Source organism: Narcine bancroftii (genome assembly GCF_036971445.1).
Source record: "Narcine bancroftii isolate sNarBan1 chromosome 5 unlocalized genomic scaffold, sNarBan1.hap1 SUPER_5_unloc_2, whole genome shotgun sequence".
In the NCBI taxonomy this organism is placed as follows: domain Eukaryota; kingdom Metazoa; phylum Chordata; class Chondrichthyes; order Torpediniformes; family Narcinidae; genus Narcine; species Narcine bancroftii.
In genome coordinates this window covers 1-144,179 of record NW_027211802.1, presented here as the reverse complement: position 1 = coordinate 144,179, position 144,179 = coordinate 1, and the positions used below count along the sequence as shown (strand labels likewise).

Genomic DNA, 144,179 nt, shown 5'->3' with positions numbered 1-144,179 from the left:
CATACGACCCACAGGTTCTATCTTATGTACGACGTACAGGTTCTCCCCCACGTACGATGTATAGGTTCTTCCCTATATACGACGTACATGTTCTCCCCTATCTATGATATGCATGTTCTCCCCGATCTACGACGTACAGATTCTCCACTATGCATGACATGCAGGTTCTCCACTATGTAAGACGTGCATGTTCTCCACTATCTATGACATGCAGTTTCTCCCCTACATAAGACGTACAGGTTCTCCCCTACGTACGACGTACAGGCTTTCCCCTGCGTACGACATACAGGTTCTCTCCCACTTAAGACGTGCATTTTCTCCATTACGTACAACGTACAGGTTGTCCGCTATGTACGACGTAGAGGTTCTCCCCTATCTTTGACGTGCAGGTTCTCCCCTACGTAAGTCGTACAGGTTCTCCCCTAATAATGATGTACAGGTTCTCCCCTACGTACGACATACAGGTTCACCCCTATCTATGACATGCAGGTTCTCCCCTATCTACGATGTGTAGGTTCTCCCCTATCTATGACATGCAGGTTCTCCCCTATTTAAGACGTACATGTTCTCCTCTATCTATAACATGCAGGTTTTCCCCTATGTACGACGTAGAGGTTCTCCCCTATCTATGATATGCAGGTTCTCCCCTATCTACGACGTGCAGGTTTTCCCCTATATATGACATGCAGGTTCTCCCCAATGTAAGATGTACAGGTTCTACTCTATCTATGGCATGCAGGTTTTCCCCTATGTACGACGTATAGGTTCTCCCAATGTACGATGTACAGGTTCTCCCCTACGTACAACGTACAGGTTCTCCCCTACATACGACCTACAGGTTCTATCTTATGTACGACGTACAGGTTCTCCCCCACGTACGATGTATAGGTTCTTCCCTATATACGACGTACATGTTCTCCCCTATCTATGATATGCATGTTCTACCCGATCTACGACGTACAGATTCTCCCCTATGCATGACATGCAGGTTCTCCACTATGTAAGACGTGCAGGTTCTCCACTATCTATGACATGCAGTTTATCCCCTACATAAGACGTACAGGTTCTCCCCTACGTACGACGTACAGGCTTTCCCCTGCGTACGACATACAGGTTCTCTCCCACTTAAGATGTGCATTTTCTCTATTACGTACAACGTACAGGTTGTCCGCTGTGTACGACGTACAGGTTCTCACCTATCTTTGACGTGCAGGTTCTCCCCTACGTAAGTCGTACAAGTTCTCCCCTAATAATGACGTACAGGTTCTCCCCTACGTACGACGTACAGGTTCTTCCCTATCTATGACATCCTGGTTCTCACCTACGGAAGACGTTCAGGTTCTCCCCTATGTATGACATCCAGGTTCTCCCCTATCACTGACATGCAGGTTCTCCCCTATCTCTGACATGCAGGTTCTCCCCTACATAAGACGTAAAAGTTCTCCCCTACGTAAGATGTACAAGTTCTCCCCTATGTATGACGTACAGGTTCTCCCCTATCTCTGACATGCAGGTTCTCCCCTATCTATGACATGAAGTTCATCTCCTACGTACGACGTACATGTTCTTCCCTACTTATGACGTACAGGTCCTTCCCTACACAAGACGTACAGGTTCTTCCTTATCTAAGACATGCAGGTTCTCCCATATCTATGACTTGCAGGTTCTCCCCACGTACGACTTACAGGTTCTCCTCTACGTACGACGTTCAGGTTCTCCCCTGCGTAGGACATACAAGTTCTCTCCTACTTAAGACGTACATGATCTCCACTACGAATGATGTACAGGATCTCCCCTATTTGCGACGTAGAAGTTCTCCTGAACGTACGATGTACAGATTTACTCCAATGTACAACGTACAAGTTATCCCTAAGTACGACGTACAGGTTCTCCCCTACGTACGATGTACATGTACTCCCCGACGTCCCATGTAGAGGTTTTCCCCTACATACGACATACAGGTTCTCCCCTACGGATGACGTACAGGTACTATCCTATATACGACGTACAGGTTCTCTCTTATGTACGACGTACAGGTTCTCCCCTATCTATGATATGCAGGTTCTCCCCTATCTACGACGTGCAGGTTCTCCCCTATATATGACATGCAGGTTCTCCCCAATGTAAGATGTACAGGTTCTACTCTATCTATGGCATGCAGGTTCTCCCCTACGTACGACATACAGGTTCACCCCTATCTATGACATGCAGGTTCTCCCCTATCTACGATGTGTAGGTTCTCCCCTATCTATGACATGCAGGTTCTCCCCTATTTAAGACGTACATGTTCTCCTCTATCTATAACATGCAGGTTTTCCCCTATGTACGACGTAGAGGTTCTCCCCTATCTATGATATGCAGGTTCTCCCCTATCTACGACGTGCAGGTTTTCCCCTATATATGACATGCAGGTTCTCCCCAATGTAAGATGTACAGGTTCTACTCTATCTATGGCATGCAGGTTTTCCCCTATGTACGACGTATAGGTTCTCCCAATGTACGATGTACAGGTTCTCCCCTACGTACAACGTACAGGTTCTCCCCTACATACGACCTACAGGTTCTATCTTATGTACGACGTACAGGTTCTCCCCCACGTACGATGTTTCGGTTCTTCCCTATATACGACGTACATGTTCTCCCCTATCTATGATATGCATGTTCTACCCGATCTACGACGTACAGATTCTCCCCTATGCATGACATGCAGGTTCTCCACTATGTAAGACGTGCAGGTTCTCCACTATCTATGACATGCAGTTTATCCCCTACATAAGACGTACAGGTTCTCCCCTACGTACGACGTACAGGCTTTCCCCTGCGTACGACATACAGGTTCTCTCCCACTTAAGATGTGCATTTTCTCCATTACGTACAACGTACAGGTTGTCCGCTGTGTACGACGTACAGGTTCTCACCTATCTTTGACGTGCAGGTTCTCCCCTACGTAAGTCGTACAAGTTCTCCCCTAATAATGACGTACAGGTTCTCCCCTACGTACGACGAACAGGTTCTTCCCTATCTATGACATCCTGGTTCTCACCTACGGAAGACGTTCAGGTTCTCCCCTATGTATGACATCCAGGTTCTCCCCTATCACTGACATGCAGGTTCTCCCCTATCTCTGACATGCAGGTTCTCCCCTACATAAGACGTAAAAGTTCTCCCCTACGTAAGATGTACAAGTTCTCCCCTATGTATGACGTACAGGTTCTCCCCTATCTCTGACATGCAGGTTCTCCCCTATCTATGACATGAAGTTCATCTCCTACGTACGACGTACATGTTCTTCCCTACTTATGACGTACAGGTCCTTCCCTACACAAGACGTACAGGTTCTTCCTTATCTAAGACATGCAGGTTCTCCCATATCTATGACTTGCAGGTTCTCCCCACGTACGACTTACAGGTTCTCCTCTACGTACGACGTTCAGGTTCTCCCCTGCGTAGGACATACAAGTTCTCTCCTACTTAAGACGTACATGATCTCCAATACGTATGATGTACAGGATCTCCCCTATTTGCGACGTAGAAGTTCTCCTGAACGTACGATGTACAGATTTACTCCAATGTACAACGTACAAGTTATCCCTAAGTACGACGTACAGGTTCTCCCCTACGTACGATGTACATGTACTCCCCGACGTCCCATGTAGAGGTTTTCCCCTACATACGACATACAGGTTCTCCCCTACGGATGACGTACAGGTACTATCCTATATACGACGTACAGGTTCTCTCTTATGTACGACGTACAGGTTCTCCCCTATCTATGATATGCAGGTTCTCCCCTATCTACGACGTGCAGGTTCTCCCCTATATATGACATGCAGGTTCTCCCCAATGTAAGATGTACAGGTTCTACTCTATCTATGGCATGCAGGTTTTCCCCTATGTACGACGTATAGGTTCTCCCAACGTACAATGTACAGGTTCTCCCCTACGTACAACGTACAGGTTCTCCCCTACATACGACCTACAGGTTCTATCTTATATACGACGTACAGGTTCTCCCCCACGTACGATGTATAGGTTCTTCCCTATATACGACGTACATGTTCTCCCCTATCTATGATATGCATGTTCTCCCCGATCTACGACGTACAGATTCTCCACTATGCATGACATGCAGGATCTCCACTATGTAAGACGTGCATGTTCTCCACTATCTATGACATGCAGTTTCTCCCCTACATAAGACGTACAGGTTCTCCCCTACGTACGACGTACAGGCTTTCCCCTGCGTACGACATACAGGTTCTCTCCCACTTAAGACGTGCATTTTCTCCATTACGTACAACGTACAGGTTGTCCGCTATGTACGACGTAGAGGTTCTCCCCTATCTTTGACGTGCAGGTTCTCCCCTACGTAAGTCGTACAAGTTCTCCCCGAATAATGATGTACAGGTTCTCCCCTACGTACGACATACAGGTTCACCCCTATCTATGACATGCAGGTTCTCCCCTATCTACGATGTGTAGGTTCTCCCCTATCTATGACATGCAGGTTCTCCCCTATTTAAGACGTAAATGTTCTCCTCTATCTATAACATGCAGGTTTTCCCCTATGTACGACGTAGAGGTTTTCCCCTATCTATGATATGCAGGTTCTCCCCTATCTGCGACGTGCAGGTTTTCCCCTATATATGACATGCAGGTTCTCCCCAATGTAAGATGTACAGGTTCTACTCTATCTATGGCATGCAGGTTTTCCCCTATGTACGACGTATAGGTTCTCCCAATGTACGATGTACAGGTTCTCCCCTACGTACAACGTACAGGTTCTCCCCTACATACGACCTACAGGTTCTATCTTATGTACGACGTACAGGTTCTCCCCCACGTACGATGTATAGGTTCTTCCCTATATACGACGTACATGTTCTCCCCTATCTATGATATGCATGTTCTACCCGATCTACGACGTACAGATTCTCCCCTATGCATGACATGCAGGTTCTCCACTATGTAAGACGTGCAGGTTCTCCACTATCTATGACATGCAGTTTATCCCCTACATAAGACGTACAGGTTCTCCCCTACGTACGACGTACAGGCTTTCCCCTGCGTACGACGTACAGGTTCTCTCCCACTTAAGATGTGCATTTTCTCCATTACGTACAACGTACAGGTTGTCCGCTGTGTACGACGTACAGGTTCTCACCTATCTTTGACGTGCAGGTTCTCCCCTACGTAAGTCGTACAAGTTCTCCCCTAATAATGACGTACAGGTTCTCCCCTACGTACGACGTACAGGTTCTTCCCTATCTATGACATCCTGGTTCTCACCTACGGAAGACGTTCAGGTTCTCCCCTATGTATGACATCCAGGTTCTCCCCTATCACTGACATGCAGGTTCTCCCCTATCTCTGACATGCAGGTTCTCCCCTACATAAGACGTAAAAGTTCTCCCCTACGTAAGATGTACAAGTTCTCCCCTATGTATGACGTACAGGTTCTCCCCTATCTCTGACATGCAGGTTCTCCCCTATCTATGACATGAAGTTCATCTCCTACGTACGACGTACATGTTCTTCCCTACTTATGACGTACAGGTCCTTCCCTACACAAGACGTACAGGTTCTTCCTTATCTAAGACATGCAGGTTCTCCCATATCTATGACTTGCAGGTTCTCCCCACGTACGACTTACAGGTTCTCCTCTACGTACGACGTTCAGGTTCTCCCCTGCGTAGGACATACATGTTCTCTCCTACTTAAGACGTACATGTTCTCCACTACGTATGATGTACAGGATCTCCCCTATTTGCGACGTAGAAGTTCTCCTGAACGTACGATGTACAGATTTACTCCAATGTACAACGTACAAGTTATCCCTAAGTACGACGTACAGGTTCTCCCCTACGTACGATGTACATGTACTCCCCGACGTCCCATGTAGAGGTTTTCCCCTACATACGACATACAGGTTCTCCCCTACGGATGATGTACAGGTACTATCCTATATACGATGTGCAGGTTCTGCCCCACGTACGATGTAAATGTTCTCCCCTACGTACGACGTACAGGTTCTCCGCTACATACGACGTATAGTTTCTTCCCTACGTAAGATTTACAGGTTCTCTCCTATCTATGATATACAGGTTCTCCCCCATCTACGACGTACAGGTTCTCCCATATGCATGACATGCAGGTTCTCCCCTATGTAAGACGTGCAGGTTCTCCTCTATCTAAGACATGCATGTTCTACCCTATGTAAGACGTACACGTTCTCCTCTATCTATGACATGCAGGTTTTCCCCTATGTACAACGTATACTTTCTCCCCACGTACGATGTAAAGGTTCTCCCCTACGTACGACGTACAGGTTCTCCCTACGTCTGATGTACAGTTTCTCCACTTCGTACGACGTACAGGTTCTCCCCTATCTATGACATGCAGGTTCTCCCCTACATAAGACGTACAGGTTCTCCCCTACCTACAATGTACACATTCTCCCCTGCGTACGACATACTGCTTCTCTCCTACTTAAGACATACATGTTCTCCCCTACATACGACCTACAGGTTCTCCCCTATGTCCGACGTACAGGTTCTCCCCTACATATGATGTACAGGTTCTCCCCTATCTTTGACGTGCAGATTCTCACCAACGTAAGTCGTACAAGTTCTCCCCTAAGAATGACGTACAGGTTCTTCCCTACATACGACGTACAGGTTGTTCCCTATCTATGACATGCAGGTTCTCACCGACGGAAGACGTTCAGGTTCTTCACTATGTTTGACATCCAGGTTTTCCCCAATTTCTGGCATGCAGGTTCTCCCATATCTATGACATGAAGGTTCTCTCCTACATACGACGTCCAAGTTCTTCCCTACATACGACGTACAGGTTCTCTCCTACATACGGCGTACAGGTTCTCCACTACTTAAGATGTACAAGTTGTCCCCTACATGCGACATACAGGTTCACCCCTATCTACAACGTGTAGGTTCTCCCCTATCTATGACATGCAGGTTCTCCCCTATGTAAGACGTACAGGTTCTCATCTATCTATGACATGCAGGTTTTCCCCTATGTACGACGTGCAGGTACTCCCCTATCTATGATATGCAGGTTCTCCCCGATCTACGACGTGCAGGTTCTCCCCTATCTATGACATGCAGGTTCTCCCCTATCTACGATGTGTAGGTTCTCCCCTATCTATGACATGCAGGTTCTCCCCTATGTAAGACGTACATGTTCTCCTCTATCTATAACATGCAGGTTTTCCCCTATGTACGACGTAGAGGTTCTCCCCTATCTATGATATGCAGGTTCTCCCCTATCTACGACGTGCAGGTTTTCTCCTATATATGACATGCAGGTTCTCCCCAATGTAAGATGTACAGGTTCTACTCTATCTCTGACATGCAGGTTTTCCCCTATGTATGACGTATAGGTTCTCACAACGTACGATGTACAGGTTCTCCCCTATGTGCAACATACAGGTTCTCCCCTACATACGACGTACAGGTTCTCTCTTATGTACGACGTACAGGTTCTCCCCTATCTATGATATGCAGGTTCTCCCCTATCTACGACGTGCAGGTTCTCCCCTATATATGACATGCAGGTTCTCCCCAATGTAAGATGTACAGGTTCTACTCTATCTATGGCATGCAGGTTTTCCCCTATGTACGACGTATAGGTTCTCCCAACGTACGATGTACAGGTTCTCCCCTACGTACAACGTACAGGTTCTCCCCTACATACGACCTACAGGTTCTATCTTATGTACGACGTACAGGTTCTCCCCCACGTACGATGTATAGGTTCTTCCCTATATACGACGTACGTGTTCTCCCCTATCTATGATATGCATGTTCTCCCCGATCTACGACGTACAGATTCTCCACTATGCATGACATGCAGGTTCTCCACTATGTAGGACGTGCAGGTTCTCCACTATCTATGACATGCAGTTTATCCCCTACATAAGACGTACAGGTTCTCCCCTACGTACGATGTACAGGCTTTCCCCTGCGTACGACATACAGGTTCTCTCCCACTTAAGATGTGCATTTTCTCCATTACTTACAACGTACAGGTTGTCCGCTGTGTACGACGTACAGGTTCTCACCTATCTTTGACGTGCAGGTTCTCCCCTACGTAAGTCGTACAAGTTCTCCCCTAATAATGACGTACAGGTTCTCCCCTACGTACGACGTACAGGTTCTTCCCTATCTATGACATCATGGTTCTCACCTACGGAAGACGTTCAGGTTCTCCCCTATGTATGACATCCAGGTTCTCCCCTATCACTGACATGCAGGTTCTCCCCTATCTCTGACATGCAGGTTCTCCCCTACATAAGACGTAAAAGTTCTCCCCTACGTAAGATGTACAAGTTCTCCCCTATGTATGACGTACAGGTTCTCCCCTATCTCTGACATGCAGGTTCTCCCCTATCTATGACATGAAGTTCATCTCCTACGTACGACGTACATGTTCTTCCCTACTTATGACGTACAGGTCCTTCCCTACACAAGACGTACAGGTTCTTCCTTATCTAAGACATGCAGGTTCTCCCCTAAGTACGAAGTACAAGTTCTTCCCTACACAACACGTACAGGTTCTCCCCTATCTATCTATGACATACAGGTTCTCCCCTATCTATGACATGCAGGTTCTCCCATATCTATGACTTGCAGGTTCTCCCCACGTACGACTTACAGGTTCTCCTCTACGTACGACGTTCAGGTTCTCCCCTGCGTAGGACATACAAGTTCTCTCCTACTTAAGACGTACATGTTCTCCACTACGTACGATGTACAGGATCTCCCCTATTTGCGACGTAGAAGTTCTCCTGAACGTACGATGTACAGATTTACTCCAATGTACAACGTACAAGTTATCCCTAAGTACGACGTACAGGTTCTCCCCTACGTACGATGTACATGTACTCCCCGACGTCCCATGTAGAGGTTTTCCCCTACATACGACATACACGTTCTCCCCTACGGATGACGTACAGGTACTATCCTATATACGATGTGCAGGTTCTGCCCCACGTACGATGTAAATGTTCTCCCCTACGTACGACGTACAGGTTCTCCGCTACATACGACGTATAGTTTCTTCCCTACGTAAGATGTACAGGTTCTCTCCTATCTATGATATACAGGTTCTCCCCCATCTACGACGTACAGGTTCTCCCATATGCATGACATGCAGGTTCTCCCCTATGTAAGACGTGCAGGTTCTCCTCTATCTAAGACATGCATGTTCTACCCTATGTAAGACGTACACGTTCTCCTCTATCTATGACATGCAGGTTTTCCCCTATGTACAACGTATACTTTCTCCCCACGTACGATGTAAAGGTTCTCCCCTACGTACGACATACAGGTTCTCCCTATGTCTGATGTACAGTTTCTCCCCTTCGTACGACGTACAGGTTCTCCCCTATCTATGACATGCAGGTTCTCCCCTACATAAGACGTACAGGTTCTCCCCTACCTACAACGTACACGTTCTCCCCTGCGTACGACATACTGCTTCTCTCCTACTTAAGACATACATGTTCTCCCCTACATACGACCTACAGGTTCTCCCCTATGTCCGACGTACAGGTTCTCCCCTACATATGATGTACAGGTTCTCCCCTATCTTTGACGTGCAGGTTCTCACCAACGTAAGTCGTACAAGTTCTCCCCTAAGAATGACGTACAGGTTCTTCCCTACATACGACGTACAGGTTGTTCCCTATCTATGACATGCAGGTTCTCACCGACGGAAGACGTTCAGGTTCTTCACTATGTTTGACATCCAGGTTTTCCCCAATTTCTGGCATGCAGGTTCTCCCATATCTATGACATGAAGGTTCTCTCCTACATACGACGTCCAAGTTCTTCCCTACATACGACGTACAGGTTCTCTCCTACATACGGCGTACAGGTTCTCCACTACTTAAGACGTACAAGTTGTCCCCTACATGCGACATACAGGTTCACCCCTATCTACAACGCGTAGGTTCTCCCCTATCTATGACATGCAGGTTCTCCCCTATGTAAGACGTACAGGTTCTCTTCTATCTATGACATGCAGGTTTTCCCCTATGTACGACGTGCAGGTACTCCCCTATCTATGATATGCAGGTTCTCCCCGATCTACGACGTGCAGGTTCTCCCCTATCTATGACATGCAGGTTTTCCCCTATGTACGACGTATAGGTTCTCCCCACGTACGATGTAAAGGTTCTCCCCTACGTACGACGTACAGGTTCTCCCTACGTCTGATGTACAGTTTCTCCCCTTCGTACGACGTACAGGTTCTCCCCTATCTATGACATCATGGTTCTCACCTACGGAAGACGTTCAGGTTCTCCCCTATGTATGACATCCAGGTTCTCCCCTATCACTGACATGCAGGTTCTCCCCTATCTCTGACATGCAGGTTCTCCCCTACATAAGACGTAAAAGTTCTCCCCTACGTAAGATGTACAAGTTCTCCCCTATGTATGACGTACAGGTTCTCCCCTATCTCTGACATGCAGGTTCTCCCCTATCTATGACATGAAGTTCATCTCCTACGTACGACGTACATGTTCTTCCCTACTTATGACGTACAGGTCCTTCCCTACACAAGACGTACAGGTTCTTCCTTATCTAAGACATGCAGGTTCTCCCCTAAGTACGAAGTACAAGTTCTTCCCTACACAACACGTACAGGTTCTCCCCTATCTATCTATGACATACAGGTTCTCCCCTATCTATGACATGCAGGTTCTCCCATATCTATGACTTGCAGGTTCTCCCCACGTACGACTTACAGGTTCTCCTCTACGTACGACGTTCAGGTTCTCCCCTGCGTAGGACATACATGTTCTCTCCTACTTAAGACGTACATGTTCTCCACTACGTATGATGTACAGGATCTCCCCTATTTGCGACGTAGAAGTTCTCCTGAACGTACGATGTACAGATTTACTCCAATGTACAACGTACAAGTTATCCCTAAGTACGACGTACACGTTCTCCCCTACGTACGATGTACATGTACTCCCCGACGTCCCATGTAGAGGTTTTCCCCTACATACGACATACAGGTTCTCCCCTACGGATGATGTACAGGTACTATCCTATATACGATGTGCAGGTTCTGCCCCACGTACGATGTAAATGTTCTCCCCTACGTACGACGTACAGGTTCTCCGCTACATACGACGTATAGTTTCTTCCCTACGTAAGATTTACAGGTTCTCTCCTATCTATGATATACAGGTTCTCCCCCATCTACGACGTACAGGTTCTCCCATATGCATGACATGCAGGTTCTCCCCTATGTAAGACGTGCAGGTTCTCCTCTATCTAAGACATGCATGTTCTACCCTATGTAAGACGTACACGTTCTCCTCTATCTATGACATGCAGGTTTTCCCCTATGTACAACGTATACTTTCTCCCCACGTACGATGTAAAGGTTCTCCCCTACGTACGACGTACAGGTTCTCCCTACGTCTGATGTACAGTTTCTCCCCTTCGTACGACGTACAGGTTCTCCCCTATCTATGACATGCAGGTTCTCCCCTACATAAGACGTACAGGTTCTCCCCTACCTACAATGTACACATTCTCCCCTGCGTACGACATACTGCTTCTCTCCTACTTAAGACATACATGTTCTCCCCTACATACGACCTACAGGTTCTCCCCTATGTCCGACGTACAGGTTCTCCCCTACATATGATGTACAGGTTCTCCCCTATCTTTGACGTGCAGATTCTCACCAACGTAAGTCGTACAAGTTCTCCCCTAAGAATGACGTACAGGTTCTTCCCTACATACGACGTACAGGTTGTTCCCTATCTATGACATGCAGGTTCTCACCGACGGAAGACGTTCAGGTTCTTCACTATGTTTGACATCCAGGTTTTCCCCAATTTCTGGCATGCAGGTTCTCCCATATCTATGACATGAAGGTTCTCTCCTACATACGACGTCCAAGTTCTTCCCTACATACGACGTACAGGTTCTCTCCTACATACGGCGTACAGGTTCTCCACTACTTAAGACGTACAAGTTGTCCCCTACATGCGACATACAGGTTCACCCCTATCTACAACGTGTAGGTTCTCCCCTATCTATGACATGCAGGTTCTCCCCTATGGAAGACGTACAGGTTCTCATCTATCTATGACATGCAGGTTTTCCCCTATGTACGACGTGCAGGTACTCCCCTATCTATGATATGCAGGTTCTCCCCGATCTACGACGTGCAGGTTCTCCCCTATCTATGACATGCAGGTTCTCCCCTATCTACGATGTGTAGGTTCTCCCCTATCTATGACATGCAGGTTCTCCCCTATGTAAGACGTACATGTTCTCCTCTATCTATAACATGCAGGTTTTCCCCTATGTACGACGTAGAGGTTCTCCCCTATCTATGATATGCAGGTTCTCCCCTATCTACGACGTGCAGGTTTTCCCCTATATATGACATGCAGGTTCTCCCCAATGTAAGATGTACAGGTTCTACTCTATCTCTGACATGCAGGTTTTCCCCTATGTACGACGTATAGGTTCTCAAAACGTACGATGTACAGGTTCTCCCCTATGTACAACATACAGGTTCTCCCCTACATACGATGTACAGGTTCTCTCTTATGTACGACGTACAGGTTCTCCCCTATCTATGATATGCAGGTTCTCCCCTATCTACGACGTGCAGGTTCTCCCCTATATATGACATGCAGGTTCTCCCCTATGTAAGACGTACATGTTCTCCTCTATCTATGGCATGCAGGTTTTCCCCTATGTACGACGTATAGGTTCTCCCAACGTACGATGTACAGGTTCTCCCCTACGTACAACGTACAGGTTCTCCCCTACATACGACCTACAGGTTCTATCTTATGTACGACGTACAGGTTCTCCCCCACGTACGATGTATAGGTTCTTCCCTATATACGACGTACATGTTCTCCCCTATCTATGATATGCATGTTCTACCCGATCTACGACGTACAGATTCTCCCCTATGCATGACATGCAGGTTCTCCACTATGTAAGACGTGCAGGTTCTCCACTATCTATGACATGCAGTTTATCCCCTACATAAGACGTACAGGTTCTCCCCTACGTACGACGTACAGGCTTTCCCCTGCGTACGACATACAGGTTCTCTCCCACTTAAGATGTGCATTTTCTCCATTACGTACAACATACAGGTTGTCTGCTGTGTACGACGTACAGGTTCTCACCTATCTTTGACGTGCAGGTTCTCCCCTACGTAAGTCGTACAAGTTCTCCCCTAATAATGACGTACAGGTTCTCCCCTACGTACGACGTACAGGTTCTTCCCTATCTATGACATCATGGTTCTCACCTACGGAAGACGTTCAGGTTCTCCCCTATGTATGACATCCAGGTTCTCCCCTATCACTGACATGCAGGTTCTCCCCTATCTCTGACATGCAGGTTCTCCCCTACATAAGACGTAAAAGTTCTCCCCTACGTAAGATGTACAAGTTCTCCCCTATGTATGACGTACAGGTTCTCCCCTATCTCTGACATGCAGGTTCTCCCCTATCTATGACATGAAGTTCATCTCCTACGTACGACGTACATGTTCTTCCCTACTTATGACGTACAGGTCCTTCCCTACACAAGACGTACAGGTTCTTCCTTATCTAAGACATGCAGGTTCTCCCCTAAGTACGAAGTACAAGTTCTTCCCTACACAACACGTACAGGTTCTCCCCTATCTATCTATGACATACAGGTTCTCCCCTATCTATGACATGCAGGTTCTCCCATATCTATGACTTGCAGGTTCTCCCCACGTACGACTTACAGGTTCTCCTCTACGTACGACGTTCAGGTTCTCCCCTGCGTAGGACATACAAGTTCTCTCCTACTTAAGACGTACATGTTCTCCACTACGTACGATGTACAGGATCTCCCCTATTTGCGACGTAGAAGTTCTCCTGAACGTACGATGTACAGATTTACTCCAATGTACAACGTACAAGTTATCCCTAAGTACGACGTACAGGTTCTCCCCTACGTACGATGTACATGTACTCCCCGACGTCCCATGTAGAGGTTTTCCCCTACATATGACATACACGTTCTCCCCTACGGATGACGTACAGGTACTATCCTATATACGATGTGCAGGTTCTGCCCCACGTACGATGTAAATGTTCTCCCCTACGTACGACGTACAGGTTCTCCGCTACATACGACGTATAGTTTCTTCCCTACGTAAGATGTACAGGTTCTCTCCTATCTATGATATACAGGTTCTCCCCCATCTACGACGTACAGGTTCTCCCATATGCATGACATGCAGGTTCTCCCCTATGTAAGACGTGCAGGTTCTCCTCTATCTAAGACATGCATGTTCTACCCTATGTAAGACGTACACGTTCTCCTCTATCTATGACATGTAGGTTTTCCCCTATGTACAACGTATACTTTCTCCCCATGTACGATGTAAAGGTTCTCCCCTACGTACGACGTACAGGTTCTCCCTACGTCTGATGTACAGTTTCTCCCCTTCGTACGACGTACAGGTTCTCCCATATCTATGACATGCAGGTTCTCCCCTACATAAGACGTACAGGTTCTCCCCTACCTACAACGTACACGTTCTCCCCTGCGTACGACATACTGCTTCTCTCCTACTTAAGACATACATGTTCTCCCCTACATACGACCTACAGGTTCTCCCCTATGTCCGACGTACAGGTTCTCCCCTACATATGATGTACAGGTTCTCCCCTATCTTTGACGTGCAGGTTCTCACCTACGTAAGTCGTACAAGTTCTCCCCTAAGAATGACGTACAGGTTCTTCCCTACATACGACGTACAGGTTGTTCCCTATCTATGACATGCAGGTTCTCACCGACGGAAGACGTTCAGGTTCTTCACTATGTTTGACATCCAGGTTTTCCCCAATTTCTGGCATGCAGGTTCTCCCATATCTATGACATGAAGGTTCTCTCCTACATACGACGTCCAAGTTCTTCCCTACATACGACGTACAGGTTCTCTCCTACATACGGCGTACAGGTTCTCCACTACTTAAGACGTACAAGTTGTCCCCTACATGCGACATACAGGTTCACCCCTATCTACAACGTGTAGGTTCTCCCCTATCTATGACATGCAGGTTCTCCCCTATGTAAGACGTACAGGTTCTCTTCTATTTATGACATGCAGGTTTTCCCCTATGTACGACGTGCAGGTACTCCCCTATCTATGATATGCAGGTTCTCCCCGATCTACGACGTGCAGGTTCTCCCCTATCTATGACATGCAGGTTTTCCCCTATATACGACGTATAGGTTCTCCCAACGTACGATGTACAGGTTCTCCTCTACGTACAACGTACAGGTTCTCCCCTACATACGACCTACAGGTTCTCTCTTATGTACGACGTTCAGGTTCTCCCCCACGTACGATGTATAGGTTCTTCCCTATATACGACGTACATGTTCTCCCCTATCTATGATATGCATGTTCTCCCCGATCTACGACGTACAGATTCTCCACTATGCATGACATGCAGGTTCTCCACTATGTAAGACGTGCATGTTCTCCACTATCTATGACATGCAGTTTCTCCCCTACATAAGACGTACAGGTTCTCCCCTACGTACGACGTACAAGCTTTCCCCTGCGTACGACATACAGGTTCTCTCCCACTTAAGACGTGCATTTTCTCCATTACGTACAACGTACAGATTGTCCGCTATGTACGACGTAGAGGTTCTCCCCTATCTTTGACGTGCAGGTTCTCCCCTACGTAAGTCGTACAAGTTCTCCCCTAATAATGATGTACAGGTTCTCCCCTACGTACGACATACAGGTTCACCCCTATCTATGACATGCAGGTTCTCCCCTATCTACGATGTGTAGGTTCTCCCCTATCTATGACATGCAGGTTCTCCCCTATGTAAGACGTACATGTTCTCCTCTATCTATAACATGCAGGTTTTCCCCTATGTACGACGTAGAGGTTCTCCTCTATCTATGATATGCAGGTTCTCCCCTATCTACGACGTGCAGGTTCACCCCTATCTATGACATGCAGGTTCTCCCCTATCTACGATGTGTAGGTTCTCCCCTATCTATAACATGCAGGTTCTCCCCTATGTAAGACGTACATGTTCTCCTCTATCTATAACATGCAGGTTTTCCCCTATGTACGACGTATAGGTTCTCCCAACGTACGATGTACAGGTTCTCCCCTATGTACAACGTACAGGTTCTCCCCTACATACGACCTACAGGTTCTATCTTATGTACGACGTACAGGTTCTCCCCCACGTACGATGTATAGGTTCTTCCCTATATACGACGTACATGTTCTCCCCTATCTATGATATGCATGTTCTACCCGATCTACGATGTACAGATTCTCCCCTATGCATGACATGCAGGTTCTCCACTATGTAAGACGTGCAGGTTCTCCACTATCTATGACATGCAGTTTATCCCCTACATAAGACGTACAGGTTCTCCCCTACGTACGACGTACAGGCTTTCCCCTGCGTACGACATACACGTTCTCTCCCACTTAAGATGTGCATTTTCTCCATTACGTACAGCGTACAGGTTGTCTGCTGTGTACGACGTACAGGTTCTCACCTATCTTTGACGTGCAGGTTCTCCCCTACGTAAGTCGTACAAGTTCTCCCCTAATAATGACGTACAGGTTCTCCCCTACGTACGACGTACAGGTTCTTCCCTATCTATGACATCCTGGTTCTCACCTACGGAAGACGTTCAGGTTCTCCCCTATGTATGACATCCAGGTTCTCCCCTATCACTGACATGCAGGTTCTCCCCTATCTCTGACATGCAGGTTCTCCCCTACATAAGACGTAAAAGTTCTCCCCTACGTAAGATGTACAAGTTCTCCCCTATGTATGACGTACAGGTTCTCCCCTATCTCTGACATGCAGGTTCTCCCCTATCTATGACATGAAGTTCATCTCCTACGTACGACGTACATGTTCTTCCCTACTTATGACGTACAGGTCCTTCCCTACACAAGACGTACAGATTCTTCCTTATCTAAGACATGCAGGTTCTCCCATATCTATGACTTGCAGGTTCTCCCCACGTACGACTTACAGGTTCTCCTCTACGTACGACGTTCAGGTTCTCCCCTGCGTAGGACATACAAGTTCTCTCCTACTTAAGACGTACATGTTCTCCACTACGTACGATGTACAGGATCTCCCCTATTTGCGATGTAGAAGTTCTCCTGAACGTACGATGTACAGATTTACTCCAATGTACAACGTACAAGTTATCCCTAAGTACGACGTACAGGTTCTCCCCTACGTACGATGTACATGTACTCCCCGACGTCCCATGTAGAGGTTTTCCCCTACATACGACATACAGGTTCTCCCCTACGGATGACGTACAGGTACTATCCTATATACGATGTGCAGGTTCTGCCCCACGTACGATGTAAATGTTCTCCCCTACGTACGACGTACAGGTTCTCCGCTACATACGACGTATAGTTTCTTCCCTACGTAAGATGTACAGGTTCTCTCCTATCTATGATATACAGGTTCTCCCCCATCTACGACGTACAGGTTCTCCCATATGCATGACATGCAGGTTCTCCCCTATGTAAGACGTGCAGGTTCTCCTCTATCTAAGACATGCATGTTCTACCCTATGTAAGACGTACACGTTCTCCTCTATCTATGACATGCAGGTTTTCCCCTATGTACAACGTATACTTTCTCCCCACGTACGATGTAAAAGTTCCCCCTACGTACGACGTACAGGTTCTCCCTACGTCTGATGTACAGTTTCTCCCCTTCGTACGACGTACAGGTTCTCCCCTATCTATGACATGCAGGTTCTCCCCTACATAAGACGTACAGGTTCTCCCCTACCTACGATGTACACATTCTCCCCTGCGTACGACATACTGCTTCTCTCCTACTTAAGACATACATGTTCTCCCCTACATACGACCTACAGGTTCTCCCCTATGTCCGACGTACAGGTTCTCCCCTACATATGATGTACAGGTTCTCCCCTATCTTTGACGTGCAGGTTCTCACCAACGTAAGTCGTACATGTTCTCCCCTAAGAATGACGTACAGGTTCTTCCCTACATACGACGTACAGGTTGTTCCCTATCTATGACATGCAGGTTCTCACCGACGGAAGACGTTCAGGTTCTTCACTATGTTTGACATCCAGGTTTTCCCCAATTTCTGGCATGCAGGTTCTCCCATATCTATGACATGAAGGTTCTCTCCTACATACGACGTCCAAGTTCTTCCCTACATACGACGTACAGGTTCTCTCCTGCATACGGCGTACTGGTTCTCCACTACTTAAGACGTACAAGTTGTCCCCTACATGCGACATACAGGTTCACCCCTATCTACAACGTGTAGGTTCTCCCCTATCTATGACATGCAGGTTCTCCCCTATGTAAGACGTACAGGTTCTCCTCTATCTATGACATGCAGGTTTTCCCCTATGTACGACGTGCAGGTACTCCCCTATCTATGATATGCAGGTTCTCCCCGATCTACGACGTGCAGGTTCTCCCCTATCTATGACATGCAGGTTTTCCCCTATGTACGACGTGCAGTTTCTCCCCGATTTACGACGTGCAAGTACTCCCCTATCTATGACATGCAGGTTCTCGCCTATGCACAACGTACAGGTTCTCCCCACGTACGATGTACAGGTTCTCCCCTACGTACGACGTACAGGTTCTCCCCTACATACGATGTACAAGTTCTCTCCTATGTACGACGTACAGGTTCTCCCCCACGTACGATGTATAGGTTCTCCCCTATGTAAGACATGCAGGTTCTCCCCTATCTATCACATGCAGATTCTCCCCTATGTAAGACGTACAGGTTCTCCCCTATCTCTGACGTGCAGGTTCTCCGCTATCTCTGACTTGCAGGTTCTCCCCTATCTATGACATGCAGGTTCTCCCCTATGTAAGACGTACATGTTCTCCTCTATCTATAACATGCAGGTTTTCCTCTATGTACGACGTACAAGTTCTCCCCTATCTATGATATGCAGGTTCTCCCCTATCTACGACATGCAGGTTCTCCCCTCTATATGACATGCAGGTTTTCCCCTATGTACGACGTATAGGTTCTCCCAACGTACGATGTACAGGTTCTCCCCTACGTACAACGTACAGGTTCTCCCATACATACGACGTACAGGTTCTCTCTTATGTACGACGTACAGGTTCTCCCCTATCTATGATATGCAGGTTCTCCCCTATCTACGACGTGCCGGTTCTCCCCTATATATGACATGCAGGTTCTCCCCAATGTAAGATGTACAGGTTCTACACTATCTATGACATGCAGGTTTTCCCCTATATATGACGTATAGGTTCTCCCAACGTACGATGTACAGGTTCTCCTCTACGTACAACGTACAGGTTCTCCCCTACATACGACCTACAGGTTCTCTCTTATGTACGACGTTCAGGTTCTCCCCCACGTACGATGTATAGGTTCTTCCCTATATACAACGTACATGTTCTCCCCTATCTATGATATGCATGTTCTCCCCGATCTACGACGTACAGATTCTCCACTATGCATGACATGCAGGTTCTCCACTATGTAAGACGTGCATGTTCTCCACTATCTATGACATGCAGTTTCTCCCCTACATAAGACGTACAGGTTCTCCCCTACGTACGACGTACAGGCTTTCCCCTGCGTACGACATACAGGTTCTCTCCCACTTAAGACGTGCATTTTCTCCATTACGTACAACGTACAGGTTGTCCGCTATGTACGACGTAGAGGTTCTCCCCTATCTTTGACGTGCAGGTTCTCCCCTACGTAAGTCGTACAAGTTCTCCCCTAATAATGATGTACAGGTTCTCCCCTACGTACGACATACAGGTTCACCCCTATCTATGACATGCAGGTTCTCCCCTATCTACGATGTGTAGGTTCTCCCCTATCTATGACATGCAGGTTCTCCCCTATGTAAGACGTACATGTTCTCCTCTATCTATAACATGCAGGATTTCCCCTATGTACGATGTAGAGGTTCTCCCCTATCTATGATATGCAGGTTCTCCACTATCTACGACGTGCAGGTTTTCCCCTATATATGACATGCAGGTTCTCCCCAATGTAAGATGTACAGGTTCTACTCTATCTATGACATGCAGGTTTTCCCCTATGTGCGACGTATAGGTTCTCCCAACGTACGATGTACAGGTTCTCCCCTATGTACAACATACAGGTTCTCCCCTACATACGACGTACAGGTTCTCTCTTATGTACGACGTACAGGTTCTCCCCTATCTATGATATGCAGGTTCTCCCCTATCTACGACGTGCAGGTTCTCCCCTATATATGACATGCAGGTTCTCCCCAATGTAAGATGTACAGGTTCTACTCTATCTATGGCATGCAGGTTTTCCCCTATGTACGACGTATAGGTTCTCCCAACGTACGATGTACAGGTTCTCCCCTACGTACAACGTACAGGTTCTCCCCTACATACGACCTACAGGTTCTATCTTATGTACGACGTACAGGTTCTCCCCCACGTACGATGTATAGGTTCTTCCCTATATACGACGTACGTGTTCTCCCCTATCTATGATATGCATGTTCTCCCCGATCTACGACGTACAGATTCTCCCCTATGCATGACATGCAGGTTCTCCACTATGTAGGACGTGCAGGTTCTCCACTATCTATGACATGCAGTTTATCCCCTACATAAGACGTACAGGTTCTCCCCTACGTACGATGTACAGGCTTTCCCCTGCGTACGACATACAGGTTCTCTCCCACTTAAGATGTGCATTTTCTCCATTACTTACAACGTACAGGTTGTCCGCTGTGTACGACGTACAGGTTCTCACCTATCTTTGACGTGCAGGTTCTCCCCTACGTAAGTCGTACAAGTTCTCCCCTAATAATGACGTACAGGTTCTCCCCTACGTACGACGTACAGGTTCTTCCCTATCTATGACATCATGGTTCTCACCTACGGAAGACGTTCAGGTTCTCCCCTATGTATGACATCCAGGTTCTCCCCTATCACTGACATGCAGGTTCTCCCCTATCTCTGACATGCAGGTTCTCCCCTACATAAGACGTAAAAGTTCTCCCCTACGTAAGATGTACAAGTTCTCCCCTATGTATGACGTACAGGTTCTCCCCTATCTCTGACATGCAGGTTCTCCCCTATCTATGACATGAAGTTCATCTCCTACGTACGACGTACATGTTCTTCCCTACTTATGACGTACAGGTCCTTCCCTACACAAGACGTACAGGTTCTTCCTTATCTAAGACATGCAGGTTCTCCCCTAAGTACGAAGTACAAGTTCTTCCCTACACAACACGTACAGGTTCTCCCCTATCTATCTATGACATACAGGTTCTCCCCTATCTATGACATGCAGGTTCTCCCATATCTATGACTTGCAGGTTCTCCCCACGTACGACTTACAGGTTCTCCTCTACGTACGACGTTCAGGTTCTCCCCTGCGTAGGACATACAAGTTCTCTCCTACTTAAGACGTACATGTTCTCCACTACGTACGATGTACAGGATCTCCCCTATTTGCGACGTAGAAGTTCTCCTGAACGTACGATGTACAGATTTACTCCAATGTACAACGTACAAGTTATCCCTAAGTACGACGTACAGGTTCTCCCCTACGTACGATGTACATGTACTCCCCAACGTCCCATGTAGAGGTTTTCCCCTACATACGACATACACGTTCTCCCCTACGGATGACGTACAGGTACTATCCTATATACGATGTGCAGGTTCTGCCCCACGTACGATGTAAATGTTCTCCCCTACGTACGACGTACAGGTTCTCCGCTACATACGACGTATAGTTTCTTCCCTACGTAAGATGTACAGGTTCTCTCCTATCTATGATATACAGGTTCTCCCCCATCTACGACGTACAGGTTCTCCCATATGCATGACATGCAGGTTCTCCCCTATGTAAGACGTGCAGGTTCTCCTCTATCTAAGACATGCATGTTCTACCCTATGTAAGACGTACACGTTCTCCTCTATCTATGACATGCAGGTTTTCCCCTATGTACAACGTATACTTTCTCCCCACGTACGATGTAAAGGTTCTCCCCTACGTACGACGTACAGGTTCTCCCCTATCTATGACATGCAGGTTCTCCCCTACATAAGACGTACAGGTTCTCCCCTACCTACAACGTACACGTTCTCCCCTGCGTACGACATACTGCTTCTCTCCTACTTAAGACATACATGTTCTCCCCTACATACGACCTACAGGTTCTCCCCTATGTCCGACGTACAGGTTCTCCCCTACATATGATGTACAGGTTCTCCCCTATCTTTGACGTGCAGGTTCTCACCTACGTAAGTCGTACAAGTTCTCCCCTAAGAATGACGTACAGGTTCTTCCCTACATACGACGTACAGGTTGTTCCCTATCTATGACATGCAGGTTCTCACCGACGGAAGACGTTCAGGTTCTTCACTATGTTTGACATCTAGGTTTTCCCCAATTTCTGGCATGCAGGTTCTCCCATATCTATGACATGAAGGTTCTCTCCTACATACGACGTCCAAGTTCTTCCCTACATACGACGTACAGGTTCTCTCCTACATACGGCGTACAGGTTCTCCACTACTTAAGACGTACAAGTTGTCCCCTACATGCGACATACAGGTTCACCCCTATCTACAACGTGTAGGTTCTCCCCTATCTATGACATGCAGGTTCTCCCCTATGTAAGACGTACAGGTTCTCTTCTATTTATGACATGCAGGTTTTCCCCTATGTACGACGTGCAGGTACTCCCCTATCTATGATATGCAGGTTCTCCCCGATCTACGACGTGCAGGTTCTCCCCTATCTATGACATGCAGGTTTTCCCCTATGTACGACGTATAGGTTCTCCCAACGTACGATGTACAGGTTCTCCTCTACGTACAACGTACAGGTTCTCCCCTACATACGACCTACAGGTTCTCTCTTATGTACGACGTTCAGGTTCTCCCCCACGTACGATGTATAGGTTCTTCCCTATATACGACGTACATGTTCTCCCCTATCTATGATATGCATGTTCTCCCCGATCTACGACGTACAGATTCTCCACTATGCATGACATGCAGGTTCTCCACTATGTAAGACGTGCATGTTCTCCACTATCTATGACATGCAGTTTCTCCCCTACATAAGACGTACAGGTTCTCCCCTACGTACGACATACAGGCTTTCCCCTGCGTACGACATACAGGTTCTCTCCCACTTAAGACGTGCATTTTCTCCATTACGTACAACGTACAGGTTGTCCGCTATGTACGACGTAGAGGTTCTCCCCTATCTTTGACGTGCAGGTTCTCCCCTACGTAAGTCGTACAAGTTCTCCCCTAATAATGATGTACAGGTTCTCCCCTACGTACGACATACAGGTTCACCCCTATCTATGACATGCAGGTTCTCCCCTATCTACGATGTGTAGGTTCTCCCCTATCTATGACATGCAGGTTCTCCCCTATGTAAGACGTACATGTTCTCCTCTATCTATAACATGCAGGTTTTCCCCTATGTACGACGTAGAGGTTCTCCTCTATCTATGATATGCAGGTTCTCCCCTATCTACGACGTGCAGGTTCACCCCTATCTATGATATGCAGGTTCTCCCCTATCTACGACGTGCAGGTTCTCCCCTATATATGACATGCAGGTTCTCCCCAATGTAAGATGTACAGGTTCTACTCTATCTATGGCATGCAGGTTTTCCCCTATGTACGACGTATAGGTTCTCCCAACGTACGATGTACAGGTTCTCCCCTACGTACAACGTACAGGTTCTCCCCTACATACGACCTACAGGTTCTATCTTATGTACGACGTACAGGTTCTCCCCCACGTACGATGTATAGGTTCTTCCCTATATACGACGTACGTGTTCTCCCCTATCTATGATATGCATGTTCTCCCCGATCTACGACGTACAGATTCTCCCCTATGCATGACATGCAGTTTCTCCACTATGTAGGACGTGCAGGTTCTCCACTATCTATGACATGCAGTTTATCCCCTACATAAGACGTACAGGATCTCCCCTACGTACGATGTACAGGCTTTCCCCTGCGTACGACATACAGGTTCTCTCCCACTTAAGATGTACATTTTCTCCATTACTTACAACGTACAGGTTGTCCGCTGTGTACGACGTACAGGTTCTCACCTATCTTAGACGTGCAGGTTCTCCCCTACGTAAGTCGTACAAGTTCTCCCCTAATAATGACGTACAGGTTCTCCCCTACGTACGACGTACAGGTTCTTCCCTATCTATGACATCATGGTTCTCACCTACGGAAGACGTTCAGGTTCTCCCCTATGTATGACATCCAGGTTCTCCCCTATCACTGACATGCAGGTTCTCCCCTATCTCTGACATGCAGGTTCTCCCCTACATAAGACGTAAAAGTTCTCCCCTACGTAAGATGTACAAGTTCTCCCCTATGTATGACGTACAGGTTCTCCCCTATCTCTGACATGCAGGTTCTCCCCTATCTATGACATGAAGTTCATCTCCTACGTACGACGTACATGTTCTTCCCTACTTATGACGTACAGGTCCTTCCCTACACAAGACGTACAGGTTCTTCCTTATCTAAGACATGCAGGTTCTCCCCTAAGTACGAAGTACAAGTTCTTCCCTACACAACACGTACAGGTTCTCCCCTATCTATCTATGACATACAGGTTCTCCCCTATCTATGACATGCAGGTTCTCCCATATCTATGACTTGCAGGTTCTCCCCACGTACGACTTACAGGTTCTCCTCTACGTACGACGTTCAGGTTCTCCCCTGCGTAGGACATACAAGTTCTCTCCTACTTAAGACGTACATGTTCTCCACTACGTACGATGTACAGGATCTCCCCTATTTGCGACGTAGAAGTTCTCCTGAACGTACGATGTACAGATTTACTCCAATGTACAACGTACAAGTTATCCCTAAGTACGACGTACAGGTTCTCCCCTACGTACGATGTACATGTACTCCCCGACGTCCCATGTAGAGGTTTTCCCCTACATACGACATACACGTTCTCCCCTACGGATGACGTACAGGTACTATCCTATATACGATGTGCAGGTTCTGCCCCACGTACGATGTAAATGTTCTCCCCTACGTACGACGTACAGGTTCTCCGCTACATACGACGTATAGTTTCTTCCCTACGTAAGATGTACAGGTTCTCTCCTATCTATGATATACAGGTTCTCCCCCATCTACGACGTACAGGTTCTCCCATATGCATGACATGCAGGTTCTCCCCTATGTAAGACGTGCAGGTTCTCCTCTATCTAAGACATGCATGTTCTACCCTATGTAAGACGTACACGTTCTCCTCTATCTATGACATGCAGGTTTTCCCCTATGTACAACGTATACTTTCTCCCCACGTACGATGTAAAGGTTCTCCCCTACGTACGACATACAGGTTCTCCCTACGTCTGATGTACAGTTTCTCCCCTTCGTACGACGTACAGGTTCTCCCCTATCTATGACATGCAGGTTCTCCCCTACATAAGACGTACAGGTTCTCCCCTACCTACAACGTACACGTTCTCCCCTGCGTACGACATACTGCTTCTCTCCTACTTAAGACATACATGTTCTCCCCTACATACGACCTACAGGTTCTCCCCTATGTCCGACGTACAGGTTCTCCCCTACATATGATGTACAGGTTCTCCCCTATCTTTGACGTGCAGGTTCTCACCAACGTAAGTCGTACAAGTTCTCCCCTAAGAATGACGTACAGGTTCTTCCCTACATACGACGTACAGGTTGTTCCCTATCTATGACATGCAGGTTCTCACCGACGGAAGACGTTCAGGTTCTTCACTATGTTTGACATCCAGGTTTTCCCCAATTTCTGGCATGCAGGTTCTCCCATATCTATGACATGAAGGTTCTCTCCTACATACGACGTCCAAGTTCTTCCCTACATACGACGTACAGGTTCTCTCCTACATACGGCGTACAGGTTCTCCACTACTTAAAACGTACAAGTTGTCCCCTACATGCGACATACAGGTTCACCCCTATCTACAACGCGTAGGTTCTCCCCTATCTATGACATGCAGGTTCTCCCCTATGTAAGACGTACAGGTTCTCTTCTATCTATGACATGCAGGTTTTCCCCTATGTACGACGTGCAGGTACTCCCCTATCTATGATATGCAGGTTCTCCCCGATCTACGACGTGCAGGTTCTCCCCTATCTATGACATGCAGGTTTTCCCCTATGTACGACGTATAGTTTCTCCCCACGTACGATGTAAAGGATCTCCCCTACGTACGACGTACAGGTTCTCCCTACGTCTGATGTACAGTTTCTCCCCTTCGTACGACGTACAGGTTCTCCCCTATCTATGACATGCAGGTTCTCCCCTACATAAGACGTACAGGTTCTCCCCTACCTACAATGTACACATTCTCCCCTGCGTACGACATACTGCTTCTCTCCTACTTAAGACATACATGTTCTCCCCTACATACGACCTACAGGTTCTCCCCTATGTCCGACGTACAGGTTTTCCCCTACATATGATGTACAGGTTCTCCCCTATCTTTGACGTGCAGATTCTCACCAACGTAAGTCGTACAAGTTCTCCCCTAAGAATGACGTACAGGTTCTTCCCTACATACGACGTACAGGTTGTTCCCTATCTATGACATGCAGGTTCTCACCGACGGAAGACGTTCAGGTTCTTCACTATGTTTGACATCCAGGTTTTCCCCAATTTCTGGCATGCAGGTTCTCCCATATCTATGACATGAAGGTTCTCTCCTACATACGACGTCCAAGTACTTCCCTACATACGACGTACAGGTTCTCTCCTACATACGGCGTACAGGTTCTCCACTACTTAAGACGAACAAGTTGTCCCCTACATGCGACATACAGGTTCACCCCTATCTACAACGTGTAGGTTCTCCCCTATCTATGACATGCAGGTTCTCCCCTATGTAAGACGTACAGGTTCTCATCTATCTATGACATGCAGGTTTTCCCCTATGTACGACGTGCAGGTACTCCCCTATCTATGATATGCAGGTTCTCCCCGATCTACGACGTGCAGGTTCTCCCCTATCTATGACATGCAGGTTCTCCCCTATCTACGATGTGTAGGTTCTCCCCTATCTATGACATGCAGGTTCTCCCCTATGTAAGACGTACATGTTCTCCTCTATCTATAACATGCAGGTTTTCCCCTATGTACGACGTAGAGGTTCTCCCCTATCTATGATATGCAGGTTCTCCCCTATCTACGACGTGCAGGTTTTCCCCTATATATGACATGCAGGTTCTCCCCAATGTAAGATGTACAGGTTCTACTCTATCTCTGACATGCAGGTTTTCCCCTATGTACGACGTATAGGTTCTCACAACGTACGATGTACAGGTTCTCCCCTATGTACAACATACAGGTTCTCCCCTACATACGACGTACAGGTTCTCTCTTATGTACGACGTACAGGTTCTCCCCTATCTATGATATGCAGGTTCTCCCCTATCTACGACGTGCAGGTTCTCCCCTATATATGACATGCAGGTTCTCCCCAATGTAAGATGTACAGGTTCTACTCTATCTATGGCATGCAGGTTTTCCCCTATGTACGACGTATAGGTTCTCCCAACGTACGATGTACAGGTTCTCCCCTACGTACAACGTACAGGTTCTCCCCTACATACGACCTACAGGTTCTATCTTATGTACGACGTACAGGTTCTCCCCCACGTACGATGTATAGGTTCTTCCCTATATACGACGTACGTGTTCTCCCCTATCTATGATATGCATGTTCTCCCCGATCTACGACGTACAGATTCTCCCCTATGCATGACATGCAGGTTCTCCACTATGTAGGACGTGCAGGTTCTCCACTATCTATGACATGCAGTTTATCCCCTACATAAGACGTACAGGTTCTCCCCTACGTACGATGTACAGGCTTTCCCCTGCGTACGACATACAGGTTCTCTCCCACTTAAGATGTGCATTTTCTCCATTACTTACAACGTACAGGTTGTCCGCTGTGTACGACGTACAGGTTCTCACCTATCTTTGACGTGCAGGTTCTCCCCTACGTAAGTCGTTTAAGTTCTCCCCTAATAATGACGTACAGGTTCTCCCCTACGTACGACGTACAGGTTCTTCCCTATCTATGACATCATGGTTCTCACCTACGGAAGACGTTCAGGTTCTCCCCTATGTATGACATCCAGGTTCTCCCCTATCACTGACATGCAGGTTCTCCCCTATCTCTGACATGCAGGTTCTCCCCTACATAAGACGTAAAAGTTCTCCCCTACGTAAGATGTACAAGTTCTCCCCTATGTATGACGTACAGGTTCTCCCCTATCTCTGACATGCAGGTTCTCCCCTATCTATGACATGAAGTTCATCTCCTACGTACGACGTACATGTTCTTCCCTACTTATGACGTACAGGTCCTTCCCTACACAAGACGTACAGGTTCTTCCTTATCTAAGACATGCAGGTTCTCCCCTAAGTACGAAGTACAAGTTCTTCCCTACACAACACGTACAGGTTCTCCCCTATCTATCTATGACATACAGGTTCTCCCCTATCTATGACATGCAGGTTCTCCCATATCTATGACTTGCAGGTTCTCCCCACGTACGACTTACAGGTTCTCCTCTACGTACGACGTTCAGGTTCTCCCCTGCGTAGGACATACAAGTTCTCTCCTACTTAAGACGTACATGTTCTCCACTACGTACGATGTACAGGATCTCCCCTATTTGCGACGTAGAAGTTCTCCTGAACGTACGATGTACAGATTTACTCCAATGTACAACGTACAAGTTATCCCTAAGTACGACGTACAGGTTCTCCCCTACGTACGATGTACATGTACTCCCCGACGTCCCATGTAGAGGTTTTCCCCTACATACGACATACACGTTCTCCCCTACGGATGACGTACAGGTACTATCCTATATACGATGTGCAGGTTCTGCCCCACGTACGATGTAAATGTTCTCCCCTACGTACGACGTACAGGTTCTCCGCTACATACGACGTATAGTTTCTTCCCTACGTAAGATGTACAGGTTCTCTCCTATCTATGATATACAGGTTCTCCCCCATCTACGACGTACAGGTTCTCCCATATGCATGACATGCAGGTTCTCCCCTATGTAAGACGTGCAGGTTCTCCTCTATCTAAGACATGCATGTTCTACCCTATGTAAGACGTACACGTTCTCCTCTATCTATGACATGCAGGTTTTCCCCTATGTACAACGTATACTTTCTCCCCACGTACGATGTAAAGGTTCTCCCCTACGTACGACGTACAGGTTCTCCCCTATCTATGACATGCAGGTTCTCCCCTACATAAGACGTACAGGTTCTCCCCTACCTACAACGTACACGTTCTCCCCTGCGTACGACATACTGCTTCTCTCCTACTTAAGACATACATGTTCTCCCCTACATACGACCTACAGGTTCTCCCCTATGTCCGACGTACAGGTTCTCCCCTACATATGATGTACAGGTTCTGCCCTATCTTTGACGTGCAGGTTCTCACCTACGTAAGTCGTACAAGTTCTCCCCTAAGAATGACGTACAGGTTCTTCCCTACATACGACGTACAGGTTGTTCCCTATCTATGACATGCAGGTTCTCACCGACGGAAGACGTTCAGGTTCTTCACTATGTTTGACATCCAGGTTTTCCCCAATTTCTGGCATGCAGGTTCTCCCATATCTATGACATGAAGGTTCTCTCCTACATACGACGTCCAAGTTCTTCCCTACATACGACGTACAGGTTCTCTCCTACATACGGCGTACAGGTTCTCCACTACTTAAGACGTACAAGTTGTCCCCTACATGCGACATACAGGTTCACCCCTATCTACAACGTGTAGGTTCTCCCCTATCTATGACATGCAGGTTCTCCCCTATGTAAGACGTACAGGTTCTCTTCTATTTATGACATGCAGGTTTTCCCCTATGTACGACGTGCAGGTACTCCCCTATCTATGATATGCAGGTTCTCCCCGATCTACGACGTGCAGGTTCTCCCCTATCTATGACATGCAGGTTTTCCCCTATGTACGACGTATAGGTTCTCCCAACGTACGATGTACAGGTTCTCCTCTACGTACAACGTACAGGTTCTCCCCTACATACGACCTACAGGTTCTCTCTTATGTACGACATTCAGGTTCTCCCCCACGTACGATGTATAGGTTCTTCCCTATATACGACGTACATGTTCTCCCCTATCTATGATATGCATGATCTCCCCGATCTACGACGTACAGATTCTCCACTATGCATGACATGCAGGTTCTCCACTATGTAAGACATGCATGTTCTCCACTATCTATGACATGCAGTTTCTCCCCTACATAAGACGTACAGGTTCTCCCCTACGTACGACATACAGGCTTTCCCCTGCGTACGACATACAGGTTCTCTCCCACTTAAGACGTGCATTTTCTCCATTACGTACAACGTACAGGTTGTCCGCTATGTACGACGTAGAGGTTCTCCCCTATCTTTGACGTGCAGGTTCTCCCCTACGTAAGTCGTACAAGTTCTCCCCTAATAATGATGTACAGGTTCTCCCCTACGTACGACATACAGGTTCACCCCTACCTATGACATGCAGGTTCTCCCCTATCTACGATGTGTAGGTTCTCCCCTATCTATGACATGCAGGTTCTCCCCTATGTAAGACGTACATGTTCTCCTCTATCTATAACATGCAGGTTTTCCCCTATGTACGACGTAGAGGTTCTCCTCTATCTATGATATGCAGGTTCTCCCCTATCTACGACGTGCAGGTTCACCCCTATCTATGACATGCAGGTTCTCCCCTATCTACGATGTGTAGGTTCTCCCCTATCTATAACATGCAGGTTCTCCCCTATGTAAGACGTACATGTTCTCCTCTATCTATAACATGCAGGTTTTCCCCTATGTACGACGTATAGGTTCTCCCAACGTACGATGTACAGGTTCTCCCCTATGTACAACGTACAGGTTCTCCCCTACATACGACCTACAGGTTCTATCTTATGTACGACGTACAGGTTCTCCCCCACGTACGATGTATAGGTTCTTCCCTATATACGACGTACATGTTCTCCCCTATCTATGATATGCATGTTCTACCCGATCTACGATGTACAGATTCTCCCCTATGCATGACATGCAGGTTCTCCACTATGTAAGACGTGCAGGTTCTCCACTATCTATGACATGCAGTTTATCCCCTACATAAGACGTACAGGTTCTCCCCTACGTACGACGTACAGGCTTTCCCCTGCGTACGACATACAGGTTCTCTCCCACTTAAGATGTGCATTTTCTCCATTACGTACAACGTACAGGTTGTCTGCTGTGTACGACGTACAGTTTCTCACCTATCTTTGACGTGCAGGTTCTCCCCTACGTAAGTCGTACAAGTTCTCCCCTAATAATGACGTACAGGTTCTCCCCTACGTACGACGTACAGGTTCTTCCCTATCTATGACATCCTGGTTCTCACCTACGGAAGACGTTCAGGTTCTCCCCTATGTATGACATCCAGGTTCTCCCCTATCACTGACATGCAGGTTCTCCCCTATCTCTGACATGCAGGTTCTCCCCTACATAAGAAGTAAAAGTTCTCCCCTACGTAAGATGTACAAGTTCTCCCCTATGTATGACGTACAGGTTCTCCCCTATCTCTGACATGCAGGTTCTCCCCTATCTATGACATGAAGTTCATCTCCTACGTACGACGTACATGTTCTTCCCTACTTATGACGTACAGGTCCTTCCCTACACAAGACGTACAGATTCTTCCTTATCTAAGACATGCAGGTTCTCCCATATCTATGACTTGCAGGTTCTCCCCACGTACGACTTACAGGTTCTCCTCTACGTACGACGTTCAGGTTCTCCCCTGCGTAGGACATACAAGTTCTCTCCTACTTAAGACGTACATGTTCTCCACTACGTACGATGTACAGGATCTCCCCTATTTGCGATGTAGAAGTTCTCCTGAACGTACGAGTTACAGATTTACTCCAATGTACAACGTACAAGTTATCCCTAAGTACGACGTACAGGTTCTCCCCTACGTACGATGTACATGTACTCCCCGACGTCCCATGTAGAGGTTTTCCCCTACATACGACATACAGGTTCTCCCCTACGGATGACGTACAGGTACTATCCTATATACGATGTGCAGGTTCTGCCCCACGTACGATGTAAATGTTCTCCCCTACGTACGACGTACAGGTTCTCCGCTACATACGACGTATAGTTTCTTCCCTACGTACGATTTACAGGTTCTCTCCTATCTATGATATACAGGTTCTCCCCCATCTACGACGTACAGGTTCTCCCATATGCATGACATGCAGGTTCTCCCCTATGTAAGACGTGCAGGTTCTCCTCTATCTAAGACATGCATGTTCTACCCTATGTAAGACGTACACGTTCTCCACTATCTATGACATGCAGGTTTTCCCCTATGTACAACGTATACTTTCTCCCCACGTACGATGTAAAAGTTCCCCCTACGTACGACGTACAGGTTCTCCCTACGTCTGATGTACAGTTTCTCCCCTTCGTACGACGTACAGGTTCTCCCCTATCTATGACATGCAGGTTCTCCCCTACATAAGACGTACAGGTTCTCCCCTACCTACGATGTACACATTCTCCCCTGCGTACGACATACTGCTTCTCTCCTACTTAAGACATACATGTTCTCCCCTACATACGACCTACAGGTTCTCCCCTATGTCCGACGTACAGGTTCTCCCCTACATATGATGTACAGGTTCTCCCCTATCTTTGACGTGCAGGTTCTCACCAACGTAAGTCGTACAAGTTCTCCCCTAAGAATGACGTACAGGTTCTTCCCTACATACGACGTACAGGTTGTTCCCTATCTATGACATGCAGGTTCTCACCGACGGAAGACGTTCAGGTTCTTCACTATGTTTGACATCCAGGTTTTCCCCAATTTCTGGCATGCAGGTTCTCCCATATCTATGACATGAAGGTTCTCTCCTACATACGACGTCCAAGTTCTTCCCTACATACGACGTACAGGTTCTCTCCTACATACGGCGTACAGGTTCTCCACTACTTAAGACGTACAAGTTGTCCCCTACATGCGACATACAGGTTCACCCCTATCTACAACGTGTAGGTTCTCCCCTATCTATGACATGCAGGTTCTCCCCTATGTAAGACGTACAGGTTCTCCTCTATCTATGACATGCAGGTTTTCCCCTATGTACGACGTGCAGGTACTCCCCTATCTATGATATGCAGGTTCTCCCCGATCTACGACGTGCAGGTTCTCCCCTATCTATGACATGCAGGTTTTCCCCTATGTACGACGTGCAGTTTCTCCCCGATTTACGACGTGCAAGTACTCCCCTATCTATGACATGCAGGTTCTCGCCTATGCACAACGTACAGGTTCTCCCCACGTACGATGTACAGGTTCTCCCCTACGTACGACGTACAGGTTCTCCCCTACATACGATGTACAAGTTCTCTCCTATGTACGACGTACAGGTTCTCCCCCACGTACGATGTATAGGTTCTCCCCTATGTAAGACATGCAGGTTCTCCCCTATCTATCACATGCAGATTCTCCCCTATGTAAGACGTACAGGTTCTCCCCTATCTCTGACGTGCAGGTTCTCCGCTATCTCTGACTTGCAGGTTCTCCCCTATCTATGACATGCAGGTTCTCCCCTATGTAAGACGTACATGTTCTCCTCTATCTATAACATGCAGGTTTTCCTCTATGTACGACGTACAAGTTCTCCCCTATCTATGATATGCAGGTTCTCCCCTATCTACGACATGCAGGTTCTCCCCTCTATATGACATGCAGGTTTTCCCCTATGTACGACGTATAGGTTCTCCCAACGTACGATGTACAGGTTCTCCCCTATGTACAACATACAGGTTCTCCCCTACATACGACGTACAGGTTCTCTCTTATGTACGACGTACAGGTTCTCCCCTATCTATGATATGCAGGTTCTCCCCTATCTACGACGTGCAGGTTCTCCCCTATATATGACATGCAGGTTCTCCCCAATGTAAGATGTACAGGTTCTACTCTATCTATGGCATGCAGGTTTTCCCCTATGTACGACGTATAGGTTCTCCCAACGTACAATGTACAGGTTCTCCCCTACGTACAACGTACAGGTTCTCCCCTACATACGACCTACAGGTTCTATCTTATGTACGACGTACAGGTTCTCCCCCACGTACGATGTATAGGTTCTTCCCTATATACGACGTACATGTTCTCCCCTATCTATGATATGCATGTTCTCCCCGATCTACGACGTACAGATTCTCCACTATGCATGACATGCAGGTTCTCCACTATGTAAGACGTGCATGTTCTCCACTATCTATGACATGCAGTTTCTCCCCTACATAAGACGTACAGGTTCTCCCCTACGTACGACGTACAGGCTTTCCCCTGCGTACGACATACAGGTTCTCTCCCACTTAAGACGTGCATTTTCTCCATTACGTACAACGTACAGGTTGTCCGCTATGTACGACGTAGAGGTTCTCCCCTATCTTTGACGTGCAGGTTCTCCCCTACGTAAGTCGTACAGGTTCTCCCCTAATAATGATGTACAGGTTCTCCCCTACGTACGACATACAGGTTCACCCCTATCTATGACATGCAGGTTCTCCCCTATCTACGATGTGTAGGTTCTCCCCTATCTATGACATGCAGGTTCTCCCCTATTTAAGACGTACATGTTCTCCTCTATCTATAACATGCAGGTTTTCCCCTATGTACGACGTAGAGGTTCTCCCCTATCTATGATATGCAGGTTCTCCCCTATCTACGACGTGCAGGTTTTCCCCTATATATGACATGCAGGTTCTCCCCAATGTAAGATGTACAGGTTCTACTCTATCTATGGCATGCAGGTTTTCCCCTATGTACGACGTATAGGTTCTCCCAATGTACGATGTACAGGTTCTCCCCTACGTACAACGTACAGGTTCTCCCCTACATACGACCTACAGGTTCTATCTTATGTACGACGTACAGGTTCTCCCCCACGTACGATGTTTCGGTTCTTCCCTATATACGACGTACATGTTCTCCCCTATCTATGATATGCATGTTCTACCCGATCTACGACGTACAGATTCTCCCCTATGCATGACATGCAGGTTCTCCACTATGTAAGACGTGCAGGTTCTCCACTATCTATGACATGCAGTTTATCCCCTACATAAGACGTACAGGTTCTCCCCTACGTACGACGTACAGGCTTTCCCCTGCGTACGACATACAGGTTCTCTCCCACTTAAGATGTGCATTTTCTCCATTACGTACAACGTACAGGTTGTCCGCTGTGTACGACGTACAGGTTCTCACCTATCTTTGACGTGCAGGTTCTCCCCTACGTAAGTCGTACAAGTTCTCCCCTAATAATGACGTACAGGTTCTCCCCTATGTACGACGTACAGGTTCTTCCCTATCTATGACATCCTGGTTCTCACCTACGGAAGACGTTCAGGTTCTCCCCTATGTATGACATCCAGGTTCTCCCCTATCACTGACATGCAGGTTCTCCCCTATCTCTGACATGCAGGTTCTCCCCTACATAAGACGTAAAAGTTCTCCCCTACGTAAGATGTACAAGTTCTCCCCTATGTATGACGTACAGGTTCTCCCCTATCTCTGACATGCAGGTTCTCCCCTATCTATGACATGAAGTTCATCTCCTACGTACGACGTACATGTTCTTCCCTACTTATGACGTACAGGTCCTTCCCTACACAAGACGTACAGGTTCTTCCTTATCTAAGACATGCAGGTTCTCCCATATCTATGACTTGCAGGTTCTCCCCACGTACGACTTACAGGTTCTCCTCTACGTACGACGTTCAGGTTCTCCCCTGCGTAGGACATACAAGTTCTCTCCTACTTAAGACGTACATGATCTCCACTACGTATGATGTACAGGATCTCCCCTATTTGCGACGTAGAAGTTCTCCTGAACGTACGATGTACAGATTTACTCCAATGTACAACGTACAAGTTATCCCTAAGTACGACGTACAGGTTCTCCCCTACGTACGATGTACATGTACTCCCCGACGTCCCATGTAGAGGTTTTCCCCTACATACGACATACAGGTTCTCCCCTACGGATGACGTACAGGTACTATCCTATATACGACGTACAGGTTCTCTCTTATGTACGACGTACAGGTTCTCCCCTATCTATGATATGCAGGTTCTCCCCTATCTACGACGTGCAGGTTCTCCCCTATATATGACATGCAGGTTCTCCCCAATGTAAGATGTACAGGTTCTACTCTATCTATGGCATGCAGGTTTTCCCCTATGTACGACGTATAGGTTCTCCCAACGTACAATGTACAGGTTCTCCCCTACGTACAACGTACAGGTTCTCCCCTATATACGACCTACAGGTTCTATCTTATATACGACGTACAGGTTCTCCCCCACGTACGATGTATAGGTTCTTCCCTATATACGACGTACATGTTCTCCCCTATCTATGATATGCATGTTCTCCCCGATCTACGACGTACAGATTCTCCACTATGCATGACATGCAGGTTCTCCACTATGTAAGACGTGCATGTTCTCCACTATCTATGACATGCAGTTTCTCCCCTACATAAGACGTACAGGTTCTCCCCTACGTACGACGTACAGGCTTTCCCCTGCGTACGACATACAGGTTCTCTCCCACTTAAGACGTGCATTTTCTCCATTACGTACAACGTACAGGTTGTCCGCTATGTACGACGTAGAGGTTCTCCCCTATCTTTGACGTGCAGGTTCTCCCCTACGTAAGTCGTACAAGTTCTCCCCGAATAATGATGTACAGGTTCTCCCCTACGTACGACATACAGGTTCACCCCTATCTATGACATGCAGGTTCTCCCCTATCTACGATGTGTAGGTTCTCCCCTATCTATGACATGCAGGTTCTCCCCTATTTAAGACGTAAATGTTCTCCTCTATCTATAACATGCAGGTTTTCCCCTATGTACGACGTAGAGGTTTTCCCCTATCTATGATATGCAGGTTCTCCCCTATCTGCGACGTGCAGGTTTTCCCCTATATATGACATGCAGGTTCTCCCCAATGTAAGATGTACAGGTTCTACTCTATCTATGGCATGCAGGTTTTCCCCTATGTACGACGTATAGGTTCTCCCAATGTACGATGTACAGGTTCTCCCCTACGTACAACGTACAGGTTCTCCCCTACATACGACCTACAGGTTCTATCTTATGTACGACGTACAGGTTCTCCCCCACGTACGATGTATAGGTTCTTCCCTATATACGACGTACATGTTCTCCCCTATCTATGATATGCATGTTCTACCCGATCTACGACGTACAGATTCTCCCCTATGCATGACATGCAGGTTCTCCACTATGTAAGACGTGCAGGTTCTCCACTATCTATGACATGCAGTTTATCCCCTACATAAGACGTACAGGTTCTCCCCTACGTACGACGTACAGGCTTTCCCCTGCGTACGACGTACAGGTTCTCTCCCACTTAAGATGTGCATTTTCTCCATTACGTACAACGTACAGGTTGTCCGCTGTGTACGACGTACAGGTTCTCACCTATCTTTGACGTGCAGGTTCTCCCCTACGTAAGTCGTACAAGTTCTCCCCTAATAATGACGTACAGGTTCTCCCCTACGTACGACGTACAGGTTCTTCCCTATCTATGACATCCTGGTTCTCACCTACGGAAGACGTTCAGGTTCTCCCCTATGTATGACATCCAGGTTCTCCCCTATCACTGACATGCAGGTTCTCCCCTATCTCTGACATGCAGGTTCTCCCCTACATAAGACGTAAAAGTTCTCCCCTACGTAAGATGTACAAGTTCTCCCCTATGTATGACGTACAGGTTCTCCCCTATCTCTGACATGCAGGTTCTCCCCTATCTATGACATGAAGTTCATCTCCTACGTACGACGTACATGTTCTTCCCTACTTATGACGTACAGGTCCTTCCCTACACAAGACGTACAGGTTCTTCCTTATCTAAGACATGCAGGTTCTCCCATATCTATGACTTGCAGGTTCTCCCCACGTACGACTTACAGGTTCTCCTCTACGTACGACGTTCAGGTTCTCCCCTGCGTAGGACATACATGTTCTCTCCTACTTAAGACGTACATGTTCTCCACTACGTATGATGTACAGGATCTCCCCTATTTGCGACGTAGAAGTTCTCCTGAACGTACGATGTACAGATTTACTCCAATGTACAACGTACAAGTTATCCCTAAGTACGACGTACAGGTTCTCCCCTACGTACGATGTACATGTACTCCCCGACGTCCCATGTAGAGGTTTTCCCCTACATACGACATACAGGTTCTCCCCTACGGATGATGTACAGGTACTATCCTATATACGATGTGCAGGTTCTGCCCCACGTACGATGTAAATGTTCTCCCCTACGTACGACGTACAGGTTCTCCGCTACATACGACGTATAGTTTCTTCCCTACGTAAGATTTACAGGTTCTCTCCTATCTATGATATACAGGTTCTCCCCCATCTACGACGTACAGGTTCTCCCATATGCATGACATGCAGGTTCTCCCCTATGTAAGACGTGCAGGTTCTCCTCTATCTAAGACATGCATGTTCTACCCTATGTAAGACGTACACGTTCTCCTCTATCTATGACATGCAGGTTTTCCCCTATGTACAACGTATACTTTCTCCCCACGTACGATGTAAAGGTTCTCCCCTACGTACGACGTACAGGTTCTCCCTACGTCTGATGTACAGTTTCTCCCCTTCGTACGACGTACAGGTTCTCCCCTATCTATGACATGCAGGTTCTCCCCTACATAAGACGTACAGGTTCTCCCCTACCTACAATGTACACATTCTCCCCTGCGTACGACATACTGCTTCTCTCCTACTTAAGACATACATGTTCTCCCCTACATACGACCTACAGGTTCTCCCCTATGTCCGACGTACAGGTTCTCCCCTACATATGATGTACAGGTTCTCCCCTATCTTTGACGTGCAGGTTCTCACCAACGTAAGTCGTACAAGTTCTCCCCTAAGAATGACGTACAGGTTCTTCCCTACATACGACGTACAGGTTGTTCCCTATCTATGACATGCAGGTTCTCACCGACGGAAGACGTTCAGGTTCTTCACTATGTTTGACATCCAGGTTTTCCCCAATTTCTGGCATGCAGGTTCTCCCATATCTATGACATGAAGGTTCTCTCCTACATACGACGTCCAAGTTCTTCCCTACATACGACGTACAGGTTCTCTCCTACATACGGCGTACAGGTTCTCCACTACTTAAGACGTACAAGTTGTCCCCTACATGCGACATACAGGTTCACCCCTATCTACAACGTGTAGGTTCTCCCCTATCTATGACATGCAGGTTCTCCCCTATGTAAGACGTACAGGTTCTCCTCTATCTATGACATGCAGGTTTTCCCCTATGTACGACGTGCAGGTACTCCCCTATCTATGATATGCAGGTTCTCCCCGATCTACGACGTGCAGGTTCTCCCCTATCTATGACATGCAGGTTTTCCCCTATGTACGACGTGCAGTTTCTCCCCGATTTACGACGTGCAAGTACTCCCCTATCTATGACATGCAGGTTCTCGCCTATGCACAACGTACAGGTTCTCCCCACGTACGATGTACAGGTTCTCCCCTACGTACGACGTACAGGTTCTCCCCTACATACGATGTACAAGTTCTCTCCTATGTACGACGTACAGGTTCTCCCCCACGTACGATGTATAGGTTCTCCCCTATGTAAGACGTGCAGGTTCTCCCCTATCTATCACATGCAGATTCTCCCCTATGTAAGACGTACAGGTTCTCCCCTATCTCTGACGTGCAGGTTCTCCGCTATCTCTGACTTGCTGGTTCTCCCCTATCTATGACATGCAGGTTCTCCCCTATGTAAGACGTACATGTTCTCCTCTATCTATAACATGCAGGTTTTCCTCTATGTACGACGTACAAGTTCTCCCCTATCTATGATATGCAGGTTCTCCCCTATCTACGACGTGCAGGTTCTCCCCTATATATGACATGCAGGTTTTCCCCTATGTACGACGTATAGGTTCTCCCAACGTACGATGTACAGGTTCTCCCCTACGTACAACGTACAGGTTCTCCCATACATACGACGTACAGGTTCTCTCTTATGTACGATGTACAGGTTCTCCCCTATCTATGATATGCAGGTTCTCCCCTATCTACGACGTGCAGGTTCTCCCCTATATATGACATGCAGGTTCTCCCCAATGTAAGATGTACAGGTTCTACACTATCTATGACATGCAGGTTTTCCCCTATGTACGACGTATGGGTTCTCCCAACGTACGATGTACAGGTTCTCCTCTACGTACAACGTACAGGTTCTCCCCTACATACGACCTACAGGTTCTCTCTTATGTACGACGTTCAGGTTCTCCCCCACGTACGATGTATAGGTTCTTCCCTATATACGACGTACATGTTCTCCCCTATCTATGATATGCATGTTCTCCCCGATCTACGACGTACAGATTCTCCACTATGCATGGAATGCAGGTTCTCCACTATGTAAGACGTGCATGTTCTCCACTATCTATGACATGCAGTTTCTCCCCTACATAAGACGTACAGGTTCTCCCCTACGTACGACGTACAGGCTTTCCCCTGCGTACGACATACAGGTTCTCTCCCACTTAAGACGTGCATTTTCTCCATTACGTACAACGTACAGGTTGTCCGCTATGTACGACGTAGAGGTTCTCCCCTATCTTTGACGTGCAGGTTCTCCCCTACGTAAGTCGTACAAGTTCTCCCCTAATAATGATGTACAGGTTCTCCCCTACGTACGACATACAGGTTCACCCCTATCTATGACATGCAGGTTCTCCCCTATCTACGATGTGTAGGTTCTCCCCTATCTATGACATGCAGGTTCTCCCCTATGTAAGACGTACATGTTCTCCTCTATCTATAACATGCAGGTTTTCCCCTATGTACGACGTAGAGGTTCTCCCCTATCTATGATATGCAGGTTCTCCCCTATCTACGACGTGCAGGTTTTCCCCTATATATGACATGCAGGTTCTCCCCAATGTAAGATGTACAGGTTCTACACTATCTATGACATGCAGGTTTTCCCCTATCTACGACGTATAGGTTCTCCCAACGTACGATGTACAGGTTCTCCCCTATGTACAACATACAGGTTCTCCCCTACATACGACGTACAGGTTCTCTCTTATCTACGACGTACAGGTTCTCCCCTATCTATGATATGCAGGTTCTCTCCTATCTACGACGTGCAGGTTCTCCCCTATATATGACATGCAGGTTCTCCCCAATGTAAGATGTACAGGTTCTACTCTATCTATGGCATGCAGGTTTTCCCCTATGTACGACGTATAGGTTCTCCCAACGTACGATGTACAGGTTCTCCCCTACGTACAACGTACAGGTTCTCCCCTACATACGACCTACAGGTTCTATCTTATGTACGACGTACAGGTTCTCCCCCACGTACGATGTATAGGTTCTTCCCTATATACAACGTACATGTTCTCCCCTATCTATGATATGCATGTTCTCCCCGATCTACGACGTACAGTTTCTCCCCTATGCATGACATGCAGGTTCTCCACTATGTAAGACGTGCAGGTTCTCCACTATCTATGACATGCAGTTTATCCCCTACATAAGACGTACAGGTTCTCCCCTACGTACGACGTACAGGCTTTCCCCTGCGTACGACATACAGGTTCTCTCCCATTTAAGATGTGCATTTTCTCCATTACGTACAACGTACAGGTTGTCCGCTGTGTACGACGTACAGGTTCTCACCTATCTTTGACGTGCAGGTTCTCCCCTACGTAAGTCGTACAAGTTCTCCCCTAATAATGACGTACAGGTTCTCCCCTATGTACGACGTACAGGTTCTTCCCTATCTATGACATCCTGGTTCTCACCTACGGAAGACGTTCAGGTTCTCCCCTATGTATGACATCCAGGTTCTCCCCTATCACTGACATGCAGGTTCTCCCCTATCTCTGACATGCAGGTTCTCCCCTACATAAGACGTAAAAGTTCTCCCCTACGTAAGATGTACAAGTTCTCCCCTATGTATGACGTACAGGTTCTCCCCTATCTCTGACATGCAGGTTCTCCCCTATCTATGACATGAAGTTCATCTCCTACGTACGACGTACATGTTCTTCCCTACTTATGACGTACAGGTCCTTCCCTACACAAGACGTACAGGTTCTTCCTTATCTAAGACATGCAGGTTCTCCCCTAAGTACGAAGTACAAGTTCTTCCCTACACAACACGTACAGGTTCTCCCCTATCTATGACATACAGGTTCTCCCCTATCTATGACATGCAGGTTCTCCCATATCTATGACTTGCAGGTTCTCCCCACGTACGACTTGCAGGTTCTCCTCTACGTACGACGTTCAGGTTCTCCCCTGCGTAGGACATACAAGTTCTCTCCTACTTAAGACGTACATGTTCTCCACTACGTACGATGTACAGGATCTCCCCTATTTGCGACGTAGAAGTTCTCCTGAACGTACGATGTACAGATTTACTCCAATGTACAACGTACAAGTTATCCCTAAGTACGACGTACAGGTTCTCCCCTACGTACGATGTACATGTACTCCCCGACGTCCCATGTAGAGGTTTTCCCCTACATACGACATACACGTTCTCCCCTACGGATGACGTACAGGTACTATCCTATATACGATGTGCAGGTTCTGCCCCACGTACGATGTAAATGTTCTCCCCTACGTACGACGTACAGGTTCTCCGCTACATACGACGTATAGTTTCTTCCCTACGTAAGATGTACAGGTTCTCTCCTATCTATGATATACAGGTTCTCCCCCATCTACGACGTGCAAGTACTCCCCTATCTATGACATGCAGGTTCTCGCCTATGCACAACGTGCAGGTTCTCCTCTATCTAAGACATGCATGTTCTACCCTATGTAAGACGTACACGTTCTCCTCTATCTATGACATGCAGGTTTTCCCCTATGTACAACGTATACTTTCTCCCCACGTACGATGTAAAGGTTCTCCCCTACGTACGACGTACAGGTTCTCCCTACGTCTGATGTACAGTTTCTCCCCTTCGTACGACGTACAGGTTCTCCCCTATCTATGACATGCAGGTTCTCCCCTACATAAGACGTACAGGTTCTCCCCTACCTACGACGTACACGTTCTCCCCTGCGTACGACATACTGCTTCTCTCCTACTTAAGACATACATGTTCTCCCCTACATACGACCTACAGGTTCTCCCCTATGTCCGACATACAGGTTCTCCCCTACATATGATGTACAGGTTCTCCCCTATCTTTGACGTGCAGGTTCTCACCAACGTAAGTCGTACAAGTTCTCCCCTAAGAATGACGTACAGGTTCTTCCCTACATACGACGTACAGGTTGTTCCCTATCTATGACATGCAGGTTCTCACCGACGGAAGACGTTCAGGTTCTTCACTATGTTTGACATCCAGGTTTTCCCCAATTTCTGGCATGCAGGTTCTCCCATATCTATGACATGAAGGATCTCTCCTACATACGACGTCCAAGTTCTTCCCTACATACGACGTACAGGTTCTCTCCTACATACGGCGTACAGGTTCTCCACTACTTAAGACGTACAAGTTGTCCCCTACATGCGACATACAGGTTCACCCCTATCTACAACGTGTAGGTTCTCCCCTATCTATGACATGCAGGTTCTCCCCTATGTAAGACGTACAGGTTCTCCTCTATCTATGACATGCAGGTTTTCCCCTATGTACGACGTGCAGGTACTCCCCTATCTATGATATGCAGGTTCTCCCCAATGTAAGATGTACAGGTTCTACCCTATCTATGACATGCAGGTTTTCCCCTATGTACGACGTATAGGTTCTCCCAACGTACAATGTACAGGTTCTCCTCTACGTACAACGTACAGGTTCTCCCCTACATACGACCTACAGGTTCTCTCTTATGTACGACGTTCAGGTCCTCCCCCACGTACGATGTATAGGTTCTTCCCTATATACGACGTACATGTTCTCCCCTATCTATGATATGCATGTTCTCCCCGATCTACGACGTACAGATTCTCCACTATGCATGACATGCAGGTTCTCCACTATGTAAGACGTGCATGTTCTCCACTATCTATGACATGCAGTTTCTCCCCTACATAAGACGTACAGGTTCTCCCCTACGTACGACGTACAGGCTTTCCCCTGCGTACGACATACAGGTTCTCTCCCACTTAAGACGTGCATTTTCTCCATTACGTACAACGTACAGGTTGTCCGCTATGTACGACGTAGAGGTTCTCCCCTATCTTTGACGTGCAGGTTCTCCCCTACGTAAGTCGTACAAGTTCTCCCCTAATAATGATGTACAGGTTCTCCCCTACGTACGACATACAGGTTGACCCCTATCTATGAAATGCAGGTTCTCCCCTATCTACGATGTGTAGGTTCTCCCCTATCTATGACATGCAGGTTCTCCCCTATGTAAGACGTACATGTTCTCCTCTATCTATAACATGCAGGTTTTCCCCTATGTACAACGTAGAGGTTCTCCCCTATCTATGATATGCAGGTTCTCCCCTATCTACGACGTGCAGGTTTTCCCCTATATATGACATGAAGGTTCTCCCCAATGTAAGATGTACAGGTTCTACTCTATCTATGACATGCAGGTTTTCCCCTATGTACGACGTATAGGTTCTCCCAACGTACGATGTACAGGTTCTCCCCTATGTACAACATACAGGTTCTCCCCTACATACGACGTACAGGTTCTCTCTTATGTACGACGTACAGGTTCTCCCCTATCTATGATATGCAGGTTCTCCCCTATCTACGACGTGCAGGTTCTCCCCTATATATGACATGCAGGTTCTTCCCAATGTAAGATGTACAGGTTCTACTCTATCTATGGCATGCAGGTTTTCCCCTATGTACGACGTATAGGTTCTCCCAACGTACGATGTACAGGTTCTCCCCTACGTACAATGTACAGGTTCTCCCCTACATACGACCTACAGGTTCTATCTTATGTACGACGTACAGGTTCTCCCCCCACGTACGATGTATAGGTTCTTCCCTATATACGACGTACATGTTCTCCCCTATCTATGATATGCATGTTCTCCCCGATCTACGACGTACAGATTCTCCCCTATGCATGACATGCAGGTTCTCCACTATGTAAGACGTGCAGGTTCTCCACTATCTATGACATGCAGTTTATCCCCTACATAAGACGTACAGGTTCTCCCCTACGTACGACGTACAGGCTTTCCCCTGCGTACGACATACAGGTTCTCTCCCACTTAAGATGTGCATTTTCTCCATTACGTACAACGTACAGGTTGTCCGCTGTGTACGACGTACAGGTTCTCACCTATCTTTGACGTGCAGGTTCTCCCCTACGTAAGTCGTACAAGTTCTCCCCTAATAATGACGTACAGGTTCTCCCCTACGTACGACGTACAGGTTCTTCCCTATCTATGACATCCTGGTTCTCACCTACGGAAAACGTTCAGGTTCTCCCCTATGTATGACATCCAGGTTCTCCCCTATCACTGACATGCAGGTTCTCCCCTATCTCTGACATGCAGGTTCTCCCCTACATAAGACGTAAAAGTTCTCCCCTACGTAAGATGTACAAGTTCTCCCCTATGTATGACGTACAGGTTCTCCCCTATCTCTGACATGCAGGTTCTCCCCTATCTATGACATGAAGTTCATCTCCTACGTACGACGTACATGTTCTTCCCTACTTATGACGTACAGGTCCTTCCCTACACAAGACGTACAGGTTCTTCCTTATCTAAGACATGCAGGTTCTCCCCTAAGTACGAAGTACAAGTTCTTCCCTACACAACACGTACAGGTTCTACCCTATCTATGACATACAGGTTCTCCCCTATCTATGACATGCAGGTTCTCCCATATCTATGACTTGCAGGTTCTCCCCACGTACGACTTACAGGTTCTCCTCTACGTACGACGTTCAGGTTCTCCCCTGCGTAGGACATACAAGTTCTCTCCTACTTAAGACGTACATGTTCTCCACTACGTACGATGTACAGGATCTCCCCTATTTGCGACGTAGAAGTTCTCCTGAACGTACGATGTACAGATTTACTCCAATGTACAACGTACAAGTTATCCCTAAGTTCGACGTACAGGTTCTCCCCTACGTACGATGTACATGTACTCCCCGACGTCCCATGTAGAGGTTTTCCCCTACATACGACATACACGTTCTCCCCTACGGATGACCTACAGGTACTATCTATATACGATGTGCAGGTTCTGCCCCACGTATGATGTAAATGTTCTCCCCTACGTACGACGTACAGGTTCTCCGCTACATACGACGTATAGTTTCTTCCCTACGTAAGATGTACAGGTTCTCTCCTATCTATGATATACAGGTTCTCCCCCATCTACGACGTACAGGTTCTCCCATATGCATGACATGAAGGTTCTCCCCTATGTAAGACGTGCAGGTTCTCCTCTATCTAAGACATGCATGTTCTACCCTATGTAAGACGTACACGTTCTCCTCTATCTATGACATGCAGGTTTTCCCCTATGTACAACGTATACTTTCTCCCCACGTACGATGTAAAGGTTCTCCCCTACGTACGACGTACAGGTTCTCCCTACGTCTGATGTACAGTTTCTCCCCTTCGTACGACGTACAGGTTCTCCCCTATCTATGACATGCAGGTTCTCCCCTACATAAGACGTACAGGTTCTCCCCTACCTACGACGTACACGTTCTCCCCTGCGTACGACATACTGCTTCTCTCCTACTTAAGACATACATGTTCTCCCCTACATACGACCTACAGGTTCTCCCCTATGTCCGACGTACAGGTTCTCCCCTACATATGATGTACAGGTTCTCCCCTATCTTTGACGTGCAGGTTCTCACCAACGTAAGTCGTACAAGTTCTCCCCTAAGAATGACGTACAGGTTCTTCCCTACATACGACGTACAGGTTGTTCCCTATCTATGACATGCAGGTTCTCACCGACGGAAGACGTTCAGGTTCTTCACTATGTTTGACATCCAGGTTTTCCCCAATTTCTGGCATGCAGGTTCTCCCATATCTATGACATGAAGGTTCTCTCCTACATACGACGTCCAAGTTCTTCCCTACATACGACGTACAGGTTCTCTCCTACATACGGCGTACAGGTTCTCCACTACTTAAGACGTACAAGTTGTCCCCTACATGCGACATACAGGTTCACCCCTATCTACAACGTGTAGGTTCTCCCCTATCTATGACATGCAGGTTCTCCCCTATGTAAGACGTACAGGTTCTCCTCTATCTATGACATGCAGGTTTTCCCCTATGTACGACGTGCAGGTACTCCCCTATCTATGATATGCAGGTTCTCCCCGATCTACGACGTGCAGGTTCTCCCCTATCTATGACATGCAGGTTTTCCCCTATGTACGACGTGCAGTTTCTCCCCGATTTACGACGTGCAAGTACTCCCCTATCTATGACATGCAGGTTCTCGCCTATGCACAACGTACAGGTTCTCCCCACGTACGATGTACAGGTTCTCCCCTACATACGATGTACAAGTTGCTCCTATGTACGACGTACAGGTTCTCCCCCACGTACGATGTATAGGTTCTCCCCTATGTAAGACGTGCAGGTTCTCCCTTATCTATCACATGCAGATTCTCCCCTATGTAAGACGTACAGGTTCTCCCCTATCTCTGACGTGCAGGTTCTCCGCTATCTCTGACATGCAGGTTCTCCCCTATCTATGAAATGAAGGTTATCTGCTACGTACGAAGCACAAGTTCTTCCCTACACAAGACGTACAGGTTCTTCCTTATCTAAGACATGCAGGTTCTCCCCTAAGTACGAAGCACAAGTTCTTCCCTACACAACACGTACAGGTTCTCCCCTATCTCTGACATGCAGGTTCTCCCCTATCTATGACATGAAGTTCATCTCCTACGTACGACGTACATGTTCTTCCCTACTTATGACGTACAGATCCTTCCCTACACAAGACGTACAGGTTCTTCCTTATCTAAGACATGCAGGTTCTCCCCTATCTATGACATGCAGGTTCTCCCATATCTATGATATGCAGGTTCTCCCCGATCTACGACGTGCAGGTTCTCCCCTATGTAAGACGTGCAGGTTCTCCTCTATCTAAGACATGCATGTTCTACCCTATGTAAGACGTACACGTTCTCCTCTATCTATGACATGCAGGTTTTCCCCTATGTACAACGTATACTTTCTCCCCACGTACGATGTAAAGGTTCTCCCCTACGTACGACGTACAGGTTCTCCCTACGTCTGATGTACAGTTTCTCCCCTTCGTACGACGTACAGGTTCTCCCCTATCTATGACATGCAGGTTCTCCCCTACATAAGACGTACAGGTTCTCCCCTACCTACGACGTACACGTTCTCCCCTGCGTACGACATACTGCTTCTCTCCTACTTAAAACATACATTTTCTCCCCTACATACGACCTACAGGTTCTCCCCTATGTCCGACGTACAGGTTCTCCCCTACATATGATGTACAGGTTCTCCCCTATCTTTGACGTGCAGGTTCTCACCAACGTAAGTCGTACAAATTCTCCCCTAAGAATGACGTACAGGTTCTTCCCTACATACGACGTACAGGTTGTTCCCTATCTATGACATGCAGGTTCTCACCGACGGAAGAAGTTCAGGTTCTTCACTATGTTTGACATCCAGGTTTTCCCCAATTTCTGGCATTCAGGTTCTCCCATATCTATGACATGAAGGTTCTCTCCTACATACGACGTCCAAGTTCTTCCCTACATACGACGTACAGGTTCTCTCCTACATACGGCGTACAGGTTCTCCACTACTTAAGACGTACAAGTTGTCCCCTACATGCGACATACAGGTTCACCCCTATCTACAACGTGTAGGTTCTCCCCTATCTATGACATGCAGGTTCTCCGCTCTCTCTGACATGCAGGTTCTCCCCTATCTATGACATGAAGGTTATCTGCTACGTACGACGTACATGTTCTTCCCTACTTACGATGTACAGGTCCTTCCCTACGCAAGACGTACAGTTTCTCCCTTATCTAAGACATGCAGGTTCTCCCCTATCTATGACATGCAGGTTCTCCCATATCTATGACATGCAGGTTCTCCCCACGTACGACGTACAGGTTCTCCCCTACGTACGACATATAGGTTCTCCCCTGCGTAGGACATACAAGTTCTCTCCTACTTAAGATGTACATGTTCTCCACTACGTATGACGTACAGGATCTCCCCTATTTGCGACGTAGAAGTTCTCCTGAATGTACGATGTACATATTTACTCCGATGTACAACGTACAAGTTATCCCTAAGTACGACGTACAGGTTCTCCCCGACGTCCCATGTAGAGGTTTTCCCCTACATATGACATACAGGTTCTCCCCTACGGACGACGTATAGGATCTCCCCTATGCATGACATGCAGGCTCTCCCCTCTGTAACACGTACAGGTTCTCCTCTATCTATGACATGCAGGTTCTCTCCTTTCACCGATGTACAGGTACTCCCCTACGTACGATGCACAGGTTCTCCCCTATCTACGATGTACAGATTCTCCCCTACGTACAACGTACAGGTTGTCCTCTATGTACGACATAGAGTTTCTCCCCTGCTTTAGACGTACATGTTCACCCCTACGTATGACATATTGGTGCTCCCCTAAGTGAGATGTACAGGTTCTCCCCTACGTACGACGTACAGGTTATCCCCTAGTTGAGACATACAGGTTCTCCCCTTCGTGAGACGTACAGGTTCTACGCTACATACGACGTACAGTTTCTTCCCTACGTACGATGTACAAGTTCTCCCCTATCTATGATATGCACGTTCTCCCCGATTTACGACGTACAGGTTCTCCCCTATCTATGACATGCAGGTTCTCCCCTATGTAAGACGTACAGGTTCTCCCCTATCTATGACATGCAGATTCTCCCCTATGTAAGACGTACAGGTTCTCCTCTATCTAGGACATGCAGGTTTTCCCCTATGTACGACGTGCAGGTTCTCCCCTATCTATGACATGCAGGTTTTCCCATACGTAAGACGTAGAGGTTCTCCCCTATCTATGACATGCAGATTCTCCCTTATGTAAGACGTACAGGTTCTCCTCTATCTATGACATGCAGGTTTTCCCCTATGTACGACGTGCAGGTTCTCCCCTATCTATGACATGCAGATTCTCCCCTGTGTAAGACGTACAGGTTCTCCTCTATCTAGGACACGCAGGTTTTCCCCTATGTACGACGTGCAGGTTCTCCCCTATCTATGACATGCAGGTTCTCCCATATGTAAGACGTAGAGGTTCTCCCCTATCTATGACATGCAGATTCTCCCTTATGTAAGACGTACAGGTTCTCCTCTATCTATGACATGCAGGTTTTCCCCTATGTACGACGTGCAGGTTCTCCCCTATCTATGACATGCAGGTTCTCCCCTATGTAAGACGTACAGGTTCTCCTCTATCTAGGACATGCAGGTTTTCCCCTATGTACGACGTGCAGGTTCTCCCCTATCGATGACATGCAGGTTCTCCCATATGTAAGACGTAGAGGTTCTCCCCTATCTATGACATGCAGATTCTCCCTTATGTAAGACGTACAGGTTCTCCTCTATCTATGACATGCAGGTTTTCCCCTATGTACGACGTGCAGGTTCTCCCCTATCTATGACATGCAGGTTCTCCCCTACATACGACGTACAGGTTCACCCAACGTAGGACGTACTGGTTCTCCCTACGTAGGACGTACAGGTACTCCCTGACTTAACAAGCACAGGTTCTGCCATATGTATGATGTACAGGTTCTCTTCTACGAATGACATACAGGTTCTCCCCTACATACGACATACAGATTCTCCCCTAAGTACGACGTACGGTTCTCCCCTACGAATGACGTACAGGTTGTCCCCTACGAATGACGTACAGCTTCTCCCTTACGAGTGACATAAAGGTTCTCTCCTATCTACAACCTGCAGTTTCTCCCCTACATAAGACGTTCAAGTTCTCCCCTACGTACAACGTACAGGTTCACCCATACCTACGACATACAGGTTCTCCCCTATGTAAGATGTACAGGTTCTCCCCTATGTATGACATGCAGGTTTTCCCCTACGTACGACATACAGGTTCTTCCCTACGTAAGATGTACAGATTCTCCCCTCCGTACAGGTTCTTGTCTCTCTATGACATGCAGGTTCTCCCCAATATCAGACGTACAGGTTCTCCCCTATCTATGACATGCAGTTTCTGTCTTACGTACGACGTACAAGTTCTCCCCTGCGTACGACATACAGGTTCTCCCCTGCGTACGACATACAGGTTCTCCCCTACGTCTGACATACAGGTTCTCTCCTACGTGCGACATACAGGTTCTCCCCTACGTACGACATACAGGTTCTCCCCTACGTATGACGTACAGGTTCTCCCCTTTGTACGATTTTTCAGCGTTATGATGGTTCGAATCTGTACTTTCAGTTTTGAATTGAGATCTGTTTTTGCTCTTCTGATTTGCGGTAGGCTACTCTCTCCAACCCCACCATCCAGTAATTAATTTTAGTTGAATGCTTCAAACATTTTCCATGCCTTGTGTGTACATTAATAGTTTCTTTCAGTGTGGAATAATACTGTTCAACACTTAATTATACAAGATGCTAGGAGTGGTGTTGTTTATCGACATGTATACCAGAACGTGACCCCTATTGTTCCTTGAGGGGCACCTGTAATATTATGTGACACTCGAAGGAACCTTTGAACTTTTGACACGACACCAATTTCAATAGTACAACTGAATTTCCCACAAAATGCCAAGACAGAGAAAGAGATAATAAATGTGAAAGATGGGGAAATAAATGTTCAATGGCAGTTAATGCAAACAAAAAAGTGAAATTTCAGTGATGCAACCAGATCTCTCGTGGTCCCAGAGATGTTCATTGGCAGGAGAGGACAGGGAGGTTCAAGAGCCTGTTTGATGGTGGATAGGTCGGAGGTGCCAGACTTTGCCTTGTGCACCGTTTGCCCGAGGTAACAGTGAGTAGAGGTTGTGACCAGGGTGATCGTGTTCCTTCACCATTTGAATCAATCGCAGTGGCTGGAATGGGTTTGAAACCCAGCACAAGGGAAGTCTGACGCTCACTCAAAGAGACCCGACACTCCTGGCTCAGAGACGCTCTCACTCCCTAAGAGATCCAGCAGTCCCTCTGTCTTCCATCACTGAACTGCACTGTCCTCTTACAAAGGGGTGGATTTGTGTGGTTGCGAGCACACTTGTGAATGTGTGGTGTGTGTGAGTGTATGTAGGTGTGGCTGCGTGTGTCTGTGTGTGCCCATGCACGCATGGATGCTTGTGTGTGTGTGTGTGTGTGTGTGTGTGTGTATGTGTGTGTGTGTGTGTGTGTGTGTGTGTGTGTGTGTGTGTGTGTGTGTGAGAGAGTGAGAGAAGAAGGGAGAGCATGTATGTTTGTGCGCGCATCTAGGTGAGTAAAAGGGATTGCATCTTTAAGCATCAGAACTTGACCGAGCCGTGGCTTGTGTGCGTTCAGGAGGGCAGTTTCAAAGACTGAGGAAAGACTCTTTCCCAGTGGGGAGTGCCTGATGGAGCCAGGAACCAACCCAGGTGCATTTGGGTTGTGGGGGGGTCGGGGAGGAGGGAAGAGAACAAACTCCCCAGCTGATAGTTCCCTTGGCTCTGACTACTTCCAACAGGAAGGTGGTGGGATCTTGTAGTAAGAGCCAGAATTTCCTGTGGATGACATGTTGGATGCGGAGGCTGGTGGGGTGGGAGGTGAGGATGAAGGCAATCCCAGGTAAGAACAAAGCAGGGGAAAAAAAACTCAGTACATGATATAAAGTTGCCTTAAAGCTGCCTGCTTTTATATGGTGATAAAGACAATAAATTTTTAATAAAAGACTGTTCCTGAACCTGGTGGGTGCGAGTCTTGTGGCACCAAGACCTCTTTCCTGATGGCAGCAGCGAGAACAGAGCGTGTACCGGGTGGTGCGGGTCCTTGATGACCGCTGCTGCTGTTCCCTGTAGATGTTCTCGATGATGGGGAGTCCTGTCCAGAGAAGCTTATGTAATGCCGTCCGACTGGAGAGTGCCCAGACGGAAAATCAAAAGACTGTGTGCCTGGGCAGAAGTGCTTCATGAACAGGTGGGGGTGAACTGTCTTGGCCACTGAGGTGAAATCTCTCTATTACAATCTGAGTGACCCTTGATGAAGTTTCAACGTCCCCTCTCGACAAGCCTCCCCCTTACCCCTCCGCATTCCCCTCCTTGTGCATCCCTTCCCATTTGCTGGTACATTTTTTTCTCTCTCTATTATTTGTCCAGTGAAATCTAATCCTGTTTGTGTTGCTAGGAGCTTGTCATCAACGGCGACCACTGGCAAAACAGCCCCAGTTATTCATTAGTAAAACAGGAAAGTCCGCAGACACTGTGATTGAAGTAAAAACTCCGTGCTGGAGAAACTCAGCAGGTCATCCAGCGCACTTTATAGAGCAACGATAAACTACCCGGCCGCCGTTTTGGGCCTGAGCCCTTCATCGAGGTGTGGAAAAATGTTGGCAGGTGTCTGAACAAAAAGGTAAGGGGTGGGGTGGGAGGAGGGGAACAGTCCCAAGGGCAGGATGTAGTAGGTGGAGAAGGGAGGGAGGACACAGCAGCAAGTTGGGGAGGCGGGGTGAATAGAGAGGGAAGGGGGTGGAGAGCGGAGGGAAAGGCGACAAAGGGCAGGGAAGGGAGGGAGAAGGGAGAGCTGGTGAGCAGAATCAGATTTCAATTTATTGTCGGAGTACATCCGTGGCATCACATGCCTTTATCCTGCGGGTCAGGCAGAATGACCACTGATTGGTAGTACAAAAAATAAATTGTACACAGCATAAACCTGTCAACAAACAAAGAAATGTAAACAGATAACGTATGTAAACAAACTGACTGTGCAATACATGGAGAATAAAAAGAAAATCAATAAAGTGCACACGTCAGTCCTTCAATAAGTTCCTGATTGAGTTTGTCGTTGAGGAGTCTGATGGTGGAGGGGGAGCAGCTGTTCCTGAACCTGGTGGGTGTGAGTCTTGTGACTCCAAGACCTCTTTCCTGATGGCAGCAGTGAGAACAGATCGTCCTTGGTGATCGCTGCTGCTGTTCCCTGTAGATGTTCTCGTTGATGGGGAGAGCTTTGCCTGTGATGTCCTGGGTTGGGTCCACTAGCTTTTGTCCAGAGAAGCTAATGTTAATGCCGTCCGGCTGGAGGTTGCCCAAACGGAAAATCAGGTGTTGTTCCTTCAATTTTCGGGTGTTGTTGGAGGGATAGTAGATCAGGTCATGGAGAGACATGTGAGTAGGGGAGTGTGACGCAGAATTGGAGCGGTTGGCCACTGGGAGATCCCTGTCACTGGTGTGGATGGAGTGAAAGAGCACAGCGAACCGGTCTCCCGGTTGGTGCCCAGTCTCTCCGATGTAGAGAGGGCTACAAATGGAGCTCCGGATGCAGGAGATTGGTCCCACAGATACACAAGTGAAGTGTTTTTTGGGGCTCTGGACCGTGGTGAGGGAGGAGGTGTGGGCGCAAGTGTTGCACCTCCTGCAGCCATGAAGGAAGGTGCCGGGTGGGTGATTGGTGGGTAGGGCATGAGTGCATGAGGGAGTCACGGAGGGAACGGTCCCTAGGGAAGGCAGAGAGGGGAGGAGAAGGGAGATGTGCCTGGTGGTGGGATCCTGTAGTAAGGGCCAGAAATTCCTGCAGATGACATGTTGGATGTGGAGGCTGGTGGGATGGGAGGTGAGGACAAGGGCAATCCTGTGTTTGTTGCGTCTGGGGGCAGAGGGGGGCCAGGGTAGGTGAGCGGGAGATGGAGGAGATGCGGGTGAGGCCTGAGCTGATGGAGGTGGAGGGGAATCCATGTTTGTGGAAGGAGGCAAACATTTCAGATAATCTGGACCTGAAGACCTCATCTTGGGAACAGATGTGGCAGAGACGGAGAAATTGAGAGAAGGGGATGGAGTCTTTGCAGGGGGCAGGGTGTGAGGAAGTGTGGTCCAGGTCATTGTGGGAATTGGAGGGTTTGTAATGTATGTCGGTGGAAAGCTGGTCTCCTGAGAAGGAGACAAGGAGATCCATGAAGAGGAGAGTCTCGTTGGAGATGGACCAGGTGAGTTTGGGGTCAGGGTGGAAGTTGGCTGTGAAGGGAATGAAGTTGACAAGCTCATCGCGGGTGCATGAGGCAGCCCCGATGTTGTCGTCGATGTACTGGAAGGAGAGTTGAGAGGCCTTGCCCATGTCGGCTTGCGGCATGGATCGCTCCACAAAGTCCACAAACAGGCAGGCGGAGCTGGGACCCCAACGGGGACCTGTGGCTACTCCTTCGATCTGGGGGAGGGGAGAGGAGTTTTTAGAATGAGGACAAGTTCTGCCGGGTGGAGGAAGGTGGTGGTGGAGGGTGGCTGGTCAGGTCTCTGGTCCAGAATGAGACAAAGTGCTTTAAAACCTTCTATATGGGGGATGGAGGTGTAAAGTGATGGGACATCCATGGTAATTCATTAATCCCATTATTCCTTACCAAATGTTTGTGTTCACCCACAGAGAAACTGTTTCAAACATGCTCAGCAGGAGGAAAAGTATTGGCTTACCCTCCACCTTTCCCACCCTGTGCCTTCATTGTTTTAAAGGGAGAAATTGGGGATATCAGGTTGATTCCAGAAATGAGGGGGTTGGCCTCTGAGGAGAGATTGAGTCATCTGGGACCACACTAGCTGGAATTTAGAAGAATGAGAGGGGATCTGATAGAAACCTATGAAATTATGAAAGGAATAGATAAGATAAAGGTAGGTAAGTTGTTCTCATTGGTGGGGGAGACCAGAACCAGGGGACGTGGCATCAAGATTCAGGGGAATAGATTTAGGACAGAGATGAGGAGGAATGGGAAGTGGGTGGGGAATCTGTGGAATTCGCCGCTAATTGAACCAGTGGAGAGGACCTCAGTAGTGCCCCAAGACACAGTTGGCATAGTGGTTAACACAATGCTGTTACAGCGGCAGCAATTGGGACCAGGATTCGAATCCCACGCTGTCTGTGAGGAGTTTATACATTCTCCACGTGTCTGCGTGGATTTTCCATGGGGGCTCTGGTTTCCTCCCACCATTTGAAACGTACCAGGGTATAAGTCAAATGACTGTAAATTGGGCAGCACGGACTTGTAGGCCGAAATGGCCTGTTACCAGGCAGTAGGTTTAAAAAAAGGTCTATTTAAAACAAGGTTGGATAGATTTTTACATCGTAGCGGAATTAAGGGTTATGGGCAGGTTGGTGGAAATGAGCCGATCATTAGATCAACTGTCATCTCATCGAATGGTGGAGCAGGTGCGATAGGCTGAATCGCCGACTCCTGCTCCTATTTCTTATGACAGGAAGTTCCTCTCCTGGGTTCCATCTGCAAATGCTGGCAGCCTGGGGCACGACTTCCATGTGCTGAGATTTCAACCTCTCCCTGTCCATGAAATTAATTCTTTGTAAATCAGTTCACTGACCGTACTATGTGTGGGGAGACCCCTTTCCCTGGGGTTAGTGTGGAGAACCCTCTCCCTGGAGTCTGTGTGTGAAGACCCCTCTCACTGGGGTCAGTATGGGGAGACCTCTCTACCTGGGGTCTGTGTGTGAAGACCCTTCTCACTGGGGTCTGTCTGAAGACCCCTCTCCCTGATGGGTGGAGAGACCCCTCTCACTGGGGTCAGTGTGGGGAGACCCCTCTCCCTAGGGGTCAGGGTGGGGAGACCCCCTCTCCCTGGGTGTCAGTGTGGGGAGTCCCCTCTTCCTGGAGTCTGTGGGTGAAGACCCCTCTCCCTGGGGGTCAGTATGGGGAGACCCCCTCTCCCTGGAATTGGTGCGGGGAGACCCCCTCTCCCTGGGGGTCAGTACGGGGAGATCCCTCTGCCTAGGGTCAGTGCAGGGAGACCTCCCCCACTCCCTGTGGGACTCGGAGGTTAATCCACAGGACCATAAGAGTGGTGGAGAGGATCACTGGAGTCTCCCCTCCCACCATCGATGTGATCTGAAGAGGGTGTGTAAAACCACTGAGGACCCCTTCCCCACCCCACAAACAGCATCTTCAGCTGCTCCCATCGGGGAAGAGATACAGGAGGATCAGTCCCAGGACCACCAGGCTGGGGAACAGCTTCTTCCCACTGGCAGTGAGAACACTGAATGACCAAAGGAACTGCTCACACTGACCCTCCAAGACTCTCATATTCACAAAACAATTTTGTGTATTTATTTGTATATCTGAATACTTGTCCTGTATTTGTATTGTCGCCTGTATGTGTGTGATGTCTGGTTGTGTGTCTTCGTGTTTTGCACCAAGGACTGGAGATCATTGTTTCGACGGGTTGGACTTGTACAATCAGATGATGATCAACTTGACTTGACTTGCACCCAGAGCAGTCTGGCTCCCTTTCCATGGAATGCGAAATGTGGGCTACAGTCTCCTACCTACCTGTCTGAATTGTGTTGACTCCTGAGTCAGAGGTAGGCAGCCCTGGTTCAGGTAAAGTTGGACTATAACCCTGCTCGCTTGCAGCCAAGAACCTCCTGGTGAATCTCCTCTGCACCCCTTCCAACACCATCATTGTCTTCCTCTTGTGGGTTAAATCCCTGCCTTCCTTTCCCCCAGGCAGAATCATTGAACAATCGAACATTACAGCACAGAAATAGGCCCCTCTAGTCTGTGCCAAACCATTTTTCTGCTGTCCCACTGACCTGCACCCAGGCCTTCCATACCCCTCCCATCCACGTATCGGTCTAAATTCTTCTGAAATGTGAAAATTGAGCCCACATTCACCAGTCCCACCACTCTCTGTGTGAAGAAGTTCGCCCTAAACATTTTCCCCTTTCGCCCTTAACCCATGTTCGCTAGTTCTTGTCTCACCTCCTTTCAGTGGAAAAAACTGTCTATCTCCCTCATAATTTTAAATACCTCAATCAATCTCCCCTCATTCTTCTACACTCCAGGGAATAAAGACCTAACTTTCCCTATAACTCAGTTTCTGAAGTCTGGGAAACATCTTATTGAATCTTCTCTGCTCTCTTTCTATCTTTTTGATGTCTTTCCTGTCTTAGGTGATCAAAACTGCACACAATACTCCAAACTTGGCTTCACCAATGTCTTCTCCAACTTTATCCTAACAACCCAACTCCTGTACTTTGATTTATGAAGGCCATTACGCCCAAAGCTCTCTTCACAACCCTGTCCACATGTGAACCTCTTTCAGGGAATTATGTATCTGTATTCCCAGGTGCCTCTGTTCTACTATTGCATGCTCTCCGACGACATAATTGCACAGTCACTGTACATGGTCCAACAAATCTCCCAGACGGTCGGTGTGTTGCCATAAATCAGTTCTGCATCGAACAACCTTGGCCTGGTCTTACGGCAGTGCACGTGCCACGGAGGACCATGGGAAATGCTCGCTCCACAGAGATGCATCGCCTCCTGCTGTCAATGTTGCTTTCAATTGGCTCTCAACGAGGCCGTAGGCCTACGGATGGTAGACCATAGCCTGAATGCGGGTGTTGCCCAAAAGATCAGTGAGTGCTCTGAACTGCGCCGACTCAAACTTAAACCCTTGGACAGTCAACAAAGGCCCGAGTGACAATTTCTGCGGAGATGCCGGTGACGCGAGTAGATAAAGGTATCCTATTGATGGTGGGAGTGGACCGACCAAGTCCAGGTGTGTGTGATCGAAACGTGAATCTGGAACAGGAAATCCTCCAAGTCTGGATTTTGTGCCTGGAGACTTTGGAACGCTGACACAGTCAGCAGGTCATTGGGTCACCACTTTTAGAGACTGCCTGGTAGACGTTACGTAAACCATTAAAAGAACACACACACTCGTCCTTCAGAATTAAAAAATGGCTTTAATCCCTTTACAAACTCCTTCTTCTCCTGCACAAGCAGGTAAACTCCCTCGCTGTTCCATCTCCCTATTCTGGCCCACACACGCATGTTACATTTCTTGCATGGCGCCTCAGATGCATCATCAGCAATGACCGCATGCGCGTTACATCACCGGTGGCAACTGTCTCTAACCTAGGCCCACATAAGTGCCCAACTGTGACAGAACCTTGTCAAAGGCCCACGGCCCTTCCTTCATCAACCTTCCTGGTAACCTCGGAAAACCGGAAGCTCCGACTGACTGGGTGGTGTGGGAAGAGATGCACTGTTGTCACGTTGCCTTCCAATATTGCACTCGTCCCGGCCTCCCAGTTAGGGTGGGGACTGCTGCCCCCTTCGAGGTTGCCCCCGACCCACCTCTCCTCTCCGACACCCACCTCTCATTCCATGGCTGGAACAGCTGTAACTTGCGTAATCTTTCTCCCTAACAGCATTGCACTGATCCCGGCCAGAGTGTGAGGGAGTTTGGTCATCTCGGAAAACCGCCCCTCCATCGGGGGATAGATCAAGGACGAAGGCCCAGAATTACATTTGGAGTCTGGTCAGCCAGTGAATGGAATCTTAAGGCTATTGGAGCAGAAACAGGCCATTCAGCCCATCGAGTCTGTCCCACCATTTCATCATGAGCTGACCTATTTTTCCACTCAGCCCCACTGCCTTTTCCCAATAAATGTTGATGCCCTGGCCAATCAAGAGCCTATCAATCTCAGCTTTGTATATACCCAATGACTTGGCCTCCATAAACCACACGTGGCAACAAATTCACCCGACTTTGGCTGAAGAAATTTCTTCTTATCTCTGTTCAAAATGGACGCCCTTCAATCCTGAAGTTGTGCCCTCTTGTCCTGGACTCTCCCACCATGGGAAACAACCTTTCTGTATCTACTCTGTCCACGCCTTTCAACATTCAAAATATTTCAATGAGATCCCCCCCCCCCCCCAATTCTCCCAAACTCCAACAAGTACAGGCCAAGAGCTGTCAGAAGCTCCTCATATGATAACCCTTTCATTCCTGGAATCATCCTTGTGAATTTCTTCTGAACCCTCTCCAACATCAGCACATCGAAGAGCCCAGAAATACTCACAATATTCTGTAGGGTCTCACCAGAGCCTTGTAATGCCTCAACATCACATCTCTGCTCTTGTTTTCCATTCCCCTTGAAATGAATACCAGAATTGCATTTGCTTTCTTCACCACCGACTCAACCTGCATGTTTACCTTCAGGCCATCCTGCACGAAGACTCCCAGCTCCATCTGCACCTGGGGATTTTCAATTTTCTCCCCATTTAGAAAATAGCCTGCCTGTTTATTTCTCCCACCAAAGTGTGTGACCGGACACTTTCCGACATTATATTTCATTTGCCTCTTCTCTGCCCATTCTCCTCATCTGTCCAAGTCCCTCTGCAGTCTTTGTGTTTCCTCCACACTACCTGCTCATCCACCCGCCTTTGCATCATTCTGTAATCCAAATCATTGATATACAACATGATGAGAAGTGGCCCCAACTCCTGTGGAAGATTACTAGCGACTGGCAGCCAAACAGAATATGACCCCTGTATTCCGACTCTCTGCCAGTCAGCTGATGCTCCACCCACAGCCTCGTGTTTCCTGTTATGCCGTGGGCTCTTATCTTAAGTTACCTCATGATATCAAGGGCCTTCTGAAAATCCAAAAACGCATCATCCACTGCAACTCCCTGATCTTGCCACTTCGTCAAGTTGCCGATCAAGATTTTCCCTGAAGGAGACTGTGCTGGATTTGGCCTGTCTTGTGGAAATAGTAACTGCACTCACTTTCCTTCCCTGATCCTCTCCGACATCTGCCACACTTTGTCTCCCAAAGTGAAGACTGATGCAAAATACTCATTTAGTTGCTCTGCTGTCTCCATGTCCCCCATTATTATTTCTCAAGTGTCACTCTCTGGTGGACACACATCTACTCCCACCTCCCACCCCACACCCCCCATCCCCCACCCCACCAGCCTCTGCATCCAACACATCATATGCCAAAATTTCCAGCCCTTACTACAGGATCCCACCACCAGACGCATCTTTCCCGCTCCTCCTCTCTCAACCTCCCGCAGGGACCGCTCCCTCCGCCATTCCCTCATGCACTCATCCTTCCCCATCCATCGCATCTCTGGCACCTTCCCCTGCAGGAGGTGCAACACTTGGCCCTCACCACGGTCTGGGGCCTTAAACAGGCCTTCCATGTTCAGCCGCACTTCACCTGGGTGTCTAGAGGACTGATTTATTGCATCTGGTGCACCCTTTGTGACATTCTCTACATTGGAGAGACCGGTCGCAGACTGGGAGATCGCTTTGCTCTGCACCTCCGCTCTGTCCGCAATCCACAGTGACCTCCCAGTGCCCAATCACTTCAATTCTGGGTCACACTCCTGTGCTCACACATCTGTCCATGGCCTTATGTACTGTCCCACCCTGACCACCTGCAGATTGGAGGAACAACACCTTTTTTCCCATCTGGGCACCATCCAGTCAGATGGCACGAACATTAACCACTTTTTTCCATTAAACCTGCTTGTCATTTACCTTACCCCCTCCCCCCTTTTCTGCCTTTCCAGTTCTTTCACCTATACAGCCTTCCCACCCCCCGCCATCAGTGCTGTTGTCCCCTCCCTCCTCCACCTATCATCTCCTGCCCTGCCACCCTCTCCCCATCCCCACCCCCAGTGAGATAAGGCAAAATTACAGCCATGGGGATGAGTTGCAACTCACAATGATTCTATATCTTCTGATCCTATGTGTATTTTAAAAAATTTAGGCCCCCTTTATAACATATACTACAAGCCCTGCACTAGCTTTGTGCTGTCAATAACCACACCAGCAGTGCGAGTATAAGACAGCTTTAATAAACTAATATGTACACTAAGAGGTCGTCTCTGCAAGACATACCTGGAAGGCTAGACTGTAGCTCTGGACTGCTTTCTCTACAAGGTCTCCAGGATGACCCTGGTGACCTAGTGGTGTAATTTCATATCACCACAAGCTTAATCCGGCCCTGATTGCGGGGCCTGTAGCATGTTAAAAATGGGCCCTAAATTAAAAAAAGGTACACATAAGTATTAAAACACATAAATTTGTTACTTGCAGAGTAAAATAATTAATCTATAGCTGTACTATAAGGTCATCTACTTTATCTCTTCAGCTGTCTGCATTTAAATACAAAAGCTTTACCCTAGATTCATTACTTTTCTTGACCTTGTGCCCCTGTTGCCTTGCAACTCATCCTCATAGCTCTAATTTTGCCCTCTCTGCCTGTCTTTCCATGCAAACTTGCCTCCAGGACCAGCCGGCAGCAGCACTTTGCACAGGGGTGGGGAATGGGTAGGGGGGGGGTGGACTTTATAACAATTACAGCATGAAAACAGGCCAACTTGGCCCTTCTAGTCGATGCCGAACACTTCCTCCCACCTAACCCCACTGACCTACACTCAACCTGTAACCCTCCATTCCTTTCCCGTCTATATATACATATCCAACTTCTCTAGAAGCTTGTTCTACATGTGCCCCAAGCATCTGCACCAACCCCCGCCCTCATCGCTCACCGAGAACTACAGCGACATAATTTCTGGCTGATGTAACGACGTCACTGCCGCCGGCTGTGATGACATCACTTCCCCTGGTGCAGCGTACACGTCTGGGGAAGGAGGCCAACCACCATCTTGGGCCAGGCAGCGCCCGACACAGAGAGCCCCCAACAACGTTGAGAATGACGTGGTCAACACAGGCGATGACTAGGCCATCCTACCGATGCTCCGCATGCCTCCAGAAGCCATCGCTACCGCACGCTGCACCTCACAACCGATGTCGACGTGTTCAACACAGGCGATGACCAGGCCGCCCTATCGACACTCCCCATCCCTCCGGATAGCGACAACTCCGAGTCTGAGACGGTCCTGGCTGCCATCACGCTGACCAGGGACATCCCCTACGATCTTGGGCACTCGATGATGGACATGCGAGTCAACAGGCATGTAACAAAATGCCTGTTGGACAGTGGCAGCACCAAGAGCTTCATTCATCCGAGCGTGGCCCACTCCCTAAGGTTAAAGGTCCACCCCACCACCTGATCGATCGCCCTCGCCGCCAAGTATAAGACTGTTGGTACCCTCGGGTGCTGCTCGGTCGATATAACAGTGGCTGGGGAGACTTACACAGGATTCAGGCTCCAGGTCATGCCCAAACTCTGCGCACCACTGCAAGCTGATCGCTGCCAGAAGTAGACGCTATTGCACTGTAGACAGGGACTTCATCAAGGCAGAGGTGCGGCGACTCCTGGCGGAAGGCGTTATAGAGCCCAGTAATAGCCCTTGGAGAGCCCAAGTCCTGGTGGTCAAAGGGGAGAGTAAGCTGAAGATGGTCGTGGATTGCAGCCAGGCCATTAATTGGTACACCCAGCTGGATGCCTATCCCCTGCTGAGGATCGCCGACATGATCAATGAGATAGCCCACTACCGGGTTTTCTCCACGATTGACCTGAAGTCGGCATATCACCAATTCCCTATCCACCTGAGGGACAAGCCTTTGAGGCGGGCGGGCGCCTGTACCAGTTCTACTGGGTTCCTTTTGGGGTCATGAACAGGGTCTCCATTTTCCGGCGGGAGATGGATCGCATGGTAGATCGACACAAGCTGAAGGCGACGTTCCCATATCTGGATAACATCACTATCTGTGGCCGTGACCAGCAGGACCATGATGCTAACCTGGAAAAATTCCTCCATACGGCCGTGGAGCTGAACCTCACAACAAGGAGAAGTGTGTATTCAGCACCACCCGCCTCGCCATCCTGGGGTACATTGTGGCCCATGGAGTCATTGGCCCAGATCCAGAAAGGATGAGCCCATTCCTGGAGTTACCCCTCCCCCCCCACGCTAAAGGCCCTCCGCAGGTGCCTGGGCCTGTTCTCTTATTACTCGCAGTGGGTCCCTCACTTCTCAGACAAGGTTCGCCCACTGGCCCAAGCCACAACTTTTGCCCTCCCACCTGAGGCGCAGGCAGCCTTCCCCCTCATCAGGCAAGACATCATGGATGCCACAATGCAGGCTATGGTTGAGGATTCCCCCTTCCAGGTGGAGAGTGATGCCTCCGAGGTGGACCTCGCTGCTACCCTCAACCAAGGGGGGGGGGCATCGCCTTCTTCTCCAGGACCTTCCACGGCTCTGAGCTAGGGCACTCCACCATTGAAAAGGAGGCCCAGGTGATTGTGGAAGCGGTCTGCCACTGGCACCACTACCTGGCTGGCAGGAGAGTTACACTCGTCACAGACCAACGGGCCGTGGCGTTCATGCTTAACACTACACACAAGACCAAGATCAAGAACGACAAGATCCTGCACTGGGGAGTCGAGCTGGCAGCCTACAGCTACAACATCCAGGACCGCCCTGGGAAGTTTAACGACTCCCCTGATGCCCTCTCTCGCACCTGCACATCTATGCATGACGACAGGTTGCAGGCATTGCATGAGTCCCTCTGCCATCCAGACGTCACCCGGTTGTACCATTTCATTAAGTCCCGAAATCTGCCGTCCACCATCAGGGACGTCAGGGACATAACCGAGGCCTGTCGGTAAACTCCGCTTTTTCCGCCCACCCCCCCCCCCCCCACCCAGGCCCCACGTTGTAAAGGCTACTCGGCCTTTCGAGCGTTTCAGCTTGGACTTCAAAGGGCCCCTGCCTTCCACGAACTGAAATGTCTACTTCCTCACGGTAATGGACGAGTACTCTTTCGCCATCCCTTGTCCGGACAACTCTTCAACCACTGTCATCAGGGCCTCGGGGCAGATTTTCACCATGTTTGGTTACCCCGCCTTCATCCACAGCAACCGGGGGTCTAGTTTCATGAGCGATGAGCTGCACCAGTACCTGATGGAGAGGGGCATCGCGACCAGTCACACAACAAGCTATAACCCAAGAGGCAATGGACAAGTGGAACGTGAGAATGGAGTGGTCTGGAAGGCAGTCCTCCTGCCTCTCAGGTCAAAAGGGTGGGCCATTGAGTACTGGCAGGACACCCTGCCCAAGGCGCTCCATGCCATTCAGTCACTGCTGTCCACGGCTACCAACAAGACCCCTCATGAACGTCTGTTCTCATTCCCCAGGAGATCGGCAACTTGAATGTCCCTCCCGGCATGGCTCACATCCCCAGGACCAGTGCTTCTGTGTAAACATGTACGGACACACAAGACCGAAGCCCTGGTGGAGCAGGTTTTCCTCCTTCATGCTAACTACGCTTACGTTAGGTTCGGCAGTGACAGAACGGACACCATCTCAACCAGGGACTTGGCACCAGTAGGAGCACCCACCACACCACGCCACCCAGGACGACGCTGACTGGGCGTACATGCCCATCCCCAGGCAGCAGGGCCTCCTTGACCACCAGGGGCCCGCTTCAGCCTTAGAAGATGTACCCGGCCCCCCACCCATCCAATACAACCTGCATACATCGACCCCACCCCCCTGGCCACCCCTCTGCATGGCACCACACCAGCCATACACACCTCTGCCACCAGCCCCCCCCAACTTCCCCTCTGACCAGTGACCAGGAGCCAGTCCTATGACGGTCACAGAAACCCTAGTGGCCACCGAATCATCTCAACCTGTAAATATTGTATGTATATAGTGGGTGTGATTCCTTAATACTGCCCCCCCCCCCACCCCCAGGACAATTTTAAAGAAGTGGGTGAATGTGGTGGTACACCACCGGCCTACTGCAGGGGGAAACCTCTGTACCTGCAGGAGTGTAAGGGGAAAGGACAACACTTGGCCGGCTGTCAATCAGTCGGCCTGAAGGGATCAAGCCCCACCCGGTCGGGTGTCAATCACCCTCCGGGCTATAAGCCTGCGCCAGCCTCCCGAGGCCTCACTCAGAGTTGCTGCAGCCACAAGCCAGCCTGGCTCTGTGGAAGTCTTTGTGGATTTAAAGCCTGTTGTACAGTCTTTATCTTTGTGTGTGTCTGATTCTGGCTAACAGTGCACCACACCATTACTAATGACATTTTAAATATCTCCATCAAAGCCCCTACTATTTCTACACCAACCTCTCTCAAGGTTCAAGGGAATATCTTGTCCGGACCTGGAGACTTTTTCACCTTTATTTTCCTTAAAAGCACCAGAACTTTAATCATCAATGTTTCCATAATTTCCCTATTTATTTCCCCTTACTTTTCACAGATCGATATCCTTCGCCTTAGTAAATACTGTGGCAGCGATACCTTCCATGGAGCTCATCCACACTCCATCCCCGCTCCACGTTATTCAGGAAGCCACTGCTCATTCAGTCAGACTGCAGGAAGTGCTCTTCAGCCAGCTCTGCTGCAACCCTCCATCTCCAACAACAGGCGAGTGGCAAATTAGTCTGGAATTCCCTGCCTGGGAGAACGGTGGGGGTCCGATCAATCAACAGGGAATTGAATAAACATTTACAAGGGGGAAAAATCAGCACTATGCAGGAAGATGGAACTTCATATTTCCCATATAAAGGAGGCGGTTTCATCTGCTGTTTCTCCAGCATTGTTCTGACTTTTAAACCTTTGTTGGAGCACCATGCAGTAATGAATCTGCCTTCAGTATTGGAGTAAAACTCGAACGTCTGCAGACATTATGATTGAAGTAAGAGCACAATGCTGGAGAAACTCAGCAGGTCAAACGGTAGACACAGAACCAACATTTCGCCTTGAGCCCTTCAAGGTATGATCAAGGGCTCAAGCCCAAAACATTGGTTATGTATCTTTATCTTTGCTGTACAAAGTCCACTGATACCTTGATTGAAGTAAAGCACAATGTAAAAACTTCAGTCACAGTGTGTACAGACTTGCACGTTTTACACTGTTTGACCTGCTGAGTTTCCCCAGCTACTGGCTTCAGTAATGTATGTGTCCCACCCAGAACCCATTCCTGCTTGTGTACAACACTTTGTCACAGCAATATCTTTGGATGAAACACGAATGTTCAGAACCCATTCCCCAGGTTGAGTTGCCTTGAACTTTGTAAGTCAGAAGGAGTTTGAGACTCGATAGTGTTCACATCAACTTCAGACAAAATTAATTTCCGAGTTGATCCTTCGCTTCCCTCTGAATTATCTGATTAAACTTTCCGTTCAACTTTCACATGTTGTTATGGGTGGTATTTAGACTGGCTCCGAATCATGGGTCCTCTACCGGCATCACCTACGGCTCCTAGAACACTTCCATCAGCGCTGTCTCCGCTCCATCCTCAACATTCATTGGAATGACTTCATCACCAACATCGAAGTACTCGAGCTGGCAGAGTCCGCAAGCATCGAATCCACGCTGCTGAAGACACAACTGCGCTGGGTGGGTCATGTCTCCAGAATGGAGGACCATCGCCTTCCCAAGATCATGTTCTATGGCAAGCTCTCCACTGGCCACTGAGACAGAGGTGCACCAAGGAAGAGGTACAAGGACTGCTTAAAGAAATCTCTTGGTGCCTGCCACATTGAAAACCGCCAGTGGGCTGATATCGCCTCAAACCATGCATCTTGGCACCTCACAGTTCGGTGGGCAGCAACCTCCTTTGAAGAAGACCACAGAGCCCACCTCACTGACAAAAGACAAAGGAGGAAAAACCCAACACCCAACCCCAACCAACCAATTTTCCCTTGCAACCGCTGCAACCGTGCCTGCCTGTCCCATATCGGACTTGTCAGTCACCAACGAGCCTGCAGCAGACGTGGACATACCCCTCCATAAATCTTCATCTGCGAAGCCAAGCCAAAGAAGAAAAGAAAGAAGTCTGGTTGAGGAGTAGATCTGCCCCTGAGCCCAAGTGCTGTTCATATATGTCATGGCAACAATTACCATCAATAGTTCTAGCGCAAAAATAAGCCCCTCGATTATAAGAACTTAAGACAAAATGTAGGACGTAGGCCGTGCTTATTATCTCAATCACGAAGAACACCAATGTTGGGGATGCAGAGTAAGGGTTTGTCGTGTGGGGCCTTGAAAATGCGGGGCCTGTAGCATATGCTACTTTTGCGAATTGTTTAATCCAGCACTGCCAGAACTGCACACAATACTCCAGATTTGGCCTCACCAATATCTTATACAACCTCACCATAACATCCCAATTCAGTACTCATGAAGGCCCATGTACCAAAATCTCTCTTTACACCCCTATCCACTTGTGATGCCACTTTCAGGGAATGATGTATCTGTATTCCCTCTGTTCCACTGCCCTCCTCAGGGCCCGACCATTCACCGTGTATGTCTTTTCTTGGTTTGTCCTTCCAAAATGGAGCACCTCACACTTGTCTGCATTAAATTCCATCTGCTCTTTTACAGCCCATTTTTCCAGCTGGTCCAGATTCCTCTGCAAGCTTTGAAAACCTTCCTAGTTGTCCACAACGCCTCCAATCTTAGTGTGGTCTGCAAACTTGCTGATCCAATTTACCACATTATCATCCAGAGCATTGAAATAGATAACAAACAATGATACTTTTCAGACTGGAGGCCTGTGACTAATGGTGTGCCTCAAGGATCGGTGCTGGGACCATTGTTGTTTGTTATCTATTTCAGCCATTGTCGAATCCAGTTCACTACTTCAACATGAATACCGAGCGTCTGAATCTTCCCAACTAACCTCCCATGTTGGACCTTGTCAAAGGCCTTACTAAAGTCCATGTAGACCACATGCACAGCCTTTCCTGTATCAGCTTTCCTGGTAACCTCCTCAAAAAGGTCTATAAGATTGGTTAAACATGACCTACCATGCACAAAGCTATGCTGACTGTCCCTGGCTATCTAAATAATTGTATATCCGATCTCTTTTTTAAATGTAATTTACAGCAATGTTTTCACCTGTACCACTGCTGCAAAACAACACATTCCATGACACATGCCCACGACAATATACTTTGATTGGGCTCTGAGAAGATGGGATGTTGCAGGTGTCAACTAGTAGTGGCTGCAGGCTATTCAACACGGGTAACATAGCGGTTAGCAGAACACCAGCGACTGTTTCAGATGTAACAAAGAAACAGGAACCTTGTTGCATGGAGTTCGGTCTTGTGAAAAAGTTGGAAAATTTTGGGAAGACTTGAATATATTTTTGGGACAAATTATGAAGATACAGATACCAAAAGATCCCAGAATAGTTTTACTTGGTGATTGATATTGACATTGATACTAATATGAAGTTAGACAAAGATCAATGAAAATTTTTGAGTGTAGCAGTAGCGGTGGCATGAAAATGTATGGCAGTAACATGGAAGTCAGGTAATTTTATATGGGTTGGATAGAGGGTATATGGAAATTCAAAATTGTACACCTTTGGAAGAGATTACTTATCATTTAAGGAATCATCCTGAGAATTTTTATGATTTGGAAACCATAAGTAAGAGTCCGTCCACATCGTCCATAACACCTGCTCCTCCCAATTAATATGTACATGATAGAATAATGTTAGGAATATATGAATAGTGAATGAAAAGTAAATTCAGGTGTTTTCTCTTTTTCTTTTGGGGAGGGAGGGGGAAGTAAAAAGAAAACATTTATATATCATTTTGTATAATTTTTATTCCATTGTATTGTTATATGTTGAAGAATCCTAGAACGCTTCCACCAGCGTTGTCTCCGCTCCATCCTCAACATCCATTGGAGCGCTCACACCCCTAACGTCGAGGTACTCGAGATGGCAGAGGTCGACAGCATCGAGTCCACGCTGCTGAAGATCCAGCTGCGCTGGATGGGTCACGTCTCCAGAATGGAGGACCATCGCCTTCCCAAGATCGTATTATATGGCGAGCTCTCCACTGGCCACCGTGACAGAGGTGCACCAAAGAAAAGGTACAAGGACTGCCTAAAGAAATCTCTTGGTGCCTGCCACATTGACCACCGCCAGTGGGCTGATAATGCCTCAAACCGTGCATCTTGGCGCCTCACAGTTTGGCGGGCAGCAGCCTCCTTTGAAGAAGACCGCAGAGCCCACCTCACTGACAAAAGGCAAAGGAGGAAAAACCCAACACCCAACCCCAACCAACCAATTTTCCCTTGCAACCGCTGCAATCGTGTCTGCCTGTCCCGCATCGGACTGGTCAGCCACAAACGAGCCTGCAGCTGACGTGGACTTTTTACCCCCTCCATAAATCTTCGTCCGCGAAGCCAAGCCAAAGAAGAAAAAAAAATATGTATGCATTGATGCAAATGAAAAATAAGATTTTCAAAAATACAGTACCAGCGACTGGGCCATCTGTAAGGAGTTTGTACATTCTTCCTGGGTCTGCGTGGGTTTTCCCCGGGTGCTCTGGTTTCCTCCCACCATTCAAAACATAAAAGGTTGTAGGGTAATTGGGTGGCATGTATTTAAACAGTCAGAATCAGCTTCTACTATGTGCAAATAAAATTTTATATTTAAAAAAAATGTAGAAGTCTGACCAATGGGAGTCAGGGTGAACAAGTGCAGGTGCAGGGCTAATGTGTTCTCGCAAGAGTGAAAGGTAACACTGGGCAACAATTTTTTTTTCCAAGAGGTTTGCTTCCTGAAACAAACTTGGGGATTATGATGGACAGCTTCAAGTTGAACACAAAGATTATTTCTGATTCATTCTATCACGTAGGAAGTTGGAGAAACATCAAATAAACTTTGGTTGTTCAGCATGTTTAATCGCATCGTGATGCTGACACTTTGCGTTAGTTCAACTGACCTAAAAAATGGTTTGCCGCTGATTTCCGTTTGTACTCAGCATCTGATGCCTCTCGTGTCCAACAATAGTCAGCTGGTGTTGATGGATTCCAGTTTCCCTGATACCACTTTTCCATGGTTGCAATGTCCTGGTGAAACCTTTCACTGTGTTCGACGCCGACTGCACTGAGATCGGCCGGGAAGGAGTCCACGTGCAAACACGAGGAATGAATTTTCAACGACAGGGTGTACTTCATGGTTTTGTCTGCTTGAAGTCAACATAAAATATGACAGGAAATCACAAAAATAGATTTTTGTGATCAGCAGATCAAAATCCATGATATGAAACTAAAGAGTGTTCAGGAATCAAAATCTTCATTGAGCAGTGTAATCATATCAGGTCAAAGGATAGTGAAGTCTGGATATGAAAATGGGATACATGACAGCTTTCAGAATGGGATTTACAATATAACTGGAAGACAAGATGCGGGAAAGGGAAAGGTTCCATTATTGTTACGTAATGCTACATTTAGAATGTAACGTGCATGAAATTCTTTAACTTTGTTCACCCTAAGGCAGACAGAGAGTCTCCACTTTGTCCAAAATCCCTCACAGGAACCTACAGCCCCTGGAGTTCCTGGGCAGTCTCCCCTCCAAATACTGGCCAGGCCTGAGTCTGCATCGCTTCTGAGATCACTGGTCAGTACTGAGGGGAGACCGAAATACACAATGAATTTAATAAATAAATTAGCATGCAAGACGTCAGGGAAAAAACTGGAGGGTCCATGAGGCACCAAAATGTTCATGGAAATGAATCCCCTTATCCTCACCCACCACCTCCCTGTATCCAGCACAGCATTCTCTGCCATGTCTGTCACCGACTGCGTGATCCCACCACCAGACACATGTTCCCTTCTCCTCCTCTCCACCTTCTCCAGGGACCACTTCCTCAATGACTCAACTCAAGGGTGTAGCAGTTAGCGCAACGCCATTACTCCTACCATTCAAAATGTACTGGGGGGTGTAGGTTAAATGGGTGGCACGGACTGAAGGTGGGCACGGGCTGAAATGGCTTGTTACTGTGCTGCATGTCTAAATTTAAAATTTATTGTCATCTGATTGTACAAGTCTTTCTTTCTTCTTTGGCTTGGCTTCGCGGACGAAGATTTATGGAGGGGGTAAAAGTCCACATCAGCTGCAGGCTCGATTGTGGCTGACGTCCGATGCGGGACAGGCAGACACGGTTGCAGCGGTTGCAGGGGAAAATTAGTTGGTTGGGGTTGGGTGTTGGGTTTTTCCTCCTTTGTCTTTTGTCAATGAGGTGGGCATGCGGTCTTCTTCAGAGGTTGCTGCCCGCCGAACTGTGAGGCGCCAAGATACACGGTTTGAGGCAATATCAGCCCACTGGCGGTGGTCAATGTGGCAGGCACCAAGAGATTTCTTTAGGCAGTCCTTGTACCTCTTCTTTGGTGCACCTCTGTCACGATGGCCAGTGGAGAGCTCGCCATATAACACGATCTTGGGAAGGCGATGGTCCTCCATTCTGGAGACGTGACCCACCCAGCGCAGCTGGATCTTCAGCAGCGTGGACTCGATGCTGTCGGCCTCTGCCATCTTGAGTACTTTGATGTTAGGGATGAAGTCGCTCCAATGAATTTTGAGGATGGAGCAGAGACAACGCTGGTGGAAGTGTTCTAGGAGCCGTAGGTGATGCCGGTAGAGGACCCATGATTCGGAGCCGAACAGGAGTGTGGGTATGACAACGGCTCTGTATACAAGTACAACATGATGAAACAGCGTTCTCTGGTCCTCAGTGAAAAACATTCAGACAGACACCCAGACGTAACACACACACAGACAAACAATACATGTGCAGGACAAGTATTTATCAATACAAATAAATAAATAATATTTCATGAATATGAGGGTCTTGGACAATCAGTGTCGTTCAGCATCTCACTGCCTGTGGGGGAAAAAGCTGTTCTGCAGCCTGGTGGTGCTGGCTCTGAAAATCCTGCACCTCTCTCATCCACTCCTACCTTCCCACCAATTGCCCCCACCCTGGCATCTACCCCTGTGACTGCAGAAGATGCTCCATGTACCCACACCTCCTCCCACATCACCATTCGGTGCTCCCAATAGCCCTTCTGAGTGAAGCAACATTTCACTTATGAATCTGCAGGGATCGTCTACTGGATCTGATGCTCCCGCTCTGGTCTCCTCTACATCGGAGAGACTGGACGCAGAGTGGGAGGCCGCTTAATTGAGCACCTCAGCTCTGTCCGCCACAACAGTGTGAATCTCCCAGTGGTCACCCATTTCAATTCCCTGTCCCATGTCATGCCTGTCCATGGTTCATGCACTACTAGACTGAGACCACCTGCAAATTAGAGGAACAACACCTTCTTCCACCTGGTCACCCTCCAACCAGATGGCATTAACATCAACCTGCCCAGTTTCCGTTAATCTCCCCCCCCCACCCACTTCATCTTTTCCCCAGCGTTCTCTCTCTCTCTTCTTTCACAGAACCAACATCAATTCTGACCTTTCCTCTTATCATATCCAATGAACACATTTGTTGATCTGGACTCATACCCCTGCCAGTCTTCCACCTTAATCTCTAATCTTTAATTAAAGCCTGCCTGTTCTTCATTCTAACCTTGAAAAAGGACTCAAGCTCAACATGTCGGTAATATATCTTTACCTCCTATGGATACTGCGAGACCGGCTGAGTTCCTCCAGCAAATGAAACAACTTTGTAAACAGATGGACTGAAAGAGTCAAGCTAAAATAAAGAACGAAGCAGGTTGCAGGAAAGAAATGTAAAAACACACGGCTGGAAAAACTCAGCAGGTCAAACTGTGTATTTTATATAGCAAAGATAAAGACACGTAACCAACAGTTTGGGCTTCGGGGACGTTTATACTCGGCATCTGATGCCTCTCGTGTCAGTGTACGATAATAGTCGGCAGGCGTTGACGGATTCCAGTTGCAATGTCCTGGTGAAGCTTTTCACCGTGTTCGGCACCGACTGCACTGAGATCAGCCCGAAATGGGTCCAGGTGTGGACGCAGGAAATGAATTTTCAATGACATGTTGCACTTCACGGTTTTGTGTGCTTGAAGCGTTTAATCGATCAACTGGTCTGCAGTGGCCAAAGGAGAAAAACCGGCTCAAAGGCGGAACCACGACCGGAGGTCAAGTTCTCTAGGGGAACGGAAAAGCGGACGGACCCGGGCCCCAGGCCGGGGGAGCGGGAAAGCGGACGGACCCGGGCCCGCCGGGGGAGCGGGGAAGCGGACGGACCCGGGCCCCAGGCCGGGGGAGCAGGGAAGCGGACGGACCCGGGCCCCAGGCCGGGGGAGCGGGGAAGCGGACGGACCCGGGCCCCAGGCCGGGGGAGCGGGGAGCGGACGGACCCGGGCCCCAGGCCGGGGGAGCGGGGAGCGGACGGACCCGGGCCCCAGGCCGGGGGAGCGGACGGACCCGGGCCCCAGGCCGGGGGAGCGGGGAGCGGACGGACCCGGGCCCCAGGCCGGGGGAGCGGGGAAGCGGACGGACCCGGGCCCCAGGACGGGGGAGCGGGGAAGCGGACGGACCCGGGCCCCAGGCCGGGGGAGCGGGGAAGCGGACGGACCCGGGCCCCAGGCCGGGGGAGCGGGGATCCGGGGCCGATCGGACCCACCTCCCGCCACCATGTTCTCGGGGCTGCAGGAGCTGGGCATCGCGAGTGGCGACGAGCTCAAGGAGACGCTGACCAACTGCACAGAGCCGCTGAAGGCCATCGACCAGTTCCAGGTGAGGCCGCGGCCCCTCCCCCCCTCCCCCTCCCCCTCCCCCTCCCCCTTCCCCTCCCCCTCCCCCCTCCCCCTTCCCCTCCCCCTCCCCCCTCCCCCTTCCCCTCCCCCCTCTCTCCCCCTCCCCCTCCCCCCTCTCTCCCCCTTCCCCTCCCCCTCCCCTTTCCCTCCTCTTCCCCCTCCTCTTCCCCCCTCCTCCCCCCTCCCCTCCCCTCCTCTCCCCCTCCCCTCCCCCCATCCCCTCTCCCCTCCCCCTTCCCCTCTCTCCCCTCTCCCTCTCTCCCCCCTCCCTTTCCCTCTCCCCTCTCCCTCCTCCCCCCTCCCCCTTCCTCCCTCCCCTCAGCTGTTCTCGCAGCATCAATTGGAGGTAAAGATATAGTACTGACCTTTCGGGGCTTGAGGTCAACTATAAGTGAAAAGAGCAGGCAAGCGACTGAATAAAGAGAAAGGAGAAAGATTGGGAGGCAGAGGAATCCAGACCAACTGGACGCAGACTGGGAGGTCATTTCATTGAGCATCTGTCCGCCACATTAGCGTCGATCTCCCAGTGGCCACCCGTTTCAGTTCCCCGTCCTATTCCCTTACAGCCATATCTCTCTATGGTCTCAGTTTGGCAGTGCGTGAGTCCACCTGCAAATTGGAGGAACAACACTTCATCTTCTGTCTGGTCTCCCTTCCTCCGAATGGCTTTATCATTGATCACCAGTTTCTGTTGCTCCCCCTGTTGCCTTTTCTCTAGTTCTCTCTCCCCTTTCCCTCTGTCTCCTTTCACACAGCCAAAATCAATTCTCACATTTCCTCTTATCAAATCTAATTAATACTTTTTGATGGTTAGTCTGGACTCCTCCCCAATTATTCTTCCCCCCAACCCCCACCCCAGACATCTGTTTGCTTTTTGATTTTATCTTGAAGAAGGGCTCAGATCCAAAGAGTCAGAAATATATCTTTACCCCTCTGGATGCTGTGAGACTGGCTGAGTTTCTCCAGCATTTCTGTGTTTTTATTACATTAGGTACATCAATCTATTTTGCAAACTCTGCAAATTATTGGCTGGCAAAGATGCCAATCTTTGTTATACCTGTTAAATATCAATACAATGAATAATATTTTTTCTTGGCTGACAACCTACAGCAAAATCCGTAACGAATTTTCTTCCCAATTAAAAATTTTCCTCTATTTTTAAAGGGTTGTTCATTTTGAATATTACATTTTAAAATTTAGAGATACAGCACAGTAACAGACCTTTCTGGCCCAAAAGCCTGCACCACCCAAATTGGCCTACAACCCCCCCCCCCCTGTACATTTTTGTACTGTGGGAGCACCGGGAGTAAACCCAAGCAGACGCAGGGAAAACATACAAACTCCTTATAGACAGTGCCGGATTCGATCCCCCGGTTGCTGGCGCTGGAACAGCGTTGCGCTAACCACGCTGGCCCTTACCGTGACTTATTTTTGACCCATTCAGATTGAAAATGGAATTTTGCTTCCGTCGCTGCAGTCAGCTTTACCTTTCTTGGACCTGCACAGCATTCCCCGGCTGGAATTTCACCAATCTGTGTTTGACGAGCTCCGAGAAAAACTGCTGGATAAAGTTGCCACCATCGCATCAGAAGGGAAAGATGGAGACAGGTAGAGTAATGTGAAACATTGTGGAATCGTTCACAAGATGGTTTTTGTATGTTATAAAATAACAGCATAGAGTTGTGCAGCAGGGAGCTTCAGGATTTCGACCCAGCTCTGTCAAAAGAATGATGCAGTAATGATTCCTGTTATCCAGAAGTCAAGCCATTGGCAGTCTCAAAACAACAGCAAAAAAGTTGTTGAAAATAAATACCATGCGTGCCATTGTGTAAGACGACTTGTGTACAGGGCGACCCTGGAATTTCCACCTAAAATGTTGGGTTTGAGCGATTCCCTTTGCATAAGATGGCCCCAAATCTGGCACTTACCGCTGACCAGTCGATGCTGTTAAAAGCCAAATCACAATATTTTAATAACAAATAATAATTTACATTTTATTTGGCTATTTTAAAATAAACCACTGTCGACTCCTGTAACAGGCTGTTTAAAGCCTGCTACAGAGCCGACAGCAGTCAGACTGGGCAGATGGAGCCCACGGAGGAGTGCTGAGACTTTACAAATAGCTAATGGGGCATGCACAAGATTACGTCGGAGCTGGTGGGAAATCGGGGAAATTCATACAAGAGGACATGGACTGAAATTGAAAGGGGAAATGTTTAGGGGAAACATGGGGGGGGGGTGAATTTCTTCATTCAGAGGGAGATGGGAGTGTGGAATGAGCTTCCGGCCAAAGTGCTAGATGTGGGCTCGATTTTAATATTTAAGGTAAAGTTGGATAGGTATATGGACAAGAGAAGTATGGAACATTATGGGCAGGTGCAGGTCAATGGGACGAGGTGGGAGTAGATGTTTGGCACGGACTAGAAGGGCCGAACTGTCCTGTTTCTGTGCTGTAATTGTTATATGATTTTGAGACTTTGTCACCAAGGTTAAAATTTTATACTCTTTATATTGGATGACCCCTGAATTTAAGGTGGGGTTTTTAAGTTACGAGGATCATCCTATACAGTGGTGCTGTGAGTGAGGAAACAGCTTTGGTAGGTCTCAAAGGCAAGGACACTGAACACAGTTTTGATGTCGGGAAGGATTTTATTTACAGAAGGCAAGTGTGGGAAAATGGTAACCGATGCAGTGCGTGCACACAAACACAGTTTACAGCAGCCGTGGGAAAGAAATAGCAGACAATAACGAACATGGGGAAAATAGCATGGGAACAAAATACACATGCACACACAAACAATAAACTGGTACATACAATGATCAGGGAAAAATCACTACAATGCCCCACCACCCCTCGACTCAGTGCAGGCACGGCTCGATGCTACAAGGGATACTAATTAAATGCTCCCAACCCTTTTAACAGTGCACATCTTACCAACAGTTTCTCCAGCACCTTCCACATTTCTAGGCCTGGTGTGAAGCAGGGTGGTCCTAAGCTGGCAAAGAAAGAGAACAAAGAGCACATGGCACCTTTATAGTGCTGCAGGGACAAGCCCACAACATTTACTATGGGGAGGGGGGGAAGGGGGGGCAATGGCTCGGTGCCGGGCAGGCTAATCTCATTATGGCAGCCAATGACTTGAGGTCAAGTGCAGGCAGGCTGGAGAGTCCAGTCCAGGTCGTTTACTTGACACCAACAGCAAGATGTGCACAAATAGGTGGGGCGGAACCAAACCTTAATTGGCAGGTGGTGTGTCCTCCGACCAGGTAGGGGGCAGTGCTGTCAAATGATAGCCACAACCTTTCCCAATACAAGTGGCATATATGGTAGGTAAAAGAAAATAAATATATGGGGATTTAAAATCGGCATGTCTTGCCGTGAGTTCGCCAGTCATGCAGTCTCAAGCAACCAGAAAATGCATTTAGCTGTCATTTGTTGACTTTTATGACTTTTTTCCTCAGGTATAACAAGCTTGAAGACCTGCTGGGGAAATGTTTTCCATTGGTGAAAGTACCTTCAATACAACCTGTCGTCATGTGTGTGATGAAGCACCTGCCTAAGGTTAGAAGCTGCTTTAAAACAGGTTGTGATTGCAGCACAGAAAGCTCCCCATGTCCATTCTGTTACCAGCACTGGGCCCTGCAGCCTTCAAGTGTTCATCGGGATACTCAGTAAATGTTGGGAGTGCATCTACTTTGGTTGAGCACTGTGACAAATCTCTGAAAGTCTTCCAAATGTTTTGTTCACTCCCCTTTCTACCTGTTTCACTACTTCTAGCGACGTGTGGGCGGGCACCCCAAACATTTTCCATGCATTAACTTCCCAGTTCCTGCCAGAATTTGACATCTCATTGCGGACCTTGCACTTAACTGGATTAAATTTCAGCCGAGCATATCACTCTGTAGACCCAGTGGGCCCGACTCTCACTCTGGTTATTCTCTTTCCCCTAATATACTAAAAATCCAGATCCATACAACACACAGCACAGAAACAGGCCTCTTGGCCCATCTTGTCTGTGCCGAACCTTTTTTTTTGCCTAGACCCACTGACCTGCACCCAGTCCATAGGCCATACCTCTTCCAGAATCAATTAATTGTCATGAAATTCGGTGTTTGTGGCAGGATCACATTAATATTATCACCATCTTACAACATTACTATAAAAATAAAATAATAAGAAGAAGAATCATGCACGATAAGTCAGGCAGTGTCTTTGGTTCATTGATTATTCAGGAATCTGATGGTGGTGAGCAAAAAGCTGTCCTCGTGCTCGTCTTTAGGTTCCTGTACCATTTCTCCGATGGTGGCAGAGTGAAGAGGGCATGGCCTGGGGGCTGAGGGTCCTTGATGATAGAGGCTGCTTTTTTAAGACACCGCCTCTTGTAGATGCCCTCGATGGAGTGAAGTCTGGTGCCTATGATGTCGCAGGCCGAGTTAACAACCCTCTGGATCTTATTCTTGTCCTGAGATTTGGCGCCTCCATACCAGGCAGTGATGCAACCAGCCAGAATGCTCGCCATGGTCCACCTGTAGAGGTTTACGAGAGTCTTCGGTGAAATATCAAATTTTCTCAGACACCTCACAAAGTATAGCTGCTGGCGAGCCTTCTTTGTGATTGCATCAACGTGGAAGTCCTTGACCTTCTCCACTATCGAGTCTTTGATGAGGACTGGGTCATGTTCCCCAGACTTCCTCCTGAAGTCCACAATCATCTCCTTGGTTTTGCTGATGTTGAGCTCAAGGATCTATGAGCTGACCTATCTTCCTCCTTGCCGTTTGTGATTCTGCCGACAACTGTGGTGTCATCGACAAACTTGTAAATGGCATTGGAATTGTGCCAGGCCACAGTCGTCAGTGTATAACGAGTAGCATCCATGTACCTGTCCAAATTCTTCTCAAATGTTAAAATTGAGCCGGCATTCACCACTTTAGCTGGCAGCTCGTTCCACATCCCCTCTCTCCTTTGCTATTTTTCCTAATGGTGTCTGCTTGATGATATTTCATGCCCCTTTCTTCACCTAATGTGATTACGCCCACCTTTGCTTCCTTTGTATTCTTCAGGGCCTTATTTTAGCCTCCTTAGCATTGTGCATGCTTTCCTTTGTTTGTTAGGGTCAGTCTGAGAGGTACTGAGCTGCCCTTCAGCCCTAATCTGTCCAAACCAACCAAGCCAGTCCCCTTGCAATGGTCCCATATTCTATCAACCTTACCTATTCATGTACTTGTTAAAGGTCAGATAAAAATGAACTTGAATTATATCTACATCGACCACTTCTTCTGGCAGCTTGTTCCAGAAACAGTAAAACTCCTGGTATCTGGCATCAAAGCCAATTGGTGGATGCCGGATAAGTACATTTTCAGCTTTCTAGAGATTGGGTGTTGCGTGATTGGTGAACTAACAGCGAGGTGTGCCCAATTTTTAAACCTTTTTTTTACCTATTTATCTTCAGCGAGTTTTTTTTGCTGGTTGGTTGAGGCTGTTGGTTACTTGCATTCTGGGTAACAGGGGCTGGTTTTCGTGCACTCAATCGATACCTTTTAAATCTTTCTCTTTGCACTTTAAATCTATGTCCTCTAGATTTAGACTCTCCAACCCTGGTCTGAGCCCTTCATGATTATGTAAATCTCTATAAGATTCAACCCCCTTCCCCACCCCCTACCCCCGCCCCAACTTTCACTCCAGGTTGAGTATCCCAGTCTATTCAGCCTCATGGGGAACAAGGACATGGCAAACCAATGGAATAACTAGTTTAGTTCTGTCTTCACCAAGAAAAACATAAATAATCTTCAGGAAATTGTAGGGGACCGAGGATCTAATGTGAGTGAAGGACTGAAGGAAATAAATGTAAGTCGAGAGGTTGTGTCAGGTAAATTGAAGGGATTAAAGGCAGGTAAATCCTCAGGGCTGGATGGTCTGAATCCCAGAGTGCTTAAGGAAGTAGCCCAAGAAATAGTGGATACATTTAGTGATAATTTTTCAAAACTCTTTAGATCCTGAATTAGTTCCTGAGGATTGGAGGGTGGCAAACGTAACCCCACTTTTTAAGAGGGGAGGGAGAGAGAAAACGGGAAACTATGGACCAGTTAGTCTGACATTGGTGGGGGCGGGGGGGGGGGGAGAATGCTGGAGTCAGTTATTAAAGATGCTATTGCAAGACATTTGGAAAGTAGTGATTTCAACAGACAGAGTCAGCATGGTTTTATGAAGGGAAAATCATGTCTGATGAATCTTACAGATTTTTGTGAGGATGTAATTAATAGAGAGGGTGAGGGAGAACCAATGGATGTGGGATATCTGGACTTTCAGAAGGCTTTTGATCAGGTCCCGCACAGGAGATTAGTGTACAAACTTAAAGCACACAGTATAAGAGGGATGGTACTGAGGTGGATAGAGAATTGGTTGACAGACAGGAAGCAAAGAATAGGAATAAACAGGTTCTTTTCCGCATGGCAGGCAGTGACTTGTGGGAAATGTAAGGCTCAGTGCTGGGACCACAGTTATTTACAATCTATCTCAATGACTTCGATGAGGGAATAGAAAGCAGCATCTCCAAGTTTGCAGAGGACACCAAGCTGGGTGGCAGGGTTAGCTGTGTAGAGGACGCAGGGTGACTTGGACAAGTTAGGTGAGTGGGTCAATGCATGGCAGATGCAATATGATGTGGAGAAAGGTGAGGTTATCCACTTTGGAGGCAAGAACAGGAGAAAAGATTATTACCTAAATGGTGTCCGATGAGGAAAAGGAGAGATGCAACGAGACCAGGGTGTCGCTCTGCACCAGTCATTGAAAGTGGGCATGGAGGTAGAGCAGGCAGTGAAGAAAGGGTACATGGGAATTCATACTAAGAGGATTCGAGTACAGGAGCAGAGAGGTTCTACTGCAGCCGTACAGGCCCTTGATGAGTACAGTCTTGGACTCCTTATCTGACGAAAGACATGCTTGCCATAGAGGGAGTGCAAAGAAGGTTCATTCGATTGATACTAGGGATAGTAGGATGAAGAAAGGGTGGATCGACTAGGCTTATACTCACTGGAATTTAGAAGATTGAGGGGGGATGTTATAGAAATGTATAAAATTCTTAAGGGATTGGACAGACTAGATGCTGGAAGGTTGTTCCCTATGTTGGGGGAAACCAGAACCAGGGGTCACGGTTTAAGTCTTTTAGGACTAAGATGAGAAAAAAAATCTCTCCGTGGGTGGTGAATATGTGGAATTCTTTGGCACAGGAAGTAGTTGAAACCGGTTCCCTATCTATATTTAAGAGGGAGTTGAAGCCGGTTCCTTATCTATATTTAAGAGGGAGTTAGATTTGGCCCTTGTGGCTAAGGGCATCAGGGGGTATGGGGAGAAGGCAGGTGCTAAGTAGATGATCAACCATGATCAAAATGAATGGTGGTGTCGGCTTGAAGGGCCAAATGGCCTACTCCTACACCAATTTTCTTACAATTCCAACCTGCCAGGCTCAGTAATATTTTCACAAATCTATTCTGCACCCTTTGAACTTTATGGTATCTTTCTCATTGTTTTTTTTAATTTCATTGTTTTTAAATGTTATTTGCAGCCTGATAGAAGGCAATTCCGACCATTTAAACCTGTGCTGCCCAATTACACCCCAAATGACCTACATCCCCGTGCGTTTTTGAAGGATAGGGAGAAATCTGAAACTCACGCAGACTCGGGAAGAAGCGTCCAAACTCCTTATTGATAGTGCAGGATTCGAACCGGGAATACTGGTGCTGTAATAGTGTCGCACTAACCATGCGGCCCATTCCTGGGTGTCCAGAACTGGAAGTTAGTACTAATATGGATGACACGCTCTGCTCCTTTCAGAATAACCTGCTCTGATATCTCTCCTCATTATTATATTACAATATTTACATTCCCCTTGTCATGCTTGAAGATTTTATGCTCTTGATAGTTTGTCAGTAAAGACAAAGGAGGAAAAACCCAACCCCAACCAACCAATTTTCCCCTGCAACCGTGTCTGCCTGTCCCACATCGGACTTGTCAGCCACAAACGAGCCTCCAGCTGACGTGGACATTTACCCCCTCCATAAATCTTCGTCCGCGAAGCCAAGCCAAAGAGATAGCAAAAATAATAAAAACCATTCATCCCCCACCCACCCAGCTGCCATCAGGAAAGAGGTCTCAGTGCCATAAGACTCGCACCCACCAGGTTCAGGAACGGCTGCTCCCCCTCCTCCATCAGACTCCTCAACAACAAACTCAGTCAGGGACTCATTTACAGACTCTTACTTGTGCACTTTATTGATTTCTTCTCTCTGTACGTTGAGTACAGTTTTTCTTTTGCCAATAAGTGGTAATTCTGCCGTACCTGCAGGGAAAAGAATCCCAGAGTTGTACTGGCATATTTCTACTCTGACAATAAATCAGAAATCAGAACTGTTGATCAGCAGGTGGAAATGCTCATTAATTTTTTTTTAAGTTATTTTAAATTTTAGACATACTGCGCGGTAGCAGGCCATTTCGGCCCACGAGTCTGTGCTGCCCAATTGACAGCCAATTGGCCTGTAACCCCCGTACTTTTCGAAAGGTGGGAGGAATCTGGAGCCTCCGGGGAAAGCCCACGCAGACACAGGGAGAAACATACAAACTCCTTACAAGGGAGTAAGGCGCTGGCGCTGTTACAGTGTTAAAATAGAATCAGTTGAGCTGTGCTTTACTCCCATGTTCCTTATCTTTGTCGCCTGCTGGATTGATTTTGTTTTCCTTCAAAGACTGCACCTTTCCTCCCAAATGTACAGATACTCTTTGTCCTGTGACCGTACGAATTTAGTTTAAGGTCTTCCCACAGCACTGCAAAAGCCTCCTGTGAGAATGTAGGATCCAGTCCATTTCAGGTCTATCCAGCTTACACAGGCCCCACCTATGCAAAAAGGGTCCATGGACAAAGTGTTTGCCCAGAAGGTGGATGCTGTATGGAATGAATTGCTGGTGAAGATAGTGGAGGTTTCCGCAATTAAGGTTTAAAATACAAGACCGTAACACATGGGAGCAGAAATAGGCCATTCTACCTGTCGAGCCTCCCTTGCCATTCCATCATGAACTGATCCATTTTCTCACTCAGGCTCACTGCCTGGCCTTCCACATTGAAGACCGATGCAAAATACTCATTCAGTTGCTCTGCTATCTCCTTGTCTCCCAGGACAATTTTTCCGGCCTTATCTTCTATTGGTCTTGTGTCTTCTCTCCAGTCCAGTCCAGCCCCAGGACCCCTTTCCTGGTTCACGGACAGGGACCCCCCTCTCCCGGCCACTCCTTGTGTCATAAAGGACCCCTATCACCATGGTCACAACTGCTCCCTTTGGGCAGAAGGTACAGAAGCCTGTAGTCTAACACCTCTCGGTTAAAGAACAGTTTTTATCCCACAGCTGTCAGGCTCATGAACTTCCCCATCCAACCTTAACCATAAACTACTACGGGGCCACCAAAGAACTGTCTGATTTATTCCATTTGTTCTTTCATTAACTGCAACTGTTTCCCATGGTAGGGGATTCTAGAACAAGAGGGCACAACTTCAGGATGAAAGGGCATCAATTTAAGAGACAGATGTGGAGAAATTTCTTTAGACAGAAGGTGGTGAGTCTGTGGAACTTGTTGTCACAGGTGGCAGTGGAAGCGAGGTCGTTGGGTGGATTTAAGGCAGAGCTGATGGGTATTTCGGACAGCACGGTTGACGTAGTGGTTAGTGCAACGCTGTTACAGCACCAACGACCCGGATTTGAATCCAGCACTGTCTGTAAGGTGTTTGTATGTTCTCCCTGTGTCTGCCTGGGTTTTCCCCGAGGGCTCCGGTTTCCTCCCACCCTTCAAAAAACATACAGGGGGTTGTAGGTCAATGGGGAGGTCCGGGCTAGAGGGCCAAAAGGGCCTGTAACTCTGCTGGATGTCTGAAACAAAATGGATTAGTCAGGGCATCAAGGGTTATGGGGAGAAGAACAGGGAGTGGGACTGAGTGGGAGGATGGATCAGCTCATGATAGAGCAGACTCAATGGGTTGATTGGCCTACTGCACCTAGATCTTTTGACAAGTTACTAAAATTTTGATGAAATGAATGGTAGAATTTGTGGAGAGGAGAATGTGGCATGATAGTCGGATGCCTTCTCTCCAGCATATCTCAGTTTTGCTTTTCTTCTGATAAAAGTCTTGCCATGCATTCTTTGTTACAGGTTCCGGAAGAGAAGCTGAAACTAGTGATGGCAGATAAGGAACTCTATAAAATATGCGCCACTGAAGTCAAGCGTCAGATTTGGCAGGATAACCAGGCGCTGTTTGGCGATGAAGTCTCCCCATTGCTGAAGCAGTACATCGTTGAGAAAGAAAATGCTCTCTTTAGCAGTGAACTGTCAGTCCTGCATAACTTTTTCTCAGCATCCCCCAAAACAAGACGCCAGGGAGAGGTACGGATTAGAGTGGTTTCTTATCAAAACCAGAGAATTATTAATCGCTACTTCTGGAAGAGTTCGCCATTTTGACAGCACTGTTAATGCAAAGCTGTCGACGCTGTTGAATCCGGTCTGTCTGTAAGGAGTTTCTACGTTCTCTCCTTGTCTGTGCGGGTTTTCTCCAGGTGCTCCGATTTCCTCCCACTCTTCAAAGCGTACCCGGGGCTGCAGGTTAATTGGGGTATTTGGGTGCATGGGCTCTTGGGCCGGAAGGGGCTGTTCCTGTGTGTCTAAATCAAGGGCCTGTAAATGTTGGCCTGTATATCTAAATTTTAAAAAATCATACTAATCTTTTAAAGCTTTTGATGACATAGAAGAAAGGCTTTTTAGTGGCAATGGATAATTTTGTCTATCATTGGGTACTGTAAGGCTTTGATTCCGTCTTCTTCAATGACATTACAATCCCTGGGATCTAAAACTATCATGGCACACTCTTCATACGGCTGAACTAAGGTATCAACTTGCAAAAGTGAATAAGAACATTTGGCCCTTGTCCTGTTTATAAAAAAAGCGCAAAGGATCCCATCAATCCGATTATGTCCCTGTTGACTCTGAATCCTCAAAGTGATGAACGATGCCCTCATCAGTGGTAACAAACAGTGGTCACTCGCCACTAATCATTTCTGCCTTGGCCATTTGCTCTGGACCAACGTAATCCCCTTTCTCTGCCCTAGCCCTACCTACCTGCCTATTTTCTCTTTCCTTTCTCCCCCCCCCCATTTACTTCCCCAACTGCCCAACTCTTCATTCCACCTGTATCCTGTTGTAACCTACAACAAACCTGTACTATTCACAATATCTCCATCTGCAAACTTACTGACCCACCACCCCCCTCCCCCCCCCCCTTTCTTCATCCAAGTCGTGTATAAAAATCACAAAGTGTAGGGGCCCCAGAACAGGTCCATGTGGAACTGACCTCCAGGAAAAATATGTTCCATCCACAGTGATCCTCTGCTTTCTGGAGGCAAGCTAATTCCTCATGACTGAAAGAGCCTACCATGTGGGACGTTGTCAAACTATGTGCTACATAATCGATATACACCACATCCACCATTTACTTTGATTTACTTTGTCATCTCATTGATTAGGCTTCTGCGCCTCAAAAGGGACTAACCCTGAGAAGACAGTGCTTCTCTAACTACCGCCCCTAAGAATCCTCTCCAGTAGTGTACACACCAGTGAGACTCTAATTCCCAGGGTTCTCCCTCTTAAATTTCTTAAACAAGGAGACTACATTTGCTATTCTCCAATCCTCTGGAACCTCTCCAGTGGCCAGGACGGTCGCAAAGATCATTGCCAGCGTTCCAGTAATCGCTTCCTGTAGTAGCCTGACATAGGAGCAGAAATAGGCTATTTGGCCCATCGAGTCTGCCCCACCTTTAAATCATGAGCTGATCCATTCTCCCATTCAGCCCCATAACCTTTGATCCCCTGGCTAATCAAGGTGTATTCTGCCTTGAATACACCTACTGACCTGGCAACAAATTCCACAGATTCACCACCCTCAATTCCTCCACATCTCTATTGTAAGAGGACACCCTTCAATCCTGAAATTGCACCTTCTTGTTCTAGACTCTCCCACCATGGGAAACAACCTTTCCACACCTAATCTATCCATGCCTTTCAACATTCAAAATGTTTCAATTAAGATCCCCCCCACCACCCCTCCCGCCTTAATTCTCCTAAATTCTAATGAGTACAGACCAAGAGCTGTCGTATGACAACCCTTTCATTCCTGAAGTATATCTTGTCCAGTCCTGGGGACCTTTCCAACTCTTTCTTAACCTCAAACATGTTCTAGCATATTAGCCTGTTCCACACTGACCTGCCATTCACAAAGGACCCTCTCCCCAGTGAACACTGAAGAAAAGTACAGTAAAAGCTGGTATTCAGCACCTATGGGCATTGGTAGATGTCAGCCTGCTTGAGTTTGCCGATTGCTCAAATTCCGGGTAATGGGTTTAACTGTATTCATCTTAAGATCTTGCCTCCCTCCTCTGCTTCTAGGCACGTGCTCTGCCCTTGTGTCCCACCTGGATATCTTGGTTACCAGCTATTTTAATTCCCTTCCCCTTTCCTGGACAGACGTGCTTGTTTCCAGCCTCGTCCATTGTCAGGGTGAAGGCAAAGGCAGCTCCTTGCGTTCTGCCTGTGTCATCTCCAACCTAGCAGCATTAACATTTACATCCCGGCCTCGTTTTCTCTTTTCATCCACTCGGTCTCCTCACGCGTCCCCCTTCTTTCCAATGTTTTTCCCCAGTTCCTTCCTTCTCCATCTATTCACCACCCACCGACTCCTGCCCTGTCAATCGGGGCAGTATGATTGGTGAGTTGGGCTGAAAGGCATCATGTCTTTGCCAGAGACATCAATGATTCTGAACAAATAAAATCCAAATCTTGATCCTGCTGTCGTTTTGGGGATTTTTCAGTCCATTTTATTTTCAGATTTGCTTGCTTTGGACTTTTGTTTTCATAATCACGCAGTAAAATGCCCGGTATCCGGAATTCAAGCAAATCCAGGGAAATAAAATAAATAATTAGAATGAATGAGAATAAATCAAAATTTAAGTAAAAGTTTAAAATTGTGAGTGTTCTCCGTAGTAACACATCAACCTTTGGTGAAGGTTCAGCCAGCGAAATGCCTTGGATGGGTTTTGCTTGTAGCAGCTGTTTGAGTAAAGTTGTATTTGTATAAAATGGCGTCGCCCAGGATGAAGAGCTGGTCGCTGGGGCGACTCTCTTAAGGATCTCCTTATCCCTGCTCAGTCAGAGTCTTTATTTTATTAGTATATTATAAAGGCTTTATCTGTAAGCTTCGGGGGGGAGGTTAATGATGATGTCATTGTTCGTCTTTTGGGCGGCTCCGTGCAGGGGGAGGAACCTGCAGATGCAGCGACGAGTAAATGTTTCCAAAGAAGGTGACTGAAAATAAAAGAAATAGTTCAAGGATTATATATTCATGCAAGTGAAGTTTGTTCAGTGTAAGGACAGTCTAGTACCTTTGTCTTTTAAACAGTTTATTCTTAATGCAGGTATATTAGTTGGGCATTGTAAGAGTGAGCCTCAAGCAACCGGAAAACTCGCCAATCCCTGTAGGTACTGCAGTTCAGTACCTTTCAGTCAATACTTGTAACAGAGTATATTTTAAAGTATTGAATTTAATTGAATATTTGAAATAAACTATTTATAATATTCTCATGTTTTTGTTCACTTTGTGTGTCCAGGTTGTTCAAAAATTAACCAACATGATTGGGAAGAATGTGAAGTTGTATGACATGGTGCTCCAGTTCTTACGAACACTTTTTCTGAGAACAAGAAACGTCCATTACTGTACTCTGCGGGCTGAACTCTTGATGTCTTTGCATGACCTCGATATCAGTGAAATCTGTTCTGTGGATCCTTGTCACAAGGTGAATTTCTGTTGTGTGATCTACCCGCTACTTTTAAAAGCCAAATAGTTAAACACGGGAACGAGTGATGAAAAGAAGCACATGGACCCCTGAAGAATAACTGTAATTGTCTCCATCGATTATTTTACTGTTTTTAAAGTTCACAATGTAATTCTGTCTCCTGCATCGCTCGCCCTCTTCCACTCCCCCTATCCTTCTCTCTCTCGCTCCCCCCCTCTTCCCACGAATGCCCTCTCTCCATTTTCATCTGCACTTATTTTGTTCAGCTATGAACCTTCTCAAAATCCAATATTGTTGCTCAAATATAACGGCAAGCCCGAGGCTTGGGTTTGTTTCAGATTTCCGCAAAGGATTTGCGAGACCATGCGGCATGCTGCGTGCTGTTCTGGTGTGCATTGAGAGAGGAGGCGCAAATATTTTGACGAGGAGGTTGCGAGGAACGGAGAGCTTGTGTTGTAAGGAGAGACTGGACAAGCTGCGACTGATCCCCCTGGAGGGGAGGAGTCTGCGGGATGACATCATCAGGACTGCGTCCGATTACTCTGGAGGGGAGGAGTCTGCGGGATAGCATCATCAGGACTGCGGCCGATTACTCTGGAGGGGAGGAGTCTGCGGGATAGCATCATCAGGACTGCGGCCGATTACTCTGGAGGGGAGGAGTCAGGGATGGCATCATCATGAAGGTGGATGATCACGGTCTTTTTCTGTGAGGGAATAGATGTGAGGTGTGAGGCTAAAGATGCAAAGGGAAGTTGTGGGACAGGTTTTCTTTCTTTCTTTGGCTTGGCTTCGCGGACGAAGATTTATGGAGGGGGTAAAAAAGTCCACGTCAGCTGCAGGCTCGTTTGTGGCTGACCAGTCCGATGCGGGACAGGCAGACACGATTGCAGCGGTTGCAAGGGAAAATTGGTTGGTTGGGGTTGGGTGTTGGGTTTTTCCTCCTTTGCCTTTTGTCAGTGAGGTGGGCTCTGCGGTCTTCTTCAAAGGAGGCTGCTGCCCGCCAAACTGTGAGGCGCCAAGATGCACGGTTTGAGGCGTTATCAGCCCACTGGCGGTGGTCAATGTGGCAGGCACCAAGAGATTTCTTTAGGCAGTCCTTGTACCTTTTCTTTGGTGCACCTCTGTCACGGTGGCCAGTGGAGAGCTCGCCATATAATACGATCTTGGGAAGGCGATGGTCCTCCATTCTGGAGACGTGACCAATCCAGCGCAGCTGGATCTTCAGCAGCGTGGACTCGATGCTGTCGACCTCTGCCATCTCGAGTACCTCGACGTTAGGGGTGTGAGCGCTCCAATGGATGTTGAGGATGGAGCAGAGACAACGCTGGTGGAAGCGTTCTAGGAGCCGTAGGTGGTGCCGGTAGAGGACCCATGATTCGGAGCCGAACAGGAGTGTGGGTATGACAACGGCTCTGTATACGCTTATCTTTGTGAGGTTTTTCAGTTGGTTGTTTTTCCAGACTCTTTTGTGTAGTCTTCCAAAGGCGCTATTTGCCTTGGCGAGTCTGTTGTCTATCTCATTGTCGATCCTTGCATCTGATGAAATGGTGCAGCCGAGATAGGTAAACTGGTTGACCGTTTTGAGTTTTGTGTGCCCGATGGAGATGTGGGGGGGCTGGTAGTCATGGTGGGGAGCTGGCTGATGGAGGACCTCAGTTTTCTTCAGGCTGACTTCCAGGCCAAACATTTTGGCAGTTTCCGCAAAGCAGGACGTCAAGCGCTGAAGAGCTGGCTCTGAATGGGCAACTAAAGCGGCATCATCTGCAAAGAGTAGTCCCGACAGGTTTTACCAACTGCTTAAAGGACACGTGTAGCAAACTGGCTGTGGGTGTTATAGAGATGGGTGCAGTTGCCATTTTAAAGGGCATTTGGACAGGTACATGGATAATGTTTTTTTGGAGCAATAGTTCTCAATTTGTGTTTCAGTTCCTCACACAGAAATAAAAGAATATCTGAGATGTTCTGTGACTGAAATAAATTTGAAAAGCACGGATTTAGAGTGGTATGGGCCAAATGTGGAAATATTGGATTTGTCTAGGAGGAGCTGCTGAATCCAAGATGGATTCTTGAAATCGTTTCAGAAAACAATCAGTGAATTTTACATTACAACAGGATAGGGACAGAATGCAGAGTTGGGGAGAAAAGTAGCAGATGGAGTTCAATCTGGAGAAGTATGAGGTGATGCATTTTGGAAGGTCAAACCAGAAGGCTGAGGACAGGATTAATGGTCGGTTACTTGACAGTGTGGAGGAACGGAGGGACCTTGGGGTCCAAATCCACACATCCCTCAAGGTCGCCGCACGGGTTGATAGGATGGTTAAGAAGGCCTAGGGGATGTTGGGCTTCATTAAAAGGGGGATTGAGTTCAGGAGTCACGAGGTCATGTTGCAACTCCACAAATCTCTGGTGAGGCCACACTTGGAGCATTGTGTTTATTTCTGGCCACCTCATTACAGGAAGCCTGTGGAGAGGGGGCAGAGGAGATTCACCGGGATGTTACCTGGATTTAGAAACAAGTCTTATGAAGCAAGGCTAGCAGAGCTGGGACTTTTCTCTTTGAAGGATGAGAGGAGTCTACAATAGAGGTCTACAAGATTCTGAGAGGTGTCGATAGGGTGGATGGCCAGTGCCCTTTTTTCAGGGCAGGATCAGGAAACACCAGAGGACATGAGTACAAAATGAGGGGAGGAAAGTTTAGGGGAGGCCTCAGGGGTGAGTTTTTTTTTACACAGAGTTGTGGGTACCTGAAATGCCTTGCTGGGGATGGTGGTGGAGGCTGGGGTTTAGGCACATGGATGGAAGAAAAATAGAGGATTACGGGGAAGGGAGGGTTTAGTACTTTATTTTAAGAAATATATGGGTCGGCACAACATCGAGGGCTGAAGGGCCTGTAATGTTCTATGTTCAAATTTGATAGAACATAGAACCCTTCAGTCCACCATGTTATGATGACCTGTGTAAATCTCCACATCAATCTAATCCTTCCCTACCTCACCGTCCACAACCATATATTTTTCTTGGATTCATGATTCTCTGAGCTTTTTGTACCATCCTCCATGGCAGGCATCCTCCACTGTGTGTTTTAACAAAAAAAACACAGGGGTCTTCTGCTTTTGGCCATTGGCCATGAGGAGAAAGATGCTTTGTTGTTCACCCTGTCTGTCTCTCGTAATCTTACATACCTCTATTAAGTCGCCTCTCAACCTCCCATTCCTCTAAAGAGAAAATTCATGGCTCGGTCAAACCCTTTTTCATAAGACACGTTATCTAATCAATACAACATGATGGCACCCTCTCCATTAGCTTTCACATCCTTCGTGTCATGAGGTGACCAGAACTGTACACAATATTCCAAGTCTGGTCTAACCAGAGTTTTATAGAACTGCAACATTAACATACAGGTGTTGAACTCAATCTCCAACTTTTGAAGGCCAGCATAACATGAGTTGCCTTAACGACTCTGTCGATATGCACGGCCACCTCGAGAGACCCTAATCTTCCACACTGTTAATCCTGCTAGTAACCACACTCTCCGCCTTCGTTCGACCTTCCAAAGTGCATCACTTCACGGTTTTCTAGATTGAACTCCGTTGGCCACTTCTCAGCCCATCCTTGCATCCCGTCTTACTACTGCACTATTCACGCCACCACTTCCCTCAATGCCATCTGCAAACTTACTGACCCACCCCCTCCACCTCTTCATTATAAAAATCACAAAGAGCAGGGGTCCCTGAGGAACTCCATTCGTCACTATCCTCCAGGCAGCATGTGCTAAAACCTGTGTGCTGTAGGCAAGCCAATTTTGAATCCACGCAGCCAGGTTTCCATGGATCCCATGCCTCATGACTTGCTGGTGAAGTCTACCATGGGGATTCTTTTCAAAGGCTGATGTGGCTGACAGTTGGGAGCTAAATATTCCAAGATACACATCCTATGAAAAAGACAGGCAGGTGAGCAGAAGGGATGGGGGTGGGGCTCAGTTGGTGTGTGTAAAAAAAAAAAAAAAAAAAAAAAAAAAAAAAATCAAATCCTTAGCATGAAGGGGCGTGGTATCAGAGGATTTAAAATCCTTTGCAAGGGTAAAAAAAAACTCTGATGGGAGTTACGAACAGGCCTCCAAGGTCGGCCAGGATGTAGGGAGCAGCGGGAGTTTGAGAAGACATGTTAAAAAAGGCAATGTAACAGTGGAAGTTTCTTCAGCCAGAGGGTGGTGAATTTTTAAAAAAAAATTTAGACATGCAGTACGGTAACAGGCCATTTTGACCCATGAACCCGGGCCGCCCAATTTACACTCAATTGACCTACACCCCTGGTACTTTTCAGACAGTGCGAGGAAACCAGAACCCCCAGGGAAACTCCACGCAGACTCGGGGAGAAGGTACAAACTCCTTACAGACAGCGCGAGATTCGAACCTGGGTCCCGATCGCTGTTGCTGTGAAGGCTTTGTCAACTGTGCTGCCCCATTCTGAATTGAATCTTGGCCCCAGCCAAGTCATTGGGTGGATTTAAAGCACAGGTTGATAGCTTCTTCATTCGCAAGAGCGTCGAAGGTAATGGGGAGAGAGAGGTGAAGGGTTGAAGGGAAAAATAAATCAGCCACGATTTGAATGGCAGAGCAGACTCGATGGGCTGAATGGTCTAATTCTGCACACGTCTTATGGTATTGAATGCCACCATGTTAAGACAGGATACAAGGGATTGTTAGGGAGTTGGCCATGTTCCTTGCATCCTTGTCATCTGGATGAGTTGAGGTGGGAGAGTTGAGAAGAGGGCACATCTTCAGGATTGAAGGGAGTAGCTTGGAGCAGAAATGCAGAGGAATTTCTTCAGCCAGAGGGTGGTAAATCTGTGGAATTTGAGGCAGAGATTAATTGGTTCGTGATCTCCCATCAGCCCCTGTGAGACAGACTCAATGGACTGAACAGCCTATTTCTGCTCCTCTGTGATGATATGGTGATATATTTATCTGCACTGTTGTATGAACGATTTGAATACTGGATACCTCCTACAATTTTACCTCTCGTAAATTTACACCAGTTCATGCCAGAGTATTATGAGGAAACCGAGAGGAGAAAAGGATGCTAGACATTTTTTACTTTTCCATTAATTATACTATTGCCTTTAGGATTAGCAAACTTTGTATGGTCTGATTTTTGTCCATTGCAAATAGGTTTTTAATTTGTATTTGCTACTTATAATCTTACAATTTTAAAGCTAGAAATTCAAAAATAATTGACTTATTTCTTCGCAGTTTACCTGGTGCCTTGATGCTTGTATAAGAGAGAGATTTGTCGATGCAAAGAGAGCTCGAGAATTACAAGGATTTTTAGATGGAGTTAAAAAGGGGCAGGAACAGGTTTTGGGGTGAGTAAGCTTTCATTAAATAATCACTCTTTACATAGAATCACAGAAAATTTGTCGCACGATGACAGTAGAATTCAGACGACGGTAACTTGGTCCAGTAAAGTTAGCCTTCTCACAGTTTACAACATTTTGGTAATTGTTCTTGTCACTAAGAACAGGGGCGGCACGGGTTGGTGTAGTGGTTGGTGCCACGCCTTTACAGCACCAGCTGGATCCAGGGTTCGAATCTCGCGCTGTCTGTAAGGAGTTTGTACGTTCTCCCCGTGTCTGCATGGGTTTTCCCCGGGGGCTTCAGCTTCCTCCCACTGGTCAAGATGTGCCGGGGTCATTAATTGGCGATAAATTGGGTGGCACAGTTTCGAGGGCGGAAATGGCCTGTTACCGTGGCAACCTGCGTAAACCTACAGAGGTGCAGAAACATTACTGTGGAACTCGTTACCAGAGGCGGCCGTGGAAGTGAGGTTGTTGGGTGTATTTAAGGCAGAGATTGACAGGTATTCGACGAGTCAGGGCTTCAAGGGGGAAGGCCGGGGAGTGGGACTGAGTGGGAGGATGGACCAGCGTATTATTAGAATGGAGGGGCAGACTCGAGGGGCCTACTTCTGTTCCTTTGCCCTTGTGATCCTTGTGAATCGAACCCTTCCCTCTCTCACAATCCATCACCCTCCATTTTCCTTCCATCCACGTGCCTATTTCGTAGCTTCAACCACTGCCCTTACCATGCTCTCCTTATGCCTGTCACACTATAAAAATTGGGAAGAGAAAAAGCTCCCTTAAACTCTTCTCTGCTCACTTGTAACAAATGTGGTTTGCTATTGACCAATGCCGCCATGGGAAAAGGTGGTGGTTGTCCACTCTATCTCTGCCCCGCCTAATCTTGTCTGTCTCTGTTCAGTTGCCTCCCATCCTCTGTCGCTCCATATAGAAAAGCTCAAGTTCGCTCAACATTTCTTCACAATATAATTTCTCTAATTTTCCCAGCATCTTGTAAATCTGCTCTCTAAGTTTTCCACATCCTTCCTATGATGAGGTGACCAGAACTGAACACAATTCTCTACATGTGTGATCTAGCATTTTGTAGAGCTGTCACATTGCCTCACAGTTCTTGAACTCAATTCCATAAATCACAGGATCAGAAATAGGCTATTCAGCCCATGGAGTCTGCCCCGCCATTCAATCATGAGTTGATCCATTTCCCCACTGCCCGGCCTTTTCCCCATAACCTATGATTCATTGGCTAATCACCAACTCGGTCTTCAATATACCCAATGACCCGGCCTTCACAACTGCCTGTAACGAATTCTACCGTTTCACCACCCTCTGGCTGAAGAAATTCCTCTGCATCTCTTCCAAGCAAAAGTCAACTCACTCCCGACTACTGTAGGTCAGCACCTTGTTTCTTTGTATCTACCCGATCAACTTGGAGGGATTTATGGAATTACACTCCGAGATCGCTCTGTTCCTCCACACTGCTGCATCCTGTCTATTTCCTATGAAAACTTAATACTATCTATGACACAACCTACCTCCGTGTTACCGGCAAACTTACCCACCCACCCCTGCACTTCTTTGTCCAAGTCTCAGAAAGAGCAGGGGTCCCAGAACAGATCCCTGCAGAACATCACTCGTCACCGACCCCCAAGGCAGTATCCGGTTTGTCTACCACCACCCACTGCCGGCTGCGAGCCAGCCAATTCTGAATCCACACAGCAAAGTTTGCTTGGCTTTCTAGGTGATCCTACCATGGGGAGGGACCCTTTTCAAAAGCATAATTAAAACCCACGCCTTTATCGTTCTGTTTTTTCACCTCCTGAGAAGACTCAACTCGGTTGGTGAGGCACAGCCTGCCCCTCAAAAATCTTGCTGACTCTACTTAGCCATGGGATGTTCTCTAACTGCTTGTACCTTCTACAGTAGTTTGCCTACTACTGCTGCCAGATTCTGGGGTTTATTATTCGCAGGATTCTCCCTATTAACCTTCTTGAACACAGGGACTACATTTGCCAATCTCCAATCCTGCAGAACCACTTCTGTGGCCAGGGAGGATGCAAGGAACATGGCCAACTCCCTAACAATCTCTTCGCTTGTATCCTGTCTTAACTTGGGAGATATCCTGTCCGGCTCTTGGGACGTCCATCCTGATGCTTTTCAGAAGCTCCAACACCTACTACTTTCTTAACCTTGACATGCTCCAACACATTTGCCTGCTCTACGATGACCTCATGTTCTCCCTCGTGAGCACTGAGGCAAAGTATCTCCTATTTCCTCCTCCAGGCACATAAAGGACACTGTTTGACCTGCTGAGTTTTTCCAGCATTGTGTTTCTACTTCAAGTTTATTATCATTATAAAACAGCGTTCTTCAATCCTTGGTGCAAAACATGCAGACGCACAACCAGAGGTAACACACCTTAGAGATAAGCAACACATATGCAGGGCAAATATTCATCAATACAAATAAATCAGTATTGTTTTGTAAATATGAGAGTTTTGGAGGGTTAGTGTGAGCAGTTCCTTTGGTCGTTCAGCATTCTCACTGGCCGTGGGAAGAAGCTGTTCCCCGGCCTAGTGGTGCTGGCTCTGAGACTCCTCTATCTCTTCCCCGACGGGAGCAGCTGAAAGATGCCGTGTGCAGGGTTGAAGGGGTCCTCAGTGATTTTGCGTGCCCCCTTCAGACAATGATCCCGGTAGATCATGTCGATGATGGAGAGAGAGACTCCAGTGATCCTCTCAGCTACTATTATAGTCCTGTGGATTGACCTCCTTTCTATTTCTCTGCAGCAACTGTACCACACTGTGATGCAGCCGGCCAGGTCGCTCTCGATAGAGCTCCTGCAGAAGGTTTACATAATGGTGGCCAGTAGTCTTCCAGTCTTCTCAGAAGTGCTGAGGCACCTTGCTGAAAGTGACGAGATGTTGAGTGTCCATGATAGGTCACTAGTTCAGTGAACTCCAAGGAACTTGGTTCTCTCCACTCTCTCCACTACAGAGGTGTTGATGTGTAGTGGAGGGTGGTCGTTCCTGGTCCACCTGAAGCCCACGATCACCTCCTTCGTCCTGTCCACGTTGAGGCTCAGGTTGTTACTCTCGCGCCACATCACGAGATTCTCCGCCTCCTCTCTGTAGAGTGACTCATCGTTGTTGCTGATGAGGTCGACGACTGTCGTGTCATCTGCAAACTGGACAACCCTGTTGGAGCAGGATGTAGTCGTGGGTCGGTCGCGTGAACAGGGCTGAGCACGCAGCCCTGAGGTGCGCCAGTACTCGGCAAGATGGAGCTCTGCTGCTGACCCGAACCAGACTGGATACAGTTACAGATTACGAAGAGATCCCAATAATCCTCAAATCTAAACTATGCTAAATTGAACTGAATTATAATTACTGCCACAAAAATGCTCTGCTGATCCACCTTCCACCTGCCCAATGTCCTTCCTACAAATTATAAACAACATGGGCATGGTCCTCTCAATCTCCTACTGGGCTTTCTGCATGCAGGCTACAAAAACAACCAGAATTCTCGGCCCCCTAACATTTTACAGTGTGTTTCCAATCAGCATGAGTGCAATTGAAATCTCCTACTATTTTTGCCCGAGTTTGCTCTTTACCTCAGAATGTCTACGGTCAGGGAGGAGAGGATGTGACTGCAAGTGAGGACATGAGGAGAATCCAAGAGGTTGTGCTGGAGGCTTTGTTCAACATGAGAGATTCTCGCTCCCTGTGCAGACAAGAGTTGGGGCTGTAGGATCCAGGTGCCATTCAAGAGAGAGGAGATGGAGTGGAAATTGGGGATGGTAAAGTCGGTGGCAGAGATATTGGAACATCGAACATTACAGCACAGTACAGGCCCTTCGATCCTCGATGTTATGCCAGCCTTTATATTCTTACAAAAATAACCGAAACCCTTCCTACCTCATTACCCTCTATTTTGCTTTCAACTGTTCCTGTCCAAGAATCTCTTAAATGCCCCTCATGTTTCAGCCTCCACCAACCCCCAGCAATGCATTGCAGGCCCCCACAAATCTCTGTAAAAAAAAACAAACAACTTACCCCTGATATCTTCCCTAAATTTCCCTCCCTTCACTTTGTGCAGATGTCTCTTGGTGTTTGCTATTCCCGTGCTGGGAAACAAGCATTGGCCTCTCTGAATCCTATAGACCTCTATTAAGTCTCCTCTCATCCTTGGCTCCAGAGATAAAAGCCCCAGCTCTGCTAACCTTGTTGCCCGACAAAACTTGTTGCCCAATCCAGGCAACATCCTGGTAAATCTCCTCTGCACCCTCTGCACCCTCTCCACAGCTTCCACATCCTTCCTATAATGAGGTGACCAGAACTGAATATAATAATCCAAGTGTGGCCTCACCAGAGATTTCTGGAGCTGCAACATGATCTCTCAACTCTTGAACTCAATCTCCTGACTTATGAAGCCCAGCGTCCCATCGGCCCTCTCCACCATACTATTAACCTATGCAGCGACCTTGAGAGGTCCCTTTGTTCTTCCAACTGTTAAGCATCCAACCATTAACCCTGTCCTTAGCCTTCTGGTTTGACCTTCCTAAATGCATCACCTCAACATCTGCAACTTTTCCGCCCAACTCTGCGCCCTGTCTATATCCTTTTGTAACCTACGACAACCCTCAACATTATCCACAACTCCTCCAACATTCGTATCAACCGCAAACTTACTGATCCATCCTTCCACTTCTTTATCTCAGTCATGTATAAAAGTCACAAGGGCAGATCCACTAGTCACTGACCTCCAGGCAGAATACTTCCCGTCCACCACTACTGTCTGCTTTTTGCAGGCAAGCCAATTCTGAATCTACACATACCTCATGACTTTCTGATCGAGTCTCTCATGTCAAATACCTCACTAAAAATCTAAATACACCACATCTACCGCCCTATCAATTTCTTTTGTAACTCTTAAAGAACTCACTTCGGCTCATGATGCACGACCTTCCCTTCACAAAGCCATGCTGACTATCCTTGAGTAGACTGGACTTCTCCAAATGCTCATAGATCTTGTCCTTTAGAATCCTCTCACTGATGTATAGCTAGCTGTCCTATAATTTCTAGGATTCTTCCTAGTACCTTTTTTAAACAAGTGAACCACATTTACCATTCTCCAACCCTCCGAATCCACCCCTGAGGCCAAGGAGGACGCAAAAATCATAGCAAATCCCCAGCTATCTCTTCCCACAGCAATCTGGGCTATATTTCATCTGGCCCCAGGGACTTATCAATCTTAATGTTTTTAAGAAGATCTAGCATATCCTCTTTCCTAATCTCAACATGGCTCAGCACACAATTCTGTTCTATTCTGACCTCACCTTGAGCAAGGTCCTTTTCTCTTGTGAATACTAAAGCAAAATATTCATTTAGAACCTCCTCTGCCTCCTTTATTCTTAAGCTTCACCTTCCCTCTCTTCATCCTTCTGTTCTTCATATCTGCATATAACACCTTGGGATTCTCCTTAATCCTACTTGCCAAGGCTTTCTCATGCACCCTTTATTTATCGTTCATAACATGGTCGCACGGTAAAGATGAGATAGTGTTTCTCCAGGACCTCAGAGCATATTTGTATAGATGCAAGTTAGGAAAGCAGTTAACACATTAAAATTCTAAGATATTAAGATGTATACACTGAGGGTCCAAGGTGCACTATCCACATCTGTACTGGGAGTTCAGGAGCCTGATGGCTTGGCGGAAAAAGCTGTTTCCCATTCTGGACGCAAGGACCTAAGTGCTACAGTACCTCCTGTCAGGTGGCAGAAGGGAGATTACATGCGGGATGTGTGGAGTCTTTCACAATGTTTATTGCTTTCCTTCTACATCGCGTCTAGTAGATGTCCTCCATGCTAGGAAGAGGTTCTGCAATGGTCTTTTCTGCTGTCCTCTGCAGGGTCTTGCGGTCCGATGTGGTGCCGCTTCCAAACCAGGCGGTGATACAGTTGCATAGAGGACACTCAATACATCCTCTGTAGAATGTAGTGAGGCTGGAGGGTGGGAGATGGACTTTCCTCAGCCTTTGCAAGAAGTAGAGGCACTGCTTTTGCTTCAAAAACTGAGTCGCAAGAGTTTAGATTAAGGATGAGGTGGGATCTACCAAAACCTGCCGATTATTGAAAGGGTTAAATAGAGTGGGCATGGAAAGATATTTCCAGTAATGGGAGAGTTACTCTAGAACCAGAGGGCATAGCCTCAGAATAAAGATCTCCCTTTAGGACAGAGATGAGATGAGAAATTTCCTCAGTGAATTCGTTGTCACAGATGGGTCATTTATTGGGTGTCAAAGGCAGGAAAAATAGGATTGAAAGGAAGAATACATCAGCTGTGATTCATATAGCAGACCAGACTCGATGGGCTGAATGGCCTAATCTTGCTCTTCTGGCCTTGAGGTTTGAGCAGTTGGCTCGTTACATTCTTTGATCATCCTCGGTAGCTTTATTTAATGAGCCTGTAATAACACATCTCCATTTCCTTCTCGTCTCTGTGTTTAAGCAATGTGGCCTCCTGCTCCTTTTGTTTTTTATTAAATGTGCAAATCTCGTTTTATTTGAAATGTCTCGTTACACTGCATCTTTTTCAGTGACCTCTCAATGATTCTTTGCGACCCCTTTGCAATAAATACTTTGACTCTGAGTACGGTGAAGAACCTGCAAGAGCTGGTCAGCCAGGATGCGTTACCCAGAGTGAGTACTGTTGCCCTTAGCGATGTTTCACGTGGACGTTCGTAACTTTAGCGCAGATTTCAAGCCAGAGTTTCCTGAGTAGACTTTATAGAGCATTTACTTGTGGCAAGTTTTGACTTTTTAAATGTTACAAAACCCCCATAGATTGGCTTACTGCCTGATTTTAAAAAAAAATTTATACATTTAAATTTAGACATACAGCACGGTAACAGGCCCTTTTGGCCCACGAGTCCGTCCCACCCAATTGAACTACAACCCCTGGTACGTTTTGGAGGGTGGGAGGAAACCAGACCCCCCCCTCCAGAGACAGCCTACGTAGACATGGGGAGAACTCCCCACAGACAGCGTCGGATTCACTGGCCACTGGTGCTGTAACAGCATTGCACTAATCACTGGTCAATGGTCACTGGTGCTGTAACAGCGTTGCACTAATCACTGGTCAATGGTCACTGGTGCTGTAACAGCATTGCACTAATCACTGGTCAATGGTCACTGGTGCTGTAACAGCGTTGCACTAATCACTGGTCAATGGTCACTGGTGCTGTAACAGCGTTGCACTAATCACTGGTCAATGGTCACTGGTGCTGTAACAGCGTTGCACTAATCACTGGTCAATGGTCACTGGTGCTGTAACAGCGTTGCACTAATCATGCCGCCCGAATAACTGGTCATTAAATAATTCGAGTGTCATGGAGTTTTGGGGCACAGAAGCAGGACTTTCAGCCCGTGGCGGCCTTGCCAGCCAAGCTAGTCCCATTGACCTGCGTTCGGTCCAAGGACGGCGTGGTTTGCGCAACACTATTACAGCGCCAGCGACCCAGGTTCGAGTCGTGGACTGAATGTACATTTTCCCCATGTCCGTGATGGTTCTTCTGGGTGCTCCGACTTCCTCCCACATTCTAAAGATGGAGGGATTACTAGTTTAATCAGTCATGTAAGTATATTTGGCTGGCACAGGCTCGTGAGCCAGAAGGGCCTGTTACCCTGCCGCATCTCTCATATTCATCTAAACCATTCCTATTCCAGGTACCTGTCCAAATATCCTTTAAAGGCTGCAATTATCCATATCTCTACACTTCTTCAGGCAGCGTGTTCCACATACCCACTGTCCTGTGTCTAGATAAAGGTGCCCCTCGGGTCGCTTTTGAATAGTTTCCCTCTCACTTTTCCCCGGCCCTGTCCTGAATGACCCTTAACCTAGAAAAAAGACCTTACCTGCCTTATTATTTATGCCCCTTATGATTTTTATTAACCTCTGTCAGGGCTTCTCGCATTCCAGGGACAAAAGTCCCAGCCAAAATATGTCCCCCTTAGAAATTCAAGCCTGCCAATCCCAGTAGATCCTTGAGTCTTTTCTGCACCCTTTCCAACCGAGCGATATTGTTTCTATCATTGTGTGACCAGAACTGAACACATTACTCGAGGTTTTGCTAATATTTTGTGCAGGGTAACACAACATCCCCTGCTCCAGCTTAAATCTAGGTATAAATTTTGTTTGAGTGCCCGCCTGCATTTTGTTCATCCCTTGATGAAGGGCTCAAGCTCAAAGCTTTGCTATATAAAGGACACGGTTTGACCTGCTGAGTTACTCCAGCATTGTGTATTTACTCCAACCATGGTGTCTGCAGACTCATGATTTACTCAGTTCGATATCTTACCCCGGATCAATCTCCCACGGAGACTTGTCTTACTAAAGTCCATAGGGACATGTCTGCTGCCTGCCTGTTAACATTCAGACAAATTCCTGAAAACAATTTCCCGTGCAGGCTGATCAGTCAGTGCCTTTCCAAATGTATGCAGATCCAGTCTCTCCGAAGTTCGCCTGGTAACTGACCCCCTGCTAAAGTTCAGCTTCCTGGCTTGTCCTTGCGGCCTTTTTGAAATCGAGGTACAATATTACCCACCCTCACATTCCAGCAGGATGCCAGGTTGATCTATCTTAATGCATTTTTGTTACTGCATCAAGACGGATGGCACAGTTGGCGTAGCGGTTAGCACCAGTGATCGGGGCCAGGGTTCGAATCCCATGCTGTCTGTAAGGAGTTTGTACATTCACCCCGTGTCTGCGTGGATTTTCCTCAGGGCTCCGGTTTTCTCCCATCTTTCAAAGCATACCGGGGGTTGTAAGTAAATTGGGTGGCATAGACTCGTGGCCTGTTACCGCGCTGTATGTCTGTCTATCCATGTCCAGATAGAGACCTATCCCACACTTTGTATTCTGTCGTATTTTGCAATTTTTGGTGGAATTTTAACTGAAATACGAAAAAGGTTGTTAATTCTGGAATTTATTAGGACAGTCCAGACCTTCTCCTTTTGCTGCGCATGCTCTCACTGGGACAGGGTGCTTGGGACATGATCGACAGTCAAGTGTTCAAGGAACCCAAAATGGTAAGTCAGGAAAGCTGATCCATTAAAGATATTTATTGCCAATATTCTATGCAGTAAGAGTCATTAAAATTCGTTTCAAGGAGCTGAATCAATTAGAAACATTGTATGTTAAGGGGCTGCACAGTTAACTAAGTGGTTAGCACAACGGTGTTACAGCGCCAGCCACCTGGGTTGGAATCCAACACTGACTGTAATGAGTTTGTATGCTCTTCCTGTGTCTCCACAAGTTTCCTCTGGTTTTCTCTCGCCCTTCAAAATGTATCGGGGTCGTAGGTTAATGGAGTGTCCCATATATACTTGGGATAGTCTCATTTTTTTGGACCAATATTTCAGGTAAAATTTGGGGCGGGGTTTGACTTTTACACGGGTCATACTTTCGGGGGGACAAAATTCACACGTTCTGCATATATTCAAAAGTTCTGCATATAGTAATGTAATGGTCGAGTTTCGGGGACCAATTTTTGGGGTCAAATTTGAGGCGTTGGGACCTCGGATGGGTGGGACCGGGTGGTAAGTCTGTGTTCAGGGCGTCAGGAACTTGGATGGGAGGTGGTCTGGGCCAATAATAGTGTGTGGGGGGGGGGGGGGGGAAGAGGGGTTCAACTTTTAGCCAGGTCATATGGAAAACACGATTTTTGGACCTAAAAATGGTGGGTCAGTGATTACACGGGATCTACGATTACACGTGTATGTACTGAAATTGAGTGGTTTGGGCTCGTGGGCCGAAAGGGCCTGTTACTGTGCTGTTTGTTTAAATCCACTTTCTTTTACCTAGTTAAAACCCCTGGTGTCTGGCACCTGTGGGGATTGGTAGATGCCGGATAGGTGAATTTTCTGGTTGCATGATTGCCAAGCTAATGGAGTGGTGCACCAATTTTAAACTTCTGTATATTTTACCTTTATTTTCTGCAATTTTTTTGCCGGTTACTTGATTTATGGCTAACAGGTTTTACTGGATGTTACTTCATCTTTTGAAATGATGTGATGTTCTGGATTATCTTGTATATTTAAAATCTCCCATTGGACCCCGTAACATTTTAATGTTACAGCTCTGAGTGGTCTCCCTTGTACTTGGGCTCAGTGCATTGTTCCATTATATTTAAATATATGAATAAAATTTTCCCTTCAAAGTATTTTCACCCATTAAACCAAAATTGAAAATATGAGAAGATTTGTGTATTATGATTTATTTTGTTAATTCATTTGTGAAATGAAAAGCAAGCTATTATTAGTTAAAGTCATAAATACAGGTCTTGTTCAAATCTCATGCTGTTGAAATTGCAAATTTTGGGTCAAGTACATATTCACAAGGCTGAAACAGGGTTAGCGTAGCTGTTATAGCCAACGACCAGGGTCTGAATCAGCCGCTGTCTGCAAGAAGTTTCTACGTTCTCCCCTTGTCTGTGTGCATTTCCTCTGGGGGCTCTGGTTTCCTCCCACCATTCAAAGCATACTGGGGGTTGGGGACTAATTGGATGTAATTGGGTGAGGGGGCTCGTGGGCCAGAAGGGCCTGTCACCGTGCTGTATGTTTAAATTAAAATTTAATTTTTTTTTCTGGCTCGAGCATGGGACAGTGCAAATGTTCAGTCCACAGTCTGTATTGCCCATGATGTCAATCTTAACTCATTCCCAGTTTCAGGATTGTCTGTTGATTATTTTGCAAACATTATTTATCACTTGTCATTCTTCACACTCCTGTCTTCAATACAGCTCAAGACAAATTTATTGTCGTCTGATTGTACAAGTACAACCTGACGAAACAGCGTTCTCCGGTTCTCAGTGTAGAACATGCAGACACACAAACCAGACATGACACATATAGACAAACAATACATGTGCAGGACAAGCATTGTATCTATAAAAATAAATATTACTTTGTACAAATGAGAATCTCAGATGGAGGGTGTGACAAGATTGTGAAATATCTGTGTTTTCCCCGGATTTCCACGTTTTTAAAATCCAGGTCCCCTTTTTTAAAATCCACCTCTGTGTTTTTAAAATCCAGCTCCACGTTTTATCTGTGCCCTCCCAGCCTGCTCTGACTCCCTATGCTCGTTCCCTGCAGTGCCAGGATCTTGCTCTGCCATCTTTGGTTGCCAGGTTTCCTGCAGTATAGCAGTGGCGGCGCATTCCCATATGCTCCCCCTCGGTTGCCAAGTGTTTCTGACGTGTTGCAGTGCCATGCTGCTTATGCCAGCAGCGCTCTCCTGTGTTTTTACCCATATCTCGAAAAGCACGTGTGAAGAAACAATTGGGAAAGACTAATTGCTTTTAAAGTTAGTTGAAGAAAAACCCCGATGGACATCAGTTCAAAGATAAGGTCACGGATTGAGGATGGGTTGAGCATGGGCGCTGGCTGGGGATTGAGGACAGGTTAGGCATAGGCACTGGCTGGGGATTGAGGACAGGTTGGGCATGGGCGCTGCCTGGGGATTGGGGACAGGTTGAGCAGGGGCGCTGCCTGGGGATTGGGGACAGGTTGGATAAGGTCACCTTTCAGACCGCCAGTCTTCTCCTTTGATCAGGCAGTCTTCCAGAGTTTGCCAGCTTGCCCCTCTGGAACTGATTTCTGTGACTCCTCTCTCTGTTTCACTCCCTCCCTCTCTGAGAGTAAAAATCACCTGCCTGTAAAAATCACATGCTCTCCTGGGCCAGCTGTATCCTGCAATTTCATTGCTCCTTCTGCAAAAAGCACCCTGTAAAAGTCCTGCAAATATTCTGTGTTTTAAAATGCGTGTGTGCAATCTGCTCTAGCAATTCCTTCCAAACCACCTCAAAATACTCTGTCACAGTACATTTTCAAAAATTTTCCAATTGGGGGCACTGCCCCCCAAATACCCTGCAAAGAGCGCTTCCCCCACCCCCAACCCTGACCCCTGCTATACATCTCACGCAAGTTCTTGGCTCTTCCCTCTTTTTTTTTTTACCTCATTTACATGCCTGATGAGCGCAGTTCCTTTGGTCATTCAGCATTCTCGCTGCCTGTGGGAAGAAGCTCAGCCTGGTGGCGCAGCCTCTGATCCTCGACGGGAGCCGGACATGTGCTCTCTGTAGAACAGGCTCTTCAATTGTTTTCCAGTTTTACCCATGTGGCCTCATGTGGCATCTGCAGATGCTGTGGTGAGTGCGACCTTTCTTAGATCCCCTAAATCTTTCATCCTTTGCCCTAAATTCACATTTTTTTTTAACTTCTATTTGCATTAATCCTAATTTCACGTTCAGTCACTAAGTGTGAATCAACCTCATCTGCACAGCCTCCAAAGCCAGTAAATTTTCTCTCAAGTCAGGAGACCAGACTTGCTCACAATATTCCAAGGGTAGAACCTTGAACCTCTTTGCTTATAAATTCAAACCCTCCAGAAATGAAGGTCATTTGTCTTCTTGATTATCTGCTGGGGTTGCGATTCGCACAAGTGCTCCCGAGTCTCTCTGCACAATGGTGAACCACGATATTTCATCTATTTTTCCTTCCAAAGTTGACGATCTCGCATTTGCCAACATTGTACTCCATTTTTCAGATCTTCACCCACTCAAATGACCCCACCCATATCTCTCTGCAGACTTTTCACATCGCCTGCACAATGTACTTTTTCACTCCATTTAGCAAACTTGGATACTCTGCTCTCTGTCGCCTCTTCCAAATTGTGAGTGTATATTGTGAACGGACCCACCCTGCTAATTACCACTGATTGCCAATGAGAGAACCACCCATTTTATCCCAACTCTCTGCCTTCTCTTCGTTACCAATCCAATATCCATGCTCAGATCTTTTACTCAATGCATCCTTATCTACACAGCACCTTACTGAACACCCTCTAGAAATCCCTGTAGAATGAAGGATTCTGAGCAGAGGTTTAATTATGTTGCATGAAATGATGAGCTGCCTCTTGTGCATCTCGTTTAAACACAGCAGGCCCAGCCATTGGCACCACGGGCTTCAGCTCGGTTACGAGGAGCAGTTCTTGTTCCAAATCTACTCTTGGTACTCAACCCTAACCTTGTTCACTACCAGGCAACTGCATCGTACAGAACTTTATCGCTTTTGCCATTGTCTTCCACTCTGCTTTCAAATTCACTGATTATTCTTTTCAGGGATAGTGGAGAAAGTCGTGCCTCACAAGCCTAATTGTTTGAGGAGGTAAAAGAAATTGATGAAGGTAGGGCAGTAGATGGATCTTAGCGAGGCATTCGGCAAGGTCCCCATGAGAGGCTCATTCAGAAAGTCACGGGATCTGTGGGATCTTGGCTATGTATTCCCTATAGAAGGCAGAGAGTAGTAGTGGAGGGAAAACATTCTTCCTGGAGGAGATCAGTGACTAGTGGGGTTCCGCAGGCTCTTGGTGGCTTTTATAAATAATCGAGATGAAGAGGCGGAAGGATAGGTCAATAGATTTGTGGATGATACGAAGATCGGAGTTGTGGATTGTGTTGAAGGATGGCTAAGGTTAGAAGAGGATATAGATAGGATGCAGAGTTGGGCGGAAAAGTGGCAGATGGAGTTCAATCTGGAGAAGTGTGAGGCGATGCATTTTGGAAGGTCAAACCAGAAGGCTGAGTACAGGGTTAATGGTCGGGTACTTAACAGTGTGGAGGGGCAGAGGGACCCTCAAGGTTGGAAGCAGATATGATCGTAACATTCTATGTGGTCAATTGGATCAGCAAGTTTGCAGATGAGACTAAGATTGGAGGTGTTGCGGACAGCGAGGAAGGTTTTCAAAGCTTGCAGAGTGATCTAGACCAGCTGAAAAAAATGGACTGAGAAATGACATGGAATTTAATGCAGAGAAGTGTGAGGTGTTGCATTTTGAAAGGACGTACATGATAAACGGTCAGGCACTGAGGAGTGCGGTAGAACAGAGGGATCTGCATAATTCCCTGAAAGTGGCTGCACAGGTGGACGGGGTTGTGAAGAGAGCTTTTGTCATATTGGCCTTGTTGAGTACAGGAGTTGGGATGTTATGGTAAAGTTGTATAAGATATTGGTGAGGCCAAATTTGGAGTATTGTGTGCAGTTTTGGTCACCTAACTGCAAGTATCAATAAGATAGAAAGAGTGCAAAGAAAATTTACAAGGATGTTGCTCGGACTTCAGGGACTGAGTTACAGGGAAAGGTTAAACAGGTTAGGACTTTATTCCCTGGACTGTAGAAGAATGAGGGGAGATTTGATAGAGGTATTTAAAATGATGAGGGGCATAGGTAGAGTAAATGCAAGCAGGCTTTATCCTGTGAGTTACAAACCAGAGGACATGGGTCGAGGTGAACGGGTTAAGATTTAGGGGGTACATGAGTGGGAGTTTCTTCACACAGAGAGTGTGGAATGAGCTGCCAGCTGAAGTGGTGAATGTGGGCTCAGTTTTAACATTTAAGAAAAATTTGGACAGATACATGGATGGGAGAGGTATGGTTTGGGTGCAGGTCAGTGGAACTAGGCAGGATAATAGTTTAGCACAGACTTGAAGGGCCTGTTTCTGTCCTGTAATGGAACAAGAGGCTTTTATGTGGGCACATGAATATGTAGAAAGTAATTTACTTTGGCTTCGTGTTCGGCACAGACATCTTTGGGGTGAGCGGTCTGTTTCTGTATTGTCCTGTTCTACAGCTGGGGCCTGCCCTCCTCAGTATCAACAACACCAACAGGTTGTACTCATTGTATCTCTGACATACACACCCATATCGTTCATGTCTACAAGGAACAGAAAGGATTCCGACTGAGAGCACAGCCCGTTTTAGGAATTATGATTTCCGTTTAAATTATTTAAATTTGAAAGTTGGACAATGTTGATGACGCTCAAAACATACTTGAATACCTGACACAGTTCTGACACCATTTTCAGCGCACTTTAGGTCTTTACTGAACTGTTGTCCAGCTGCTTTTACACAGTGTCTGAGCATCTGCTCAGTTTTGCCCAGCAAAATCAAAGCTACCTCAGCTCTGATTTTACTGGCTGGAACCAATACGTTCATTTAGTTGTTCCTTCGTTGCATCATTAAAAAAAAAAAAATTCTATGTTGCAATAAAGTGTGGCATGGTTAATGTAGCGGTGAACCCAGGAATCTGGGTTCGAATCCCGTACTGTCCTACAGAGTTGGTACATTATCCCTGTGTCTGCGTGGGTTTCCACTGGATGCTCCGGTTTCCTCCCACCTTTCAAAAAAACATACAGGGTTTATGTGCCAGTTGGGTGCAATTGGGCTACATGGACTCTTGGGCCAGAAGGACCTGTTACCGTGCTGTATGTCTATATTGAAATTACAGAAAAATTCCCGTTATCCGGAATTCAAGCTACCAGCATTGTCAAGCAGCTGGCAAAAAAACTGCAGAAAATAAAAAGGTAAAAGCCCCCTAGTGGTTTATTCACCAATCCACAACATGCAAACTCAAGCAACCAGAAAATTCACTTATCTGGCATCTCCCAATCCCCATTAGTGCTGGATACCAGGGGTTTATTGTCATAATTTATATTTATGGCAGAGCTACAGGCTTAAGCAGCAGAAGCAGTTTTGGGTCCTCAGCAATCTGTATAAAAGCATTGTCTGTAAGTTTTTTATAATGGTTTCTGAACACATTTTACCTGTGGTCTTGATACAGGAGATTGAACTCATCACCAAATTCTTACCAAACCTCATGGCTTTTGTGGTGGATGATCACAGTTTCAATGTGGAGCAGAAGCTGCCAAGTGAGGAGAAAGCTGCCAACTTGTACCCCACAAGTCTTCCAGAGTTGTTTATCAAGTATGTCAATGTTACTGTGATCTGAAGAAAGAAACCACGATCATCGAGACCTCCCATCCGCCCCGGCCGATCTCCGACAACCCCACCACCGCCACTAATTCCCGGGGAGGCTTCCCTGGTTGGTGGAAGACTCACTGGCGAGTCGTCTGGCTCCTTTCTCCCCGGTCACCGGAGTTCCTGAGTCCTGACTCCGAATCCTCTATACACACACACACACACACACACACACACACACACACACACACACACACACACACACACACACACACACACACACACACACACACACACACTGGGGAGTCCAATGTGGATATTTAGTATTAGGCCGAGGGGAGGGTTCGGTGTCGGGAGTTTTGCTGTGCCGAGGTGGGAGGGAAGGGGATAGGAGAGAACGCCACTGAGCCTGAGGTCCTGGGGGGCAGGGGTCCTGCCCAGGAGGCTGCTCTCTTTGATTACATTCTTCTAACCCTTGCGAGTGGGAGACAGTGGCCTGCAGTTTGAGAGGGGCAGTTGGAGAGAAAACTCAATAGGAGAAGGTAAAGAAGTAATGGAAGGAGAGAGGGGAGGGAGTTACCTGAAGCAAGGACAATCATTGTTCTAATTTCACGTCGAGTGTCATGGTGTGTTGGCTTCATTAGTCAGGGGACTTAGTTCAAGAGTCAAGAGGTAATGTTGAAGCTCTACCAAACTCTGGTGAGACCACACTTGTAATATTGTGTTCTGATCTGGTCACCTCATTACAGGATGGATGTAGATGGAGATTTAACAGGATGTTGCCTGGATTGGAGAAGGTGTCCCACGAAGCAAGGTTGACAGAGCTAGGGCTTTTCCCTTGCCTCATAAGATTTATTTTCCAATCCAGGCAACATCCTAGTAAATCTCTCCTGCACCCTCTGCATGGCCTATTTCTGCTCCTATGTTCAAAGGCTGAGCTTTAATCACCCCATTGTGGGACACTAGAATTTCTAGGCACAGTTATTTCTCCATTACAGTCACAAAATTTATTGCCCAGAGGGAAGGTTTTCAGCCCTTTATGGCCATAATGGAAAATGCTTTTGGATCCAGTAGGTATGTAATTGTAGTCAACAATATATTGTGCTCACAGTCATATAGAAATATTTGAATGAATTTCTTTTGCGAGAAGACACAAAATCGAAAAGTTTCTATAAAGTGTATATTGCAGTGTGCTAATAAAAATAACTGCATATTGTTACGGAGTCCAGAGGACCCCAAAAACCACCAGCAATAGATATGCACCACAACACAGGGTTATTTCAACAAAAGTAGTTTAGAATTATATTTGAACAAGAAAACGGAATTGAACTTTAACTTATTACTTAACTTACCTAACTACTTAATCCCCCCCCTCTAATACTAAGCGCAGGTATGTGTAATGTATATTTAAGATTAGAAAAGTTCTTTGGATCACAGTCCAATCTCACTGGTTACAGGCAATTCTTGAACAGTGCACCGAAGTTAGCATTAACAAAGTTCACCAGTCTTTGGTGCTTAACAGGCAAACGGTTACCACTCAGGCGGGTTCTTGCTGGTTTTCAGAGAGAGATTCCTTTTCCAGGACATCCGCAACTGATTCCTTCTCAATCAGTCTTGCTGACGAAACTTGCCCCCTTCAGGGTTATCCAGATGATCCTCTTTCTTTCTGGTCATCTTTTACACCGCCAGTCTTTTCCTTTGACCAGGCAGCCTTCCAAAGTTTGCCAGCTTGTCCCTCTGGAATGGATTTCCGTCTCTCTCCTCTCTCTTGCACACCCTCCCTCTCTGAGAGCAAAACTCTTCTCCTCTGCCTGCAAAGATCACATGCTCTCCCAGGCAAGCTGCTGTTCATACTTTGTTGTCTCCTGCAAAAAGCATTCTGCAAAAGTCCTGCAAATATTCTGTGTTTTAAAATGTGTGTGTGCAAGCTGCTCTAACAATTCCTCCCAAGCCACCTCTAAATACTCCGTCACAATATCAAACAAAGCTTTCTGGTCTCTCCCCTTGTTAGGTTCATTTTAGAGAATCGCGTCGCTTGTGAAATTGCATTATATTATGTGCTGCACATCACGAAGCAGAGGAACAAGAATGCCATTCTCCGATTACTGCCTTCATTGGGTGAGTGTTTGCAATGACAGCGGGGTAATTACTCTGGGATAATTCCTGCAAAGAAACTTCAAGTCTGCAATAAAGTGAACGGGTAAAGCAGTGGTTGTCAGAGCTCGGTGTCTGCGTGCTGTTCTGCAATACGTGTCATCTTGTTTAGCGCGTGCCATTAGCACCATTGGACGAGCAGCTAGTGTTTTCAGCCATGGGTACAGGCACATTTTCAGATTTTGGTGTGCCCCATGTGTTTTAAGACCATAAGCCTTAGGAGGTGGTAGGTTATTCAGCCCATCAAGTCTGCTGCGCCATGAGCTGATCCATTTCCCCACTCAGCCCCACTCCCCGGCCCTCTCCCTATAACCTTTCATGCCCTGGCCAATCAAGAATCTATCAATCTCTGCCTTTAATTCACCCAATGACCCGACCTCCACAACCGCCTGTGGCCACAAATTCCACAGATTCACCTCTCTCTGGCTGAGGAAATTCCTCTGGTCTAACAGACGGCTTCAATCCTGAAGTTGTGCCCTCTTGTCCTAGACACTCCCACCGTGGGAAACAGCCTTTCTACATCTACTCTGTCCACGCCTTTCAAAACTCCAAATGTTTCCATGAGATTTTCCCCTAATTTACAATGAGTAAAGGCCAAGAGCTAGCAAACGCTCCTCATGTGATAACCCTTTCATTCCCGCAATCATCCTTGTGAACCTCCTCTGAACCCTCTTCAACGTCAGCACATCCTTTCTTAAATGAGGAGCCCAAATCTGCCCACAATGCTCCACCAGTGCTTCATAAAGCCTCAGCATCACATCCCTGATATTCTGTTCCCCTTGAAATGAACGCCAGCATTATATTTGCCTTATTCACCACCGTCTCGACCTGCAAATTTACCTTCAGGCCGTCCTGCACGAGGATTCCCAGCATCACTTGCATCTGGGGATTTTCATTTTTCTCCCCATTTAAAAAAAATGTCTACCTGTTTTTTTTTCTACCAAAGGGCATGACCTTTGTGAGATTATATTTCATTTCCCTCATGTGCCATCACTCATCACCAGGTTCCAGAACAGCTGCTACCCCTCCACCATCAGACCCCTCACCACAAACTCAATCAGGGACTCTTTAAGGACTCTGACCTGTGCACGTTGATTTTTTTTCTCTCTGTATTGCAGTCAGATTGCTTACATGTTGTTATTTGTTTAAGTGTGTACATTGTGTATGGTTTTTCTTTGCACTCCTAATAAGTGGTAATTCTGCCTTGCCCATAGGAAAAAGAATCTCAGGGTGGTATGTAATGTCGTGAATGTACTCTGACAATAAATCTGAACTTTGAACATTCTGAAGATGTGTTGGAAGATTAATTGGCTGGGGAAAATTGCTCCTTGTTTGTAGATGAGTGATAGAATTTGATGGGGGTTGACGGGAATGTGAGCCGAATAAAATAGAATTAGTGCTAAAATGGGGTCTTAATACGGGTACGTTGTAGTGGCCCATGCATGCAGACACGGACTGGCCCACAGAATGGCTGACGAACTCAGTATCTGCGCAGACCTGGGAGTGACACCAGCCATCATCTCAGATGACCTCCTGCACGGCGGGAAGACAGCAGGCTGTGGCAGGAATGCTGGCCAATCCCAGGCCGGCGCTCCGATGACACAGTGCCCTGACATCAGTGCCTGGGGCCCATATAAACGTGATGGCCAGTGGAATAAACCAGTCTCGACTTCAAGGCTTTTGGTGTGTGTGCTGTTCTTCGCCATGCCTGCGTGGCACGAACACTACAACATGATCTTTTATCCAAAATTCTGAAAACTGAAACCTCTGAAAATTGACATTTTTTCCACAGATGTCATCTGCACACCAAAGCTTGCCACAGGATTGGGTGCTGGGTCCACTATTTTGGGCTATCTTCATGAATAAATTAGATGGCAGTGCAGTTGTGTGCTAAGCCCTTCTTCTCCTCCCCCTCTCCTGGGGTCATCCACATGTTGCAGGAAAATTTCCTGGAAATAATGGAACAAATTCTACCCTATAAACTCCCTCTCCTTGATAACGCTATCCTCTGTCCTCCATGGAGAAATTGTGAAAAAAAATTGAAATTTTCTCTTGTTCAGGCTCTATTTGGCGAAAGTGATGCTCTGCCTGTTTTAGATGTGGCCAGGTAATAGACACTGTTTTACGTTCTACTTGGCCCTGTCCTAAAGTGGTTGAGCTTGGCAATTTTGTGTAGAACAGGTTACAGGAATTAAATTCCCACAAAACCCAATGTTATTTTTATTAGGTAATATTGAAGGGATAACACCAAAATTTAGATTATCAAAAAGAACTTGTTTAGATTACCTTGGCAGTAGCAAGAAAATGTATAGCAGTAACATGGAAGTCGGACACCCATCGAGGTCTGGAGCGATGGAACGCAGAAATGCATGGCTGGATTCCTCTTGAGAAGATTATTTCTAACGTGAGAAATAAATATGATGTGTTTTTGAAATTTGGTGCCCATATTAACATATTGGTAGAATTAATTCATAGATGTTTTCCCTAAACTTTGAACCTTGCTAACATCCTTGGAAGTATTTAAAGATACAAATGATTAGAACTGTGTGGTGAGGGTGCCCTTCAGCAACCAGGTTTCTATTCTTGTTTTCCTACTGTGATGGAATATTTGGGAATGTTTTTGGGAGATAAATTGGTAAAATTAGAGTAGGTTACATGCATACATACACTTTAAAACAGATCTTATTTGAAATACTGAAGAATTCATGTTCAGTGACTTTACAGAAACTATGGAGAATGCTATGCACATTTCACAAGTAGGTGCTAATTGAAATGATGTCATGAAATGAATGGACTGGAGACAGGTCATCTGTGTTGGACATTTCTGACCTCTCTGCAAAGTGCTCACTCAAAGGTCAATGAGAGGTTTGTTTACCTAAAACAACAGATGGGAGCAGAAGACCAACTCCTACTGTTTGCTGGAGAAGGGGGGGGTTTTGCAAGTGAGAGAGAGAAGGACATGTGGCTGGCAGTTGGAATCTCAGAGAGAGAGAGAGAGAGAGAGAGAGAGAGAGAGAGAGCTGAAACAGTGTCAGCCAGGTGAAGCTTGTTGGAACTGAAACAGAAGTTCCAGAGCAGTGGGTGGCTGAAAGTGCTATCTGTCTGATGTTTCTCTTGGAATAAGGGGATCAGAAAGGAAATCTGGTAGCCTGAAAGAAAGAGGTTATCATCTGGAGAACCCTGATGGGGCAAGTTTCATCAGCAAGACATTGAGGTGACTAATGGTGGTACCTCAGTTGTGGAAATCCTGGAACAACTCTCTCTGCAAACCCTTCGAGAACCTTCCTGAGCGGTAGACATTTACCTTCCGAGCCCCAAAGCCTGGTGAACTTTACACATGTTAAATTCTGTGCACAGGATTAGAATTGCCTGCAACCAGAGAACTTGGAAGAAGAAGTGAGATTGAACTGTGAACCAAAGAACTTTTCTTAAATTTACACACACATTACACACACGTGCACTTAGAATTAGAAGAGGGTTAAGTTAGGTTAGTTACTAGAGATAAGTTAAAGTTGATTATGTTTTCATGTTTAAAAATAGTTAAAAACAACTTGTGTTTAAATCATTACTTCGTGTGGTGAATACTCTGCTGGGTTTTGGGATCCTCTGGGCTCATAACCACTACTTTCTTTTTCTGTGCCTTTTCTTATTTTCATGTTTTTTCTTGGGGTTTTGTTTAGGGGAGAGGGTTGGGGTTTCATACCATCTTGTATAATAGATTTTAATATTGGACAACTGTATTTTGCATCTGGCTGTGATTACACGTATTTAAATAAAAGTTTAAAAATGAAAAGGAAGTTATGCTCCGCCGAAATTGAAAAATTCATCGAGTCAGGTAGTAGCTGTTCTTTGTATTTCACTGCAGTGGAAACCTACAATGACATGGCATTCAGCGACATTTTCTTGCACCTCTTCACGAGCCACTTAACCCTGTTGACGGAGGAATTTTCAGCAGAGGACTTCTGCACTGCCCTGTTTGATGGCTTCATCCTTACGACCTTCTCCAGGTAAGGGGAAATTTAAACAAATGCATCAAATCCTTTGCAAGTTCAAGTTTATCGTCAGGTGTACAGAGATGCAGTCAGAAAGGTGGTTTTGCAAGCAGTCCAGTGGGTAGGATGGCAAATACACAATGTCAGCTTTATTGCCATCTGATTGTACCAGTACCACCTGATGAAACAGTGTTCTCTGGTCCTCGGTGCAAAACACACAACCCAATAGACACACATGCAGACAAACAATATGTATGCAGGACAACTATTTATATACACAAATAAATACATAAAATGTTGTTTCGTTAATAGGAGAGTCTTGAATGGTTAGTGTGAGAGGTTCCTTTGGTTGTTCCACATTCTCACTGGTGGTGCTGGCTCTGATGCTCCTGTATCTCTTCCCCGACGGGAGCAGCTGAAAGGTGCCATGTGCGGGATCGAAGTGATTTTGCCCCCACCCTCTTCAGACTTCCCGGTAGATCACGTCAATGGGGTGAGAGAGACGCCAGTGATCCTCCCATCCACTGTTATGGTCCTGAGGATCAACCTCTTTTCCATTTCTCTGCAGCCACCGTACCACACTGATTCCGCTAGACTTGATAGAGCTCCTGGAGCAGTTTGTCACAATGGTGGCCGGTCGCCCTGCCTGCTTCGGTCTTCTCAGGAAGTGCAGTCACTGTTGCGCCTTCCTGACAAGTGAGGAGATGTTTAGCGCAGTTTGCATTTCTGTAAAATTGAAGTTACAATCATGTAGGATGGGTCACAGAAAATCTCCACTGACTGGAGTCTTACTAAACGTAAATTAATGCAAATATGTTAATTGGAGTTTGTGGATTCCTTATCAAATAGAATTATGACTCTATCTTTACTAAAAAAAAGGTGCAGAGACCCTGTGTGAGTAAAACATGTAGTAATGATCACACCAAGACACAAGAGAAACTTGTCCGTGAACTACTCTTTGCAGACGATGCCGCTTTAGTTGCCCATTCAGAGCCAGCTCTTCAGCGCTTGACGTCCTGCTTTGCGGAAACTGCCAAAATGTTTGGCATGGAAGTCAGCCTGAAGAAAACTGAGGTCCTCCATCAGCCAGCTCCCCACCATGATTACCAGCCCCCCCACATCTCCATCGGGCACACAAAACTCAAAACGGTCAACCAGTTTACCTATCTCGGCTGCACCATTTCATCAGATGCAAGGATCGACAATGAGATAGACAACAGACTCGCCAAGGCAAATAGCGCCTTTGGAAGACTACACAAAAGAGTCTGGAAAAACAACCAACTGAAAAACCTCACAAAGATAAGCGTATACAGAGCCGTTGTCATACCCACACTCCTGTTCGGCTCCGAATCATGGGTCCTCTACCGGCACCACCTACGGCTCCTAGAACACTTCCACCAGCGTTGTCTCCGCTCCATCCTCAACATCCATTGGAGCGCTTACATCCCTAACGTCGAAGTACTCGAGATGGCAGAGGTCGACAGCATCGAGTCCACGCTGCTGAAGATCCAGCTGCGCTGGATGGGTCACGTCTCCAGAATGGAGGACCATCGCCTTCCCAAGATCGTGTTATATGGCGAGCTCTCCACTGGCCACCGTGACAGAGGTGCACCAAAGAAAAGGTACAAGGACTGCCTAAAGAAATCTCTTGGTGCCTGCCACATTGACCACCGCCAGTGGGCTGATATCGCCTCAAACCGTGCATCTTGGCGCCTCACAGTTTGGCGGGCAGCAACCTCCTTTGAAGAAGACCGCAGAGCCTACCTCACTGACAAAAGGCAAAGGAGGAAAAACCCAACACCCAACCCCAACCCACCAATTTTCCCCTGCAACCGCTGCAATCGTGTCTGCCTGTCCCGCATCGGACTTGTCAGCCACAAACGAGCCTGCAGCTGACGTGGACTTTTTACCCCCTCCATAAATCTTCGTCCGCGAAGCCAAGCCAAAGAAGAATGATTAACCAATCCTCGATCTGTGCTAATCCTATCCGCCAATATTACCTCACAGCTCTTCAACTCAACCCCCAACTCATGAAGGCTAGCACACCATTAACCTTCTGTCCACCATCTTGTGCAGCAATCTTGAGGAATCTGTCGATGTGTTCCTTTACATTGTTGAGGATCCTGCTGTTAACTAATGCCGTTGCTTTCAAGTTCAATCTTCCAGAGTAGAACTTCAGCTGCTCCCATCAGGAGAGTGATCCAGGAGGATCAGAGCTAGCACCACCAGGCTGAGGATCCCACGGGCTGTGAGAATACTGAACGACCAAAGGAACTGCTTGCACTAACCCTCCGAAACTCTCGTATTTACAAAACAATATTTAAGTATTTATTTGTATACAAGTTTGTACCAATTAACGTCTGTTAGGGCATCGTCTGACCACATGTACATCTGTGGTCCCATAATTATTCAGTTACTGCGAGCAAGTCTGCAAAAATTTAGAAAAAGCGATCGCTAGCTATAGGAAATTGTAAACTGTATACCCACACTGATCCCACTGCCCCCTCTCTCCCCACAGCCCTGTATCAGTCCCCACACTGATCCCACTTCCCTGCTCTCCCCACAGCCCTGTATCAGTCCCCACACTGATCCCACTGCCCCGCTCTCTCCCCACAGTCCTGTATCAGTCCCCACATTGATCCCACTTCTCTGCGCTCTCCACACAGCCGCATATAGGTCCCCACACTGATCCCACTGCCCCACTCGCTCCCCACAGTCCCCATACTGATCCCTAATTACAAATAAAAAGTTGACAGGTACACCTCAGTACCCCCTATAGCTTTGCTAAGTACATAATTTGGTGTTCGCACAACATCCACGTTGCATAACGTCCTGCTTCACAGAACGTATTGTGGACGTTTAGTGGTCCATACCCTGTATAATAATACTTGTCCTAAATATGTATTGTGTGCCATGTATCTGTCTGCGTGTTTTGCACCGAGGACCGGAGAACGCTGTTTCATTGGGTTGTACTTGTGCGTCTCTGGCTCTATTCCTTCTGTTCTTTTCCTTCTCATCCCCTGCTACCTGCCTGTTCATCCACACCTTCCTCCCACCAATTTCCCACGCTCTTCCCTTCTATCCTGCTCTCAGAGTGCATCTTTCTCGCCCCTCTGCCTCTTCCTCCTTCTCTGATTTCTTCCCCCTTATTACCCCTCGGCCCATGCTCCTCTCCTGCCCCCACCCTTTATTTAACTTGAGCTTCTGCCAGTTTCTTCCTCTTCCTGTTGAAAGGTTTTGGCTGTTGCTTTTCCATGAATGTCACCTGACCTTGTGTGTGGCCGGATCAGTGGTTCTCAACCTTTTTCTTTCCACTCACATCCCACTTTAAGTATCCCTATACCTGTGATTAGTAAGGGATTGCTTAGGTGGGATGTGAGTGGGAAGGGAAGGTTGAGAATCACTGCTTTAGACCCAATTGTTACTGAAATATTTTGCTTGAGAAAAATTGTCATTGGCCCATTTCCTTTGGAATGTGCACAGAACGAGTCAATTAGGGACGATTAAAACAGTGGTTTTCAAACCTTTTCTTTCCATCCACCATCCACAACCAACTCGAACAACTGTTCAAATTTCCCCTACTGCGTAACCCTCCATTTGTCTCAGTTCCATGTACCTAATAGTCTCTGAAAAGATCCTATTGCATCTGCCTCCATCACTGTTGCTGGCAGTACATTCCATGCACTCACCACTCTCTGTATCTTACACCCCCTTGTATTTACTCCAAGAACCTTAAAACTAGGCCATTTCAGCCCTGTGACAAAGCCTCTGGCCGTCCACACGATCAATGTCTCTCATCATTTTGTATACCTCTATCAGGTCACCCCTCCAAGGAGACAAGTTCACTCGACCTATCCTCATAAAGCGTGCTCTCCAATCCCAGCAGCATCCTTGTAAATCTCCTCTGCACCCTCTCCATCGCATCCACATCCCTCCTGTGGTGAAATGACCAGAACCGAACAGAATATTCCAAGCGGGGTCTAACTAAGGTCTTGTATAGCTGTAACATTTCCTCAATCCTCCACGGTTAATGAAGGCCAACTCACCGTACACCTTCTCAACAACACTATCGTCGTGTGCAGTAGCTTTGAGTGTCCTGTGGATGTGGACCTCTCAGTCCGTCCACACTGCTCAGCATCCTCCCATTAACACTGTATTCGGCCTTCAAATTTGACCTACTGAAATGAACCACCTCACACTTTAGTGGGTTAAGCTCCATCGGCCACTCGTCAGCCCAGCTCTGCGTCCTATCAGTGTCCCTCTGCCATATATGGTGCCTATCCACAACACCACTAACCTTCGTGCCATCTACAAACTTACCCAGCCACCCTTCCACTTCCTCATTCAGGTCTTTTGTAAAAGTCACAAAGAGGAAGGATCCCAGAAAATATCCCTGAGGAAAACCATTGGTCACTGACCTTCATGCAGAATATGAACCATCTACAATCTCCCTCTGCCTTCTGTGGGCAAGTCAATTCTGTATCCACAAAGCAAGGCCTCATTGGTTTCCATTCTCCTGAAGGAGCCTGGCATGGAGAACCTTATCAAATGCCTTGCTGAAATCCTTATACACTACGTCCACTGCTCCACCTTCTTTTGGGACATCCTCAAAGAATTCAATCAGGCTCCTGAGACACAAAGCCATGGTGACTCTCCCGAATCAGATGATGCTCGTAGATCCTGTCTCAGGATCTTCTCCAACAGATTGCCCACCACTGAAATAAGACACACTGGTCTATCATTTCCTGGGTTGTCTCTCCTCCCTTTCTGGAACAGGGGAACAATATTTACCAGCCTCCAATCCTCTGGATCTCGTGAAGCTATTCCCACAGTTCTATTGGGTATGGAATTCCGGGATTTAGGCTCTGTGGTCATGGAAGAAAATTTTCCTCATGGCAACAAATTGTTTTAATTGGAAGTAAAACACGAAAATCTGAAGACACTGTGGTTGACAAAGCTGAAGAAACTAAGCAGTGTCCTTTACATAGCAAAGGTTGGTTCAATTGTTTGGCGGCGGCATTCTGACTCTCTTTGCATTGTAGTAAAGAAAATGTGCACCGGCACGTCCTCCGCCTACTGCTTCACCTACACCAGAAAGTGGTACCTTCAAAAATGCTCTCGCTGCAGAAGGCACTGGAACCAACCAAACAGGTGAGAGGGTTGTTCAAACCAGCACAAGGCAACGATAAAAGGTAACAGATGCAATGGATAAAATTTTACATTAGGGTAGCTCGGCTGGCGCAGTGGTTATAGCGCCATGCTGTTGCAGTGCCAGCGGCCCGGGTTCGAATCCCACGCTGTCTGTAAGGAGTTTGTATGTTCTCCCCACATCTGCATGGGTTTCCTCCCACCTACCGAAACATTGACCTACTGGGGTTGTAGGTCATTTGGGTGTAATTGGGTTGCACGGCTCATGGGCCTGTTACCGTGTCGTGTATCTAAATTAATAAGTAGAATTTTAAATTCAGGCATGTTATGTAGGACGAGATGTTAATATCCCTTATTGCCTAGACTCTGCGGGGTAGCCAAGTGAGAGGTGGCATCTTCTGGGCTATCGTGGGCGTCCTCCTTCCTCAGTGTTTCGCTGATAGACCCAGAGGGTTCAGCAGTGAATCCCGATGGCCTGGGCTCACACCCTCGGTGCCATTCACTCCCTTGGGGGCCCAGGTGGGATCCTTTCTCCTCATCCAGAGCCACTGTCGACCCTTTTTCAGCAGCTCTGGAGAGATCTTTCGCCGCTTGTCGGTGTCTCTTTCCTTGCACTCCCAACTCCCGGAGTAGCCTTGATGTCGATGTGGTTACAAATCCTCTGCAATCTACTTCAACCGGTCGACCCCTTGCCTTCCAGTCACGTTGCTGCACGTTAGCTGCAAGCTTAGTGTCTTTCACAAGCATAGGCCTCCTCCACTGCATCTTCCAAGGGCTCGATGATGTAAGCGAGGTGGAGCGAGGCCGACCACAGCACAAGGTCTGCTCTGAGGTTGGTTTTCGCTATTTCATTTGGAAAGCGGAGCTTCTGGCCTAAGCCTGCCGCCGTCTTCCAATTATGTGCCTCCGCCTAGCTGCTCAGAGTCTGATCTTGCAGTGGCGACTCTGGCTTGACCCTCACCTTCCCAGACAAATGCTGTTAGCAGCCACCGGGATGAAGGGGGAGGTAGAGCGTTAACACTCATCCGTCGATTTTCCAGCACTGTACCACCTGGTTATGACGCCAGGTGTATCGGCCTTGAATGAGATTGGTCTTGCAGCCCACCGCAATATGCTTAAAGCCTGAACTCTCTCCTGTCTAAGCTCAACTTTATAGTACGATAATGTTTTTTTCCAAAGCTGTACGACAGAATAAACTGTTTATTTCAGTGTAGTGTAGTGGACATTTTTATGTAACAATTGCTCATCAAGTTCCTTTAACTAGTGACCTATCCTGGACACACACCTCACTTGGCAGGAAGGCACCACAGCGAGTAGACTGCAGTGGGCAAGGCTACCGGCCACTATCATGTCAACCTACTACAGGAGCTCTCTGTCTGGCTCCATCACATCGTTCAATTACATTTATCATCTGCACAAGTACAACCCGACGTATCAGTGTTCTCCAGTCCTTGGTGCAAAACACACGGACACACAACCAGATATAGCACACATGCAGACAAGTGATACATATGCCTAGAACCGTAGAACACAGAAACAGGCCCCTTTGGCACATTTGGTGTAGCAGTTAGTGCAACACCTTTACAGCGCCAGCGATCGGGGCCGGGGTTCGAATCCTGCGCTGTCTCAGTTTGTGTGTTTCTCCCCATGTCTGTGTGGGTTTTCCACGGGTCTCCGGTTTCCTACCACCCTTCAAAACGTGCCAGGGGTGTAGGTGTCATTGGGCAGCACGGACTCGTATGTCTAAATTTAAAATTCTTCTTAAGTTGAAATTGAACTTGCATTCTCCACCTCAGCTGGCAGCTCTTTCCACACTCCCCCCTCTCTATGTGAAGAAATTCCCCATAAACTTTTCCCCTTTCATTGTTAACCCATGCCCTCTGGTTTGTATTTCACCTACCCTCAGTGGAAAAATCCGATCTACATTTACTCTGTCTATCCCCCTCATAATTTAAAAACCTTGATCAAATCTCTCCTCATTCTTCCACACTAAAATCCTAACCTGTTTAACCTTTCCCTGTAACTCAGTTCCAGAAATCCAGGCAACATTCTAATAAATCTTCTCTGCCCTCTCTCTATCTTTCCTGTAGTTCGGTGACCAAAACTGCATACAAAACTCCAAATGTGGGGTCACCAATGTCTTATACAACTTTACAACCCTGTCCACCTGTGACGCCACTTTCAGGGGATTATGCTTTGATATTCCCAGGTCCCTCTGTTCTACCGCACTCCTTTCTTCTTTCTTTGGCTTGGCTTCGCGGACGAAGATTTATGGAGGGGGTAAAAAGTCCACGTCAGCTGCAGGCTCGTTTGTGGCTGACAAGTCCGATGCGGGACAGGCAGACACGGTTGCAGGGGAAAATTGGTTGGTTGGGGTTGGGTGTTGGGTTTTTCCTCCTTTGCCTTTTGTCAGTGAGGTGGGCTCTGCGGTCTTCTTCAAAGGAGGTTGCTGCCCGCCAAACTGAGGCGCCAAGATGCACGGTTTGAGGCGTTATCAGCCCACTGGCGGTGGTCAATGTGGCAGGCACCAAGAGATTTCTTTAGGCAGTCCTTGTACCTTTTCTTTGGTGCACCTCTGTCATGGTGGCCAGTGGAGAGCTCGCCATATAACACGATCTTGGGAAGGCGATGGTCCTCCATTCTGGAGACGTGACCCATCCAGCGCAGCTGGATCTTCAGCAGCGTGGACTGGTTGCTGTCGACCTCTGCCATCTCGAGTACTTCGACGTTAGGGATGAAAGCGCTCCAATGGATGTTGAGGATGGAGCGGAGACAACGCTGGTGGAAGCGTTCTAGGAGCCGTAGGTGGTGCCGGTAGAGGACCCATGATTCGGAGCCGAACAGGAGTGTGGGTATGACAACGGCTCTGTATATGCTTATCTTTGTGAGGTTTTTCAGTTGGTTGTTTTTCCAGACTCTTTTGTGTAGTCTTCCAAAGGCGCTATTTTAATTTGCATATAGATTGGACTAGCCAAATTAGTAAAAATACTGAGGAGGAGGAATTCCTTGAATGTTTACGGGACGGTTATCTAGACCAATATGTCGAGGAACCAACTCGGGAGCAGGCCATTTTAGATTGGGTATTATGCAATGATAAGGGGCTAATCAACAATCTTGTTGTACGAGGCCCTTTGGGTAGGAGCGATCACAATATGATCGAATTCTCACTCGACATGGAGAGTGATGAAATTAAAACCGAGACTAAGGTCCTGAATTTAAATAAAGGGAATTATGATGGTATGAGACAGGAGTTGAGTAAGATTGATTGGGTGGTGTTTATGGGGGAGTTGACTGTGGATAGACAATGGAAAGCATTCACAGATCTAATGGAGAAATTGCAAAAATCGTTTATACCGGTTTGGCATAAAAATAAACCAAAAAAGGTGACTCAACCATGGATAACAAGGGAAATTAGAGACAGCAGAGGTCCAAAGAGAGAGCATATCAATTGGCCAAAAAATACCACAACCGAAGACTGGGAGCAGTTCAAGATGCAGCAAAGGAGGACAAAGGGATTAATCAAGAGGGCAAAAATAAATTACGAAAGTAAGCTTGCGGCAAATATAAAAACCGACTGCAAAAGCTTTTATAAATATGTCAAGAGGAAAAGATTGGTGAAATCCAGAGTAGGTCCTTTGCAGTCGGAATCAGGGGAATATATAATGGGGAATAAGGAAATGGCAGACCAATTAAATTCTTACTTTAGTTCTGTTTTTACAAGAGAGGATACAAATAACCTCCCAAGGATGTTGGGAAACATAGAGACTAATGCAAGGGAGGAACTGAAAGAAATCAGTATCTCTAAGGACATGGTCTTGGGGAAATTGGGATTGAAGGCAGATAAATCCCAAGGGCCTGATAATCTACATCTTGGGTACTTAAGGAAGTGGCCATTCAGATAGCAGATGCTTTAAGAATTATTTTCCAGAACTCGATAGACTCAGGATCAGGGTAGCTAATGTTACCCCACTATTTAAAAAGGGGGGTAGAGAAAAAGCAGGTAATTATAGGCCGGTGAGCCTTACATCAGTAGTGGGCAAAATGATGGAATCCATTATTAAGGATGAAATAGCGGAGCATGTGACTAGCAGAGAAGGGATCGGACGGAGTCAACATGGATTTACAAAAGGTAAATAGTGCTTGACAAATCTATTGGAATTCTTTGAGATGGTGACAGGTAAAATAGATGGGGGAGAGCCAGTGGATGTGGTGTACCTGGACTTCCAAAAGGCCTTCGATAAGGTCCCGCATAAACGACTGGCTTCAAAAATCAAGGCTCATGGGATTGGGGGCAAAGTATTGATGTGGATTGAGAACTGGTGGCAGGTAGAAGACAGAGAGTTGGGGTAAATGGCTCGTTTTCTGAGTGGAAGGCGGTGACCAGTGGGGTGCCACAGGGATCTGTACTGGGACCCCAGCTGTTCACAATTTACATTAATGATCTGGATGAGGGGATTGGATGTAATACCTCCAAATTTGCAGATGACACTAAGCTAGGAGGGGTTGTGTACACGGAAGAGGGGGTCAGGAAGCTCCAGTGTGATTTGGATAAATTGAGGGACTGGGCAGATACATGGCAAATGCACTACAATGTAGATAAATGTGAGGTTATCCACTTTGGTAATACAAACCGGAGGGCAGATTACTATTTGGATGGCAATAGATTAAGAGATGGGGAAGTGCAGAGAGACCTAGGGGTACTTGTACACCAGTCTCTGAAGGCGAGCATGCAGGTACAGCAGGCGGTTAAAAAGGCAAATGGTATGTTGGCCTTCATATCAAGAGGGTTTGAGTATAGGAACAAGGATACCTTACTGCAGCTGTACAGGGCCTTGGTGAGACCCCATCTGGAGTATTGTGTGCAATTTTGGTCACCTTATCTAAGGAAGGATGTTCTTGCAATGGAGGGAGTGCAGAGGCGATTCACCAGGCTGATACCTGGAATGGCAGGAATGACTTATGAGGAAAGATTGCGCCAATTGGAATTGTACTCGCTGGAGTTTAGAAGATTGAGAGGGGATCTCATAGAGACATATAAAATTCTGGCAGGACTGGACAGAGTGGATGCAGATGGGATGTTTCCAATGTTGGGAAAGTCCAGAACCCGGGGCCATGGTTTGAGGATAATAGGCAAACCATTTAGGACCGAGATGAGGAGGAATTTCTTTACCCAGAGGGTGGTGAATCAGTGGAATTCATTGCCACAGAGGGCAGTAGAGGCAGGTTCATTAAATATATTTAAGAGGGAATTAGATCTATTTCTTCAGTTTAAGGGTATTAAAGGTTACGGAGAGAAGGCGAGGACGGGGTACTGAACTTTAAGATCAGCCATGATCTCGTTGAATGGCGGAGCAGGCTCGAAGGATCGAATGACCTACTCCTGCTCCTATCTTCTATGTTTCTATGTTTCCTCAGTGCCCAACCATTTACCATATACGTCCTTTACTGGTTTGTCCTTCCAAAATGCAACACCTCACACTTGTCTGCATTAAATTTCATCTGTCATTTTTCAGCCCATTTTTCCAGCTGGTTCAGATCCCTCTGCAAGCTTTGAAAACCTTATTTGCTGTTCACAATGCCTCCAATCTTAGTGTCATCTGAAAACTTGCTGACCCAATTTACCACATTATCATCCAGATCATTGATATAGATAACAAACAACAATGGTCCCAGCACTGATCCCTGAGGCACCACTAGTCACAGGCCTCCAGTCTGAGAAGCTACTACTCTCTGGCTTCTCCCATCCAGCCATTGTCGAATCCAATTCACTACTTCACCATGAATACCAAGTGTCTGAATCTTCCTGACTAACCTCCCATGTGGGACCTGGTCAAAGGCCTTACTGAAGTCCATGTAGACAACATCTACAACCTTTCCTTCATCAACTTTCCTGGTAACCTCCTTGAAAAACTGTGATTGATTAAACAAAGCCATGTTGACTATCCCTAATCAGTTTCTGGCTATCAAGATAATTGTATATCCCAAACACCTTCCAATAATTTACCTACTACTGACATTAGGCTCACTGGCCTATAATTTCCAAGGTTACTTTTGGCGCCTTTTTAAACAACGGAACAATGCGAGCAACCCTCCAATCCTCCGGCACCAGACCCGTGGCTAAGGACATTTTAACTATTTCTGCCAGAGCCCCAACATTAAATTCCCTCAAGGCCCGAAGGAATATCTTGTCAAGCCCTGGGGATTTATTCACCCTCATTTGCTTTAAGAAACAAGCACTTCCTCCTCTTTAATCTGTATAGGTTGCATGATCTCACTGCTTGTTTTCCTTACTTCCCCATGACTCTATGCCCTTTTCCTGAGTGAACACTGATGGAAAAAAAACATTTAAGATCTCCCCCATCTCTTAGCTCCAAACAAAGCCGACCACTCTGATCTTCAAGGGGACCAATTATGTCCTTTTGCTCTTAAAATACCTGTGGAAACCTTTAAGATTTTCCTTCACATTGTCTACCAAAGCAACCTCTTGTCTTCTTTTTGCCTTCCTGATTTCTTTCTTGAAGGTTTTTCTTGCATTTTTTATACTCCTCAAGTACCTCATTTGCTCCATGTGCCTATACCTGCTCTACATCTTTTGAACCAGATCCCTGATGTCCCTTGAAAGTTCCTTATACCTTCTAACCTTGCTTTTGATCCTGACAGGAACATGCAAAGTCTGTGCTCTTAAAATTTCACATTTGAAGTTCCTCCACTTACCTCGCACATCCTTGCCCGAAAACAGCTTATTCCAATATGTGTATTCCAGATCCTTTCTCATTTACTCACAATTGGCCTTTCTCCAATTTAGAATCTCAACCTGAGGTCCTGACCCATCCTTCTCCATAATTAATTTGAAACTAATGGCATTATGATCACTGGACCCCAAATGTTCCCCTACGCATACGTCTGTCACCTGTCCTGTCTCGTTCCCCAATATAAGATCCAGTATTGCACTCTCTCTAGTTCTATAATTGATAGAAAACTTTGCTGAACACATTTGACAATCTCCAAGCCATCCAGCCTGTTTACAGTATGGGAGTCCCAGTCAATATGTGGAAAGTTAAAATCTCCTACCATCACAACCTTTTGTTTCCTGCAGCTGTCTGCTATCTCTCTACAGATTTGTTCCTCCAATTCTCGCTGACTATTGAGCGGTCCATAAGTGTGGTCAAACCTTTCCCGTCGCTGAACTCCACCCATATAGCCTTAGTAGATGAGCCCTCTGGTCTGTCCTGCCTGAGCACAGCTGTGATATATTCCCTGAGGAGCAATGCCACTCCTCCCCCAACCCCGTTCTATCACGTCTAAAGCAATGAAAGCCCGGAACATTGAGCTGCCAGTCCTACTCCTCCTGCAACCAAGTTTCACTAATATGCACATGTGCAGGTGCTGTGGTTGTAGGAAAAACACAGAAATGTTGAGTGACTACAATCGGTCACTTGTTAAGTGAACTCCAAGGAACTTGGTGCTCTCCGCTCTCTCCATTACAGAGGTGTTGACGTGTAGTGGAGCGGGGTCGTTCCTGGTCCTCCTGAAGCCCACGATCATCTCCTTCATCTTGTCCACATTGAGACTCACGTTGTTATTCTCGCACCACATCATGAGATTCTCCGCCTCTTCTATCCATCGTTACTGATGAGGCCGACGACCGTTGTGCCATCTTGATTTTCTGCTGCCGACCCGGACAGGGTGTGGTCTTCCCGTTCGGAAGTCTGGGATCCAATTACAGAGAGGGGTGTGGCGTCCCAGTGAGGGCGGCTTCTCCACCCTTTGGGGAATGATCGTATTAAACTCTGAGCGGAAGTCAATGAGCAGCAGTCTGGAGTATGAGGCAAGCGACAGCATCATCAGTGAAATTGTCTCTTCTATGGGCGTACTGAAATGGGTCCAACGTCGCCAGAAGGTATGCTTTGATGTGTTCCATCACCAGTCACTCAAAGCATTTCATAATGGTGAAGGTCCACGTAATGGGCTGGTGAAGTTACGTTTGTATGGGAGAAAGAGAAGCTGTCAAACATTACAGCAATTTAAAATAGGCCATTTGGCCCTTCTAAACTATTATTCTGCCTAGTCCCACTGACCGACACCCAGTCCATATCCCTCCATACCCCTCCCATCCATGTACCTGTCCAAATTTTTCTTAGTGTTAAAATTGAGCCCGCATTCACCACCTCAGCTGGCAGCTCATTCCACATACTCTCTCCTCTGTGAGATTCCCCTAATGTTTAAAAATTCCCCCTTAATCTTTCTTCTTTTGCCCTTAACTCATGTCCTCTGGTTTGTATCTCACCTAATCTCAGTGGGAAAAAGCCGATCTACATTTACTCTGTCCCCCTCATAATTTTAAATACCTCCATCAAATCTCCCCTCATTCTTTTACGCTCCAGGGAATAAAGTCCAAACCTTTTTAACCTTACCCTGTAACTCAGTCCCAGTAACGTTCTCGGCACTCTTTCTATCTTATTGATATCTTTCCTGTCATTAGGTGACCAAAACTGAACACAATTCTCCAAATGTGGTCTCACCAATGTCTTCTACAACTTTACCCTAACATCCCAACTCCTGGACTCAACACTTTGATTTATGAAGGCCAATATGACGAAAGCTCTCTTCACAACCATGTCCACCTGTGACGCCACTTTCAGGAAATTGTGTGTCAGTATTCCCTCTGCTCTTCCGCATTCCTCGGTGCCCTACCATTTCCCGTGCACAGCCCACCATTTACTGTGGACTAATCCAAATTTTGAACCTTCGGCTTGATGGTGGAATGTGATGAAGGTGATGTATTTTGGAAGGGCAGTGACTGACCACGGTCAATAATGTTACTTCTTCCTTACAGAGCACGGAGGCAGTGAAGGAGTTGTATACTCAACTTACGGAGAAGATGGAAAGTCTGAAGCACAGTCCTGTGGAAGCAGCAGAGACTCCAGCTCTGGAACTGTCGTTGCGGACGGTCTCCACGCCAGCTACTGTCATCTGATTGGATGTTCCTCACAATCAGGCCTGAAGCATTATTGTGTGTTTGTGATAAACCATACCTTTTTGCTGTCTGAACATGGATCACGATGAGCTGAACGGGGCGCATCCTACGAACTCACTTTTTGTAGACATGACAATTAAAGTGATTAGTTGTACTTTACTAATTAATGTTTGTTCCTCTCATTTGCCGAGAAATAAATGAGCCGTTTCATTGAGCTTCTGGACTCCTTGAGATGCAGCGTTGTATTTTATAATCCAGAGCCACAGAAAAGTAGCTTATCTGCCAGTGTATATGACAACCCCAGATCTTCCACCAAAAATGCAGGCTTTAAGCTACAGCCTTTATAAAGTATGATCCCCCCCCCCCCCCCACCAAAAAGTCTGGCACTGACCAGTGGAGTGATGCTGTTACAATATTTCAATACCAAATTACCCTGTAAAGGTTTTAATTTTGTTAGCACAACAAACCACGGTTGATTAAAGGCTGTACAGAGCCGACAGTAGTTGGGTGGACCCTATGGGGGAGCGCTGAGACTTGGTTGGACACACGCAGGTTGTCCCGCTGAACGGGGCAATGCCCCTCAATGCCCACCCACTCTTCGCCCTGGCACCTCTGGCTTAGAGTTGAGTCAAGTTGTCAGAGCGAGGAAGGTGATAGGGTGACCGGGATACTGGCAAGGAGGTAAGCCAAGGCCTGACCAGGATACTGGTGTAGAGCTGAGCCAGGGCCGGTCCGGGTCACAGGTGTGGAGGTGAGCCAGAGTCGAGGTCTGACCCAGGACATTTGAGCCGAAGCCAGCAGGATGGGGATTGGATGTGGAGGGGGAGGAGGAAGACGACCATGGTGCTGAAACCTCACTGTCGAGGTTCGGATTGTAGACCTGGCATATATGATGAAGCAACATTTTAAAGTTTGGATCGTCCTGCACAACCACGTCAAAGCTCAAAATGGCAGACGTTGAAGCGTAGCTAAATTACTGGAGGTAATTAACGTGGGAGTTTTCAATGGATTTTCAATGCTTTCTGCTCACCTTTCTGAATTTTATGTGGTTTACCTGGCCAGATGTTGGCTGTCCAGAGCAGTGCAGATTTTTAAAATTTCCAGAGAGAGGCGGAATTACTTTGAGAGGAAGCGAGTGGGAAGCATTGTAAATGTGCTGCAATATGATGAATAAACAGCAGATTACAGTAAAACCCCTGTTCTCTGAAATTCAAACCACCGGCAAAAATATAGGCTTAAAAAAAACCCTCTTTAAAATCGCCGTTGGTTCTCCATTCACGCAACCCAAGCAACTGGAAAATTCACTAATCCAGCATCTACCTGTCCCCATAGGTGCTGGATACAGGGGTGGGGGGGGGGGGGGGTGGGGAGGTGGTTACCGTTTTACGATGTTCAGCAAATAATTGTAAATTTGTCTTTGAAAATTATCAACTAAAAATGCTGTCCAGATCATTTGTTCCTGTTCTTTTCATCAAGGAGTCGTGGCACCACCAGCCACTCTCACCACTCTCTAGCACTGCATTTCAACCTGCCACCAAACGCACAGGTCAAAGACAAACTCAAGGTTGGCCGAGACTGCAGCTGTCACTCACATGGTCACAAGATATAGGAGCAGAGGCAGGCCAATCGGCCCATCAAGTCTGCTCTGCCATGAGTTGATCCATCCACCCACTCAGCCCCACTCCCAGCTTTCTCCCCCTAGCCTTTGACGCCCTAGCTGATCAAGAACCTGTCAATCTCTGGGCCTCTGTACCCCCCCGCCCCCACTCTGCAATTGGATCCTTGACTCTCATCGGAAGACCACAGTCAATATGAATTGGAAACTACATCTCCTCCTCACTGATCATCAACACAGGCGCACGCCAAGGATGTGACCTTAGCCCACTGCTGTAGTCACTATCCACCCATGACTGTGGCCAGGCACAATTCCAATGCCATCTACAAGTTGCCGATGACACCACAATTGTCGGTAGAATCACCAACAGTAAGGAGGAAGCGAACAGGGAGGGAGGTCGATCACCTCGTTGAACGGGGTAATGACAACAACCTGGTTCTCAACATCAGCAAAACCCAGGAGATGATTGTGGACTTCAGGAGGAAGTCGGGGGAACACGACCCATTCGCTGTGGAGATCCTACCCACCTTTGTCCTCCCAAAATGCAACACCAGGGGCAGCAAGGTTGGTGTAGCAGTTAGCACAACACTCTTAGAGCACAGGGGGCCAGGGTTTGAATGCAGCGTTACCTGTAAGGAGTTTGTACGTTCTCCCCGTGTCTGCGTGGATTTCCCCTGGGGACTCCGGTTTCATGGACTCATGGGCCGGAAGTGCTGAATATCTACATTTAAATTTAAAATACAAATCCCATCACCCATTCCACGATGCCGTGGAAATCTTTGGCAACTGTCTTCATTCTCTACAACGCCAGACTCTTCAGTGTCATTCACCAATGTACTAATCATGCCATGAATGTGTTTGTGATGTAGGAGCAAAGCAGAGCACGTGGCCAAAGCCCACAAGGTCAAAGCGAGATCATGCAAACTGCACATATGACCCTCAATTCCCTGATTTTTGAAAAATGTCTCCCTCTTTTTAAAAAAAATCCAGCTTTTCCAACCCTCTGGAAAAAAGAATTTAAATTGCAATTCAAGTTTTAAAAGATCACCCCCTAATCCTGTAACAATAGCCCCTCATTCAACATTCCCCCACAAGTGGAAGTCCCCTGACACCCCCTCCCTACCCACACCTGTTCTGGATCCAAAATAAACTCACCTTTCTGAACTCCAAAACAGTCAGATCAAATTCTTTTGAAAGGTCAACCTTTCATCCCTGCAATCAGCCAGCTGAATCTTTTTTGGACAGCTTCCTTCCCCGGAGCATCCTTCCCCAGCATGTTGGGTACCACAGCATGAGAAATAGGAACAGGAGTGATCCATTCGGCCCATCAAGCCTACTCCACCATTCAATGTGATCACGGCTGATCTGACGATCGGCTCATCTCCACCGACCTGCCTTTTCCCCATATCCCTTAATTCCCCGACGATGTAAAAATCTATCCAAACTTGTCTTAAATATATTTACTGAGGTCGCCTCCGCTACTTCAATGGGCAGCGAATTCCACAGATTCCCCACCCTCTGGGAAAAGCGGTTCCTCCTCATCTCAGTCTTAAATCTACTCCCCTGGATTTTGAGGCTATGTTCTTAGTTCTGGTCTCTCCCACCAATGGGAACAACTTACCTACCTTTATCTTATCTATGTCTTTCATAATTTTATACATTACATTAGCACTGGACGAATGCTTGAGCCCACAATGTTGTGCTGACCAAAGTCAAGTTTATTGTCACCTGATTGTACAAGTACAACCCAACGAAACAGCATTCTACAGTCCTCAGTACATAACACACAGACAGGCAAACAGTGCACATCCAGGGCAAGTATTCACCTATACAGATAAATAAATGACTTTTTGCGAATATGAGCCGTTCCTTTGGTCGTTCAGCGTTCTCACTGCCCGTGGGAAGAAGCTGTTCCTCAACCTAGTGGTGCTGGCTCTGATCCTCTCTATTTCCCTCATCCACTCTTCCCTCCCCACCTCAGCACCTTCAATGACCATAGGAGGTGCTTCACTTGCACCCACACCTCCGCCTTCACCACCGTTCGGGGCCTGAACAGCCTTTTCAAGTGAAGCATCACCACACTTGCAAATCTGGGGAGTCATCTACTGTGTCCAATGCTTCCGTTGTGATCTCTACATCGGGGGGGCTGGGCACAGGTTGGGAGATCGCCTTGTTGAGCACCTCGGCTCCATCAGCCACAATAGTGGGGATCTCCCAGAGGCCAACCATTTCAGTTCCCCATCTCATTCCCTCACTGACATGTCTGCCCATGGTTTCATGCACGGCCAGGCTAAAACCACCTGTAAAATGGAGGAACAGCACCTCACCTTCCTTCCAGGCACCCTCTGACCAGATGGCATTAACATCGACTTCTCCGGTTTCCATTAAATTCCCCTCTCCACTTCTTCCCCTGTCGCCTTCCCCCAGCTCTGTTTCTCTCCCTGTTCCTCGTTCCCTTTCACACAGATAAAATCAATTCCCAATTAACACCTTTTGTTGGTCTGGACTCCTCCCCCAACCACCACTGTCTCTATTTTGAAATATCCTGCTTTTTTAAAATTCTGGTTGTTCTTTGCTTATTCCTTAAGGAAGGGGTCAGGCCCGAAAAGTCAGTTATATAATGTTTCTCCCACGGATGCTGCGAGACCGGCTGGGTTCCTCCCGCATCTCTAAAAAAGTCTCTTCTCACGATGCATGCTTTGTGGATCAAACTGGCCTATTTCTGTTTGAGAGTTGACTCCAGAACATTGCAGCACAGTCCAGGCCCTTCAGCCCATGATGTTGTGCTGACCCATGGAAATCCTCTCAACAATCTAACCCCTCTCTCACACCCAGAACCTCGTTTATCCATGTGCCTGAATGAGGTTTTATTCCAGCCTCCTCCACCACCCCTGTCAATGCACCTGAAGCCCCCACTACTCTGTAAAAAAAAAACCCAGCCCTGACGTCTCCTAAACCTCCCCTCACCTTGGGAACCAGCGACTGGGTGTCCACCTTATCTATGCCTCTCAGAATCTCATAGACCTCGATGTCACCAAGACCTCCAGTGCTGCCGTTGGTGCGGGCCCGGGGGGAGAGGACAGTGGAGACACAGCGCTCCCCCGCGGGGCCCAACTGCCCAGTTTGATTGGCGTCGGCTCTGTACGGGCTTAAAACGGCCTGTCACAGGGGTCGATGACGATTTACTTTAAAATCCTGCAGCCCCGGGGTCTGGGCCCATGGCAGCGCCTGAGTTCGGCAGCGAACTCAAGGGGAAGTGGAGGACTGGTGCAGGGCACCTGAAAATGGGGAGACCTCTCCTCATTTGAGAAGGAGAAGCGGAGGACAGTGACCAGCGAGGGGCTCTGAGGCTGAAGAGCACATAAGTGGCGAGGCTGTTGGCAACTCCTGCAGGGTGTAGACTGCTGGAGACTGGCTAAAGGGGGTGCCAGATACCAGAACCGCAATGCGAGGGGGAGCCGTGGGTGCTGAAGGCTTCCTGTTTGTGTTGGAGGTTTTGTTCTGGAGCTCAGGTTGCCGATGGTTTGGACTGCGCGAGTGCTGGAGGTGAATCCACGGCCACCCAGTGATACTGGGGGTTGCTTCTCTCTCTTTCTCTGACTGTGAGGGGCTTTGGGTAAGTTCTGCTGATGGCGAATCTGTCTGTCTTACAGTGGATTAAAGGGAATTTCATGTGATACTTGTTTTATTACAAAGAAGTTGATGTTCATGCAATCCGGTTAGAGAGATTTCTGAGAGATAGGATGTCATCAGCTGATTAAGGACACTCAGTGTGGATTTGTGTGTGGCAGAGGCCGATTTAATAAAGCTTGTAGAGTATTTTGAGGAAGTTACCAGGAAGGTTGATGAAGGAAAGGCTGTGGATGTTGTCTACATGGACTTTAGTAAGGCTTTTGACAAAGCTTCACGTGAGAGGTTGGTTTCAGGACACTAGGTTTCCATAGAGAGGTGGCAAACTGAATTTGAAATTAGATTGGTGGAAGAAAGCAGAGAGTGGTGGTGGATGGTGGCTTCTCAGACTGGAGGCCTGTGTCGAGTGGTGTGCCTCAGGGATCGGTGTTGGGACCATTATTGTTTGTTATCTATATAAATGACTTGGATGATAACGTGGTGAATTGAATCAGCAAGTCTGCTGATGACACAAAGATAGGAGGCGTCGTGGACGATTTTCAAAACTTGCAGAGGGGATCTGACCAGCTGTGAAATTGGGCCAGTAAATGGCTGATGGAGTTTAATGCAGATACATGTAAGGTGTTGCACTTTGGGTAGGTCGTACGCAGTAAATGGTTGGGCACAGAGGAGTGCGGAGGAGCAAAGAGATCTGGGAATACAGGTTCATTGTTCCCCAAAGGTGGCGTCACATGTGGACAGGGTTGGGAAGAAAGCTTTTGGCATCTTAGCCTTTATAAATCAAAGAATTGAGTGTAGAAATTGGGTTGTTATGTTGAAATGATTCAAGTCATTGGTGAGGCCACACTTAGAATATTGTGGGCAGTTCTGGTCGCCCAGCAGCAGAAAAGACATCAATAGATAACATAACCATATATAACCATATACGGAGCGGAAACAGGCCATGTCGGCCTTTCGAGTCCACACTGGTTCAATAGAACAACTCCACTGGCTCAAACCTCCCGCTCACCGCCAATAACCCTCCAACCCCCTCACCTCCATGTACATATCCAACCTTCTCTTAAATGACAGAAGGGACCCTGACGCAATTATCTCATTCGGGATTTCATTCCATTCTGCCACCACTCGCTGAGCGAAAATGCCACCTCTAATATTTCTCCTTAAGTGTTGCCCCCTTACCCTTAACTCATGGCCACTTGTTCCAACCTCCCCTGCCCTCAGGGGAAAGAATCTGTTTATGTCTAGACTATCTATTCTTTTCATAATTTTAAATGCCTCTATCAAGTCCCCTCTCAGTTGTCTACATTCCAATGTTGCCAGATCTTCAGGAGTTGAGTTACCGGGTAAGATTAAACAGGTTAAAGCTACACTCCTTGGAATTAAGAAGGATAAGGGGAGACTTGATTGAGGTTTATAAGATTATGAGAGGTATAGACAGAGTAGATGTGTGAGTAGGGATGTTTCCACTAAAATTGGGGGAGATAGATATGAGAAGTCATAGCTTTAGGCTGAAAGGGGAGAGGTACAAGGGAAACATTCGAGGGTTTTTCACTCAGAGTGTGGAATAAACTGCCATCTGATGTGGTGAATGTGTTTTAAAAATAAATTAGATCAATACATGAATAAGAGAGGTCTGTACGGTAATGGAATGAGAGTAGGTTAGTGGGACTAGCTCGTTTTATTGGTCAGCACAGAGCAGAAAGTCAAATGGCCTGTTTTTCTGTGCTGTAACGTTCTATGTTTCTATGGAGGGTGCCCAGACGGACAATGAGCTGTTCCTCAAATTTGCGTGTGTTCTTTACTTGGCAGTATTTCAAATAAGATCTCTTTTGAAGTGTTTGTAGGTAACCCACTCTAACAAACCTTTCCCAATTTATCTCCCAAAAACATTTCTATATACTCTATATACTCTGTCACACATGCGAAACAGCTAGGAACAAGGCCCACAGAAATTAGTGCTGTGTCACACCCAAAGGGCCAGGGTCCTCGAACTGGTGACGAGGGCGCACGTTCCCCTGGATAAGCATGATTCCATGACAATGGCTATGGCAGCTGGCCACCGAAACAGCATACTCTACGTCTGGGACGAACTCTACGTCTGGGACGAACTCTACGTCTGGGACGAACTCTACGTCTGGGACGAACTCTACGTCTGGGACGAACTCTACGTCTGGGACGAACTCTACGTCTGGGACGAACTCTACGTCTGGGACGAACTCTACGTCTGGGACGAACTCTACGTCTGGGACGAACTCTACGTCTGGGACGAACTCTACGTCTGGGACGAACTCTACGTCTGGGACGAACTCTACGTCTGGGACGAACTCTACGTCTGGGACGAACTCTACGTCTGGGACGAACTCTACGTCTGGGACGAACTCTACGTCTGGGACGAACTCTACGTCTGGGACGAACTCTACGTCTGGGACGAACTCTACGTCTGGGACGAACTCTACGTCTGGGACGAACTCTACGTCTGGGACGAACTCTACGTCTGGGACGAACTCTACGTCTGGGACGAACTCTACGTCTGGGACGAACTCTACGTCTGGGACGAACTCTACGTCTGGGACGAACTCTACGTCTGGGACGAACTCTACGTCTGGGACGAACTCTACGTCTGGGACGAACTCTACGTCTGGGACGAACTCTCCCAGCGCAAATTTCTAGTCAACACGGGTGCAGAGGTTAGTGTCCTTTCTCCTTCAAACCTTGACACCTGTATCAGGAGCACGGGTCCGGTCTTCACTGCGGTGAATAACAGTTCGATTTGTACATACAGCACACGGACTAATACCTCTGAAATTCGGCAACAATAAGTTCACATGGAATTCATTCTTGCTGCTGTGTCCCAGCTGTTGCTGAGGGCCAACTTCCTCAGAGCTCACTCACTGATGGTGGACTTAAAAGGGTGCCAGTTGGTGAACACCACAACGTTCTAGACTTTCCCCCTTAAAAGGTCAAACTACCCGCCCAGCACCAAGACGCCGTGGAGAACGCGAACAACGATTCACCAAACTTCTTGTGGAGTTTCTGGACATTGTCACTCCCCAGTTCTCCACTGCCACACCCAAACATGGCATTGCACACCACATCCTCACCCAAGGACCTCCTCTACACGCCTGAGCCTGATGCTTGCCGCCTGACAATAAGCGGCTTGCAAATCAAAAGTTTCACAAACTGGAGGAACTTTGAATCATATGCAGGTCTGATAGCCCATGGGCTTCCCCGCTATATAGGGAGCCCAAAGCCATGGAGCCTGGAGTCCTTGCGGGGATCTCAATGATGTTACCACTGCAGAGCATTACCCTGAGTCCCTTATACAGGACTTTACAGCTAATCTTCAAGGGGCCAGGATATTTGCTAAAATTGACTTGATGATGGTAGCATTCCAGCAGACCAAAGACACCCTAGCGAAGGCAATATTGTTGGTCCATCCACAAATGGATGCACCAACCACCTTGACGATAGATGCATCTGACGAGGCAGCATTTTTCAACAGCAAAGAATTGAATCTTCAACAATAAACATTCTCAATTCTCTCCGAAACTGTACACGTTATTAATAACAAAAAATGATCAGACAAAATCCTACTCTTATATTTAGCCTTCAAAACTCAACCTTGTAATTATGCCAACACTAAAAATAAATCAAATCTAGAATAAGAATCATGACGGAATAAACAAAACGAAAAATCTCTTTCAGATTTAACCTTCTCCATATATCTATCAAGTTCATGTGTTTCATAGACACTATTAACTGTTTGGCCATTTTGGTCCTAATTACTGATTTTGGAGATTTATCTAATAATGGATCCAAACCACAATTAAAATTACCATAATTTTATCATATGCCTGGTTTAAATTAAGTAAAGAATCCAACATAAATTCCTCATCATCTATATTAGGAGAATAAAGATTCATTAAAGTCCAACACTCAGAAATTTTTTTTACAGTTAACAATCAAAAGTCTACCAGCTGACTCAAACACTGATTTCAGTTTAAAAGCTAACTTTTTATTAATCAAAATAGCCACCCCTCTGGCTTTGGAATTAGAAGAAGACGCTATAACTTGCCCAACCCAATCTCTTTTTAATTTCTGATGTTCCTTTTCAGTCAAATGTGTCTGTTGCATAAAGGCAACATCAACTTTCAATTTTTTTTAAATATTACGCCAACCAATCGACGGGGATGGGGGGGGGGGATAAATACAGACTCTGTATTATACATGGATGGAAAAAAAAGATTATACTGTTTGACAAGTCTATAAAAATTAAAATATTCCAAATCCATCTGATGCACAGCAGGAGGTCGGTCAAAGCTGATCTCCTAACCATAACTTTGGCACAGTTTTTATATTCTCAGCGGACACAATTACAGAAAGTTGATGAACTTAGTTTTACTGGTTGGATTACAGACAAAAATCTAGTTACTCACAAGATAAAGGTTGATTACAGAATAGGGTGTTATTTACTGAGATGTTTAACAGTTAACAATGGGTCTAAATTCCTGTTTGCAATGATGTTGCAGGTTAAGACTGTAAATCCAATTTACTATGAAGAGCCACAGGTGCTGTCGCTCCTGTATTCTACGGTTCTACTGCAGGGCTCATCTTTGGTTCCCTGTTAACACAGCCCACATCCCTCTTTACTGGGCATCACCCTCTCAATTCATTCCCCTCCTCCACCCTCCCAACAGCACAGCGGGACCCTCGCCACCAGAAAGACTGCAGCGGTTTGAGGAGGGGACTCACCCCCACTTTCTCACGGGCAGTAAAGGGATGGGCAATAAATGCGGGCCTTGTTCCCAACGGAAATGGGGATGTTGGGGATTTATCTCCAACCGACATGCGGAGAGAATCTGCATCCCTGCTCACTGCATCTCTCATTCTCCTGCATCTGTCGGACTTTGGAACTTTCAATTCAAAGATTCCATTCTAACAGACACTGTGGTCAGACGTAGTGAAGGGCCTGCAAGCTTCAGATCAATTGATAACTGACTGGCTGATGGTTTTAGTAATGGCTTTCATGTGTGGACTTGCTATTACGTGCAACTCTGTTCCAGCATCAGCGAATCAGGTTCGAATCCCGTGCTATCTGTAAGGAATTTGCACCTTCTCCCTGTGCCTGTGTGGGCTTCCTCTGGGTGGGCCAGTCTCCTCCCACCTTTCAAAACAGAACCAGGTTGCAGGTCAATTGGGTGTAATTGGGCAGCAGGGGCTCGTGGGCCAGAAGGGTTTGTTATCGCGCTGTACATCTAAAAACAATTTCAACAGTTTCCTTTAAAGCCCCTGACACTTCTTCAGATCCCAAAACAGAACTGTCAAACTAGAGCAAAGTGGTTACAAATATCTCCAAGGGGTTCATCCTCACCATGTTCCACATTTCCTCTTCCCATCGGTTTCAGTTTAATTTCTGCAGAACCTTTTGCCCTTCTTCAAAAACCACTTCATATCCATAAAAACCTCTGACCTCATCTCTGTTCCAAGGCTTAAGTGGTTTATGATGGTGGAAATTCTAATGCATCACTCAAATGGCACTTGAGTTTTCAAACAGCTGCTAGCCCAATGCTGACTGTACACAAAAATGCTTTTAAGGGCCCCACATGGTACTTCAGTTTCAATTGAGAACACTCCTTCAGCTTTATGGTTCTGTTTTCCAGACACCGCGACTCTGAACTGACGTCAAATCCAGTCCACAATTCCCTCACTAGGAATATTTTTAACTCTATAACTTACTTTAAGAAATATATACCTTATAATAAAGATTAACACAAATCCGTTATTCCCTTCTCCCTCTCCCTAACCCCTCACTCCACCCTCTTCCCCCTAACCCCTCACTCCACCCTCTTCCCCCTCTCTCCACCCACCCTTCCCCATCTCCCTCCCCTCCCCTCTTTCTCCCCTCACTCACTCTTCCTCTCTCACTCCCCTCTCTCTCAACTCCCTCTTCCCACTCTCTCCTCAACTCTTTCACCCTTCCCTCTTCTCGTTCCTTTCCCCCTTTTCTCCCCTTCTCTTCACACTCCCATCCCCCACTCTCTCTCCTCTCCCCACCCCCTCTCACTCCCTGTTCTCTTTTTCCCATCTCTCAATCCCTCTCCTCATCTCTCTCTCTATTCCCTCTCCCTCACTCCCCATCTCTCTCTTTGCCTCACCCCCTCTTCATCCCCACTTGATACACCATCAATTACTCTAAAGACCATTGTGGAGAAACCAATAGGCTTTAATTCACCTGAGAACATAGCACATCCCTACTGTTCGACTGTCCTGCACTGAGCTGCAGGGGGCTGTGAAACAGTCCCCCTTTATACAGAAGCCTTTGGGGAGGGGCCACAGGTAAAAGCGGCCAATAGGAGTGTCCGAACTTACAAGGTTACAGATCAGAGTCACAAGTTCAGTATTTCAGGTGGTCTGGTCATTTGCTGGGACCATCGTAGCACCGGTTGTGGCTGCTGTGCCGCGGCAGGGTCCTGGATGGTTTCAGGCTCTGTACATACTCATCAGTGTTCTGCTGGTGGGTAGGTGTCAATGAGTCCAGTGTACCCTCCCTTGGGGCAGAGGCAGGGTACCAGGGGTTAGGTGCATTGTGTGTGTTCCACGGTGAGGGAGTTGTGGGGGGATCAGCTGTGGCCTCCAGGGCCCCTGAGGGAGCCAAGTCCCTGACAGAGACCATGTCTTCGTGTCCATCCGGATATGCCACATAGGAATATTGGGGTTGGCATGGAGGAGGTGAACCCTTTCGACCAGGGGGTCAGACTTATGGCTCCTCACCCTGGGGACGTCAACCATGCCAGCAATGTGGTCGCTGTTGCCGATTTTCTGGGGAAGGAAAACATACATTCCTGTGGTGTAGCATTAATGATGGTGCCCAGAAGGGACCATCCGAGTGGAGGGCCTCCGAGAGAACTTCCTGCCAGCAGAAGACTGGGAGGCTTTTGGACCGCAAGCAAGGCCAGGAGGACTCCCTTCTGGACCGTAACATCCAACGTCTTCACTTGCCTGTTACCCCGGGGGTTGTTACTAGTGGTCCTGCTTGTGGCAATGTCCCCAGCCAACAGGTACTCAATTGGAGACCTATTTCACTGCTAAACGTAGACTACAAGATCCTGCAAAGGCCATCACCAACCAAGTCGTCTGTTCTGGGACACGTGATCCATCCCGACCAGACCTGTGCATTTCCAGGCAGGAAGATCTCTGACAGGCTCTCACTGCTGCAGTCACCCTTATACAGGAGCCTATGGGGAGGGGCCACATGTACAACTGGCCAACAGGTGTGTCCGACCAGACAATTATACATTATAGTGGTTTACTGCAACGCCTCTCCCAGCTCCCCCTCTCTTTCCTCTTTTTCTCTGCATCTCTGCATCCCTGTCCCCAACCTCTCCTCCCTCTCCCTCTCCACCCTCTCTCAGTCACTCTCTCGCTTTCCTCTCTCCCCACTTCTCTCCCCCACCCTCTCTCACTCACTCTCTCCCCCTCTCCCCTTCTCTTTCCACCCCACTCTACCCATTTCACCCCCTCTCTTCTCCCCTCCTATTCACCTCTCTCCACTTTTCTGTCTGTCCTTCTCTCCTCCCTCTCTCGGCCACCTCTCTTTCTCTTTCCTCCTCACTCTCCTCCCCCACCTCTCACACCCCCTCTCCCTTCTCTCTTCCTCTCTCACCTCCCACTCACCCACCTCTCTCCTTCTTCCCCCTTTCTTCCCTCTCACCCCCCTTCTCTACCCCATCTCTCCCTGTCTCTCTCTCTCTCTCCAACCCCCTCTTCAACCACCCCTCTCGAACCCCCGAACCCTCTCCCCCCCTCTCTCTCTACCCCTCCATCTCCCTCTCTCTGTCTACCCCGTCTCTCTCTCTACCTATGAGCTGAGTGTGGGCAGTGTGGGTGGGCGGCATGGGTGATGCCCCTTGGATGGCAACCCATGGGTGGACTCCATGGGTGGGGCGTCGTGGATGGCGTCATGAGTGGGAACATGGGTGGGCACCATGGGTAGCTGCTGTGGGTGGGCACCATGAGTGGAACTGCCCCCACGCCCTGCTTGCAAAGTGTGAGGCCAGGGGTTGGCATTAATGCCCACAGATCACCCTCCTCCTGAGCAGGGAGAGGAGAGAGCGCGTCCCTCATGTCCTGACCACTCAGGTGACGCCGTGACAAAGGCCGGGGCGGAAGGTATGCCCTTCTATCCATGCTGACCCTTTCAGAGGGTCCTACGGCTTTCAAGGGCAGATGAGCCTGCAGATTGAAGGCTGAAGCCGGCAGAAAGGGGGTGGTGACTTTAAGAGAGCGCTGCGCCTTTAAGAAGGCGGAGCGTAAGCTCTCATGTGACCAGCACATGATGGGAGTCAGGAAGCAGAAGTGAAAGGGGAAGGGACCGAGGAATCGGTCTAAAGTAGGGGTGGAAGAGAAAGGGTAGAGAGAGACGGAGGGGTAGAGATAGAGGAAAAGGGAGTGAGGGGAGAGGGGAGGAGAGGAGGAGGAGGAGGAGGAAGGGAGAGGGAGAAAGAGAGGAGGGGGTTAAGAGAAGTCGAGGAGAGAGATGGGTAGCCTGTTCCGCAGTGAGGAGATGTGTCTGGCGCAGTTATTCCTGCAGACGGGAACTGCTTTCGATTGTGTGTCCGCCCTCGGGAGAGGGGGCTGGTGGAGTTCAGGGACGTGAGTGCTGGGGTCAAGGGAGTAAAGGAAGGAGGGAGTGGGTGAGGGAGGGGGCAAGGGAGGGAAGGAAGGGAGAGGGTGAGGGAGGGGACAAGGGAGGGAAGGAAGGGAGAGGGTGAGGGAGGGAAGGAAGGGAGAGGGTGAGGGAGGGGACAAGGGAGGGAAGAAAGGGAGAAAATGAGGGAGGGGACAAGGGAGGGAAGGAAGGAAGGGAGAGGGTGAGGGAGGGGGCAAGGGAGGGAAGGAAGGGAGAGGGTGAGGGAGGGGACAAGGGAA

At 47.2% G+C, this 144,179-nt stretch overlaps 1 protein-coding gene and 1 long non-coding RNA gene across 3 annotated transcripts; one reads left to right on the top strand and one right to left on the bottom strand.

Moving 5' to 3' along the window:
* The first annotated feature begins 74,476 nt into the window (after positions 1 to 74,476).
* On the top strand, positions 74,477 to 130,165 carry nelfb (negative elongation factor complex member B). Of its 2 annotated transcripts, XM_069912247.1 has the most exons (13): positions 74,477 to 74,663; positions 76,128 to 76,291; positions 78,146 to 78,245; positions 84,876 to 85,106; positions 88,376 to 88,561; positions 93,814 to 93,926; positions 100,516 to 100,618; positions 102,911 to 103,006; positions 109,599 to 109,741; positions 111,747 to 111,853; positions 115,755 to 115,896; positions 120,924 to 121,032; positions 129,866 to 130,165. In XM_069912247.1, the coding sequence occupies exons 1-13, from the start codon at positions 74,562 to 74,564 to the stop codon at positions 130,004 to 130,006; spliced, it is 1,737 nt and encodes a 578-aa protein (XP_069768348.1). In that variant the 5' UTR covers positions 74,477 to 74,561; the 3' UTR covers positions 130,007 to 130,165. The 2 variants fall into 2 exon arrangements, with proteins under 2 accessions (XP_069768348.1, XP_069768349.1); XM_069912248.1 differs by lacking the exon at positions 120,924 to 121,032 and having other exon boundaries at positions 129,866 to 129,967.
* Positions 82,932 to 83,942, bottom strand: LOC138750111 (uncharacterized). The gene is made up of 2 exons (XR_011349072.1): positions 83,720 to 83,942; positions 82,932 to 83,019 (listed from the first exon to the last, which is right to left on the bottom strand). It is a non-coding gene; the product is annotated as an uncharacterized lncRNA (long non-coding RNA).
* Positions 130,166 to 144,179: the final 14,014 nt, after the last annotated feature.

Coding starts and splice junctions, on each gene's coding strand:
- nelfb (XM_069912247.1), top strand. CDS start 74,562: ATGTTCTCGGGGCTGCAGGAGCTGGGCATCGCGAGTGGCGACGAGCTC. Junction 100,619..102,910: donor GCCAGGATGCGTTACCCAGA/GTGAGTACTGTT, acceptor GGAATTTATTAG/GACAGTCCAGACCTTCTCCT. Junction 115,897..120,923: donor ATCCTTACGACCTTCTCCAG/GTAAGGGGAAAT, acceptor TTTGCATTGTAG/TAAAGAAAATGTGCACCGGC.